General features: G+C 35.9%; 3 protein-coding genes across 6 annotated transcripts; all 3 read right to left on the bottom strand.

Moving 5' to 3' along the window:
• Nucleotides 1-38,645: 38,645 nt before the first annotated feature.
• LOC126718135 (squamosa promoter-binding-like protein 16) lies at nt 38,646-42,602 on the bottom strand. Of its 2 annotated transcripts, XM_050420215.1 has the most exons (4): nt 42,034-42,602; nt 40,992-41,231; nt 39,593-39,729; nt 38,646-39,465 (listed from the first exon to the last, which is right to left on the bottom strand). In XM_050420215.1, exons 2-4 carry the CDS (start codon nt 41,201-41,203, stop codon nt 38,879-38,881), a joined length of 936 nt encoding a protein of 311 aa, XP_050276172.1. In that variant the 5' UTR covers nt 41,204-41,231; nt 42,034-42,602; the 3' UTR covers nt 38,646-38,878. The 2 variants fall into 2 exon arrangements, with proteins under 2 accessions (XP_050276172.1, XP_050276173.1); XM_050420216.1 differs by lacking the exons at nt 40,992-41,231; nt 42,034-42,602 and adding an exon at nt 40,240-40,985.
• Nucleotides 42,603-63,881: 21,279 nt separating this feature from the next.
• LOC126718134 (probable DNA primase large subunit) lies at nt 63,882-85,583 on the bottom strand. 2 transcript variants are annotated; one of them, XM_050420213.1, is made up of 20 exons: nt 85,365-85,583; nt 84,839-84,900; nt 84,660-84,763; nt 84,500-84,581; nt 84,364-84,423; nt 84,108-84,162; nt 83,035-83,054; nt 82,503-82,586; nt 82,351-82,415; nt 81,239-81,287; nt 81,105-81,152; nt 80,923-81,012; nt 80,658-80,717; nt 79,944-80,003; nt 79,413-79,487; nt 79,003-79,088; nt 78,121-78,214; nt 77,917-78,024; nt 65,698-65,763; nt 63,882-64,056 (listed from the first exon to the last, which is right to left on the bottom strand). In XM_050420213.1, the coding sequence occupies exons 1-19, from the start codon at nt 85,495-85,497 to the stop codon at nt 65,746-65,748; spliced, it is 1,353 nt and encodes a 450-aa protein (XP_050276170.1). In that variant the 5' UTR covers nt 85,498-85,583; the 3' UTR covers nt 63,882-64,056; nt 65,698-65,745. The 2 variants fall into 2 exon arrangements, with proteins under 2 accessions (XP_050276170.1, XP_050276169.1); XM_050420212.1 differs by lacking the exon at nt 63,882-64,056 and adding an exon at nt 64,585-64,937.
• A 16,720-nt stretch (nt 85,584-102,303) lies between these two features.
• LOC126718133 (uncharacterized) lies at nt 102,304-125,208 on the bottom strand. 2 transcript variants are annotated; one of them, XM_050420211.1, is made up of 15 exons: nt 124,924-125,208; nt 123,910-123,983; nt 119,994-120,071; nt 113,299-113,374; nt 108,217-108,281; nt 107,683-107,784; nt 105,020-105,109; nt 104,854-104,928; nt 104,693-104,725; nt 104,479-104,559; nt 104,177-104,239; nt 103,953-104,015; nt 103,439-103,507; nt 103,111-103,146; nt 102,304-103,023 (listed from the first exon to the last, which is right to left on the bottom strand). In XM_050420211.1, the coding sequence occupies exons 1-15, from the start codon at nt 124,964-124,966 to the stop codon at nt 102,748-102,750; spliced, it is 1,224 nt and encodes a 407-aa protein (XP_050276168.1). In that variant the 5' UTR covers nt 124,967-125,208; the 3' UTR covers nt 102,304-102,747. The 2 variants fall into 2 exon arrangements, with proteins under 2 accessions (XP_050276168.1, XP_050276167.1); XM_050420210.1 differs by having other exon boundaries at nt 103,111-103,155; nt 124,924-125,207.
• Between the last annotated feature and the right edge of the window lie 18,971 nt (nt 125,209-144,179).

Here is a 144,179-nt window from a genome sequence, read left to right as displayed (position 1 = left end):
TAAAACCCACTTCCAATCACTTTAGAAAAACACTGACCCCGTCTCTTTGCTTGGTTGTCTTTTTTGGGTCACGTTTCTTTTGTTTTGGCGCACCGGTTGAACCTTTGAAAGCTCTCTTTCTTTTCTTTTCTTTTTGGTTGTGACTTGTGGTGGTAATTAAAGACACTTTGGTTTGATTAAAGAAAGAGTCACATGTGGTTTGCAACCATGTCTCAGTTATGATATATCGTTTATGATCATCATCATCCAAGACTCTACCATGCGGTTTAAGGAAAAATTAAGAATGGTGATTATTGTTATGGTTCATCTCTAGTCCGTTGCCTGGCTAACAACAAAGTAACAAGCCGGCGGTTGGTATAAATATAATTTTACTGATCTTCTCTTCGTGGATAGGCAATGATCTGAAAATTATAGTTCACTTTTTTCTGTGTTGTTAGAATATAAAAAGACTATACCATAAATACGTGAATCATGATTTTAAAGAACATCATGGATTACTATATTTTTGCAATATTGTGGATTATCGTAGTATTAAAATTACTATATATTGAAGTTAATATTATCTTTTATGTAAGTGTTAGGTTATATATATATATATATATATATGAATAGGTTTATTGGCAAACACATGAATACAAACTTGCTTAAATATAACTCATAGAGTCTGTAGGTATGATTAGACAATACTCAAAATGTTGCAAATTAAAGTATAAGAATAAGGAAGCGGCAATTTTATGAAATCTGTTTTAGCAGTTCGATCGATTGAAAGACGATTATGCAAAAGTTATTTTGTAGCCCATCAACCCATCAAATGTTTAGGGTTTTAGTCCTACTTCACCAAGTATATAAATAAAACCCTAATACAAGTTTTTCAAGACTTGGGTGCTACTCTTTTGAGGTTTAAGAGGTTCTATACCTTGCACTCTTTTAAGTTTCTATCGGAGATCACACACATATTCTTAGTACCAGTGGAATCAAGTTGCAAACCAAGTTTCATCTATATAGTGTACTGGAGATTTATATCACATCTTGTGTCATTTACTTTTCTATTGTTCATGATATGTTTGATTAATAATTGATATAGTTAACAACTTGTCCTTAAAATCTGGTTAAACACTAGTTGTTCAAGGGTCTAAATCTAACAGTAAGTTATTGTAAGAATATAGTAATTAAATATGTAATTACTTATGACGTTTTGTAATGAATGTATATTATTAGACTGAACCATGTTAATATTCGTAATCTCTCTCTCTATCTCTCAACTTTAATTTTAACACGATATCTGTCACACCCCTACTCGGTTCTTTAAAGGACGTCAACTTGCTCATGTGCATCCCCACAAAGCTATCCTTTGTCGAAGTAATTTGGCTCTCAAGCTTTCCTCTAGCTACCAACATCTTTTGGCCAACAGTGTCATTCTCCTATGGACATTGATCAGTGTCACCATCCACCATTGGCCATTCTCCAGTCACTGTTTCTCTATTGGTGTCCTCTAGCCATCGGTGTAGCCTTTCTATGGCCATACCTCGTCCTCTAGTTGCAAGTGCAACTGTTTTTTAGTCCCCATTTGTCATCAATTGTCGTTGCTTGTACATCCAGTAGTTGTCTCTTGCGCGTCATGCCATGTCTAGTTCGATCACATTTTGCAGTTGTCACAGGCTAACTTCACTATCAATGTTTTTTTGCCTTGTGATGGCACTAGGTGTCCAAGTGCCAGACTTAGTCTCATGCTTAGAACAATTTAATGGAATGTGAAGCACACAACACACACAAAGTTATAGGGAAAACTCCCAACCTTTATCACTTCACCGAAGGTACAAAGGAATAGCCTATACCAATAGACTACGATACATTCACAGAACTTAGAGAATTTATACGACACATTCTCTATTTTTCTTTCTCACTTGCTGCTAGCCTAAGAGTTAAATTACATTGCTGGAAATAACTTAAGACAACCCCCAACTGATGTTGTCTTGGCCTATTAATTTGCTGTGTCACTAGCACACTCACAAAGCCCAAACATCATGGAATTGCTTGTCGTTGCCAATTGCTGCATATGTGCAATAAAGGTCTCACATTCCAAACCCAAACTTGAGTTTAAGGAGATTTATTTATTATTAATTTTTTAAGAATCAAGTTTAAGGGGATTTTTTTTTTTTTTTGCATTGCACTCAAGTTTAAGGGGATGTAATGCAATAGATGATACCAAAAAAATTAGAATATGGTTTTATGAAATACAATTGGCTATCATGGTTATGTAATGCTACAGGCTACCATGATTAGGATTACTATATTAGCCTAATATTTTCTATATATATATATATATATATATATTTTAGCTCCATTGTAATACACAATTCAATATAACAAAAATGTATGCTTAAAACTTTTCCATAATGAACGCAAAGGATCGTGTCAAACTAGGTCTCTCTCTCTCTCTCTCTCTCTCTCTCTCTCTCTCTTGATATCTTAACATGGGCCATAGAATGGGAAAAAAATTCACACTCACACACACACACACACACACATATATATATATATATATATACTTTTCATCTATTACCCATAAAATATATATATATATATATATATAAATACAAAAATACTAGTCTTAAGCGCTGCAACCTTTCTACAAACATTACTATAAATTGTGATTTATGAAGGGGAAAATATGTCTAATAGGGTTTTGAGCACAAGTGCAGGCAATAATAGTTCAACATGGAGAACTTATAATGATAAGGAAAGTAACTTTGGTTTGCTTTCCTCACCAAAAATGTCCATATTAGACAGCTTTCAAGCACTACACATGGGAAAAGCAGCAATGAACAGAAAATTATATTCCCCATAGATGTAGCTCTATTATTGCACTAGTTATATCTGATCTTTGCTCATCTATATTTAGATTATGAAATAAGCTAAAGTAAAACTTCACTGTCAATTAGTATCAAAATCTCAGGGTTCCAAAACGTTTTTTTTCAAAAAAGAAAAAGAAAATAGTTATAAGAAATTATTTCAATCTTGCGGCATAATATGCCTAAAGAGAGAAGCAAGTATTCCTCGAAAAGAAGAACGCAAAAAAGAGAGAAACAAGTAAAGTAGACAGATCTTTCAGTAAGCTTTAACAACCTCTAATCCATAATGTAGAGCTAATGAGCTATTGATCCGTCACTTAAATATTTGGACAAATTACAACTTACCTATTTGTGATTTGGCCGAAATTTAAGTTATTTACCTGTGATTTGAAATTTCCTAATACAAGTGTTCCACTGGATTCTTTTTAATCTTATTTGATCTTGTATTTTTATGTTTTTTGTATTTTTGGAGAAAAAAGACATAAAAGTAGAGCAAAATCACATATTTAGTAATGTTTTTAATAAAGGTGAGTTATAAAACTTTAACTAAGCAAACCTTAGATGGATAGAGTGTCAAATTTCAAATCACAGGTAGACAACTTAAATTTCGGCCGAACCACAGGTAGTTAAATTATAATTTGTCCTAAATATTTATACTCCAAATAATTTTTGTCAAGAATTGGAGGTACGTAAAACTTTATATCAAATAATCAGACCTTGTAAAATTGGATTTAGATCTGGTGTAATTTCCTTTCTTCACTCACAAAATATTTTTATCATTTTTATTTTTTTTTAATTTTAACTAGTTTTATTCAATGGTTGAGATTTGAGATTGAAAGTTACTCCCAATTTCAGCCACTGAAAAGTGCAATACTCTATTCGTCCGTGTTTTGTATTGGGTATGATCTTCCAAACTTCTATCATTTTCGGTTAGACCTTTTCCACGACATTATTCTTGCAGAAACAATTTAAGAGAATTCTATATCTAGGGATCCATTTATTTAATATGAAGTTACAAACCATAAAAGAATGTTATTGATGCGTCTATATCCTACATAAGTGAGCTAGTTGGAAAGGAGCTTGTAGGTAGATGACACGTTACATCAGATAGGATTTGCCACTCCTTCCAATCCAAAGTAGTCTTGCTCAATATCTCATGATGGAAAAATTACAAACAAGAGATGGAAAGAGATTTTTTAGTCAACAAGGAGGTTGAAAATTATGTCTAGATTGAGCATGATGCGATACCATCCAAAGATTCGTAACAAAAATTAACTTTTGTTATCAGCCATTCAATCAGATAACAACGAATGTAAACAAATAAATATTTTAAAAACAAATTAGATCACGTTTGTTATGAGCCATTGGATGGTATTGCATGATTGCATCCCTCAATCCATTATGTCTTTCTATCTAATTTGTTGTCGGTATGAAAAATAATAGTGGGTCTATACAAAATAAAAAGAAAAGAAGTACTAGAAGAAATGATCATACAAGAAATATAAAGATTTACATGGTTTGGTCTTAAGTTTACATTTATAAACATCGTCTTGGAGGAAGTTTTATTAAGAAAATAGAGAGATTTTAAAAAGGTGGAACAAAAGTGTGATTGTAAAGCCATACCTCAACTAAACCCAAAGAACTCTCTCTCACCACAAATTTCCTAATTCTCTAAATTTGATATGCAAAAGACAAGAGTTGTGTGTTGGCTTGGGAAAAATAAGGAGCTATGGCTGGATGTATAAACATAGTTTGTTCACAGTCAACTAGGTAATCTCTCTATACAGTAAAGGAGACCAATTATGTGCCACTATGTTTGTATACAGTCGACTAGGTAATCTCTCTATACAGTAAAGGGGACCAATTATGTATATCACTCGAAGTCGATTAAAATAAGTAGTCTAACAGTGATCTAATCACTAAGGATGCAAATTACTACCAAAAAAAATTGGTCTACAGCCGCGTTTTAAAAACACAGTTGTAGCTCCTGAAAATGTGGCTATAGGTCCATTTGGTCCATAGTCATGTTTTCTATAGCCACATTTTTAGGCATGACTTATACACCCTGACTATAGGTTTGACAAGTCTATAGTTGCTTTTTTTCAAACACGGCTATAGCAGTTATTTTGGTCGCATTTTAAAACATGGCTATAGAGTGTAAATTAGTCGTGTTTAACAAAAGTGGCTATAGGTGTTATTTTAGCTACATTTTTAAAACGCGGCTATAGGGTGTACATTAGCCGTGTTTAAAAAGCACAGCTACTAGTCTTCAACCTACAGCTGCATTTTAAAAACCTATAGCCATGTTTTATAAATGTGGCTATAGGTTTTTTTTCTTTTTTCCTTAACTAATTCACAAAACACTCCTAAGCAATACATAGACTATTTCCTGTAAACATAAGAGTGCATGCATTCTCACATCCCCAAGCTATAACTTTTCAGCTTCATCAAGGGAAATCAATTTTGCCTATAGAATCATTTGGAAATAAAGTTGTTGGGAAATTTAGATCCCGGTTGATAAAATTAACAAGTATTAAACCCAAGTTGTTAATTAGATTTATTATAAATAAAACTTGTTAAAACAAACAAACATCAATATTATGTCAAAATCATGCAGCTGAAAAGTAAATAAGACAAGATATGGTAACCCAGGAAAACTAATGAAACAAACTAGTTTCACAGTAAAAAACCTGAAAAGAAACCTTCCCAAAAAGCAATTCACTATGGTAAAAAGAAGTTTCAGATCTAGTACAAAACCCTTGTCCCTAAACTCTACAATCTCCGTAAATGAACTTACAGCAGAAACCTTCTACCGCTTCAGAACTTCTGAACTCTTCAATAAATGAACGCCACCATTTTTGCACGGATCTCAGTACGTGACTAACCAATGATGAACGGCTCTCAGTATGTGACTAACACACCAACTTGAAAAAGATTGTTGACTGCAAAGTTCTTTACTTCATCAATAATAAAGATCAAGAAGCACTTGGTCACAAAACTCTAAGGCGCAAAGACGCATTAGCTTCTTTCAGAGAGAATAAGACACCGGTCACCTTTTGCATGCGTTCTCCTTGAATTCTTTTATGTGACGGCCTTTAAAATAAGCCTTATATATGTCTAGAGTTGTGAGAAAAGAAACCCTACACAAATACATAAGCATAGGCCGAAAATCAGATCTGAAAAACTGATTTTCGTAATTCTCGATAGATACCTTGATAGATAGCTATCTGTCGAGATTTGTTGCGAGCTATCGAGAGGTGTCGAGAAGCTATTAAGCCTATTTGTGCGAGTTATCAAGAGCTATCGAGGGGATAGAAAGTTGCTCGATCGATCGACCTAGCTATCGAGAGGTATCGAGATTGCGATAAAAAGAAGTTGAAGAGCTCGATAAATAGCCTAGCTGTCGAGAGGTATCGAGCAGCTATCGAGCTTTAATGAATCAGCACTTCTTCACTTGTTTCTTGGACAGATTTGCATGGCTTCAATACTAGACTTGAACTCTTGCTCTTTGAAGTATTAAACACATCCTAGATCTACCCAAATACAATATTCCTAACATGTGAAACACATATGTCCTAACAATCTCCCCCTTTGGCAATCTGTGACAAACTCATAACAAACAAATGAACATATGAGAGAAGTCATAAATCACTCAACTCCTATTCACTTGTTGAATATAATAAAATCTATCTTAACTCAAACTCTTAAAAACTTTGCAAGAAGAGGGTTCATGGCAAGGAAGACTTTGACAACCTGTATTTCTGAAATACTTTAAACAAAACTCATCAAGGCATCTTAATGTGAAATAGAAATAATAGATTGCATACAAATAAAGAAACATGTGTATAAAGAGAGAAAAAAAACAACACATGTAGAGGTTGGTGAAGAAGACAGACATCAGCATATAAATATATGTCAAAGATGAGCACAATGTATGTAAACATGGTCATAAAACCGGTGTACAAGAAGAAGGAGGTAAGCACTCCCCTTAATAAAATGAAACACATCTCTCCCTTATAAAGGCATGTATTTCTCCTCCTAACATGTAGAATCTTAAAAAGAAATCACATATTCTCCACAATTTCTCCCATTTTTTGTCATGATTCATAAAGGGAACAAGAAACTAGAAAGCTTCACCCGAGAAACATAAAGATAATCAAAGATGATCAAGGGGGCACAAGAAATCCATATAAATGCATGAATGTAATGAAACAAGATGCTATGGATGACAAGATAAATGAAGGATGCAAAACATGTGAAAAACAATGCATGTAAGGGAATCTTGTGGATCGAGAAGCTTAAAAACGGTTTTTCAAAGAGGAGAAAAACACAGATATGAATACAATCAAGCATGCTAGTCAACCAAAGATCCAAACAACATTTTAAACTCTCAAAAACATCTCTCAACACGAAAAATGTTAAGCACAAAGATCCCAGAACACACACACACTAAACAAGTCTAACTAATTTTATATTTTAAAAATAAGTTAAGATAGTTTAGTGAGCATACATTAATACATGTATTCCTTGTGATGGCTAAATCACATTGTACTTGCACATGTATCAAGAGTAGTAAAGAATAATGCGTGTTGTATGTAAAAAATATCACAAGATTGCATAAGTGTATACATGTTATGATGATTTGAAATATGAGAAAATCACTTTAACTCTCATACAATCATAACTGTTTGATGGGGACTATCACCTTCGAAGTACATCCTATAACTCTTACATCTCCTAGAATACACGCTTTTAATCATATATAAGCCTTTTTTTTTTTTTTTGCTTTTTTTTTTCTTTGCATTTTTTTTTGAGCATATCATGCATGGGCATATAAGAGAGAAAAAAGAAATACCCAATTATGTTAAGCATTTGACATTTTACTTTTATGATGCCGAAGCATACAAATGTTATTTCATGATTGGCGGACAACAGTGGTGAGATGGTTATTTATGCATTTTTCTTAGAATTTTCTAGTCCTTCTCATCAAAAAAAGCGATACAAGTGTTAAGTATAAAAGATTACTTAACCTTACTCATCACAAACACGAGCCACAAAGCTTACTTGTTTAGTTGTGCATAAAGATACTCATCTAAGTTACAAAAGATACAAAATTTAGAAAATTTTGTTTCAATAGCCATTCAAGGTACACAAGTACCAATGTACACAAAACACACACTGTTTTTGTATTTTTCTGATTTTTCAATTTTTTTTATTTTTATATGAAAAACAAAACTAAATAAAAACTAAATAACCAAACAAAAACAGACAAACAACATGAAAACATGAAAGAAAGATGCATATACATGAAAGCATGATAGAAAGATGCAAATGCATGAAAGCATGATTCCAAAAACAGGTAGGAAATCAAGTAAAGAGAGTCCTACTTTAGATAGAAAGAATTAAAGCAGAGGACAAACAAAAAAGACAATTAAGTTTTAGGCTCCTTTTTCACCCACACAGTACGAGTCTTTGACCGTAAAGATGAAAAGACACGTGTCCTAGTATGTCTACTAAAGGACATATAAGAATTAAAATTCTCCTGAATATGAGTTAAAAAGTTCAAAACTTTAATAACTCTCCAAACAAAGGTGTAGGTCCTTGAGAGGAAACTTGTGACCGTTTGGTTACTTGCTTTTGAGGATACTACTTAAAGCAATTAGGATGAATGTGTCTAGAAACACCACAATGGTGACAAACATGAGATTTAACAAAGGATTTAAAATTAATCAAATCAGTTTTGGATTTCATACCTTTATCACCTTTCTCAGATTGGGGCACAAAGACAGTCCTTGATCCAGAAGCCGTGGAAGAGGAGGGGCTGGAGGAAACAGCATATCCTAAGCCAGTTTTATCAGAACTAGGCTTTTGAGCACTCAATACCTCATCAAGTTTTGCACTAGACATCCTCTCTATTTGAGTTCTAGCTTGACTAAGTTCAACCTCAAGATTCTTGACCTTCTCTTCTAATGAGGTGTTCTCCACAAAAAGAGTCTCAACTAACCTTGTAGTCTCATATAGTTTAACTAACAGATCAGTTTTTTTTTTTTTTTTTTTTTTTTTTTTTTTTTTTTTTTTTCAGTTTTTACCTCATTAAGCTTTTTTCTACAAAGATGAGAAGTCATTTTAGATTTTATAAATTCAGTGCATAGCTTATCATAGGCTTCCTGAAGAGTCATCTTCTTGGGTACTTCATCATCAGAAGAATCCTCACTGTCACTAGCACTTTCCACAATCATCTTATCGGTTGAGGTAGAAAAAGAGATAACATGACTACATTCATCCACATACTCATCAGAAGTCATTCTTAGTATCACTCCAAGTAGCAACCAACCCTTTATCTTTTGACTCCTTGGTTTTTTCCTTTATAAGGTAGTTTGGACACTCTATCCTCATATGACCAAAACCTTTGCACTCATGGCATTGGATGAGGGGTTTCTCATTCTTGCCCTTCCTTGAGGATTTAGATTTCCTAGGAGGTTTGCCCTTATCCTTTTTCCTAAATTGAAGAAGCTTGATAATCTCATCAGTTATGAAGGTCAGATCCTCATCCTCATCCTCATCATCATCTTCATCTTCATCTTCACTTTCATCTTCATCTTCAGAGTCCTCAGTCTCTTCCCTTATACCCTTAAGGGCCAATTTCTACTCTTTCCACCTTTTCCCATTAAGCCTAATCTCATCTCATAGGTTTGAAGGTTTCCTACAAGCTCATTTAAAGGAATTTGATCAATGTCCTTTGTTTCTTCAATGGCAGTGATCTTGGCATGGAATCTTTCAGGTAAGGACCTAAGAATTTTTCTAACAATTTTGGATTCTACTATAGATTCTCCAAGGTTGAAGGCAGAATTCACAATATTCTTGAGTTTAGCACAGAACTCATCAAAGGTCTCATCTTTCTCTATCCTTATTTCTTCAAAACTACTAGTGAGTCTTTGAAGTTTCACAGTCTTTACTTCCTTGGTACCTTCATAGGTGGTCTCAAGAATGGTCCATACTTCCTTGGCAACTTCTGTGGATGATATTTTCTTAAATTCCTCATTGGTTACCCCACAAAACAAAGCATTCAAGGCCCTACTGTTGAAATTTGCCACTATGATTGTTGCTTCATCCCAATCCACCGGCGCTTCCTTTAGCTTAATCCAGCCAACTTCAACAACTTGCCACACCTATTCACCTAGAGCTTGCAAAAAAACTTTCATACGAACTTTCCAATACACATAATTAGTGCCATCAAATAAAGGAGGAATAAAAAGAGATTGTCCACGATCAATAACAACGAGGGTTAAGGATCACACTCAGGAATTCAATCCAATCAGAGTGTACCCGCTCTGATACCACTTGTTAGGAAATTTATATCCCGATTGATAGAATTAACAAGTATTAAACTCAAGTTGTTAATTAAATTTATTATAAATAAAACTTGTTAAAACAAACAAACATAAATATCATGTCAAAATCATGCAACGGAAAAGTAAATAAGACAAGATATGATAACCTAGGAAAACCAATGAAACAAACTAGTTTCACAGTAAAAAACCTAGAGGGAAACCTTCCCGAAAAGCAATTTACTATAGTAAAAAGAAGCTTCAAATCTAGTACAAAACATTTATCTCTAGACTTTATAATCCCCGTAGATGAACTTACAGCAGAAACCTTCTATCGCTTCAGAACCTCTGAACCCTTCAATATATGAATGCCACCCTTTTTGCACAGATCCCAGTACGTGACTAACCAAATTATAAATGCGTAGTTGTAGTTAAAATTCTATTCCACTTCTATGTCAGGTTTTTCAATTCAAATTATACTGACATTTAATAACAATAAAAATTAATCTACACACAGAAAGACACTGTTCAATTTCTAAGCCCTTGAAATTAACTCTAAAAACATACCTAAGCCAATAATTTCAGAAGGTTATATGGAGTCATCAAATTCACATGGTCATGCTCAACCTAAACTAGCTGCCTAAATCATATATGACCCATCAAAGCAATGAAAATTTGTTTACTCCAAAACTTACGTTTAGGATAAGTTCTAACTCAAAAACAATTACAAACATTGCAATCTTAAACTAACAATTACTTGGTGCAAAACCAATTAATTCAACCCACATTATTAAGAAATCTCCACTTTGGCTTGGATTAGATCAAGGGCTAGCATAGAAGGCAAACACAAATTAAGTCCAATCAGTGCTTGTTTGAACTTGTGCAAAAGAACTGACTTAGTCATCATGTATGATGGATTATCCATTATAGCAACCTTTCTAACTATAACATCAATGTGATTGGTTCTCACATATAATACTTTGATTTTTAGTTAAATGTTTGGCACTTTGGCTATCACAAAACACAATAGTCTCACTCTAGTGCAAACTAAGATCACTAACCAAACCTGTTAACCAAATAGTTTCCTTTACTGATTGTATTAAAGGGTGGCAATTCATCCTCACACGTAGTGTTCATGTTGTGTCGACTCATGAGTATTGGACTATATTGGTTGACACGAACATTATATGTTTATTAATTATATTAGGAATATCCCCTTGACCCTAACATAACTTTATTAAACAAGTTGACACAACATAACTCGCATTATCTGTTTAATAAACGAGTCATGTCAAGGTCGCCACGACCTAACACAAGTTATTTGATAAATAAGTCATGTAGGCCGGTTAACGCTATTATAGTAGGCTTAGGATGGACGAACTCTGTAACATAAAGCAATTAAGAAGTTATGGCTTAAACTCTAGTGGGGTGTTGGCCAAGGAGCATTCAATAAGTATTGGAGAGACTAAGATGTGAGCTGAGAAGTAACTTTGTATGTAATGGAGTGTGTACCTCTCAATGTAGAGTTGTGTTTCCTTTTATATTGTGCCTTTCTAGTCATTTAATGTTTATCCCATTAATGGTGTACATTTATGGGATTGACGTAACGTCTAGCTCGTTTAATGTGGCAACAGGTATTCGTTTGTTGTTTAGAGTAACTGTAGATTCTTGTAATAATTGCTAGATCGACCTATTTATTAAGTCGACCCAAATTTGAGACAAACCCATTAAGTCTAAACCTTAACTTGCTAACTTCATGTTGTGTTTGTGTTGTATTTGTGGGTCATATCACATACTGCCACCTCTACCGGTATTGTTGTCATATAATCTACCACTATAGTAGAACAAGCAACTGCATACTATAACGTCACCCTTGAACTAATATCCAATGGGATAATGTGAAGACATTACATGTTAGAGATCTCCACTTATTTAATTCATTAGAATAATTAGACTCTACAAATCCAACCAAATTGCTACTACCAATAGAAACCTATCATATACCAAACCAATGTCTATAGTACCTCTTGAATATAAAAAATAAAAAAATCCTTTCACAGCTTGTTAATGTTTTTTACTCGATGTAGACGTATATCTACTAACCATACTAACTGCATGTGAAATATCTAAGTGAGTGAAAACAATAGCATACATCATGCTAGCAATTGCATTAGCATAAGAAACATGAGACATATGTTCCTTCTCTTCCTTGAACTGTGGTGACAAAACCTCTAAAAACTTGAAATATGCCACTAATGGAGTACTCATTGGCTTAGATCACTGTATACTTAAGCGTTTAAGTGCTTTCTCAATGTAAATTTTCCATGGCAAGATCAACTTGCCATCTTTTTTATCTATGAATTTTCATTACCAAAATCTTCTTGCTTGCACCTAAATCTTTTATCTCAAACTCATCGTTAATTAATCTGAGTGTTCAACCTATTTATTTCAACGAGGTTCTTAGCTATGATGAGCATATCATCAACATATAGCAACAAGTAGACAAAAGAACCATCTAATAGCTTCCTGTGATACATACAATTATAATAGTAACTTTAAGAGTAATAGTGCATACCTAATCATGAAAGTGTTAAACCTCTTATACCATTGCTTTAGAAATTACTTCAAATTATGAAATGGTTTTGTAAAGTTGTGATTTACAACTATGTTTTTATGTTGATTTTAATTCCGTATCAAATTTGATTGTATTTTTGTTCAATCAAATCCCTGTATTTTTGTGGGATTTATTGTAAGGACTGTGTGTGAGAGTTTGATGAAGATTCAGTGAAGATGAAGAATTTGTGACTAGCTTGCGACTAGCTCATGAGTGCCAACCCGCAAAAGGCCACGTGAGAAGCACATGCTAGAATTTGAAGAGTCTCTTTGCCAGGCTGGATTTCGTGAGTCACTTTGCGACTCAAGCCAAGTCGCAAATGACCTGCATGCGAAACTCTCTGCCTAGAGCCTTTTTAGTGTGCTTTTTCTCATACCTTTACCAACATTATATAAGCCCTCATTACCCACGAAATTGTGAGGAGTTTTTCCAAGAAAATTTTGAGAGAGAAAACCCTAGTTAAACACTTGAGAGTTAGAGATTGTATACCCACAATCATCTACACCATTTTCTCTAAAGTTTTCCTTTACTCCTACCTCTCCATCTACACATCCTTGAGAGATTCTTATCCCAAACACTTACCTCACTCAATTTGAGTGTTGAGAGAAGTTTTGGTGCATATGGGAAATATTGGCAGAAGCCATTGAGTAGCAGAAGGTTCAAGTACATTGGGTAGATTAGGCTTAAAGGGTCTTTTTTATATTCATGTACTCCAAATTTATTCACTAGTAGATCAATTTCGGCTTGAAGGACTGCGGAGAGGTTTTTCACTGAATACTTCGGTTTCTTCTTCAATAACAAGTTTTGGTATTATCTTGTATTTGCATCTCTCTTCCCTACTCTTTAAACTTTACATTTATTGTTTATTGTACTTGCTTATGTTTTAGAGTAGTGTTCCGGTATTATTACGACTCATTTACTCTTGTTCTGTACTTAGTTAAATTAGAGTAAAAGTAACCAAGTCGTAATTTAAAATTGGAGGTCTAAATTGGCTAAAATGTTTCACACTATTTGAGCTTTCAGGTTTCTTCAATAAGTAAGCATGTCCTATTTTCCTTGAATCACAAATCTCTCTAACTATTGCATATAAATTTGTTCCTCAAGGTCACCATTGAGAAAAGTTATTTTCATATAAAAAATGCAATTATCGAGAGTAAGACCCTCTTTCATAGTAGAAGAGGATACTTCATATACATTCTCTCTGAATATAGCCCTTTGAAACCAATCATGCATGGAACCTTGGTGCTTTAAACCATGGAGTTCCTTCCTTTTTCTTGAAAACACATTCACAACCAACAATTAATCTTCTAGCCTTTAAGCGGTTTCACTAGGTCCCAAGAATAATTCTTTCAACAAAAAGAAGAGAAGAGCCGCGGCGGGGGGGGGGGGGGGTGGGTTGGTGGTGTTGCAATGGGCATTAACATTGCTGCACACACTCCTATATTCATTAAATATATTTGTTTGGTCTTGCTAACAGTAGCCTAACATATTTGTTTACCTCTATTTTTTCTCATTATTTTTCTATTTCCCTCACTTGATTATTTTATGATAGAAAGGAAAAACACAATGATAGTGACCAATGGAAGACACGTTGGCATGAGTGTCAAACTCAACTATCCCAAAACACTTTTACATAAAAAGAACACAAAAACAGGCCTAGTCTTTGCAAACTATTTTCCAAAATGTTAGTCTATTTTTAAAGGGGAAAGTAGAAGAAGAAGCTAGGGTGGCACCTTTTCCATGGTTATGCATAGGTTTGGCAACTAGTCTCACTAGTATGCCCTACTTCAGGTGGTATGCTCGCGGCTTCACATCATATGATTCATATCCAGAAGTGATCCACTAAATAAGATATTGCACCATCGATACTCTACCACCACATATATGCATGTTATGTGTAGGAATTAAGAATCCTGATATGCCTGTCTCCAGGGGCGGAGCCACGTTGCCCCTTGGGGGGGCCGTGGCCCCTGCAAAAAAAAAAAAAAAAAAAAAAAAAAGTCCAGCAAGTTATATTGAAATTTTAATTGGGCCCCCCCAATTATGTACATTTGGCCCCCCCTCCCTTTTTTGTTCAATTCACTCGTAGGCCCAAGTATGCTCTAGTTTCAATTGTAGGCTTCTTTTATCTTCTAATAAAACAAAACATGGCCCCCTTATATTTAAATATCGAAAGGCACTACTCAACAAAATAACATTTTATTACCTATTCTCAATCTCAAAATTAGAATCCTTTCTTTTGCTATTCTTTTTAGAGAGGTGTTACGTCTATAAAATTTTTACAGTATTTTTACAAATTATAAGTGATTAGTTATTATTGATTCAAATTTGAACCTAACACTAAAATTATTATTTTGCTCCAACAATAACAACCTACTACTTAGAATTTGTTGTAAAAATGTTGTGAAAATATTGTAGACATATCATTTCTCTTCTTTTTATTCTCTTCTTGTCTTCTGTGTACACTCCACTAATACCAGCAGTCCCCAAACAAAACAAAACCTCAGCTTAGCCCTCCTTTCAAACTCAGTCCTCACGATCCCAAAAAAAAAAAAACTTGACCATTATTTTCTTTCTTTTTGCTTTCTTCAAATAAATCATACAAAGGGTGAGTTTTCAATTTTCTTTTCTTTCTTCAGCATTATACCTTCATCTCTTTTTTTAGTGTTTTTTTTTTTTTTTTTTTTTTTTTTTTTGTCTTCTCAACTATATACGCTTACTTAAATATTTATGTGCACTTTAATTTTTCATAGATTTTTTGAGAAATATATGATTGAAGGCATGGGGAGGTATGAATAACATCCATATAATTAATAATAGGAATGATGATAGGTTGATTGTTTAAATTACAGCGGAATTTTTTTTTTCTTAAGTACAAATAACATCCATATAATTAAGTAAAAATTTCTAATTAAGAGTTTATTTTTTAAGTTCTTTTCAGGTTAATTTTTGAGTCATATTCTTAAAGCTTAAAGAATTATGAGCAAACGAAAATAATTGATGCATTCTTTAAGAAAAAAGATATTAGCAATTCAGAATTTAGGACACCTATGGTTGTAGAAAAAAATGTGGCTATAGATATAAATATTGATACTTCAATGCCTAATAAACACCCTTCCAAATGTTCAAGAATTCAATCTGAAGAGATAGATCCTGATCCAGGATCACGTAAACAAATATGTGAATTTTCTATCAACAAACAAGATGAATTTGACGAGTTTATCTCAAAGGAGGTCCATATCAACCTAAAAATATAGACTGTCCATACAACAATGATAATCATTGTTGTCGAAAATCGGCCCCCCCATGTAAAAAATCCTGGCTACGCCCCTGCCTGTCTCAAATGGATTGGAATCAAGTATTATTTTTTTATCTTTTCTTTTTCTAGGACAGGAATTTAAGCCAAACAAATCCACTTAACAATGAGGATTTCCCATTAGAGGATAGGAAAAAGCTCATATTTTAATCTATCCTTCTATTTGATAGATGATTCTGGGCTTACAAATAATCCGCTGGCCATTTCACCTTTTGTGAATGGTTTGGTGAGAATATATTCAACATTTCATACCTAACTCGTAATATGCTCCAAGTATATGCAATCATTTTGAGCACGTTATTATTTATGACGTCCCACATTCTCATTTCTTACCTAGGCTGGCAATACGTCACTAAATTCTTATGCCATAAAAGATAAGTAACTGAATATTTTGTTTTCCACTCAACCATACTTGAACTATTAGAAGATGATGAATTTAGTTATTTAACAACATAATTCTAGCAACATAATGCTAACATTCTTCTCATGTGTGACCTCAAACTTTCTTTTAATATGTGAGGCTCTTCCAAAAGTTTAAACTACTATGAGGAGATGGTAGATTTAATTATTTAATCACATAATTCTAACACTCTTCCTCACATATAATTTCAAACTCTTTTTTAATCGATGAGGCCTAACTTGTAAAATTTTAAATGAGATATAGTATTAAGGAGACATAGATCAAACTCTAACCTCCTGCTTTAATACTATGTTAAATTACTGATTCTTCCAAAAGTTTCATCTATTAGGAGATTGTAGATTTAATAATTTAATCACATAATTCTAATACAATTATCACATACATTTCAGAACCATAGTCCATAAGCAAAGCATTGAAGAAGAAGAAGAAGAAGAAGAAAGGAAAGTGACTATAAAACATATTTAAAGAGCTTTTAATCTAGACATTCTAAATCTTTATGACAAGATACATGTCGTGACTTCATACATTTTAGAACTAAGGAAAACGATAAAATTAATATACATGATAATACTAAGGATAAAAGATACATAAAGTGTTCCAACAAAAAAAGGGACACGTTAAAATTTGCAAAGCATGATATAAATCATTACCATGTCTCTGCTTCAGGTTTCTTTTTATCCTTCTTTATTTTTTTTTCGGAAAATTTGTTTAGATGATCTGTTGAGCATTTCCTGCTACATCATGTGATCCGAATCAAACTTTTCATGTTTGAAACGCTCTCGAACGTATGATATGTAGCTGGCAGCTTTCATGTCCACGTTTTCGTCACCGCGGTGATCACTAGGGCCATGAAAATCTCCATTGTAGCCATGCAAACCGGTTGGTTTTGCTGAGAATAATGCCTTTGGCATCGATGAAGAAGGGGTAGCAAGATACTGCTCCGTGTGGAAACTGGTGCCCTTGCTACTGCAATAGTGGCTAGGTTGTGGGCTTGGCTTGACCTTGCTGCTGCCACGGTGTGAGGGCACTAATGGCTTGGCTGCTTGATATATGATTTTGATGAAGCTTCTACGCTTGTGGTCTTTCTCCATTTTGGATATTGAAACTGAAGAAGATGTTGAGCTATGTCGATTGCAAGAGGTGTGCCTGCTACTTATAGAGACTGATACCAAATCCAGTCGTGGATAAGACTAGTTTAACCCTGAGGTTCTTTCCAAAAGATATTTTAATTCCTTGCACTTAGTGATGCGGTGCCCTGTACGTGGAAAGAGTTATTCTAATGCCAGAATATATCACTGTTTATCCAAAAAAATATAAAATAAAATAAAATAAAAACTTTTATCACTTATTGATTGTGAGTGACCGATCACCTGTCAGAGTTGTGACACAAAGATTGTGTCCCTAAACTCTGTTTCGTGGAAATTGCATCCACTAAAGAATCGGGTTAAAATGGTTTTAGACATCCATGAAATCTTGGATGGCCCACTTTGATGAGACAAAAATTAATATAAACACAATCGGATTTAGTACTAGACTCAGTATGTGGGAGGGATATATTCCCTTAATCCCATATATGTGTTTAGAGCTTTGAACTGTGCTCTAAGATGTGGATCACAAAGAACTTTGCGAGGATACGTATTTTCACAGCCAACCAGAAAGATACGGGCAATTGTTATTCTCTTTCTTTATCAATATCGTCCAATTGCCAAAAGAATTAAACATTTCTTGGTACAGTTGAGGCTCCATCATGTGAAATAAAGTGATTTATATGGCCCCACTTTAAGCTTTTGACTCGTTTTAACTTTTGATTTGAATTATTATTTCCGACCAAAAAATGCAGCTTCCCACATACTTTCGTAGTCCTTAATAAACAGAATAACTTAACAATAGCTTAAAGTGTTCGGCAACCATGTAATGCAACACGGTAAAGAATGTGCGATCATTCCTAGAAACTTTCACCGATTAAGGATCGATGATACAGTAAGTCAAGCAAAGCACAAGTCTTGGGTTCAGATTGGTAGTCACAAATTAAAGAGTAAGAATCAATAAACACCTCCCAACCGAAAGAGAACATCATTTTTTTTTTTTTTTTTTTTTTGCTTTATTCCTCGCGTTTCACGACAGACTATATAGGAGTTTTTTCACTGCCTTTTAGCGCCACTATGTATGGTAGAATATGCTTTACGAGATTGAGATTGACTATATACACAATATTTTTATAATATTTTCACAATAAATTATAAGTGGTTAGTTGTTATTGGTTCAAATTTGAACCTAACACTAAAATTACTTTTTTTTTCCCCAATAATAACAACCAATAACAACCTGTCATTTAGAATTTGTTGTGAAAATATTGTGGACATATAATTTTTTTATGAAATCAGACTTTCACCCTATACTTCACACGGTTGAGAGTTTTCAAAATTACTTTTATAAAAACATTAAAGAATTTTTAAGCATTTAAATTTGAATGAAATAAAGGATCAAGAGAAGAAAGCACTAAAACATTGATCACTAACTTTTTAGTAGGGAACGAGTGTTTTAGAATATAGTTAAAAAGATGACATACTAATGTCTAAATCACAAAATAGGCCCAAAGGATTAAGTATAGATATATATATATATATATATATATATATAGATATACTTAATTCCTTCACAAACCCACTCCCCCATAAAAAATGTTGCGCAATATTCTTGATTGAATTTTTTAAATCTTGATCACAAGAGAAGCTCCTAATATTTTTTGGTTGGTGCACTTATTTATTTGCCATATATACGACAACCTTTACAAGAGATATCCAACTTTCTTTAAATAATAATAATGTCTACTTCTATATGCTTAACCCTTGCTCCTAAAAAGTTGATATGTAAACATACTTGTGGCATGGTAAAATTGATGTCTTATGGACCAGGTAATAAGGGTTCAAATCATGCATACAGTTTGACCAAAAAAAAGAATGAAAATGATTCCTAATAAGAAAAGAAAAGGTTGTGTTCTAGAAGTTTTAAGGTAATATATGCTATCTGATTGAAAATTAATAATATATGTATTAAGCTGAAAATTATTATCAATCCATATATAGTTATTTGGAGAAAGGTGAAAAAAAAAGTTTTATCATTAGGAAATATTAAACCTCATACTTTTAAATAAAACATTTTAAACAACAATCTTTCATAAATGTACCCAAAAAATAAACCCATTCTCTCTCTCTCTCATCCAATATGCTATTAGGGTATGGGGTTGTTTTTTGGTTCCACCGTCAAGATAACTAACAGTGCCTAGGTGCCTTAGGCCTATCTCTTTCATTGTTTGGACTTAGACCCAGCCTTCTTATGTCTTAGGGGCTTTAGGCATACAGTTATTTATTTGGGCATTAAGCCTATTCTTGTTGTGCCTAGGGGCGTATTATGCCAATTTAGTTCTCCATCTAGGCCTTAGGCCCATCCTTGTTTCATTGAGGCTTTGAGTCTACTTTGTTATTCGCTTGGGCCTTAGGCTCATTTCCATGTTGTTTAAAAGTATCAACATTTCTTGTTGTTTGTTTCGACCCTTAGGACATTCTAGCTTTGTCTAGAGGCATTAGGCCCTTGTCATGTCAAGGTGCATGCATCTTTCTTTTTCGGATGGTTTTAGACCCACTTCATCCTTATTTAGTAAGTTGTAAGTTTCTTTCTTCTTGGGCTTTAGGTCAATAGTCATCTCTCTTTAGGTTTTTTTAAGTCTGTTATCTCTAGTTGATGAGTCTCCATGTTTTACCAATTTAAACCTTGTCTTTCTTGGGCTTTGGCTAAGCTTTATATTCTCATTCTGAGAGCATGGTCAAATGAAATCTATTATAGATAATTTTCATGAAATTAAATGAATCTCATAAGGAATAAGGATCAATCTCCCTTGTAGTTAACCCACCATAGCAACTAGAAAGGATCTCTCATGACCTACTTGGTCTTGAACCTCATATAAACGCCTAAGAAGATGGAAGATATAATAACTAATATGAATGCTCCTAGTCTTGAGAAATTGCATCATCTTGAGAATACTTAGGCCAAACAAAAACAACTTCTTCAACAAGCTCAAGATGAAGGCTTTATATTCAATGGTGAAGGAGATTATATTGTGGAAAACAAGGCTAAGATCAACAAGGAACTTAAGAGGAAATAACAATCAAGGGAAACCCAGGAAATAGTTTATGAAATTAAGAAGATTAAGGATATGATGAGGAGATCCCAATTCCCAAGGAATGGAAGACCATATGTTTAATATAGAAGGACTGTGTCCATTGCCCCACGTCCAAATTCCACCAAACTTCAAAATGTCAAAGATGAATCCTCTCAATAAAATTGGAAACCCCAAGAATCATCTCAAGCAATATGTTTGATGACGTGCTGAAATCATCAATGAGTTGTAAGCTCCAAATCACTCCAATGGGTACCTGTGGAAGAAGAACAAATGGACCAAACAAAAGGCACCGGTGTGGTACCGGCCAAGAACCCTCCGAAAGTCAAGTTCGTGAATAAGAAATCTCTAAGAACTCTATAGTGAGAGAGTTAGGGATTTCCTGCGTACTTGTGAAAGGTGGAGGTCTGGTATTTATATAGTAGCAAGTGGTGAATCGAAATCTCTTTAAAGTAGGGGTCTTTCCTTGTTAGGAGAGCTTAGCACTTAGGGTTTCCAAGATTTTAGGGTGCCTTTCCATATGAGAGAGATATGGGTGAGTAATGGGTTTTATTTTGCGTGTCATGCAAGATATTTCCATGTATAGGTATTCATGGGGACCAAGATAGGCCACGCTGGATCAATAAGTCTCTCCTCCCTGTTAAGCCCTTAACCTGTCCGATGGTTTCCTATCGGCTTACAGAGGTGCCCGTCGAGTTTCATTGTGGGGTCGTCACGTTTGGGGTCATCAGCCTAAGTCTTCCGTTGGTTTCTGTGAAGCTGACGGGTACGCAAGTGCCATCAACCTTTTTGTGTGATGCTTCGGGGGTATTAAATTCATGGCTAAAATATCCCTATCAGCTGCCCCCTACTTCGTGGTACCGTCAACTTTGGCCGACGAGCCAAAGTACTAGAGTATTTATAATCATTAATTAGATGTTTTATTGGAGAGTGTGTCATTAAATGGTGTAGGAAACCCTAAGCTTAAATGCCAGGTGACACGTGGCACTCGCTGGTTGGCCTCGTTTCCAATTAAAAGCATCACTTCATTTGTTGCACCTCTTCGCTCTATAAATAGTTCCCCTTCCCCTTAGTTGTCCCTTTTATTTTACTTTCATCCTTTGGAGAGCTTTAGAGATCAGAGTGCTTGAGTTCACCCGTTGTCTTCGAGCGACCGTCCTTTGCATCACTTCATCACTTTCGAGGGGTCCGCTGCTTTGAGTTACAATCTACTCTGTAAGTTACCTTCATCTCTTTCTTTCATGTTTAGTTAGTTGTCATCTATATAGAGACCTGTCGAGTAGGTTCTTAGAATACCTTCGCTGCTTGTAGGTGAATAGGTGTTAGGTGGTAGAGAAGTAATGAGGTTGCGGGCTACGACGAGGTCTACCCGTCAGGTCGTGGGCCCGATGAGGGCTTAACCTGGTCCCCGGAAAGCGAATCATCTGCTCATTCTCCTAACGTGGGGGAGGAGGAAAAGTATGAAGCAGATGAAGGAGAAAATGATAAGGGAGAGGAAAGAGAGGAGAGGGAAGATGAGGAGGAAGAAGAGAGTGAAGGAAGTCACGAAGGCAGTAACAAGTTAATAGACCAAACGGACGGTAGAGGTAACAGACCCTTTATTCTACCCAAGATATGGATAGTGAATGATTACTATCCGACCATGTCTCAAAAAGTCTTTAATACCCTTCGCAACTGTCGCCAAATCCCTGACAACATCCCCATCCGTTTACCAGACAAGTTTGAGAGATGTTACTCGGGTAAAATGGTGAATGTGAGCATGTACAATGATATGTTCAAGACGGGGTTGAGGTTTCTGTTGACAAAACTGCACCATCAACTTGCCAACTACCTAGGTTTGTCCGCCAACCAGATTACCCCAAACGTGTGGAGGATTTTTATTGGTGCTGAGGTGATATAGGGTCAGTTGAGTGGAGGGAACCGTCAACTTATGCTTGATGAGTTCTTTTATTGCTTCAAGCCCCAGCGGATATCCTCATCAAAGGGCATCTACCATTTTTTAGCTAGAAAGTCGTTGCTCAAGCTTGTGTCTGACATGCCAGATTCTAACAGAAACTAGAAGAATATGTATTTTTTTGTCAAGGGGACGAAGTGGGTGTGCAGGCTCGAAGAGTAGGCCAACATGCCCGACAGGTTTGATAACATATGGGGGATTGTCAAGGAGTCTGGTGAGCCTTCAGCTTTTTGTGTCTTTGTTATGCCTAGTCTTGTATCTAACATAGTCTTTTCGTTTTTTAGCTTCCATCCGTCCCGAGATAACTGACGAGCAGGAGGACTTTCTTTGGAAGGTGTGGGCAATCCCTTTGGAAGAAAGGAAGTGGAAGGACTTAGTCACCCTTGACACCCTCCACACCTTTTATAGTGTTCCCGAGCAGACGCTCATAGCCCGACGACTGCACGCTTCTTCACAACGTCGTAAGTTTCCTTATCCGTCAACGTTTTGCTAAAACCTCCCCCCCCCCCAATTTTATTTTTTATAACTTGTCCGTTCGTTTTTTTATTCATCCCGTTGGCTTTTTTTTTTTTTTTTTTAGAGATGGATATAGTCAAACAGAGGGTGCTGATATGAAAATCAGCTACAACTCGTAAGCAACAAAGGGAGACGTCGGCGTCGGTCCCCAAAGTGGTCCTCAAAGCATCTAACAAGAGGAAAAGCGAATCCAAGGACGACCGTCCACCTAAGAAGGGGACGGGTCTGTCCATTAGGATCTAGTAGCGTAAATTCCCTCCTCCCGCTCAACATGGTGCTAGCAAGGATTTGATGACAAGTAAGGGCCCCGTCATTAATGATCCCGTCCAGAGGCTTGTTACGCACAAAGAGTATGCAATCGAGATGGTCAATTTAATCATCAAGGAGACAGATTTGGACCCCTGTAGGGAGCACTTGACGAAAGACCTAGGGGCCTCAGGACTTTTCGATCTGTCACTGTTGTGAAATTTTAAAGTACTCTCAAGTGTACGAACCGTACCGAAGTATAGTTTGTCAAGAACGAGGTCGAACCCACAAGAACTTAAATGAACGTAGGAAAATTAAATCAAATCTTAACCAAATTAATCCTAATCTATTTTAATAAAAATTGGTTGTTTTGAAATTAAATAAACTAAGCAAGTAATAAAATTAAGTAAATAGTTAAACTAAGCAAAAGATATAAAGCAATAAAAAGAAGTAAACAATCAAGGGAAAGGAATTAAGGTTTTGGAATCCACCTTGTAAGTCATATTAGCATATATTTATGATAATTAATTTTTCCCAACCACTGCATGATAATCTAGAAATCAATCTTGCGATCATGGAAAATATTCTTATTAAAATCCTTATTTTAAAAATCAAAAGCATGTTCTTCTTCGCTTCCTAGGTATAAAATCAAATCATCAATTGTATCCGTAGCCAAACAAATCACAAGATATATCCAATTCTAAAAATCAAATCATAAATTGTATCCATTGACAGACAAATCACAAGCGATATCCAATTTTATAATCAAGAATTAATAAACCAAGCATTCAATTAATTAAGACAAATCCTAAATCATGAAAAAAAACATGATTGAACTCATATCCAGAATCTCATCTTAGTCAATTGATATGAAGCAAGAACAATTTAAATCATTAAAGAACAACTATTGTGGGAAAAATCAAATCACATAAATATTACTGATAATCTTGTTCCTTAACAAGGTTTCATCCTCAACCCTAATTATAAATTTAGCTACTCATGGTAATTGAAAGAAAACATAAAAATAAAGTACTAAACATTAAGTTAGACAAATAAAATAGAGAAAGAAATAGTCACAGTGTTAGAGAAAAGCCATAAAAGAAACTACGTGCTGCTGCCTGCGCTCCAATCCTAGCCGCCCCTTACTTTTATGTTTTGCTCCCTTTATATACTTGCCCACATACAGCTGACCTAAAGCCTCCAAGAAAACCCACAATGACCTAGAGCCTCTCTTATTTGTGGTTCGGTGGAGTAAGACGAAAACCTAAGCCCACACCTATGGGTCCACGAAAACAAGCCTCCTATCAATTATTTCTTCTTCTATTTTTCTTTTTTCTTTTCCTTGCTCCTTCACGTATGACATGACTTCAGGCCACTTCTCTTTATTCTTAATCCCTGCCTTTTATTTCTTTCTTTTTGCTTCACATGCTGACTTCACTACCTCATAATTAAATATTTCCTTGGCATTTTTACCTTGTCAGATTGAATAGTAAGTCTCACTTCTTATCCTTTACTTTTTGGTCTTCTCTTGAATTCACACCTAGCTGGATGTAAGTTAGCTCGATTCAATTGGCCTAGCCCCACTTTGCATGTAAAGCCTTTGTTACCTGCAACACAAAGATATTATACAGTCAGTCACAAAATAACATAAAAGTAAGGCTAAATATGTGAGTACTTTATTGTATATATTTCATGCACATCAGTCACGAGTATGTATCCATCGTTCTTAATTTGGTAATTCTTGTGTATCTGTCCTAACCATCGTCGTTTATTTTTATTTTTAGGCATTGATGAGGATAAAGGCCCTCCAAGATAGATGTGTGGCCAAGGAAGGGGTGATCTAGCGGTGTCGCAAGTGTCAAGAGATTGAGAACAAAAAGCAGGATCAATACAAGGAGGCCATCCGTACTTTCAACCCGGAACTGATGGCCACGCTTGTAAAGCTGAAGGAAGAGTCCAATCTTAGGATGGAGGCAAAGAAAGCAAAGACCAAATTAGTGACGGAGCTAACTGCCCTTCATAAGCAGGTGGACAAGACCAAGGTTGACGTCGTGGCGGAGTTCCAAGTCTTGTAGCCCTTCTTTGACGCATGCGGTACATACTATGGCTACAGGTTTGATGACTGCTTAAAATAGGTCCAATCCGTCTACCCCGACCTAGACTTATCCCAAATCATCATAGACGACACCGTACTGCCAACTCCTAGAGGGGACGATGCCGACAGCAGCGAGACCAATGATTCTGCTCATACGGTTGAGTGGGAGGTGAAGGATGACGACATGATCATTGCTCAGCCTGCCCCTAAGGGCCCCATCGCTCCTATAGTCTCGTCAATCATGGATCCATTGCCTGAGTGCGGCCTAACTACTGCGAACCTGATGGCCTCTGATGCTCCTCCGTCTAGATTCTCCCCCCCCCCCTTTTTTTAAGTTGTATTTAAATTCTACTTTTGTAAGTTCATTTGTCAAACAATAGTGAACGTCCTTTTTTGGTTTTTGGGCTTTTTATGTTAAACGCTTGCCCCGTTGGGTTTAATTATACTGTTTTTTAAACTCTTGCCCCATTGTGTTTAATTATACTATTTTTATCCATTATTCGTACTTGTGTGATTTTTAGCTTCATTATGGTTGTGCGTGTGTTGTATTGATTCCGTCAACTTTCCATATCCTTTTAATCCATAGGACTAAGGTACCTGTTGGTATCCGTGGTCACTCGTCCACCCCGTTGGTAGGACTTTATTTAATTTTTTAGACCAGGTATCCGTTGGTATCCATGGTCGTCCGTTCATCCCGTAGGTAGGACTTAGTATAATTTATTGGGATCGGGTACTCATCGATATCCTTGGTCACCCATCCACCCTGTAGGTAGGACTTAATAAAATTCGTAAGACCAGGTACCCGTCGGTATCCTTGGTCATTTGACCACACCGTAGGTAGGACTTAGTAAAATTTGTAAGACTAGGTACCTGTTGGTATCCTTGGTCGTCCGCCACCCCGTAGGTAAGACTTAATAAAATTCATAAGACCAGGTACCCGTTGGCATCCTTGGTCATCCATCCACCCCATAGGTAGGATTTAATAAAATTTGTAAGACCAGGTACCCGTTGGTATCCTTCGTCATCCGTCCACCCCGTAGGTAGGACTTAGTGTGGTTTAGGTGGCCCACTGAAGGGTAGAGAGTAAAGTAACATTTCTAATAATGCATCCAAGTCTTATTAATGATAGAAAAAGCTAAAAAAGAAATTTGACATCTTTGACATTCAACTTTTGATGGAAAAAAAAAAAGAAAGAAAGAAAAGAAAGCAATAAAATAAGCTACATCTGACTGTTACTGGTAGTACTTTCTCAAGTGCTCAATGTTCCATAGGTGATGGAGTCTCTGCCCGTCGAGGGTTTCCAAATAGTAAGTCCTCTTCCTATGGCAGTTAACGATCTTGTAGGGTCCCTCCCAATTTGGGCCCAACTACCCTGCGAGGGATCTCTGGTGGCAATTGTCACCTTCCTTAGGACCAAGTCCCCAACCTGAAAATGACGAAGCTTGACTTTGGTGTTGTAGTGCTTTGTCATAAGGTCTTGGTAACGAGTCATCCGCTGTTCTGCCGTTGTTCTAACTTCGTCAAGAAGATCTAACTATAGGTGCATTCCTTCTTCATTCCTTCCTTCATCATGGTGGGATACTCGATGGCTGGTCAATCATACTTCCGCTGGGATGACGGCTTTGTGTCCACATGCGAGGCGGAAAGGCCTCTCCCTTGTAGGTGTGCAAACCGTTGTCCTATACACCCATAGGACACTGGGTAACTCATCTAGCCATAAGCCCTTTGTCCCCTCAAACCGAGTCTTGATTATCTTGAGCAAGGATCGGTTTGTGACTTCAACCTGTCTGTTGGTCTAAGGGTGAGCAGGAGAGGAGTAATGGTCCTTGACCCCTAACTGTTGGCAGAAATCTTTGAATGCGTCATTGTCGAATTGCTTTCCATTGTCAGAGACGAGGACCCTAGGGATTTTGAAGCGACAAATGATGCTTCTCCAGATGAAGCTACGGACATTCTTTTCTGTGATAGTGGCCAATGGTTTGGCCTCGACCCATTTGGTAAAGTAGTCGATCCCTACGATGAGGAGCTTAAGTTATCGTACAGCGATCAGGAAGGGACCCAACTATATCCAATCCCCATTGGGCGAAAGGCCGGGGGCGTTCATCGATGTAAGTTCCTCCGTCGGTCGTCGTACGATGTTGCTGAAGCGTTGGCACTTGTCACACACCTTTATGTAGGACTGGGCATCCTTCTGTAGAGTGGGCCAGTAGTATCCAATTCGTATCAGCTTATGAACCAGTGAGCGTGCCCCCAAATGGTTGCCACATATTCTTTCGTGTACTTCTCTCATGACATAGTTTGCTTCGTCGGGGATTAAGCACCTTAGATACGAGCGAGAGAAACCCCTTTTGTAAAGGACATCCCCCATCATGACGAAACGTGACGAATGTACCTTCAGCCTACGGGAAGCATTGCAATCCTCTAGCAATGTCCCATTCCTAAGGTAGGATATGATCGGCATCGTCCAGTCGACTCCCAAAGGGATGACTTGCACCTCCACTTTGTCAATTACAGGGGAATATTGGATGAAGGATAGTACCTGACTAGGGACGTCCCTATACTCGACTAATGTTGCTTTGGCCAAGCGGTCTGCCTATTCGTTCTCCTCCTTTGGGATTTGTACAAACTTGACCAAGAATTCCTCACTCATCTTGCTTTTGACCATGCTCAAGTATTCTTTCATTCGTTCCCCTTTTGCCTCGTAGTCGCCATTAATGTGTCCGACCACAACTTATGAATCACAGTGTATGACAACTGACTCAACTCTTGCTGCTTTAGCTAAGTCGAGCCCAAAAGGACCGCTTCATATTCAGCCTCATTATTGGTCATTGAGAACTGAAGGTGGACCGCACATTCTATTGTATCTCCCATTGGTGACCGTAGCAAGACCTCAGCTCCTCCGACCTGTTGATTAAACAAACTGTCTGTCCATATCATCCATGTCATCGGTTTCTTTCTTTCGTCCTTTCCTGTTGTGAATTCAGCAATGAAATTAACTAAAGCTTGTGCTTTGATTGTGGTCCTAGGTCGGTATTGGACATCAAACTCACTGAGCTCAATCGCCCACAGAACCAGTCACCCTACTCCCTCATTCGACAACAATTTATTTGTTTGGACCACTATGGTGTGTGCTTGGATGTATGACCTGAGTTTTCGGACAACTGTGATTAATGCGAAGGCCAGTTTCTCCATTGGGGGATATCTACCCTCAGCTCCCTGAAGTGCCCAGTTGGTGTAGTATACGGGTAACTGCACTTAGTCTTCCTCCCGTATAAGAGAGAAACTGATTATCGTTGGGGATACAGCTAAGTAAAGGGAGAGCTCTTCACCAAGTTTGGACAGATTGAGCAACGGTGGGGACGCAAGGTATGCCTTCAGTTCTTCAAATGCCCCCTAGCATTCGTCGGTCCACTCGAAATCCTTCCTTAGCACCTTAAAGAATGGTAGACACTTATCTGTTGCCCTAGAGACAAAACGGTTAAGGGCTGCCACCCTGCCGTTCAAGCTTTGTAGCTTCTTAATGTTCTTCGAAGGGGCCATTTCCATTATAGCCCAAACTTTATCAGGATTGGCTTCTACTCCACGTTGTCATACCATGAAGCCTAAGAATTTTCCTGACGCCACACCGAAGACACACTCACTGGGGTTGAGCTTCATATTATAGAGGCGAAGGGTATCAAATGTCTCTCGGAGGTCGTCCAAGTGGCTAAGTCCCCGTGTGCTTTTCACAAGCATGTCGTCTACGTACACTTCCACGTTTCGCTCAATCTGCTGGGCAAACATCTTGTTTACAAGCCTTTGGTATATAGCCCCTGCATTCTTCAATCTAAATGGCATGACTTTGTAACAGAAGAGTCCTTGGCTTGTGACAAATGAAGTCTTCTCCTAGTCTACTTCATCCAACACAATCTGGTTATATCCTAAGAAGGCATCCATGAAACTTAACAGTTGATAATTAGCCGTAGAGTCCATGAGGAGGTCAATGCGCGGAAGTGGATAGCTGTCCTTTGGGCATACCTTATTCAAGTTAGTGAAGTCTACGCATATTCTCTATTTGCCGTTTGTTTTTTTTAACCATGACCACGTTGGCAAACCATTCGAAGTAGTAGACTTCTTTGATAAAATCTACCTCTAGCAGCTTGCGTACCTCTTCGGCTATGACTTTGTCCCTTTCTTGGGCGAAGAACCCCTCTTTTGTCGGATTGGGAGGAAGGACGGGCATACATTGAGCTTGTGAACCATGGTATTGGGACTAATCCCCAGGATGTCCTTATGGCTCCAGGTGAAGACGTCTCGATTGCTCTTTAGATAGAGGGCAAGCTCTTTGCAAACCGAAGGGTTGGCTTGTGTGTTGATATAAGTAGTCCAACCAGGGGTATCATCATCCAAGGAGACTTCCTCCAGATCCTGCATTGGTTCTACAGTGACCTTGTTGTTCAAGGCTTGCAAATGATCGTCCATCTCAAGCATGGCTATGTAGCATTCGCGGGCTCTATTGGAAACTTTACCAATAGGTGGTATGTAGACGTGGTCGCCCGCCATACGTTAAGCATGGGACAACCAATGATGGCGTTGTAGGCAGAGGAGCAATCAACGACAAGGAAACTGACCTCCTTAGTAAGCTGCTAAGGGTACGTCCCAATGGTTACTGGTAAAATAATGATTCCAATGGGAAAGACTTTGGTTCCACCGAATCCCACCAATGACATGTCTAAAGGTTGGAGACGCTCTCGGTCGATCCTCATCTGTTAGAACGTAGGGTAGTAAAAGATATTTACTAAGCTCCCATTGTCCACTAGTACCCGTCAGGTATTAAAGTCCACGATGGACAAGATAATGACCAGAGCATCGTCATGAGGGTGGTGTAGTCATCTACATCTTCCTCTGTGAAGCTGATGGCAAGGTTGTCGACCTTCATAGCTTTTGGGGGCCGTCCGAAAATCTGGACACTCTGCACCATATGTAAATACATTTTCTTGGCCTTCTTGGATGACCTTGCCATAGTGTTTCCTCCTACGATTACTTTTATCTTGCCAAGCAAGGGTCTGGATCTCTCTTCAGCCCGTCAATTCGACTCGTGGTCCCTTGGTGGGTTGTCATTGCCCCTAGCGAACTGTTGTAACTTTCCCTGTTTGATGAGGGCCACGATCTGCTATTTAAGATCGTAGCACTCAGAGGTTTCATGCCCATGGTCCCGGTGGAAGTGACAGTACTTGTTCTGAGGCCTTTTGCTTGGATTGCCTTTCAGCTTATCTGGTTATGTCAGCACCACGTCGTCCCTTATCTGCATGAGGACTTCATCTAGCGGGGTATTTAAAGGTGTGAAACTTGTCTTCCTCCTTGACGGGGTTTTGATCTCCTTTCTTCCCTTCGCTCATTTGTTTGAGACAACTTCCTTCCTCTGTCCAAACAATGGTCATCTTGTCTTTGTCTCTTCCTCGGCCCGTCCCCCCGGGCTATCATCGCGTCTTCAGCGTTCATGTACTTCGTGGCTTTGTACAACGTTTCAGCCATCGTCTTTGGATCATTTTTGTAAAAGGAGAAGAGAAACTCCCCCGATCGTAACCCACGAGTAAAGGTAGTAACAAGAACTTTGTCGTCAGCTTCGTCAATTAGGAGGGCCTCTTTGTTAAAATGGGTTACGTATGACCTTAGGCTTTCATCTTCCTATTGCATAATGCTTAGTATGGCCGCTGAGGATCTTCTGTGTCTTTGTCCCCCAATGAAGTGCGTGACAAAGTGTCCAATCAACTCTTTAAAGGTTGAGACAATGTTTAAGGGAAGCTTGTTGAACCATACCCTTGCTGGCCCCTTTAGTGTGGTAGGGAAGGCTCTGCACATAATTTCATCTGGAACTCCTTACAAGTGCATAAGGGTTTTGAACAACTCCAAATGGTCCAATGGGTCTCGCAAACCGTCATATGCCTCCACCTGTAGCATTTCGAACTTAGCCGAAAGGGGGAAGGAAATCACCTGCGCGGAGAAAGGTGAGTCGATCCGTTAGACTAGTTCGTCCAAGTTGGTGGATACCCGTACTCATCATCGTTTCAATCTTTTCTTTCATCATTTGCATCTCCTGTGCCATGCGCAACACACCGACCTCCAACTCAAAGGGATGACTGGTATCTTGTTGGTCTCGTCTACTGATGGCATTGCTTTCTTCTTGGTCACCCCTTTCTTGGTGAGCATTCGTCAGGGGACGATTGTTGTCACGTTCGTCCCTGTCTTGTCTATCATTCTGATTGTTTGGCTCCTGGTCATTCCATTGCTCTAGCCGCCGTTCCAACTCGTGGTTCTGCTGAGTAAGTCATTCAACTGCTACAACAAAGATTTTCACCTGCCTCTCCAATGCACTAGGCGGGTTCTCGGTATCTTGGTTAGTACTGGCCATCGATCTTGTTAGGACCATACAACTCTTTGTCTTTGAAACAGCGATATGGCTTATCACTCGTTGTTCCCACAGATGGCGCCAACTGATGATGTGCTGAAATCGTCAATGAGTTGTAGGCTCCAAATCACTTCAATGGGTACTTGTGGAAGAAGAACAAATGGACCAAACAAAAGTCACCAATGTGGTACTGGCCAAGAACCCTCCGAAGGTCAAGTTAGTAAATGAGAAATTTCTAAGAACTCTATAGTGAGAAAACTAGAGATTTCCTGTGTACTTGTGAAAGGTGGAGGTCTGGTGCTTATATAGTAGCGAGCGGTGAATTGAAATCCCTTCAAAGTAGGGATCTTTCCTTGCTAGGAGAGCATAGCACTTAGGATTTCCAAGATTTTAGGGTGCATTTCCATATGAGAGAGATACAAGCAAGTAATGGGTTTTATTTTGCATGTCATGCAAGATATTTCCATGTATAGGTATTCGTGGGGACTAAGATAGGCCACGCTGGATTCATCAGCCTCTCCTCCATGTCAGGCCCTTAACCCATCTGATGGTTTCCCGTCGGCTTATAGAGGTGCCCGTCGAGTTTCATTGTAGGGTCGTTGGCCTAAGTCTTCCGTTGGTTTCTGTGAAGTTGACGGGTACAGGGGTGCCGTTGACCTTTTTATGTGATGCTTCGGGGGTATTAAATTCATGGCTAAAATATCCCTATCAATGTTCAAGTTGTGAAGCCCCTTGACCTTACCAATGAGCAAAGAGACCTAAACCTCAACTTGAATAAGGCCCACGATGATGGGTGAGGTCATGCTAGTTTCCTCTCAAAATGATGACTAAAATAATTGCATTTTCTTCTAGATCAAGAGTTTTACATGGAGATGTCACTTATTATATTAAATAGAAGGAACAAAAAGCATTATTAAAAAAAATCGTTTTTATTAATTGAATGGAAACTTACATTTTATAGAAGATAAAAAGAAAATTAAAAAACTTTTATTTCTAAATACAATCCAAGAAAAATATATTATATGATTTCCTTGTTACACTCTAAAAAAAATGAAAATTACATGATAAAGCATAATCTATAACCATTGATCTAAACTGATTATAAAATTGACAGTTGAATTACAGAGTACTAGTGGAAAGATATAATATATTATCTTGAAGAACAATATTCTTCATTTTATTGGTTCTTAAGTAATCTTAGGAAATTAGTTTTTTAGTGAGAGCTTGCATGCTCGTACGTTGAATTGTATCTCTTGAATTGAATCTCTATAGGGCGATACCGTTATCACATACTTAACACATACATGTGAGGACGTGACATAAATAGTGGAAGTACATTATATCACGCCAATGGGCTTCCATCCCATGGCACATACCTTTCTCTCTTCTCTCTAGTGTCATGGTTGCAGTTGTGGTCATGATCGTGATCGGCCTCTCTCCTTCCCTCTCCCAACAAAAAACAAAAACAACACTAAGACATTCACATCAAAAGTTTTTAGGTAAAGATACTTTTTTTGGTCCCCATATTTGGCCATATTTTTAATTTGGTCTTTTAAGTTTTTATAACTTCATTTTAGTCCTTATATTTTTAAACTTATTGTCATTTTAGTTCTTACGGTCATCTCACTTACTGAGAATATTTATGTGATTAATAGACTGCATTGCTAGCTTAAAATTGTGAGAACTGCATATCAAGTTTAAAAATTGAAGGATCAAAATGAAGTTATGAAAACTTAAGAACCAAATTAAAAATATAGTCAAAATATAAGAGCATGCATATGGGGATGCAAAAAAAAAAACTTATTTTGCATTCTCAAATACTACTTTATCTATTTTACCAACTTATTTTACAACTCACCCTACATCCCAGTTCTTATTTTTACATACAACTCAACAAAATATATAAATTACCTAATAAAATAACAAAAAATATTATTCTCTCTCTTTTCCCCACTCACTTTTTCTCTTCACACACAGCCACATATTAAAATAATGGGTAAACTACATATTTGGTTCTTATCTTTTACACTATATTTCAATTTGATCCACAACCTTTCAATTGTGTTAATTTGGTCCCTAACCTTTTAGTGTCGTGTCAATTTAGTCCCTGTCATTATATCTTGGATGAAAATTGATAACATGACAAACGATCAAAATAAAATTTCAGTGTATTGTCACATTAACGAAAGCTAATTTTTTATTTTGGCCATTAGAAACGTCATCAATTTTGTTCTAAAAAATGATTGCTAGGACTAAATTGACATGATATTGAAAAGTTAGAAACCAGATTGACATAATTAAAAAGTTAGGGATCAAATTAAAATATGATATATAAAATAAGGACTAAATACATATTTTAACCTAGAATAATATATATATTTACAATCTATGAATAAGAAAGTTGCATATATGCATCCTTATTATTCATAATAAAATAGCAATCGGAGAGTGTTTACCCTCCGATGCTAGTACTCTAAAAACCAAAAATGAATTTTTTCCTTATTTTAAATTTTGTGTCAGAATTCACGTGTTCGTGACTGTGGACGTACTACACGGATCTCTTTGTAATATTTCATCCCATTGGGTAGCAACTAGCAAGTATCAAATTGGACCACATTCATGACCAGTCATATTCTTGGGTTTCCCCTCCGACAAGTAGGCCCATCATTAGACATTGACGGAGCCTCATTGCTGTAATAACTTTCATCCGATCCACTTGGAGGCTTACAATGATTACCGTTTACCAAGCAAATTTACTATGATCCTATACATTTTCCTGGTATAAAAGAAAAGTTGGAAACCTCATGACTCATTTATAGTATCTACAATTATGTACAGAAAACATGTAATTTTTTTTTTGATAAGCCAGAAAACATGTAATTAGTTACATTGAATTCCCATTCTCACCCAAAACCCACCCCCAACATTTTCCTTTCCTCAAAAGTCAAATCAACATGTAGACACTCGATTTTGCACCTATAATTTAATTTTGGAAGATGGCAAGGATGACCATTTATATACCCAAAAATTATAGTTACATTACATGTATTAATTCATTCATTGCATATCATGAAAATGATTTTGAGAATCTAACAGCTGTGACAATATGTCCAATTCCTAAATCGAACCGTCAGATTAAAAGATATCATATGATCAAGTTTTCACAATTCGCATGCATTTTGTTTGGGTGGAACCAACCACGCATGATTAATTTGAATTAATTTTGATTGGTTAAATAATTAAAATTAATAAAATAATTTTGTGATTGGTTGTTGATTAGTGTCAAAAATAAGCTTGCTTCCATGGGAATAAAATGGATAATTAGATAACAAAGAAATTGTGGATAATTAAGGGCCTGCTTGGTAGTGGTTTTCAAGTATTATTGTTTAGTTTTCAGTGTTGTGAAAATACGTATTTGAATGTTATATAAATACGTGTCAGAAGTATTTTTGGTGTTTAAACACTAAAAACTATTGTTTAAACACCAACACCAAACACCCCCTAAGTCTTTTTTGGAATATTTATTTACCAGATAATTATTATTTTAAAGACCTAAATATCAAGAAAAAGTGATTAATTTTTAGAATATGAATTAAAAACACGTCTAAGTGCAATTCCTGGCTCAAGAATCCTCAAAAAAATGAGTCCAAATCGAACCAAAATTGAAAAGGGGGCTCAGCACCCAAGAGGGCCTGTTGGCACTCTTGAAGTGCCGGTCGGCACATGGCAAGTGCCGATCGGCACTTCCTAAGTGCTGATTGGCCCAAATGCTTGGCCTGGCCTAGGAACCTCCTGATTAAAATAAAATCTATCTTTTTCAAATTTTTAGAGATAAAGATGCGTTCCAATTCATATCTGATCTTATTCAGCTTATTTTTCAAGCACCCCAACCTCTATAAATAGGGGAGGCCTCCCAACATTCAGCACCTTTTTTCTGACCCCTATTTCTAGCCCTTCCTTTCTAATTTCTCTGCTCCCCTTAAGTTAAAGATGTTCTAAAAGCCTTGGCTTTAAGAATTTCTTTTTTGTAAGTAAAGAATTTTAAACCTCAAAGAAGTGAAAATTTCTTTGATTTCTAAAATATTCTTCCATTGATGGGTACGTCCATGCAAGTAGGTATTTTCATTCTTATGGTTCTTTTCTTTTAATTGACATGTTGAGTTGTTCATTGCATTAATTTTTGTTAATATGTGTTTGATTTTATAATGATCTTGTTCTCAATTTATATATGCCATATTCGCATGTTTAGTTAGAATGTTCTTTAATTGTTTAACATGTTTTAATCCTTCTTTGATTTCAAAATTTGCAATTAATCACCAAAACTCTTTTTTTTAAACATTAACAGATTTGTATTTCACTAAATACAGATCTGAAAATTTTTTCAAGTAAAAAATAGATCTATATTTTTACTAAATATAGATCTAAAATTTTTTCTGATCAGAAAACAAATCCGTATTTTCATTAAATACAAATCTGAAAATTTTCTGAAAAAGTTTTCTTCTTAAATAAAAATTGCAGATTTTGAATTTTCAAAGAATGAATTAATAGTTAGGTTAAAGTTCTTTTTCTTATGTTATTCCATAAATATATGATGCATGCATAATAGATTTGAATTATGAATATGAATCCTCTCTTAACCAAAAATCTCATTTTTTATCCCTTACCAAGATAGATCTGATTTTTATTCGTCAAATTTCATTTTTCTCAACCTTACAAAACAAATCTGATTTTTCTTTGAGAAGAGGGTCTATTCATAAGACAAAGACTCAAATATAATAATGTGTTCATGAGCAAGCTAATAAATATAAGGCTCAATTTAAGTACATATAATATTGTTTATATGTACACATGTATAAATACTTATATAAACTTTAGATTGGAGTGTGTATATTTGTAAATAGATTCATAAAGATATAAGTTATTAGTTGTAAATTATTGAAAATATAAATAGTCCATTTTATAGTAAAAATTATATATATTTTATTAATTTTCAAAAATAAAAAGTTGATAAATCTTTTTTTTTATATAAAAAAAAGTCTATCTAATTAACTCAAATAATATGATTTCAATGATAATTTAATTATTAATTATTAGCATTGATTTTTTTTTTTTACTATATTCAAGAGAAAAATAAGTTAATTAAGTAGCTTGTAAACAAGTTCAAACTTGTTTGAATAATGAAAAATCCAATCTTTAACAAATAATATAGTTGATGATAAGCTCAAACTCAACTAATATTCAAAATAAAATTAAATAAACAATTATAAAGTTTGACACTCAAGCTGAGTTATGCACTTATGCTGGGGTAAGTTATTATCTCTATGATATGTGCATTTTATTTTGGTAAGATAAAAAAAAAAAATTCTAAATTTGACTAAAGGATGTGTTTGTTTTGGCATAAAATATTTTTAAAAATATATATTTTAAGTGTTTTCAGATGTTTCACACAGCATAAAATCCTAGTCAAATTGAAAATGTTTATTTATTTATTTATTTTGATAACCAAGAAAATATAGTTTTATAAAATATCTTATGCCCAAGAAAACGTTCCAGGTTTTTTGCCTTTAGTCCCCTTCACAATATCCACACCAAAAAACTCTAAAAGGATTAGAATATTCATAAAACCTCTAAAAATTACCAAAAAGCCAAAAATACCGCTAAAATCAACAAAATACCACTTAGAAACTCCCAATGACTAAAGCACCCTAGAACCTCCAATTTACCAAAATACATTTGAAATCCCCAAAATGAATAAAATTCCTTAAGAAACTCCAAGATGACTAAAATACTCTTGAAGGTTACATTTGGATTGGACTGAAAACCCCAGCGTTTGCGTCTGGTGTTTTTTTTTTTTTTTTTTGCATGCGTTTGTGAGACTTACGGCTATTGTTCATGCACTGTTCATGAACAGTAGCCACAAAGTTTGACTTTTCTTACTCTTTTTCAGCCAATCAGTGCACACTATGCACTGTTCATGGACCCACAAATTTCACTTTTCAACAACTTTTTTATTAAAAATGGGTCCCACAGTACTATTCACATTTTTAAAAATTATTTTGCTACAGTGTTTTTCAGTTTTCAATTGTATTCAAACGGACCTGAAACCTCTAAATTGCTAAAATACTCATGGAACCCCTAAAATAATAAAAATACCCACCTAAATTTTCAAAATGACTAAATTACCTTTAAAATGATGAAATCTAACCAAATACCACTAGAAACTCTAAAAGGATCAAAATAACCCCTAAAACTTCCTAAATTACCAAATTACCCCTGAAAATCTCCTTATTGATAAAAAAAAAAACCCTCGAAACCTTCAAAATGGTTGAATTACTTCTTGGAACATCTAAAATGACAAAAATATCCATACACCTTCAAAATGTACAAAATATCTAGACCACCAAAATGACCAAAATATCCTTAAAACCACCAAATGACCAATATAGCATGATTGAATTTTAGTCATTTTGGAAGTTGTCCAGATATTTTGGTCATTTTATTTCATAGAAAAAGATTAAAATTTTCATTTTGCATCTGTTCAAATACTTGAAAAATATTTTTTGTAAACATTTTTAAAAAATGCAACCAAACATTGAAAGGTAAAATGTTTTCCACTGAAAATATTTTTCACCGAAAAACAATCAACATGAAACAAACATACCGTAAGAAAAGGTTTTACTTTAAAAGGTTATATATAAGAAAATAAATTGACTTGAGAGAGAGAGAGAGAGAGAGGGAGAGAGCTACTTCAGGCAGCTATATATACTTCGCAGTGAGAGAATTGTTGCATATAGCATTATAGAACCTTTTTAGCGAATCAACTCTTCAAAGATAACCTTCTCAAAAAAAAAAAAAAAAAAAAACTCTTCAAAGATAAGAGTAGTTTAAATTCAGTAACATTTTTTTTATTTGTAAAGGCCCGCTTGAAGATGACAATTCACAAAAGGGAGCTAGCTAGAATTGGCACTTTACTACTCCCACAAGAAGGAAAGTGTTTGATTAGGCCCGGTTGCAGATGACCCATCACTATCATGAGGCCCAATTGAAAACATTCCTTGGCAATGGATGTTGGTATTGCTGCTACCCAAAGCAGAAGAATTTTCTTTAACCTCCATTCCAAACCCATTGTAGTGCAGACTTGGGACTAAGGACTGACCCGTGTGGATGGGATTGGACTGCACCATGTTGCTCAAACCAACCTGCCGAGTCTCAGTTGGTGTTGATGACAGAAGAGAGAGAGCACAGTCAGAATCTATGACTTGGTTTAACCCATTAGAGAACACTTTCTGACTGCGGCTATCCAGAAGCGGTTGGCTAATAGAAGCTCCGAGGAGGGAGGAACTAGAGCCTTGTGAAAATGGGAACTGCTTTCCTCCTTTGTAATTATCGTATAAAGATCCCGGATTAATGGAGTTTTTTCTGTCAGAATAATTCAACTGTGAATAGCTGTTGTAAAGCGCAGCATCAGACTCAGCTTTGACAGTCCCAGTCCAAGGAGAGCTCACTACAGCACCTTGTGGAAATATTTGTGGACTAGTGAATGATAAGATTCTGGTGCCTGGAATGATGAAATTAATAGCTATAAAGTGTCTGCATGTATCTTTTAACTCAGCCTATAAACAGCAAAATAAGAATCTGCAACTGAAGGCAATGGAAGAAAATTGAATCAAATGAAGAATTTAAACCTTGGTAGCTGGAATTAAACCTTCCTGAATTTAAGGACAGAGAATCTGGTTGAGGCTTCCTACGGCGTCGGTTGTGTCCATCAAGACGTTTCCTGCAGCTACGCTTTCCCTCATCAAACTCCCCCAGGGAATGGAACCTAAAAAATGTGTTGAGGAGATAGTAATAAGCCAAGAATACATAGAAAGGATAGAGCTACCAAAGAGCTAATTGGAACAAAAATATCTATCATGCAGTGCAAATTATAATGAGAGTCCATAACATACAAATCTTCAAAAGATTGAAAACTGCTGATGGCCACTACAAAGACTTATGAGCATAAATGGTGGTATGAGATCGCTCTTAATAGAGATAGATTCAGAAGCTACATAGATGCCTAATTTAACCTTATGGAAACTTTGAATGTGTTGGTCCACTCCATCTAAATAGAGCATTATCCTAACCAGAGTTGCCTATATATGTCCAGTTAATTGATTGCACTGTATTTATTGCTACAGTTTCCATCAGCTCACAAGCTAAAATGTCTTTCCTCTGTTTTTATTTCCCCCTCTTTCAAAAACTATTTTGGCTCTTCGTCTTTACCTAATTGTTCAAACATATAGACACATGAAAGAACATCAGTAAGAAGAATAAAGAAAATGGGAGATACCCCAGGAAAATAGTTTCTTGCTCTTGCACCTTCTGAAATTCTTTGGGCGAAGCAGGAAGTGCATGTATACATGTAGAAATCATTTTTGAACATGTCAAAGCAAATAGCCTAGCAACAGATAATAATTATAATAATAAAAGGAAAATTGTAAAAGAAAAGGTCTTGGAACAATGGTTCCTTCATTTTTTTTTTTTCTTGGTTACATTAAGTAGAGGGACATAGCCCCCAGAAAGCAAACCTGAGCCCTCCCTATGTAGAGCAATGAGCTGCAAAGGTCTTGGCGCTTCATTAATTTAATCTAAATTTACCCATTGATGCAACTAAACGCTGAACAGCCAAATTGGACTTTCCATCAAAACTACAGTTAAACTCTTTAACCAAAAGTGAGGTATGTATAGTCTCAATCAAATCTCTTGTACATTTCAATGCTTTAATCTTGTAACATGACATCCTCCACTATTTCTTTAGGAAAATATAATATAATCTTAGAAATTTTAATTCCACTCGAGCCAAGGGGCCAAAAAACAAAAGGCCTATAAGAGGTGACTCTATATGCTACTTCCAAAAATCATGTAATGGAGAAAAGGTGACCGAAATAACATACCATGAATAAGTTAAATTCTACTAATAGAAAAACTGTAATCAAAGCATAAAGAAAGATGCATATAAATTAGTCTACACAATTAAAAGGCAAACAGACTAGATAAATTTTGTTGCACTAATTATATTTCTATAGGCATTCTAATTTAGACCTGCTGCACTGCTGGCAGAACCGTTGTTCCTGACCCCTAATTGTAACCTTTGGGGTCTTAGAGTGGAGTTCACATACTTTATGGCGTCGGTGATAATCCCTGCATTTACTTAGGTCTGAATTACACCCATCAACCAAGCACAAAGGGACTTGGGTTCCATTAACAGGTGCTCGAGCCCTCTTTGTTGATCCTGATGATGATGATGAGTCCATATCACAAAGCCCAGGTTCCTTCAACTTTCTGTGTTATGAAGTATGTAACCAAGAAAAAAAAAAAAAAAAGAGTTATTGTGGTAAGCAATTTTTTTCAAGAAGTAAATTGAGAGAAGCTGCAATAGAAAGGATCTTATTCCGCTGTCACTAGTAATAGTCATGCATTTTTCATATTAAAGTGAAACTACGACTATCTATGCTTGTTCAAATGTTTGAAAACTGTCACATCATGGTTCTCAACAATCTCATCACAACCACATGCCGCCGAATAATTCTTTTTTTTTTTTTTTTTTTTTTTTAATTTTTTATACTTTCCCAGTTTCCACCATAAACAACTCCATCTTCAAGGTTCAAGCTCCTCAAACAAGCTTATCTTTACCATCTAGATGAAAGTTTTTCTTTTTCAATTTTTTAATAGCAATTCATGGAAAGGTAAGTCGGCAACCCCTTTTTTCAAGTAAGAAATAGAAAACCACATGCCACATGGATCACTAACAATTATCATCGTTTAAAGCCACTTTCCTAGATTGTCTTTTTTCCCTGAAATGATTTCCATTACAACATACCTCCAAAAGAACCCAAAATTATACACCCATTTCACACACAAAAAAAAAAAAAAAAAATTTGTACTTGTAGTAATGAGCTTAACAAATATTATAAATAACTCTTACCTCCAAAAAAACAAGACAGAAAAAGAAAGAAGGAAATTAGTTTCATTGCAACATACAGAGTAAATACCCAATAGTTCATAAAATCTGTACTATTACCCCGTCAAAAAAAGAGAAAAAAGAAAGAAAGGTGTAAAAAAGCACATGTTAAATAAGGGTTACCTTAGAGAAACCCAGAAAACAAACACTGAAGAGGCAAAAAACCTTGTCTTTGGTAACTTCCAAGCTGACCAATTGCAGATAATCTTTCAGAGGAGGCGGGAAAAAATTGCTAGTTGAAATTATAGGCAAGAAAGAAAAAAAAAGGGGGTAAAAACTAAAGGACAGTGGTGTGGAAATAGAGACAGACAGTGTGTGAAAAGATAAAACAGAAAATGCCTGATTGGGACTTCCCACTCTCAGCCATTAAACTCTCTGAGACACAATTCAACTAAAATTCAAGAGATAATAAGAGAGAATGAGTCTTTTTTGTTTGTGTTTGTACCTAGCAGCTACAGAAGTAACAGAGCAAAGCAAGAGAGAGAGAGAAAGAGACTTAGCTGTTTATGTAAAGATTAAAAAGAGAGAAAAGAAAAAGAAAGATAATGTATTCAGCTGAGAGACAGAGAGTGAAAGAGAGAGAGCGACCCTGCTGTGAAGAGTAAAGAGTAGAAATTGTTCTTTCCAAGAATCCAACAAGTCTCCCTCCTTCCTTTTTAGGCTTGAGGCTCTGTGGCAAGAGAAGAAAAAAAATGTGTAAAATAATAATAAAGAATATGATAATAAAAAAAAAACAAAAGAAGGAAAAACGAGTGGTAAGGAAAGGGACAGGGTGTAGTTGGCTTTCAACTTTTGGAAGTGAGAAAAGAACAAGTACAAAAGGAGTGGAAAGGAAAGGGGAGGTATGAGTTTCTTGTGTTTCACATTCCATGATGTTCCTTCACTACTTACCGAAAAAGATGTTCCCTTCACTTCCTCGTTTGGTTTTCTCTTCTCCATTATTGTGGGGGCCTACCACCAATCCCATACATACACTACGTTCTTATCCCCTTGGATTTTGACTGTACACACTGCAAGGGATCTCAAGTCAACCAATATCAATCAAGCTGCAAAGTCTACATACAATTACAAGTGGCAATTCTTGGATATGAATTCAAATTACATCTCTGTATTTAGGTAAATTGTTATTTTCGTTCTAGTTATTATTATTATTTATTATTTTCATCTCTAAAGTTCATTTTAATTGCCAAGGTAATTCTTCCAAGGTTTTAAAAAGCGAATCCATTAAAGAACAAAAAGAGAAAGTAGCTTTAGATTTTTTGGTCTAAGAGGTATTTAATTGATGTTTGAACCAATGTAATTATAAATAATTTAATTAATAATTATTAATATTTATATGTTTTTCTCTTTTATTTTAGGATGTTCCAAAATATTCTTGAAATATACTTCTATTAGATAACCATATTAAATTCATGATTCTTTGGTTATACACAAACAATGATGTAGGGATATGACACATGTCAAGTGATATGGCTAAAAATACAATTTAAACGTGTTAACAGATGGGATAATAACGTTAGAGAATTTCAAATAATTCTTGCAATCAAAGAGAACTGTCATTGAAAAAATGTATAGAAAAGATGTCATGTGGAGAGAGAAAATCATCGATAAACACAAGTTATAGTCGATAATATAACTAAGTCAACAACCATATCCTGTTAAACATGAAGTCAAAAAAACAAAGCTAAGAACTAATAAAGTTTGTCCATATACATTGGCAATAGCATTGATACAAGTCAAAAATCATATCCTTCTGAAATGAAGTCAAAAAACAAAACTAAGAGCTTAATAAAGTTTTTTTTTTTTTTTTTGAGAGGAAGCTTAATAAAGTTTGTCCATATATACATTGGCAATAGCATTCATACACAGAGAAGTATTTCATCTCCAATAAATTGGCGGTCACAGTGGTAGGATTGTAAATGAATCAAGCCGCTTATGAACAGCTTAAGCTCGGATCGAGAAAAAACTTTTATGACTCTTTATTTAGGTAGCAAATTCTACGGACAATTAAAGTAGCAATTCTAGGATAAAAATTCAAATTACATCTTTCTATTTAGGTAAATTTTTACTTTCTTTCTTGTTATTATTATTATTATTATTATTATTATTATCATCTCTAAAGTTCATTTTCATTGCCAAGGTCATTCTTCCAAGATTTTAAAAACCGAATCGATTAAAGAACAAAAAGAGAGAGTAGTTTTAGATTTTTTGGTCTAAGAGGTATCTAATCGATGTTTGAACCAATGCAATTATAAATAATTTTATTAATTTATATATATATATATATATATATATAATTTTGGGATGTCCCAAAATATTTTTCAAATATGCTTCTATTAGATAACTATATTAAATTCATGATTCTCTAATTATACACTGAAAGCTCGGATTTTTGTGAAACACACGAGTTTGTTTAGACCCCAATTTTAAAATTACGGCTAAATTGTTTTTACTCTAACTTATCTAAGTGCGAAACAAGAGAAAATGAAACAAATCACCGAATCTACTCTCTAAGCCATAAGCAAGTAACCAACAATAAAAATAAAGTTTAAAGAGAAAGGGAAGAGAGACAAATATAAGATAACACCAAGACGTATTATTGAAGAAGAAACTGAAGAACTCGACGAAAAATCTCTCTGCAACCCTCCAATTCGAAATCGATCCACTAATAAATAAGTTAGAGTATACAAATAACAAAAAACCCTACAAGTCTAGTCTACCCAATATACTTGAGCCCTCTAAACTTCTACTACCAACGGACTTCTCGGAGTCTTGTCTTCACTAGATTTTCGGATCCCGCAATATCGCCCGATTGCATCCTCCAAGCCTCACTAGCTTCTTTTGGCAAATCCCCAAAACTTCCCAAGCTCCAAAACACTCTCTACACTTTGAAAATGTGTGGGTTGTTTTTGGATACAAAACTCCTCTCAAAGTATGACAATGGGAGAGGAAAGGAGAAGAGGTTACAATAATTTCTCACTAAAGGATGAGTAACTCTTTCTCTAAAAGATGGGTATGTTGTGTTGCAAAAATTTATTTAGGGTTTTCTCTCTGAATATAGCCTCTTTTACTTTTGTGAGTAATGATGGTATATATAGTATGGGTGAAGGGTAAGAAAGTAACACTAAAATCTTCCAAGCAGAGAGTTTCGCGAGTACCTCGTGAGATGCCCTGTCTCGCGAAGTACTTGAGAAATGCAGTTTGGCACTTGACTCTTCAGCTTCTAGCATGTGCTTCTCACATGCCCTTTTCGCGGGAATCTTTCTTGCAAACTTCTTGCGAGCTAGTCACGAAACTGCACTAATCTTCATTTCATACTCAATTCTTCACCAACTTAATATTAAACCCAATATAATAAAATCCCACAAAATACAAAGAACAAAATTAATGTAATTACAATACTTTTTGTCATGGAATAAAGCCGACATAAAATATAATTGTAAATTACAACTTCATATACACAAATGGCGTTGTAGGGATGTGACATGTGTCAAATGATATGGCTAGAAATACAATTTAAATGTTTTAACATAGGGGATAATAATGCTTGGAATCAAAGAGAACTACCATTAAAATGCATGGAAAAGATGTCATGTTGAGAGAGAAAATCTTCTATAATTACAAGTGACAGTCGATGATAAAACTAAGTCAAATCATATCCTTTGAACATGTAGTCAAAAAACAAAACTAAGAGCTTAAACAAGTTTGTCCATACATTGGCAATAACATTGATACACCTAGAAGTATAGAAAATTTCATCACAAATAAATTCATGGCCACAATTTTAGGGTTATAAATGAACCAAGTTGTTTATGAATAGCTCGAGTTCGGCTAAAAAATAAAAAATTGTTTATGTTTGTTTATTTAGAAAAAAATTCAAGCTCAAGCCTTAAGTTTAGGTTCGATTATTAAACAAGTTAAGTTCAAACAAAATAATGTGTTCGTAAATAAGCTCGTGAGCACAATAAATCGATTTAACTATATATAATATTATATTTTTATATGTATACTTGTCTAAAAATATATTTATATAGACTTAAAATTAAATTGTATAAATTTGTCAATAGGTTCATATGATATTAAATTATTATTTGTAACTTATTAATGATATAAACATTATATTCATAGTTAAAATTCATAGAATTGTGAAGAGGTAAAACAATTTAGTCATGGTTTCACATAATATAGGAAAATAATAAGTTAATCAAGTAGCTTACGAACAAGATTACTTTGGGAACCTTGACCAGTGCATTAGAATAAGGATTCTGTGGGGGAGGATTTTGTTCCACGCCCTGCAAGCTATTTGTCCTCTTTGGGGACGCTTTTGAGGGCAGTGCCCATCAAAGGTATTGTCCACTTTGGGCATGCTTGCAACGTCCGACCCTTTGGGTGGCATGCTTCGCAATGTCCATATGGTTTTGTTACCCCGAACAAGGAACGCCTCTACCACTACTACACGTGTTGTAGTGGTACACTCATGCTTGTGCCAAGTACTTATAAAGCGTGAGTGGGGCGCATCTCTTGCCGATGTGGGACTAGGGTGTCACAGGGTCAAAGCACCCCAAAAATCCCAAACCCCACACTCGGTATTGAGAACAAAATCTTGCGGGCTTAACTCCCAAAAGAGGACAAACAGCTTGCAGAACGTGGAACAAAATCCTCCCCCACAGATTCTAGACCATTTTAAAAAAGAAAAATAGTAGATAAAATGACTAAAAAGCTAAAAACATACATCGTAGTAGTGCCTCATTTTACCTTCATCACATATAGCGAAGAAAATGGCCTAAGCTTTGATGGTTATCGATCTAGTTTGCCTTTCACACATGGGACAAGAGGTCGGTAGGATACTATGAGATCTCTTGAAATGAGGTAAGTAAGAAACTCCAAGGAATGAGACTGATCGTAATGAGGTTCCCTATAGGGACCACACATGCAACATCAAATAGGTCCCAATGGAGACCAAGGAAATGACCACAATAACACAAAGGATCAACGATGAAAATATGTGAAATGCCCATGAATATGGAAGAAATAGTCATAAAAATGCGAGGATAGACCATGAACCTTAAGGAGGGGAAATACCTAGGGTTTACAAAGTTCCAAATTTCTATACGTTTTTTGGCGATAACGAAAAAAATGCTATTTAACACATTTCCTGGTTTACAATTCAATGCAGAGAATTGTCGAATAATGATTTTTGTAAAATAAGAATGTTTCCAACTTTTCCATTGGATTTCTCTTCAGTGGAAGACAAATTCGTAACAAGCCCCGAAAGTCGAGAAATTATAAGGTACTCATGGTGGACAAGTGACGTGATCCACTATTCTACTAAAAGACTCCCACCTGTTTAAAATTGCTAAATTTTTTTTTTTTTTAACAGACACTGATTACTAACTCAGCAATTTTAAACAAAAGTGAGAATCTTTTAGTGAAATGGTGAACAAGTGACGTGATCCACTATAAAGACAGTATAATTTCTCCTGAAAGTTGATAGGAAGATCAAGTTAGTTCTTCAAATGAGATATGGATGCTTCCATGTTTTTCATCAATCGACACTCTAAAAAGCTCTTATATATAAATGGAGAATGTACTAGAGCAATAGATAAGTTGACATTGGTTTACTCACTTGATGGTACAAAGATCACTCTCTCAAGCTACCTTTAGGTCCTAAATATCAATTAGGCTGAAAAATCGATTGTTGACCCGCGTTAGTTGTCTACGCGAAGAATTAAAAGGGTTAAAACTATCCAAACGAGGAAAAGAAAAAACAATGGAAATTAAGCCGTCAAACCTAGGATCACTCCTCTTGGGGAAACGATAAGGAAGTCATCATCCATTCCTATATTTGAGTCCTTGAGGCCGTTGATGGAAGTATAATTGGGATCCCTTGGTTTGAGGGAGTAACTATTGTGTTTGGTTTTGAACACCAAGTATGTTTTGACAATGTCATATATACGTGGTCATATTCAAGCCTAAATGACAGTTAATCCCCTCCATGCCCATTACTATCCTAAAAACATTGGGAGTGATTGGGCACCATCAAGTGTAAAAAGGCAAAGCAAGTCCCTAGCTAGGGTAGGTCAGCAAGGCATCCTCCTTGTGCGAGTATCTGAGGTGTACACCTGCAATGTTCTTGCAAGAGCATTGTAGGTGTTAGAAATACTGAATAATTGTATTGTATTTCTCTAATACCCTCTCTCAAACTCAAAATGGAAGCTTGATGAAATCTTGAGATTTGATAAGGTTGAGAAGATCTCTTGAATGAAGTTTGGTTCTGTGACGGTAGTTTGAGGAAGACAATGGTCTTGCAGTGTTGATGCGACTTCTAACGGTGGCATGACTATACCGGAGAGTTTTGACGGTAGTAGTAGGAAACCAAAGAAGATGAACGCAGTGAAAAAACACCGAAGAAGACAAAAAATTGCTCTTAAATATACTGCAATGACAGAAAATCATGGCCACAAGAAAGTGACTTTGATATCATATTAGAAATACTGAATAATTGTATTGTATTGTATTTCTCCGACAATAGGCATGACGAAAGACAGGCGTGGCCTCAGCTAAACTCACGTATTTAGCCAACCTACCCATTGCCTAGACTATGCTAAGGAAGATAAGGAAATAAGAGAGAAGAAGGCTCACAGGTGGAACGAGCAGAGTCACTTTGGATACATGAAAGGCTCAAGAGCAAGGAATAATAAGGAGAGGAGCAAAACTAAGGCAGGAGAATTCAAAAAAAAAAAAAAAAGGAAAAAAAAAAAAAAGAATGATAAGCCGCATGAATTAATATTCATTACTTTGGGAGGTTATGGAACCAACTAACCACAACTGAGGCCAACAAGGCAAGTTCAAACCCTATAAAATATCCACACGTATCACTTAAGTAATCAATTATAGAGCTGAAGTAAACCCACCATGTCAATAGAAGTGTTGCTTGGTGACTAGTCACTCACCTCAGCACTTATTGTGCCTCACATCGCATTTAATGGGATGTAATTTATTCTCTTTTAATTGGTGGCCTGAGGCAAGCTGCTAAGTAGAGTCCCTCTAGCCAGTTGATCAAAGTTACATGCATTATATATTTTGAAATGTTGAGAGAGATGAGAGATTTCTTGAATAATTAATATAATATAAAAAAATATTTTGATATAAAAAATTTAAAGTTAATTGGTATGTATTCAATTATGTTTTATTAATTATTTATTCTTCTTATCATTATTAAGAATCTAGCATTTGAGCTCTGACATCATTTGTTGGGGAGAAACACTTTGGGAAGCTTTTTTGAGTAATTAATATAATATATAAAGACACGTTTTAATCCAAAAAGCCAAGTCCAATGGATATGTGTTTAATTATATTATATTAACTACTCATTTTTCTCATAATTATTTAGTGGAAAACTTCACTTATACATGTAAACCCAATATGAAAAACTTGGCTCCAAGAGGCAGTTTTAGGTGAGAAAAAGGTAGGGTCCATAGCTATAGAAATGGATCACAGACCCTAAAAAAGGCAGTTTCTAAATGACTTACTACTGAATCTTTCTAGGGTCCGTTTGGATACAACTTATTTTTGCTGAAATTAAAAACTGAAAACACTGTAACAAAATAATTTTTTAATGTGTGAATAGTTCCGTGGGACCCATGAACAGTTTGTAAACAGTGTATAAATAGTGCATTTTGCCTCTTGCACAGTGAACCCATGTGATGTTGCATAGTGAACCCATATGATATTACTGTTCACGCATTAAAAAAATAAAAATAAGAAAAGCCAAAAAAAGCAAACTTTAAATACAAACGTGTATCCAAACCCTCATCTAATCTAAATCATATCTAACTTAACAAACTCAGCCAACCCATTCCCAGGAAGCACACATCTCATGAAGTAAGTTTACTTTGTCTTATAGAAATACTAGAATCAAACAATCCCCATCTTATGAAGTAGGTTTACTTTGTTTAATTTATAGAAACACCAAAATCATATAATTTGAGCTAGTCATCCCCTGTCATGATGTTTTGTCTTGTATAAGAATTTCCCTATCACATGGAGAGAGAGTTTAAGATGATAAAGTGTTCTCATTTCCAAAAAAATATTTTTTTTGATGTAGTGTTTTTTGTCTTTTTTTGGCTTGAAAGATGATAAAGTGTAATTGAAATAAAAAATAATGCCCGTGAAATACACCAGCCATGTAGTCACAACTTACAAGCTTATTACATCTAGGATCCATGTTATCCTGATGTAGGTGGGCTCTTTAACGTTGTATTTGTCACCTCATCATTAATGATGATACAATAAGCTAGCTAGATTAGTAAATAAAACTGTCATTAGGCCTTCTTTTACGTTGTATTTGGCTCTCTCTGTAGTCTGTAGGGTCAGGCACTTTCCTCATATCCACTCTGGATCTAGTAACTGTGGTCCTGCAATTAGAAAGCCAATTAATGTCCCACTCTTCCATTTAGAAGTTTGCATGGGAGCATAGTTGACTCTTAAGGGGCAAGGACTCGGGAATATTTGTTAGCCAAAGTGACAGAGAGTTCATGATCAGTCAAAGTGCACTCTTTCACAAAGTAAATCAATGCACAGATTTGAGTTTCAACATGCCAAAATTAAATAAGAGTTTCAACCATATCAAAAGCTACAAAAAGCGCCAGCAATCCCTAAACTGTGGTGTAGGGTTGTCGAATGTGATTGATTACTCATCCTTAATTTGACCATTTTTAAACACACTATCAATCTTATTTCTATTAAGCACTAATTACAATATCTCATGTTAACAATTCCGAATGTTTATTTTTATTTTAATCCTAGATTTATTGATGATATGATAATTGCTTCTGTTATTGCAGCACAAATTGCAGTAGATGTCCATGGCAATTGGCAAAAGCGTGAGTGCGGCTATCTGATGTGCATTATTACAGCACCTTCAAAACCGACCAAAAAAGCACTGCTATGTATTTTGATTTTTGAACATAGGCAACCACATAGTACTCTTCGAAAGCTCTTTAGTTTTGGTTAATAGTATATATCCTTTCAACAGAGGAAACTATTAACTATAGTACTATACTCCTTGCGCTACCATGACGTACTCATCCGAATACCACTGATCAGGCATTTTCTCTCTTTGAACTTAACCAATAACTTTTCCTTTTGTAGTTTTTTCCTTCCCAAAAAAACAAAAAAAACTTTTCCTTTTTCTTTTTGTACCTCTCTTTTCTGTTTTTCTTTTGGAGTCCTATCATGGAAATGCTGATTACATTGAGCTACAAAAATGGAAACCTAGTTAATGGTCCAGCATAGCAAAGCCTTTTTGCAAGCCACAATGAGGAACATGATCGTTTCTTTAGAGAGGAACTTGTGGAGGCTGGACTCGAACCCAAAAATTTGGGAGCAAAATAAAGCAAAAATTGAATTTTAAATTCAAGTTATATAGACTTCTAAAGTGCCCACCATCCCAACAAGAGAGCAGTGGCCCCCACTCTTTCGTGGATAGGCCCTAAAAATACTCAAATGCTTTCATGACAGCCATCCGCTATTTCCTGAAGCGAGCCGAAAGTTACTTTGTCAAAGCATCATAGCGCCACACACCTTCATTTTTACTACTTTTAGAAAGAATATTCCACTAATACTTCACTTCTTCCAATAAATTATGCCTTCTTTTTTGGCCAAGTACCATTAAATTATGTCTTATGCTACATAATGATCATCATCTTATTAAAATATTTGGATTGTCAAATAAATAACAAAGATTCCTGTCTAATCTTCATGCCTAACTTCATGAACTAATCGCCTAATCCTACTGTTTCCGAACACTACAACTTTACAATCCTGTAATTGGCTAATATCCATTTAGATGATCGTAAATTTCAATGTCTTGCACGAAGTGAGCTTCCTAAAAGAGATATACTATGTGTTCCTCTAAACAGACTTTTTTTTGGATGGGTGGGGGAACTGGGGGCACCCACAAAAAAGTAAAAATAAAAATAAAAATAAATAGAGAAAGGAAAAAGAAATTTTTTTTTTTTTTTTTTTTTAAAAAAGGGTAAATTTTCAGTTGCAGTGCATGACCTGCCTAAATGAGTCAGGGATGGAAAATGGCAAATGATACAATAGAGTTGTGTCATGTGTGCATGTTCACCCATGTTACAACGTTAAATCTTGAACCCGTTAAACAAATAACGGACTTTATAAAATCAAGGCCTTTTGATTTTTTTCTCAAAAAAAAAAAAAGGGCCTTTTGATTTAGGTAACTTTTTTTTTTTTGAGAAACTAATTTAGGTAACTAAAGGTAGAATTAGACAACATTATAATTGTGAATTCCAATTATCTTAATTAGTAAAAAAATTTCTTGTTGAATACCATCTAGAGTTTGATCTCTGCCTACATAAAAAATTAATTGATATTTTGATTTGATAATAAATAGTAATCACCAAAAGCATATTGCTATGAAAACAGTAGGCTACTATGCTTCTTTCTTAGGCATGGTCAAAAGAATACTGCAACACTCTTTACACTATTGCAATTATCATTAATAAATCATGAGAAAACTTTTAAATGTTTTCTAAGAGCATTAGGGAATGTAAAACACCTCAAATTACTATTTTACCCACCAAACTCATAAAACAACCTTCATCCGGGTGTGTAAACCTAATTTTTTTTACATCCTTGCTATAGTAAGTGAGGGTTTGGATACATGTTTACATTTAAAGTTTTTGTTTTCTAGCTTTTTTTTTTTTTTTTTACCAGTGCGTGAATAGTAACATCACATGGATTCACTGTACAGGAGACAAAATGCATTGTTCATGCACTGTTCACGGGTCCCATGGCACTATTCACACATTAAAAAATTATTTTGCTACAGTGTTTTCAGTTTTCAATTTCAGCAAAAATAAGTTGTATCCAAACGGACCTTAAGAATGGGTATATAGAACCACACTGTAGCAGGGATGGATAATTAAAATAATATTTTTTTTCTTTGCTCTCTTCTCTTTCTTTTCAATCTCTGGTTCTCTGTCTCTCATCTCTCTCTATTCTTCTTTTCTTTTTCTCTCACTCTCACTCTCTGTCTCCAATTCTTCTCCCTTCTTCTATCACTCTCCAACTCTTCTCTCTTCTCTATTCTTTCTTCATCTTTCTCTCTCAATATGGGTTTTTTTTTTTTTTTTTTTTTTTTGTTGTGGGTTGTGGGTCAGGTGGGGCTGTGGTGGAGACGTGGGTTGTGGGTCAGATGGGCTATGGTGGAGACGTGACCTGTGGATTTCTAGTGATCGTAAGCAGTGCAATGGTGGCAGCGTGGGTTGTAGGTCAGATGGAGCTGTGATGGAGATGAGAGCTATGGGTTTCTGGTGGTTGTGAACAATGCAATGGTAGCAGCGTGGAGATTGTGGGTCGGATGGGCTGTGGGTTTTGGTGGATCTTGATGGGCATGGGATGGGCTGTGGGTTGGTGTTTAGGTGGCCAAATCCAAGGACAGAACTACTCAAGGGTAGAGGGGGGCCACGCCCCCCCCCCCCCCCCCCAACCTTTGAAAAAATATATATACTAGTATGTGTATTAACAAAAAGAATTTTAATTTTGGCTCTTAAATTTATATACTTGGCCCCCCTCCCCAAAAAAATTTACAAATTGACCCCAAAAAAAATCCAACAAATAGATTACAAGCAAAATCTATTTAAAAAATGTACATATCCAGATAATAAGAAAAATCTTTGGACAAATCATAAATCTAATCTAAGCAAAACAATAACAACAACAACAAATTAATTACAAATCCTAGCAAAAAAAATCACAAAAACCCAATAACCTTTACCCAATTTCTCCCTCTCACTTGAGAGCTCTATACCCCTCTCAAATGACTCCACCCTCATAGCTATAAAGACAACTTCTATGCCACATATTGATCGCTTCATCCACACATCAGTTAGACTTTGAAAATATTAAGATGTGCCGATTGACTTGTAAAACTCTTGATTATAAAATCCTAATATTAATTTTTTTTTCAAAAAAAAAACAAATAATAATTAATAAATTAATGCTAATAATGCAACTTTGTCAACCTCTAATATTGATATTCCAATTTTTTAAAATCTAAGAACAAAGAACTTTGGCTCCCCCTAAGTTTGAATCCTGGTTCCGTCCCTGGCCGAATCGGTGTTGGTATGGTGTTTGGGTGGCCGGATTAGTGATGGTTTGGTGTTTGGGTGGCTATTGGTTGGTGTTTGGGTGGTCGGATCGGTGGTGGTTTAGTGTTTGGGTGGTGGTTGTGATTGGTGATTGGTGTTTGGGTTCTAGGTTTTTTTTTTTTTTTTTTTTTTTGTTGGTGGTTGCTGGGGTGTGTGTGGTGGTGGGGTGGTGATTGTTACTGGTTTGCTGGAGAGATAGAGAAAAATTGGAGAGATAGAGACAGAGAAAGAAAGGAAATAGAGAAATAGGAGAGGAGAGAGAAATGATTTTTACATATATATATATATATATAAATTATTTTATTAGGTAGATATATTATTTTATTGTGTTGTAGGTAAAAATAAAAAATGGGATGTAACGTGTGAAATGGGTTAGTAAAATAGATAAAGTGATGTTTGATGATGCAAAATAGGTTTTCTTTTGCACCCCTGGATGCTGATGCTCTAACAAGTACTTTATTTGTCCCAATTTGTTTGTCATCTTTTAAAAATTCAACCTTTTAAGAGCATCCACATTGGTGGAGCCATAAATTTCGCAATATGGCTCCACAAAAACCTATTTTATCTATCTTATTTTCTCACTTTACAAAACACCCAATATCAGTGGTTTTATTTTAACTTTCAACACAATAAAATAATATAAATAACATAATAAAATAATATATCCACTACAATAATATAATATATTCACTACAAAGCAATGTGAATAAAATAATATATTTAATATAAAACAATGTGAACATACAATTTAATAATACTTTTTTTTAAACTATGAGCTACAGTGCACAGCCATTTTGGGTGGCTGTGCATTGTAGCTGTGGAGCCAAATTATTTGGCTTTGGCTCCACCAACGTAACCATAAATTTGTATTTGCTAGTGCTAAAAATAGCAATATAGCTTTTTAGCACCATCAATACTAATGCTTTAATGCTGTATAAAAATACTAATGCTCTAAGAAAACATCATTTATTGTCTTGTCTGCTGTATAAAAAGATATAAGTTTCCAGAACAATCCTTATTGATTTAAGCTATAGAAAAAAATGTCATTAACTTTTCAAATAAATTAAAGGGTAAGATAGAAATTTTATTTATTAATTTTAGAAAGAGGACTTCATTTTGGGACATTCCAAATTAGAATAGAGGACCAACACATTAGAATGGAGAGTGTAGGGATAAGGGCCCCGGATTGTATATTGGGCCTTGGGCTTTGGCCGAGAACGTTGATGGGCCCGAGGACGAATAAGCAATAGTGAGGGTGTTAAGTTCAGAGTCTCATAAGTAACGTGCAAGTGGAAAAGATGGGAAAGGTTGTCTGAAAAGGATCATCTCCTCGAATAAGCCAAGCACAGGTCAAATGTATATCCTATTGTTCAAAGTGACCTTCTAGGAAATTCCACTAATAGGGACGTGCATTATAAACATACAAGAGAGATAGAAGCCCAAAAATGTCTAGGGAAAGGCTGCTGCCACCGCATTAAATGCTCTGCAGCTAACTTCCTAGCTGCATTAATGTGGAGAAGACCCTTGAACAATGTTGTCTTGGCTACCCCAACTCACAGAGGGCCTAAAAGGGTGTCCGATAGGACAAGCACTCAAGTAGTGGCTTAAATGATCAACAAGTGGAGGACCAAGATTGTTCAAAGGGGACTATATAATGTAAGAGGCCCTTCATGGAATAGGGAGAGGTGGAATCCAAAGAGAAACATTATAGCAATCAGGAAATAAACTTGTAATCATACTTAAGATAAAGATACAAGAACTGATCTCCTCGGACCTCTCCAAGGACGACTTTCTTTAGTTGAAATCCATTTATCTTTCTGTTATTGTCACTTGAATCCACTTTGTTTTCTATCCAACTCATTCTAACCTAGTTTTTCAACCCACTCTCTACAAATTTATTGTTTTGGGTTTTTTCAGCCTGAGCCTGTTCATCCTTTGGGTCAGGGATTCAAACTCGGTCCTTACAACTGACGTCGTCTATGGAAAATTTCTGGTGTTATAGTGAGTCTAACGTTCAAATATGGTAGGTTCAGCTCCACAACAGGCAAAATCTACGGGGTCTCAACGTGTAAATCATTTTGTCAACCTTAAGCGAAGAAGGACCGGAAGTGGAGTGTGCATACTACACAGACCAATTGGAGCCAGACCCAAGGGAAAAGCCACCTCTCTCATGAGGAAGATACCAAAGCCCTGCAACTAGAGATTAACCATCTGAAGAGAAAGTTGTGCCACGAATGGCGAAAGCAAACTCCCTTCAGTTCTAACTCCTCTTCTGACGGTGAAAAGGATGATAGCTATAGACGCAAATCGAGAACCCTTCCCAATGAGTCTTTCTCGTATGACGAAGACCACCACCTTAAGCGCAGAAACAGGAGTTCATTCTCCAAGAGCAGGGGAAACGATGCGATAAGTAGGGCGCTCAACCAAATCTCTGGGTCACCCTTCACATGTAGAGTTGAGGAGAGAGTGCTTCCTCGGCGGTTCACCCAGCCCACATTCACCATGTACAATGGTCGAACTGACCCTGTGGAACACGTGAGCCACTTCAATCAGAGGATGACTATGCACTCCAAAAATGAGGCCCTGATGTGCAAGGCGTTCCCCTTCAATCTGGGGCCTGTGGCGATGAGGTGGTTTGATGGCCTAGCTGCAAGTTTCATTAATTCCTTTAGAGAGCTCACCTAAGCCTTTGAGTCCCATTTCATCACCTGCAGTAGGGTCCTTCAGCCCTTAGATTCCCTGTTTTTTATGTTTATGCGAGAAGGGGAGACCCTGAAACGTGCTCAGACAAATATTAGGAAATGTTTAATGAGACAAACGGTAACTTTGACGATGTGGCCATTAAGACCTTTAAGGTCGGCCTGCCTACTGAGCATGGGTTGAGGAAGTCCTTGACTAGAAAGCCTGCCACCAGTGTACGCAAGCTCATGGAGCGGATTGATAAATATAAAAGGGTCGAGAAGGACCAACAACAAGGCAAAGGGAAAGGTAAGGCTATCCCTTAGGAGATGGGGGATTTTAGGTCGGACCGATACAACTATAACAGACCCCGAAGGGATTTTACTGGGCAGTCTAGGTCCACAGCTCCCCAGGCGATTAACGTGGTGTTCCAAGAACTAGTACATCAAATCCTGGAGAAGATCAAGAACGAGTCATATTTCAAATGGCCGACCAAAATGGGAGGAGACCCCTCAAGGCACAACCAAAGCCTTCACTGCCAATATCACTAAGAGCGGGGGCATACCACTGAGGACTGCAGAACTTTGTGGAATTATCTGGAGCAGCTTGTCAAAGAGGGAAGGTTACAATAGTTCCTGTACCGGCACAATGGGCAAGGGGACCAATCGAGGTCAGAGGCTTAGGTGAACGCTTCTTCAAGGCCCCCATTAGGCATAATCAACTTCATCTTCACTGCTCCCGAGAGAACTGGCTCGCAGCCCTCCAAGGTGATGTTTGTAACCCAGCTACCAGCCGAGGAATCTAACAGAATACCGAAGAAGGCAAGAATGGAGGCCTGACTAGCGTTAAGCTTTTCGGATAAGGACAAGGTGGGAACCATACAACCACATAATGATGCTCTAGTGATCACCCTCAAGATAGGAGGGTGCGATGTGAAAAGGGTGATGGTAGACCAAGGCACTGGGGTAGAGATCATGTACCCTAACTTGTACAAAGGGCTGAACCTAAGGCCTGAGGATTTAATAGCCTATGATTCGCCTTTAGTGAGCTTTGATGGAAAAGCTGTCATTCCAAAGGATCAAATTAGACTACTCGTGCAGGCAGGGTCAGAAGTGGTGGAGGTGAATTTTATTGTGGTGGACGCCTATTCCTCCTACAAGGCCTTCGTGGGAAGACCTTAGCTTCACGCCCTAGGGGCTGTTTCTTCCACTCTGCATCAGAAGGTGAAATACCCGTTCGATGACCAGATTGAAGAGCTCATTGGGAGTCAATCCATGGCCTGGCAATGTCTGGTGGCCGCCATTTTGCATCAATTTAGGGTTGAGTCCTCGGTCTCTGTTGAGGGGGGCTCATAGCAATCAAAGACCCCGGTCTTATCTGTCGATGGGCCGGCCGAGGAGGCGAAGTGTGAAGATTTTGAAAAGATTGCTGTGGGGGATGATCCGGAGAAGTTTTTTCAGGTAGGGGCCCAGTTGCACCCTCAGGAGAAGGAAAAGTTATTAGCGTTTCTTAGGAGGAATATAGACGTGTTTGCATGAAGTGCTTACGAAGCTCCTGGGGTGGATCCGAGCTTCATATGTCACCATTTGAATGTCAACCCCTCTATCATCCCCAAAAAGCAACCGCCTCAGTGCTTATTTAAGGATCACTCTGATACTGTAAGAGACGAGGTGGTGAAACTTAAGCAGGCTGGAGCTATTAAGGAGGTGTTCTATCCTGAGTGGTTGGCTAACACAATGGTAGTGAAGAAGAATAGTAGGAAATGGCGAGTGTGTGTGGATTTCACAGATCTAAATAAGGCTTGTCCAAAAGATCCTTTCCCTATGCCTCGGATAGACCAACTGGTGGATGTAACTATAGGTCATCCTCAGATGAGCTTCTTAGATGTCTTCCAAGGCTACCACCAAATACCACTAGCCTTGAACGATCAGGAAAAGACAGCTTTCGTCATTCCAACTGGGAATTACCACTACAAAGTGATGTCTTTCGGTCTAAAGAATGCGGGATCTACCTATCAGAAGATGATGACCAGGATGTTTGAGCCTCAATTGGGAAAAAACATTGAAATTTACATAGACGACATGGTGGTCAAGAGTAAGATGGAGTCCGAGCACATTAATGACCTCGGGAATATATTTGAGGTCTTGAGGAGGCACAAGCTACGCCTTAACGCTTCTAAGTGTTCCTTTGGTGTTGCTTCGGGAAAGTTCTTAGGCTACATGGTCAATCACCGTGGGATTGAGGTTAATCCTGACCAAATTAAGGCAATTAACAACCTACAATCACCTCGAAATCCCAAAGAGGTCCATAAGCTGACAGGAATGACTACTGTTTTAAACCGATTCATCTCTCGGTCAACCGATAGGTATAGGCCCTTCTTTCAGTTGTTAAACAAGAGGAAAGGGTTTGAATGGAATGAAGAGTGCGTCTTAGCCTTCCAGCAACTGAAATAATACCTTTTTCGGCCACCCATTATGTCAAGACCCGAGGTGGACGAGGTTTTGTTCGCCTACATTATTGTTGCCTCCCACACGGTAAGTTTGGTGCTAGTACGAGTTAATAGTGGGGTAAAAAGGCCAGTTTACTATGTGAGCAACTCACTACATAAGGCCGATGTCCGTTATCTACCACTGGAGAAAGCCATTTTGGTAGTGGTGCATGGCATACATAAGCTCCCCCATTACTTCTGATCACATACGGTTACTGTCCTTACCCAGCTCCCACTTAGGTCTCTACTTCGGAGCGCTGATTACACTAGGAGAATAGCCAAATGGGGTACGATCCTAGGAGCCTTTGATATCAAGTACATGCCTCGCACCTCTATCAAAGGCCAAGTCATCACCGATCTGGTGGTTGAGTTTGCTGAAACTCCATTAAGAGAGAGAATGGAAAAGCGGAACATGGATGAAAAATCAGTTAGTGCAATCTTCTTACAAGAACCTTTGTCCTGTAAGGTATATGTTGATGGTGCGGCGAACCACAGAGGATCTGGAGTGTGACTAGTTTTGATATCATCCGAGAGGATTACAATTGAGAAATCCTTGAAATTGGGCTTCTCGGCCATAAAAAATGAGGCTGAGTATGAAACTCTGTTGGTCAGGAAAAGAAGTGGAAATATTCTTTGATTCAAGATTGGTTATAGGCCAAGTTCAAGGAGAGTTAGAAGCCAAAGATCTCAGAATGCAGGAGTACTTGAGCTAGGTTAGACATTTACAATCAAGATTTGAATCTTTTAACTTATCACAAATCCCTAGAAGTAGAAATACACATTCTGACTCTCTTGCCACACTGGCAACCTCCTCGGCACAAAGTTTACCTCGGGTGATTCTAATGGAAGACTTGTATAAGCCTATTGAGGTAGGAAGCAATATGGTTCACATTCATCAAATTAGGGTAGGACCTAACTGGATGGATTCCATAGTATTGTTCCTTAAGGAGGATGTCCTACCCGAGGATAAGTCCGAGGCTGAAAAGGGCTCCGAAGCGTTAGAATAATTGTGGGGCACGCAAAATGGTAATTCCACGCATGTAAACCAAAGAAATGAATAGTTTGAACTCTTAAATATCAAAACCCCACTTTTTATCCTCGGATAAGAGGAAAAAACCAGAGTTTTGGGGGGCTATTGTAGGGATAAGGGCCCAGGATTGTATATTGGGCCTTAGGCTTTAGCCGAGGATGTTGATGGGCCCGAGGACGAATAAGTAGTAGTGAGAGCGTTAAGTTCAGAGTCCTATAAGTAACGTGCAAATGAAAAGGTCAGGAAAGGTGGTCCGAGGAGGATCGTCTCCTCGGATAAGCCAAGCACAGGTCAAATGTATATCCTATCGTTTAAGGTGACCTTCTAGGAAATTTCACTAATAAAGATGTGCATTATAAACGTACAAAAGGGATGGAAGCCTAGAAATGTCTAAGGAAAGGCTGCTACCACCGTATTTAATACTCTGCAGCTAACTTCCTGGTTGCATTAATGTGGAGAAGACCCCTGAACAGTGTTGCCTTAACTACCCCAACTCACAGAGGGCCTAAAGGGGTATCCGATGGGACAAGCACTCAAGTAGTGGCTTAGATGATCAACAAGTGGAGGACCAAGATCATTCAAAAGGGACTATATAATGTAAGAGACCCTCCATGGAATAGGGAGAGGAGGAATCCAAAGAGAAACATTGTAGCAATCAGAAAATAAACTTGTAATCATACTTAAGATAAAGATACAAGAATTGATCTCCTTGGACCTCTCCGAGGACGACTTTCTTTAGTTGAAATCCATTTATCTTTCTGTTCTTGTCACTTGAATCTACTTTGTTTGCCATCCAACTCATTCTAGCCCAGTTTTCCAACTCACTCTCTACAAATTTATTGTTTTGGGTTTTTTGGGCTTGAGCCTGTTCATCCTTTGGGCCAGGGATTCTAACTTGGTCCTTACAGAGAGAATATTTTATAACGTCTTATTAGATTAAAGATATTTGTCAAGCATTTATTAGTTTCTCAACTAAGTGCACAGAACCCGAAACCCCTTTTTTTTTATTTGATTACCCCCCATTTTTAACTTTAAATAAGACAATGAGAACATATGCTAGAAAATGAGTCAAGGATGGAAAATGGCAAATGATTCAGTAGAGTTGTCATTTGTGCATGTTCACCCATGTTACAACGTTAAATCTTGAACCCGTTGTATACCATAAACAAATAAGAGACTTTATAAAATCAAGGCCTTTTGATTTAGGTAACTTTTTTTTTTGGCTAAAATTTAGGTAACTAAAGGTAGAATTAGACAATGTTATAATTGTGGATTCCATTTATCTTAATTAGTAAAATCTTTTCTTGTTGAATACCATTTAGAGTTCGATCCCTGCTTATACAAAAAATTAATTAGTGTCATGATCTGATGATAAATAATAATCACCAGAAGCATGTTGCTATAAAAACAATATGCTACTATGCTTCTTTCTTAGGCATGGTCAAAAGAATAATGCAACACTCTTTACACTATTGCAACTATCATTAACAAATCATGAGAAAACTTTTAAATGTTTTCTAAGAGCATTAGCATTGGGGATGTAAAACCCCCCCCCAAGTTGCTATTTTACCCACCAAACTTATAAAAACAACCTTCATCTAGGTGTGTAAACCCAAATTTTTTTACATTCTTGCTACAATAAGTATGGGTATATAGAACTACACTATAGCAGGGATGGATAATTAAAATAATATATTTTTTTTCTTTACTCTCTATTCTCTTTTTTCTCAATCTCTGACTCTCTCTTTCCCTCCTCTCTCTCTTCTTCTTTTCTTTTTCTCTCACTCTCACTCTTTGTCTTCGATTCTTCTCCCTTCTTTCTCTCACTCTCCAGCTCTTCTCTCTTCTTTATTCTTTCTTCATCTTTCTGTCTCGATTTAGGGTTTTTTTTTTTTTTTTTTTGGTTGTGGGTCAGGTGGGGTTGTGGTGAAGATGCGGGCTGTGGGTTATGGGTTAGATGGGGCTATGGTAAATACGTGAACTGTGGGTTTCTGGTGGTTCTAGGCGGTGCAATGGTGGTGGCGTGGGTTGTGGTTCAAATAGGGCTGTGGCAGAGACATGGACTATGGGTTATGGGTTAGATGGGGCTGTGGTGGAGACGAGAGCTATGGGTTTCTGGTGGTCGTGGGCGATGCAATGGTGGCGATGTGGAGATTGTGGGTCGGATGGGCTGTGGGTTTTGATGGATCTTGGTGGGCATGGGATTGGTTGTGGGTTGGTGTTTAGGTGGTCAAATCAGTGTTGGTATTGTATTTGGGTGGTTGGATTGGTGGTGGTTTGTTGTTTAGGTGGCTGTGGGTTAGTGTTTGGGTGGCTGAATCAGTGGTGGTTTGGTGTTTGGTGTTTAGGTGCTGGGTTTTTTTTTTTTTTTTTTTTTTTTTAGTGGTTGCTGGGGTGTGTGTTGTGGTGGGGTGGGTGGTGGTTGCTGCTGGTTTGCTGGAGAGATAGAGACCGATCAGAGAGATAGAGACTTAAAAAGAGAGGAAAGAGAGAAATGGGAGAGGAGAGAGAAATGATTTATATATATAAATATATATATATATATAATTTTATTATATAGATATATTATTTTATTGTGTTGTAGGTAAAAATAAAAACTGGAATGTAAGGTGAATTGTGAAATGAGTTGGTAAAATAGATAAAGTGGTGTTTGACGATACAATTTTATTTTATTTTATTTTATTTTATTTTTTTTTGCAGCCCCAGTTGTTAATGCTCTAGCAAGTACTCCCACCATTCCAATTTGTTTGTTCTCTTTTAAAAACTCAATCTTTTTAAGAGAGCATCATTTATTGTCTTGTTTGTTGTATAAAAAAATGTATAAGTTTCCAGAACTACCCTCATTGATTTAAACTATAGAAGAAAAAAAATGTCATTGACTTTTCAAACAAAGTAAAGGGTAAGATAGAAATTTTATTTATTAGTTCTAAAAAAAAGACTTCATTTTGGGACATCTCAAATTAAAATAGAGGATTAACAAATTGGGACGGAGTGAATTCCTTTAGAGAGCTCTCCTCCAAGCATTTATTGGTTTCTCAAGCACAAAACCTGAAACCCCATTTTTTTTATTTGATTACCCCCCATTTTTAACTTTAAATAAGACAATGAGAACATATGGTAGAAGCCACATTAAATTCTCATACTGCCACATTGTAGAATGTTTATCAATTCTCATGTTTAATAATTGGCTACAAGAGTCACACTCTACTACATACTAAGTTGTAACCCCATGCATATGCATAGACATACTTAAAGATATACAATAAGATGCATAATATAATTCATATATATATATATATATATATATATAATTTAAATACTATTGATAGTCATTTTTATATTTTGTTAACTCTTTAAAAATATTTGTAAGGATATTATTACGTATAAAATGTAAATTGTCCATTTAAAAAAATATATTATTATGAAGCACTTTTTTTTTTTTTTTACAATTCATTTATTCTAGACTCTTTGATTTTTGTACTTAATAACTTACTTGGATGAATATTTATGATGTTGTCTCACATTTGATTTTAAAATTAAGAAATAAAACTCTTTAAAAATAAATAATTTATAATATATGGTGCAAAATTGGAACTCTAATTTGGAATTCTTATTTGAGTTTCTCTCAAATTCACCTATTATTATATATATAGATATAGATATGCATTAACAATTGATACAACAGAATAAATTTTGTTAGGTACATGCGCATATGAATATTTTTCTTTGATCTCAAGCATATGAATAATTGATTGCTCCAAGATGCCGACCTGATCAGGAAAAATAACAAAAGCAAGATGAATAGTTAAAAAAAATTTGTAAATTGTCCACTAATGATAATAATTAAGTTACAATTGTTGAATATACCGTTTGAATGAGCTAAAAATAGAAAGACTTGTTTTTTTTAGTAAAAGATATAAAGAAAGACTCATTTAACAAATATATCGCATATCACACTTGTCAATTAAAATAAAACCACTACCGCTTGGTTTGTTTTTTTTTTTAAGAAAGCCAAAACACTTTATTGCAACCATGAAAAAAAAAAGTACATCATGGATAAAAACTTGCTTAATACAGCAATAATCCTCTAACGATAAAGATTTATCTTTAGAAGATGATATCCTAGGTTGAAACTCTCATAAATAAAATAAAATCACTCGTCATATTTGTGACCAATAAAAGATGATGAAAATCAATAGAAAAACAAAAACAAATTTGGCATTGCAGCGAAATTTAAAACTATTCTTATCAATTAAGGGTGAAAGAACCAACCCAGTATAGCATTGCTAAGATTTACGTAAACCAATGCTGCATTCCTTTCATAGATAGCATGCCATCGCTTTCTTTTCGTTTTCTTCTTAAATATTATTTTAAAAATGTAATTCAGTTTGGTAATAGTACAGTAGTAATTTAAAATTAAATGAGAACATGTTATTTCCTAAATTGAAGGAATGCCTCTCTGATTACATAATGGGTAAACCTCTACATAAAACTAACTACAGTCATTCCAAATTCCAACTAATCGGTTTAATTAATCTCAAATACACACACCAATTAGATTGGCTAGTTTGTAGGTACTGGTCTCGAGTTGCGACACGTGCTCAAACCCCCCCTCTTCGATGAAAATGTTTCCCTTTTAGATTCCCTTTAACTACAATCCAAGAGGTACAGTGAGATATTTTCCCATCCAACAACCAAATATTTGAGAAAAAGGTGGGTCAACAACCAATTCCCATTACCTAATTGGTCATTTTCAAGCATGATGAGGAGATTATAAAACTGAGTAAAGTAAAACCACAAGCTTTCAAAGTATTTGGAAAGCCGATTTTATAGGAGGTATGCAGTAGAGAGATGAAGTGAAGAGAGTTGTGATAAAAGTTACGGTACAAAAATTGTATTAATAGATTTTATAAAGTTGAGCATTGTCACAAGTAGGAGAAATTATATAGTCTTCTAGTAGATCACGTTATTTGTCCACTATTCCACTAAAAGATTCTCACTTATTTAAAATTGCTGAGTCAGTAATCAGTTTTTGTTTAAAAAAAATTTCTAATTTAGCAACTTTAAACAAATGTGAGTCTTTTAGTAGAATGGTGGACCACGTCACTTGTCCACCATGAAGACCTTATAATTTATCTACAAGTAGAATGCACTCAAGAGTCTTAGTATCTTTTAGTCAAGGGCAGAAAAGCATATTCTAAAGCTAGGGTTCCTTAAATAAAAGATCCAGTGAAAAATGATAAGCTGATTCAGCTCAGCTCAATGCTCAATTATTACAACTGGTAGGTCCTTTACCCTGCCCAACACAACTAAACCATACAAACTCTTTTAAGAAAATGTGCGGTGAGGGGTATGGATCCAAACATTATTTTTATTTTAAAAAGAGAGAGAGAGAAAGAAAAAGAGCAAACCTGGGGAGGACTCCATCAATGTTGGTCGCAAGTGCGCCCAAAAATTCTTTATACTGTAGATTGGTTCTGCAAAAGGTCAATTGGGTAAATACATACTAAAGTTCTTGCAATGATTAATACATACTAAAGTACTTGCAATGATTCTGAGCAAATGCACAGCTTAAAGAGGAGGGAAAACCCCAAAAAGATGGGCCCAGAAATTGTATATTGCTAAGATAGTACTTACTGATTATCTATCTAAGATTTAATGTTATTGTTAGTGAATGAATAGAGAGATTGTTGGGTATAGTGTAAGTAAAGTCCCATATTAAATAATGACGAAAAGAATGAGCGGTTAATATAATATAGTTGAAATCATACTAATGTGGGTAAAAGCATCAAGCACACTTAAGGGTATAAGCCTCTTGGAGCCTAGGCACGAAGCACAATGCGCAAGCGTGCACCTAATTAAAGTAAAGCGCAAAGTTATCAAATATAATATCTCATAACTTCTAATAAAAATATTGGTAACATATAACATAAAAAAATAATAACTCAAATTTTGCATATTGTATACTTTACCTATTAGGTAAGTGCAATTGTATAATTTTTGTAAGTTCAAATTTTATCTAAGTCATTTCAATTCTTAAAATTTTAATATAGTTAATTGAAAACAATTATCAATGGTGAATATTATAATAATCTAGTCATAGAAAGTTTATACATAATATTTTATATCATTCTCTTGTGCTTAGAGAAGTACATAACCATGATAGTTGCGATCAAATGATTTATATGGTTCAATCAACATTCATCTAAAAGTCAAAGACCAAAAAGCACAAGAATTATAAATTAACTTTTTTTGTATCTTATGACATATAAATAAATAAATAATTGTGTAATACAATACCCAAGGATAGTGGTAGTATAGTAAATCATTGGTCCATGTCATTTCTTTCAAGATCAAGCAATTAATTTTGATAGTCCATATCTTTTTTAGCAATAAATAAAAAAGCATGCCTATGCGTGCTTTGTACTTCTTCAAAAAGCTCCAAAAAAGTGTACCTAAAGCATACTTCATTAAATGAGCTTTTTTTTGGCCTAGCAAAGCGTTGAGAGCTTGAGCCTTCGAGCTTTGAGCTAAAGCGCACTTTTAACAACTCTAGCTCATACCCATTGGGCTTAGGCCTTTTGGGTCAAATGCATCTCTATATATTATATCAACTACTCAAGAAGACCTCCTACGGTGTTTATCTCCCAACAGACTAAGATGTTTATCTCCCCAACAGAGATAAAAAAATTTTAAAAAAAAAATGTGAAAAGGAGTTGTTTTCTATATGTTTGCCCCTCAAGCTAGAGCATACGTCATATCAAACCAATGTGTGCAATTATCATAGAATAGTGGAATAGTTGGTACTAAGAAGCCTAACTCCTTAATAAAGTGTTCTAACCAAATTAGCTCACTAGCAGTATGTGCCATCGCTATGCATTATGCTTTTGCACTTGATTGAGCAACTACATTTTGCTTCTTTAGTTTTCCATATTATGAGGTTTCCTCCCAAGGTGCAACACCACATAGTGACCTTCTATTTGAAGGTGATCTTGCCTAGTCTACACCAGTGAAGCCTTCTACACTAAGATGATCTTGGAAATCTCTTAAGGTATCGAACGATTCTAATAGCAACATCCAAATATGAGATTCTTATGACTTCTATGAAATGACTCACCACAATAATTGCGTAAGAACTGACTTGAACAAAAGAGATCTTGACCACAAGAGAGAGGGTCTCATCGTTATCAATGCCATTAGTTTGGGTATAGCCATTGACAACTAACTATCCTTTGAGCCAATCAACAGAACCATCAGATGAAAACTTAATAGTATATACTAATTTAGAACCAACAAAATGTTTCTCTGATGGCAAGGGAACAAGATCCTAAGTTCCATTTTGATGTAAATCAATCATCTCCAACTCCATGGCCTGCCACCAACCCGAGTTATAGAGTGCATCCTAAAAAGATTTAAGGATTAAGACACAAGAAATGGTGGAAACAAACCAAGAAAAATGAGACAATGACTGACAAGAAACAAAGTTATTAATAGGGTGTTTAGTAACATAGGAACAAGTACAAGTTTCCAGAAAGCAATGAGAAGTGGATTGGAACCAGTAGACAGTGAAGGATCGATAGACTGAGGATGATGGAGGGGAAACTGGAGCTTATCTTCTGTGGACATTTGGTGTATACTTGTAACAGAGCTAGGGCCTTCGAAGGCAACAACTTGGGGAAAGGTACAAAAATAGGTGTAGACAATAAAGAACTCGAAGTTGGAAAAGGGATATAAGATGCAAGAGGCCTAAATTGATATTCCTCAGAAGAATTAATGCCATGGAAATATGATTGAGAATCAATAAAGGTAACAACACTTCTAAAGTAGCAGTGCAAGACTAGAAAGTAGTACTGATTTCCCTTTTAAGTCCGGGAATAACCAAGAAAAACATACTTAGTGGAGCAAGGACCAAGTTTATCAAAACCTAGTCCAAGATTACGAACGCAACAAACACACCTGTTCCGAGAGGCAAATGAAAGACTAGAGAAGAAAGTATAAGATGGAGTGAGGAGATGCTCCATCAAGAATAAAGAAAGGCATCATGTTGATGAGGGCATACAATCAATACAGCATTGTTCCAAAACCATATGGGCGTGTTCAAATGAAACAAAAGGGTTTGAACCACATTAAGAAGATGTCTATGTTTTAGCCCAACAACACCATTTTGTTGTGGCATATGAGACATTCTTTGGCATTGTCAGATCATAAGATGCAGATTTTTTTGGCCAAACCGAGTTTTGATTTCTTTATGAAAAATTTTGAAAATGGACGGTAATAGTGTGTTTTCATTAAAAATAACCAAGTCATTTGGGAGTAGTCATCAACAAAGGTAACAAAATATCAAATCTTATTTGACACAATGTGAAAAGGACTTCAAACATCAGTGTGATAATCCAAGGGGTTTAGAAACCCAACTAATAATACTAGATTGAAAAGACGCACAACTGTATTTCCTAAATTAACATGCTTCACAAGACAAAGAAAATATGTGACCAAGACTCCTGACTTAACACTTCAAAGTGGATTGAGGTGGGTGAGCAAACAGACAATGCCACTAGAAAAGCGATAATGAAGACTGAAGTTGTCGTGAGCATAGATGGGAGCAAAATCTAGGTATAAGACCTCCAATCATCCACTTTGTCTTGAGATCCTAAAAAAAATAGAGAGCAGGATAAAGACTAACACAGCACAAAAGATCTTTGGTGAGTTTACTAATTGACACAAAATTGAAAGGAAAATCATTAATGTGTAAAACAGATAACTCAATATTGGAACTAAGAATAGTGCTTCCAGAGCCCTGAATTGAGGCTAAGGAACCATTGGCTAAATTAATACTCTAAGGTCATCTGACAAGATGATAATCAAAGGGATGAGTAGATGCACCAGTCATATGTTTGATTGCACCAGAATCAATGAACCATGCATCGGAAGTAAAGGATAAAAGATAATGGAATGCAATACTTGACTGGGCTAGAGTGGCTGTGGAGGAACAACAAGAAATAAAAGAAACAAACAGCACAACAAACAGAGGGTAGTCAGGAAACTAAGCTAAGGGAGGACAAAAACTCAGAGGAGAAGAACAATCCGTAAAACCCCAACAACGAGACCACTCCAAAAGACTACGATGACATAAAACCTTTAACTCATCCAATGTCTTCTCTTTGTCCTAAAAGGATCGACGATTTTGTTCCAACCACACAATCCACATTAAGCACCCTGGAACCAAGTTCCAAATGTCCGAATTATGCTTCCCAAGCCACTGATGCCAACAAGATAACAAACCCGCCACTAATCCTGGCGTAACCCAATGAATACCAAAGGCCTGTAGCATAAAAGTCCATAGGGAATGGGTAACAGAACAATGAAGAAGAAGGTGGTCAACTAACTCCCCATCACAGCAACACATACAACACCTATTAGCCAAAGGGCGACCCTTAAGCATTAGATTATCCAAAGTGAGGATCCGACCATATGCAGCTATCCACAAAAAGAACGCCACGCGCTTAGGAATCTTTGGTTTCCAAACACCCTTCCAAGGAAACAAAGAATTCGAAGCACCCCGAATTGCATGGTAGTAAGACCAAGTGTCAAATTTACCATCACCTTTAAGCCGCCAGTAAAGAGTATCTCTCCTATCATCCCGAGGAATACAAGTTTGGATAAGCTAAAGTAGAGAATAAAATGCAGCCAACTCCCAATCTTCAAAAGCTCTATAAAACCTTAAATTCCACACTCTAACAGTACCCCCTTCTAGAATCCACAAAGCCTCAGAGATACAAGCATCCTTGACCGTTGAACACACATAGAGCTCAAGATAGAGATCTTTTAGAGTATTGTCACCAATCCACCTATCATCCCAAAAGCGGATATGAGTGCCTTCACCTACTACAAAAGTCAAATGCTTAGAAAAACTCTCCCACCCTTCATTAATGCTTCTCCAAAGGCCACACCCATGAGTCCTCCTGCAAACATTAGTACTCCACCCCCCTTGACCCTCACCATATTTAAAGGAGATAACTCGCTGCAAAGATGGTTAACTTCATGACCATATCTCCATAGCCATTTCCCTAATAAAACTTGAATAAAAGGCACCACACTTCTTATCCCCAAACCACCCATCTCAACGGGTAAACACACCTTTTCCCAAGCCGCCAAGGACATTTGAAACTCCCCTCAGAAGACCCCCAAAGAAAATTCCTCTGAATACTTTCCAATCTGGCAGTCACAGCTTTAGGAATAGTAAAAAGAGATAAAAAGTACGTTGGGAGACTTGAGAGAGTACTCTTTAGTAACATGAGCCTCCTACCCTTAGATAAATAGAGACGCTTCCACCCAGATAACTTCTTCTCCATTTTCTCCAAAATAGGATTCCAAATTGAGGCTGTCTTAAAAGAAGTTCCCAATAGCATCCCCAGATATTTCATAGGCAAACTGCCCACTCTACAGTGAAGAATATTAGCTAGAGTATCTAGATTATTCACCTCCCCAACAAGGACAATCTCAATTTTCCCTACATTAACCTTCAAACCCGTAAAAGCCTGAAAACATGACAACACCAACCTTATGGACAGCAACTGATCCCTAGAGGCATCACAAAATAAGATAGTGTCATTAACAAATAACAGATGGGAAGTACACACACCAATAGAGTTCATAGCTCCCCCATGAAAACCCCAAACAAGATTACACTCCTCTGTCTTCTTCAAGAGTCTACTTAAAACCTCCATAATCAAAAGAAACAAAAGTGGAGATAGTGGGTCCCCTTGTCTCAACCCACGGGAGTTTCCAAAAAAACCCTTTAGGGGATCCATATAGTGGGTCCCCTTTTCTCCTCTCTCAGACTTGGGTATTGGGATGGAAGCTGAGTTTGGGGAAAGGGAAGCTCATGAAGAAGATTGTAGTCCTCATGATGATATGACGCAACAGAGGTTAGTGGATTCAGTTGGGGATTTTCAGACAAATGCTGGGCTTCACATTCTACCATGGGAGACCAGTGGGGTGGTTAACAATGGTTGTGGCAGTGGAGAGAAAGATAAGTGTGTGTTGAAATGTGAAACTCTGTCTCGGTGGATACCTAATGATCTCAGTGAGGGTTTGCTGGTTCAGGATTTTGTAGAGAGAACACAGGTGACTGAGTCTAGCCCACCCTCGGATTGGGTGTCCAAGTTGATGAAAAATTTCTGAAAAATGGTGGGATTCCCTATTGTGAAACATGAAGCTCAATGTTTGGCTCTTTTTCACATTCTGGAACAGGAATGTCTCGAGGTGAATGACGATGGGATGTCTAAGCGACTTGCAAACTCAGGGTCACGAGGTCTCAGGGAGTTTAAAGGGCTTATTTCTTTTGTTAATTATGATGGTGTCTCTTCTAGGAGTAGGAGCAGAGCTTCTTCGACTGATATGGGGGTTGGTAGTTTTAAATGACTCTACAACTACTTTCTTGAAATGTAAGGGGGCTTAACAATCCCCAGAAGAGAGAGGTTTGTAAGAATCTTCTAAAAGAGTGGAAGTGTGATATAGTATGTTTTCAAGAAACGAAAGTATCTTCTATCGATGTTGCTTTTGTTCGGAGTTTATGGGGTAGTCCTTTCATTGATTGGGCTGTTTTGGATGCTGTGCAGACTTCGGGAGGGGTCTTGCTGATTTGGGATAAGAGGGTCTTTGAGAAGTCGGATGTTATTACTGGACAATTTTCTGTCACTGTATTATTGAGAGGAGTGGTGGATGACTTTGTTTGGGCTTGTACAGGTGTGTATGGCCCCAATGACAATGGACAACGGTCTACTTTGTAGGAGGAGTTATCACAGGTGCGTGCCAGGTGGCCCATGGCATGGTGTCTAGTAGGTGATTTTAATATTATCAGGTACCCAAGGGAAAGGCTTGGCTGTGAGTCTTTTAGCCCTGCTATGTTCACATTCTCAGATTTTATAGAGAATAATTCTTTAGTTGATTTACCTTTAGAGGTGGCCTCCTTCACTTGATTTAGAGATTCTGGTCTTCCTTCTATGTCAAGAATTGACAGGACTTTGGTTTCTCTTGATTGGGAGGAGCACTTTGAGAATGTATCCCAACGGGTGCTTCCTTATGTTCTTTTAAACCACTGCCCTCTTTTGTTGGAAGCTGGTGCTGTTCAACGTGGTTGAAGTGCATTTAAATTTGAAAATATGTGGTTGAAAGCTAAGGATTTTGTTGATAGAGTTAAGCAATGGTGGGATGGATACTGTTTTGCAAGCTCTCCAAGTTTCATCTTGGCTCAAAAATTGAAGGCTCTAAAAGCAAACTTAAAAAAGTGGAACAGGGAGGAGTTTGGTGATTTGGCTTTTTAGAAAGAAGAACTTGTTAACTGAGCTGATGGGTTTAGATGCGAGAGAGGAGTTAGCGGGTCTTTCAAATGAGGAATAAATTCCTCGCCTTCAACTCAAAGGAGACATAGAACAGTTGGCTTCTCTTGAGGAGACTTCCTGGAGGCAAAAGTCTCAGGCCTTATTTGTGAAGGAGGGCGATAATAATACTCGGTTCTTTCATAGATTAGCAAACTCTCATAGAAATGCTAATCAAATTAAAAGGATTGAGGTGGATGATGTTCTTTATGAGGATGAGTCTAATGTGCGCTCTCAGATAGTTCTCTTTTATCAAGAGTTGCATAAGGAAACTGAGGTGAGGCGTCCTACTATGGATGGGTGAGATTTTGCTTGTATTGAAGAGGATGAGCGGTTATCCTAGAGAAGGAGTTCACGAAGGAGGAAGTCATCCAGGTATTAAGGGAGATGGAGGGTGATAAAGCCCCTAGTCCTGATGGTTTCACCATGGCTTTTTTTCAAAAATGTTGGAGTGTGGTGGAAAAGGATGTCATGGAATTTTTGATAACTTTCATCGACACTCTGTGTTTGAATGGTCTATGAATGCATCGTTCCTCACTTTAATTCCTAAGAAGTGTAATGCTGTTAACATTAAGGACTTTCGCCTCATCAGTTTGGTGGGTAGTGTGTACAAGCTGCTGTCCAAGGTGTTGGCTAATAGGTTAAAGGTGGTTTTGGATGACATCATCTCTGAGACTCAAAATTCATTTGTTGGCAGAAGGCAGATTCTGGATTCAGTACTTATTGCAAATGAATGCTTGGATAGCAGGTTGAAGACCAGAATGTCGGGTGTGGTTTGCAAGCTGGATATTGAAAAAACTTATGACCATGTGAACTAGGAAGCCTTGTTTTATTATAGGTTGCTGCACTTTTGGGCCCACTTCAATAACCTCAGACCACACTATAGCCCATCTCCCATCTATCCCACGCTCCATACGCATAAACAGATCCAGGGACAGCTCAGAGTTTATCTCGTCACTTTCAATTCCCTTTATCGTTCACAAAACCTTCGCCCTGAGAAGCTCCCTCTGTCCTAGAGTACTTACCTTGCAGGTATCACGGTTATTATGGCTGAGATCTGACAAAAGCTTCGGTCCAAGTTGCTCCCTATGTCCTAGGATACTATTCTTGCAGGTATTACGGCTGAAATCTGACAAAATCTTCACCCCAACCAATGCAGATTTATTCTTTCCTTCAACTCCTCCGCCCCTAATGTTTTTCCATTTCCCCGCCACCACCGACGCATAGGATGTTGAGGTATCTCTTTTGGGAATACCTGTGGTTGCTTTGCCTTCATTTTTTGCACCGCCGTGGTTATGAGGTCTGTCAACCACCACCGCCGCCTTAGCCTTTGGAGCACTCTGTATTCTATGAAACGATACCTGACTAGTAAGAGAAGCTGGTTTTAAAATTTTCCTCAGGTTAAGGCCAAAGCCGCGCCAGCCACCACCCAACCTTCCCTCAGGTATCACTATGTTACCCTTCCGTTGACCATGAAGAAGTTCAGAAACCATTAAAAACTTGCCATAGGCGTTGGACCCCAATTGAAGGATGAAAACAATATCACCCTCTCTAATCGTTCTTGCAAAATGACCAGGTGATTGCTTTGAAATTAATTCCTCCAAGTGGAACAAAAATCGGTTTGCACTCTCCTTCCACATAAAAATAGAGCGCATTGAGGTAAGGCCTCTCTCAAAGATCCGTAATAAGAAATAAGAACCACCTTCCTCAACTGAAAACTCAAATGTTTTTGATTCAACGAAGAAAAAAACAGAGCCTCCCATATCGAAAAAGAAAACAACAAAAGAAGCATAAAAAAACCCACAGAAAAAAGCAGGACAGAAAAATCTATGGCTAATTCGAGGTAGCCAGGCCTCAAACCCTCTGTATTTCCGAGCTAAGAATCACTCTGTTTTTTGTCACAAAAACAGAGGAAAGGGCTGTGGCGGTGGACTGGGTTTCATGATGGGTGGTGGCTGATTTTTTTTTCATTTTTCAGTGGTGGTGGCTGGGGTGGCTATGGGTGGCTCGTGTTTTTATTTTTATTTTTTGGTGGACATTAAAAAAGAGTTTATAGTTCAATCTGTAAGACACACTGCTTCTCCATACAAATGCTTTACTCATACTCAAGCATGAAATATTGCATGCATACATCAGACAAACTAGTGGCGTTCTCAAATCTAGGGTAGACTGCAACTGAACCTAAATAGCCTTCGCAGGTCAAAGATGCATCAAAGTGATCCCAATGCTAGGTTCACTAGTGGATAACATGAGGGACATGATTACATTACCCTCTTGATTACAAAACTAGTTGAGATAGCTAAGGTGGTAGTAGTTGAGCTATCTAAGCTAGTTGTGTCACTTGCAGACACAGAGGATGTCGGCTTATTAGATGTGCAAATAATCCTTTTCCTTCTAAGAATCTCTACTTATTGGGCCCAATAAATGTAACTCTTACTATTAAATTTAGTGGATATCTTGGGAGAATTTAAAGTAGACAAGGAAGAGATAAACTTAGGTCTCTAGCCATTGTATCAACAAATAAGTAGAAAATCTCAAAAATTTATACAAGAAAATGGAAAAAGTCAAGAAACAACCTCAAAAATTCCATCAAGTAAGCTAATCTAGCAAAGAAAGTCATCGAATCAGGAAAAAAATAGCTCAACCAATCAAAAAATAGTTGTACCTACTGATATTGGGCTTAACCGACTAAAAAATACACTGTACTGACCAAAATACCACAAAATGGAAGAATTAGGCTGAACCAGCCTAAAACACACTATATCAACCAAAAGATGATAGAATCGACTGAAATGAGTTGAAACTAAATTTACCCGAGTTCAAAGAACTCATCAGAATACCCTTATCTAAGTTATGCTATCCTTATACATGATAACAAATCAGTATCTGGAAGAACCAAACAGACATCCAAACAACCAATCAAAATACCTTTGGCCAGACTAAGCTATCCTTATTCGGGATAATAGAAACTAATCTCTGAGAACCAAACAGGGGAACTAAACACCAAATTATGCTTATCCAGGATTTAACTATTCTTATCGAGGATAGGGGATAACCAACATTAAACCAAACAGGGGACTCTGGCAAGTGGCAAGTGACTTCACCATCGATGCTCAAAATCTTCGATGAACTTCGCCAGTACCAACATAGCTTATTGACAACTAAAAACAATCAAACATGCAAGTTTGTGCATTGAGAACCACCGATGATGGTGCCAAAACTACCAAAAACCAACAAAAAAACTTCAAAAAATCCATCAACATTTCCCAAGCAATGCTGATCGAACCAACAAGTCAACAAAACATTCTTACACCAAAAACAACACAACGGATGAAGATGATAGTTTTCTCATGTTTTCATTCACCTAATGTTATTCAAGTCAACAAATTGTTCAACTCAACATAGCCAAAACCAACCAATAGAAAAATCATGATGCAAGAGCAAAACCGAAATTATTTTAGAATTTATATTTCCAGATTTTTGTATTAATCTCATAGGAAATTGGATAATTTTAGACTTAAAATCAGATAGGAATTAGATTTGAGATTAGATAGGGATTAGTATTTGAGTTCAGTTAGGATTAGTTTTCATTAGTTGTTACCTTTTCTCTTTATTTCCTGGAAGCTCTAGCTCTATGTAAACTCATGCTTATTTGTATTCTGAGGAGAGATGATTGATTAATGAAATTTCATATTGGAGATTTTTCAACATGTTGGGTGCTGATTCCTAACAACTTAGGCACTGGTTCTAAGGGTTCATCTTTTAATTTTCTTCTCTTTTATTATCATATTGATTGTCCTGCATCAAATCGCCAAGAATAAAATAGACAATTGTAAAAAAAAGATAAAAAGGAGACAAGAAATGGAAATGAACCTGAGGCAAGGGAACAATTCAAATTCCCTGCTCTAATACCATTTTTGAATGAATGGAGAAATAAAAAGGGAAAATATGAAAAGTTGTTTTCTATATGTTCAATCCTCACCCAATCCATTCCATATATATAGAAGATTTACAAAATACTAAAAATAATAATTTGATAGTGAGTTTTTGATAAGGATACCTCATCAATAGGGACACCTCACCAAGGATATCTTTCTAGAAGGATACAACTCTCTTTCTAACAGTAACTAAAATTAAAATTGAACTAAAAAATTATGTTTAAAAGAAAAAAGTAATGCTATATGTATAAAAATTTTACAAAATTTATGTTACCAACAAACATGCAACTTATGTGGCAGTGCATGGTAAACCATTTCAGTTTTGACATGACAAATAACATGTCCCAAATGCACAAAAGGACAAACACAGCAAAGTTACTCAACTACTAAATCAGTTTGTAAAAAAACTATTTGTGTATGTAGCATCTTGCAAAAAACAAATGTAGGACAGAAAGAGGCCTCCAGAATATTTATACATCTTCTATCTGCTAAGGCCTAAAACAAACAACACATTTTTTTATTAGTAAGAGTAAGAGAGAAGGGGTCTTTCAAGTTTCAACCGATTGATCTAGTCCATCTCGAAGCCAGCAAATTTGGCATACTTGAGTGGGTTGACACATGCCTACTTTAGGCTGGTACCCAGGTTTTATTTCAGGCTCACAATTGAGATAAGGTTAAGCATGAGCATATGCAATAAGTTCATTTTATGTGAATGATATAAATCAAAGATATTGTATGGCCTGTTAAATTGGTATCAAGGTTATGATTATCAACGCCTTTCCCAAATTCAAATAAAAGGGCCAAACTTGACCAAAGATTCATTACAGAGAACGAGATGGGTATTGATAAAGGGATATGGTCATGGTGGGAAAGCTGAGGCCAGGGGTTGGATCAAATATGAATGTAAACAATAATGAGCCCCATTAATTTTAGGAAGTCAGATCATGGAAACTCATTTGAGATTAAGTGGAAAAACTTATAAATTTGTCCTAACTTGGTGCTTTAATTAAGCCCTCTAAACCTGCCTAAGGAACAGGAAACTAATGGGAATAATTTCACTTCTTTTTTTTTTCTTTTTTCTTTTTTTCAAAAAGAGGGGGATGGAGGGGTTATGAAACTAGTATATACAGTTAGACCCAAGTGATGTGTGAGACCTAATTTTCTCTGTGGTGGCACCAACTGTGTGGCACCATGGGGATTTGGACACTAAACAGAGTTTGTTCATGCAGATTTGAAGTATTCCTTGCAAGGTTGATTAGAAGTTCACACCAAGACAATTACAGAGAATTAAAGTTCAAAGCAGGGGAACTACCTTTGATTGCAGGACCTTTTGACTGTCACTGAAATATTGATTTGGATGATTAATCCCAGCATCACATGATGTTCCATGCACAGCTTCAAATGTCAAGGTGCATGCCAACTGCATATATGTTATCAAGTTGTTCACTAATCTAAACCAAGATTTCAGAACTAATACAAAGCCAACAGGAAGCAACTTATAGGCAGCTGTCCCAACCTGATAATGTCTATTTCGCACTTTGTCCATTACATCTTCAACTGCCCTGTTACTTATTCCCATTTTACCAAGGGCAGCTTTTAGATTCTCCTCACTGTTACAAAAGAATTGATAAGACAATAGGAAATATCAAATAGAGTTCCTTCACAAGCTTCCCAAAGTGCCATCATTGTCAATACAATATGCGGTGCTTAGGTAATTAGAAGTAACTAAGAAATGCAGCATCAGATTTATGAATAGATATGAATGATGTAGATTCCCTAGTAGACCTAAAGTAAAAGAAAAAAATAATTTCACACATTGACTCATTTCATGGACACACTTATTTGGAACCTCACTGGTTTATCTTTGTCCTGAAGAAAAGAAAAATAGAGAGGATCACTGAAAATAAAAGTAATGACCTAACATATTTATCTCACATAGAAAATATGTCCTACCTTGTAATTGAATCTTAACATATTAAATAGCTTCTACCAAGATAACAGGAAGTATGATTGCTAAAGGTGGATGAAAAAGCATAAATAAAGTAAAATTTCCTAGCATTAATACTGATATTTGTTTTTTGATTTAGAAAGTTATGGTGATGGATTTGTGAGTCTTTTTGGGTTAAGAAAGAAAAAGAAAAACGAAGACAAAACCACAAGTTGGCTAAAAGATGAAAAGAACTAATTCAAATACTTTTGGACATGAGCAACAAGTACCTTAGTATATCCGTAGGAGAAATGCAATTAGGGTAGCAGGGATTCATATGGTGAAGTCCAGAAAGGATGTGATCACAATTGTGTGATTTGACCGTAAGTTTTATAGCAGTTTAGAGAGTTTAATTCCATCATTACTAGTTGAAGATACTTACAATAACTATAATAAAGCTATAGAAGTGACCTGAAATGTCGATAGGGGCATCCATGATGATCTCCTACGCCAGGAGCTGAAGTGATGATCTTTTGACAAGAATAAGGTGTATAATCCTGCATACATATAGAAATAAACAATATTTAAATGTGTCACAAACACATTCATACTAGTACACAAAGGAAGTACAACTTCCTCAGGAAATTTTCTGACAAGAGGTCAGCGCCTTTAAGAATAACATGAGTAGGATACTAAGACTAGTTCCACCCATTTCTTTTCTTCATTAGATGTTCCACTGATTTTTTTTATTCCTGATATGAACCACTGTACTCCTGTAAAACTCTAATAATGAAATCTCTAATCTCCAGCCCAACAATCTTTTTAAGCAAAGAAGAATACAGCATTTAAAATTATGCTCTTAATGAAGTTTGTTGACTTACAGTTCTCTTCCCTTCTCTTCCATAATTATGACGAATGCTGTATGCATATTCCTTGTCAAACCTTTCAGAACCAACCTGTAACAAAAAGATTAAGCACTAAGCATAGATTGAATGGTACTTGCAAGAAACAAGGCACTGCATACCAATCCATCCAGTCACAAATAATATACCAAAATTTCTGCACATATATGTGGGAAGAAGGAGAGAGAGGCCTATCAAATAGTGTTTGTAAGGACCAGGGCACTGTATACCAAGCATAAACTCACTGATGACATAGCAAAATTTCTGTGCATGGATGACAACCATGTAGACATATTTTGCTAGTTTTATTTATTTTTTATGAAAACACATCTATTGTTAGTTGTTACTAATAATTGATCTACGTAATGTTCAGGTGAATCCATAATTAAATATAACATTTGCAGTTGCCATTTGTTTCCAACTTGTAATTGACGATACGAAGAAAATGCATATGCACAGAAGCCAAAGGAAAACATATACGCAAAATACTTCAAACAGCACCATGCTTACCCTTTGGGAGAACTCAGCTTTCCAAAATGCAAGGGCATCTTCCAGCTTCAATCCAACACCCTGCACATGGAGAAAAATTAATACACACAGTAAAATAACAACTAGTAACAAGGCACAGAAAAATATGTGATTTATAAAAGGTAAGTTGGTAACTATTTTGGCTTCCACAACATCACTATAAATAACCCTACCACTTTTGCATGTCTGATGTATGCAACTACTAATCAAACTATGCATAACAATTATGCATGCTATAGTAAAGCTTGGATGTGATTAATTACTTGCATCACTTGTGTGTGGGTGTCTGCATGCGTGTGTGTACATAAAAAAAAGAACAGAATCAATTTAACCCAGTTACACACGCTTACATTGAGAATATGTTGCATACATGCATGAAATAAAAATACAAATGCAAGTCGTGATTGATAAAGCAGACCCCCAAGCAAATAAACTGCCCATAGATGCTGATTGTGAAGTGTGCAACACACTTATGCAGGACATGTCCAACAAGGAAAAACACTCTTTAATTGTTTGTAGGAACATAAATAAGCAGATCTATTCTATACCCGATAAGTACCAATATGCAATTAGAAGTTTACTTGAATCATGCATCTAAAATCTGTTGGTGTCTCCTAATTGAAATGTTAATACAAAATGTGTAACAACTAACAACACACAATAAAATGCATATCCTAGCAGGTGGTGAAATACAACCTTGAGAAAGAGACCTAACTGCATCCTCCCTCCATGCTTTAGATGATGATCCTCTCTCAGCTGCACAATTGGCATAAAGAACCACATGGAAAGGAAAACATTAGTTTATTCAGAGAATACATTATATACACATAGATGTAAATCGATACACACACACACACCAAAAATATAGAACGTAAAAGAAAAAAGAGATGAAGGATATAAATAAAATGATGAACAACTAATTACAAAAAATAATAACCCAATTCTATGAAAATTGTCTTACCTTTTCAAAAAGGTGGCGCATGCACAAAGGAAATGAACTCTTGGCTATTTGGTCAATGTCCTTTATTGATATCTCAGCAAATTCCCTTGGCTAAAGTGATATTCAACCAAAATTAATGACAATTTATTTACAAATATTTTATCCACAAGTAAGAGGATTAGCAAATATAATAAATAAAGTACCTGAGAATAGTCAGGTCCCAAGTAGCTTGAGCATAGGGCTTCTACAATCTAGGCATTAATATAAAAATTGTCAAGCACCATACTTGAAACAAAGTCTCTTCTTCAACCAATAAGGTTCACAATCCAATACTTACAGGAGTCAACCTATCCTTCTCTTGTTCTCTAATTGTAGATGTCCACTTTCTGAAAGCAGAAACTGAAAGTTCTATCAATCTGAAAGTCTAGACCCTTATTTTGACAATAAAGAATAATAAATTATGCAAGTTTATGCCTAATTCATAAGCAAACCATAGGCATGATGTGGACTAAATTAAGCAATAAAGATGATGTTTCAACATAGGAAAAGACAACTATCAAAATCCTTCAATTCCTGTCTTATTGGTATAATTGACATAGACCAAAAGCTAGGAGAACCATCTTGGCATGTTTAAAGATTCAGAAAGGCATGTAAATTAAGTCAGCAAAGCCAAATAATTAAAAATAGAATATAGAAGTAAAAATGGTATCTCTTGCTCAAAGACTAAACGAGACTTTAGATTTAAGATTCAAACGCACATAATCAGAGGAGTTGAATTGGAATATGCTAGGAATCGAATAATAATTTTTGTAATCCCTTTAGTTAGTTAGTTAGTTAGTTAGTTGAGATAAGGATGAGTTAGTTAGGATTTGAGCACATGTAGCTTATTTAACACATGGCTTGATTCTTAGAGCACATGTTGAATTAACTAGCCAATTATCTTAAGCCATGTGGGCCAATGAGATTAGAGCTAATCTCCTATAAATAGATGATTGTAATTCAACATTAGATATTGAAGAATAAACAAATTCCTTACTTAGTGCATTTCCTCTCTTTCTTAATATTTCTCTATGAAGGGTGACTACCTCGAATTATGTCAATTCCCCTACAATTCCTATCCCTCCCTATTAAGAATCACTAGGTTCCTAATAGAATAACAATTGATATGGATCCAACAGAAGTACAACTAATCTATGTACAAAATTCCATATGTATAAAACTGTTCTTCCAGTAAAACTATCTATACACAATAATGTATGTCCTAATTCCACATATTCAAAAATTTAAGGTTTCTCCCAACGGAAACAAGAAGGTTATGCAGCTCAGTTTTACAATGCCTCTACACACCCTAACAACACTGCAATCTGTTTACTAGTTAACAAAGACCAATGTAGATATTGCAAACATAATAATAGAAAGCTTTATGAACTTTAAATAGCAAACAACAACCTGTTTGTCAGAATGAGTGCCTTTGACAGATGACTACGGAATTGTGTGGCAACAAGGGAAACCACCTATGAAGGGGGAAAAGGAAAAATGAGCTAATAAACATCTATCACTTATGAATGTGAAAAAAATTAATGGCACGAACAGTTTATAACCTGATTCATGGCGATGTATGCATACCCTTTATGGATAAATACTCTTCGACCAGCTACAAGTTCTGGAACTTCTTCAAACGGTACCTTCATTGGGGTTGGGAAAAAACATAGATATACACAAGTCAAATAAAAGTAGAGAACAAGAGATGAGATAACAATCTGAAAACCTAAAAGCTGGGGAAGTTCATCCTTCCCAGATACAGGACCCTTAAGTTTCAATAGAGTGAATATCATCAATAAAGGATCTAAGCATACATTTGCACAATGACAACAATGTGAATTCAAATTCTTTTAATACATAGCAATATAGTTTTTTTATTTTTTATTTAAAATCTCATACAACAATAAAGCAACACAGGCAATGGAACCATCAGAAGAAAAGTATTGACCGATAGGTCATCTAAACACACTATGGCCAAACACACATGGCAGTAAGAAGACTTATTTCCATATCCTATCCTAGGATATCTATTTAAAAATTACATATAATTTCTTATACAACTGAATAGAAGTAAGAAGGCAAAGAACTAACCTTGTAGAATATCGCATCAGCTGCAAAAGAAGGTGCAGAAACAAAGAGTGGAAAGCATTAGAATACAAAGAAAAAATGAAAAAAGAAAATAAATACTAACCACAAAAACTAAAAATTTTACGGCCAGTAACCTGGACTTCAAGTAGGATGAACCAAGATTTTCTAGAATTCTAGATCTTTTATCTTTCCAAAACAACCAGTGAGCATGTCCCAAGTGAAGATATACCATAAGCAAGATATGAGGTGGCATAGTCAAACACACATTTTTAATATATTTGCATTCTCAAGCAATCAGAAAACTGCACATGGCAAGGATGCTCAAACTGGAATTCTTTTCAACTAGATGAATTCAAAGGACTACCCAAAATTACCACCATAATAAACTTTGAAACCATCTCCTTGGTAAAAAGATTCCCCCCCCCCCCCCCCTTTGTTTCCATTCAAAATGCAAGAAGCATGTTATTTATCATTCAATATCTGTGACAGATATGTATTGTAAGACCATAAATAGAGAGATATTACCATGAGATCCCAGGACTCAGAAAATATAACTTGCAACACTGAAATCAAACTGAAAGAAAAACAATCCTTATTTAAGCATTGAAAATTACATTCAGTTGGTCCGGGAGATCAATTTGAGTGAGCTTTTACGGGGTCTATGGTCCAAATTTGGTCAAGGAGCAGCATGTGTTGTGGAGTTCATAGAGGGATAGGAACAATCAGAGTTTCAAGAACACAGGGAGAACTATGCCTGATCTCAAATTAATTTTCTTTAGTACTTTGTTGAATTAGACGTCTGTTTTACATAAACTGTCTTTATGTTCTATTATTGATTTAATAGATTCATGTAATTTGCGTGATTGATTGTATGGTCTCCAGCTGTATACTCCCTGTATACCTGGGTGACTCTATTTCTTTGAAATCAATAAGAATTGCATTACTTATAAAATATATATATATATATATATATATATTACATTCAGTCTAGTTTGTGGTTGGCACCTTCATAATCAGGAAGAAAAAAGAGCAATAAAATGGTTATTAAGATAATAAAAGGCTACAGATGTCAATACCAGCTAACGGCTGACCAAAGGATTGAGCAACTTGCTTTAAGCCTTCCCTCACACTCTGTGGAGGAAAAAATGTTAATATAATCATTAAATAGCATGATAGTTGAAACTCTAGAAGGCTTGGGCACTATATATTTGAGAGGAAGCATACGCTAAAAATTTTTGTCAGCAAGCGTATCTTACTTTTACAGTGATTACAAGTGTTTGCTAAGTGTTCTCTGAGAGAGAAAATCATTTTAACCAGATGGGATGTAATTACCTCTAATTCTGCATTGCTGGCTGCTCTGTAAGGAAGATTGAATTCTGCCATGAGTGCTCTCTGCAATCCAAGCAAAGCATCAATAACTGGCTTGAATAAAGAAGTACATATACTATATAGAATAAGCAGATCCTACCTGAGCTTCAGGTTTTTCAAACAGAAGCCGGTAACGAAATAGGTTAGTCTCCATGGAAAGAAACCATTTCCTCAAGTCCTCCCTAAGACACCAACAAAATAAATAAATAAAAAAAGTAGAAATTTATAATAATAACTAAGAAAAAAGAAAAAAATCTTACGTCCTGCAATAAACGAGACGAAGAACAAAGTGGGATATTATATCCTTGTTGAAAACCTCAGATGCGTCTGGATGCCTCATATTTGCTTTCCATAGATGATCTGCCTGTTCAAAGCCTATAGGTTAATTTGAAATAAGGTCTATTACAGTGAAGTAATCAATTTTATTCGAGAAATTTACCAAATTTTTCATTTCTTCTGATTTCTTTCCACGGGATAAACCATCAGCAATCCCTTTAAGAACTGCATCCACAAATAGCTATAAATTACCACAACTCTTGAAGCTTTAAATTCAAACTAAAAATGAGAATTTTCGCTTTTCAAATTAAAGAAATCTATAAAATTGAGCCAAACAGATGTTTAGGCTTAAATTAACATAAGTAAACAGCTAAATATGTAAAATTTTCTTTTCTTTTCCTACACAATCTTAGCAGCCAAACAGACCGGTAAAATTTTCAGCCAAAAAGTAAAGCCACGGTCAAAATCCTAGATCGCGCTCAAATTGATTTGAAAATGGAGAGGAAAAGTTAGCGATGCAACAATTCGATGCTGCTTCTTTCTCGAGAGTTTCTCAAGAACCAAACGAAGCCTAAAAACTAAAATTTCGTTAAATTTCCGTTCTGAAAAACCTTCGCGCGGAAACAAAATTCACAGCCTTGAAGTAAAGATGTGGACAGGTGAAACTGAGTATGAGAGAAAAATAATACCTCGGAGGCGATCCATGGCGTAAAGCTCGAAATCTTCGAGTCTGACTTCGAGCGGCGGAGCGGAGCGGTAGAGAGGGAGAGTGGGAACGACGTCGATGTGGACAGGTCTTCTCTGAGATCCAATAATTTCCATTTTCAAAACTCTATGTGAAATGAGCCTCGAGAGAGAGAGAGAGAGAGAGATGAACCCTAGTGGTTACTGGCTAGTGTTGTTGATTGATAAAACGCGCGCTAAAAGAGGGACTCAAAATGGCGGGAGACGATTCCAATTATTGTTCTCACTCAGGCGACTCGGAGTTGTTTTGGGCTCAACGTGTCACAAGGCCCATGACTCAGCCAAGTTGGGCCTGCGCTGAGCCGCTGAAAGTTCTCAGCATGACACCAAAATAAGTTTTTTTTTTTTGGTAACGGTACCCTATTTTTGTAAAAATATTAGTTGCAAAAATATTATTTATGCGGCCTCGTTAAGAGAATCGAGTTTCATGAAAACAAATCTTGGATGATATTCTTTTTTAAGTTTCTCCTTTCTAGTGGAACTCAAGTATTTTATATTAGAACTCAAATTTTAGAGACTTAAGTTCCTAATAAGGCTACGTTACTAATATGTTTCGTTTTTACATATCAAATATGTTTGCAAAAATAGCCTATGGGCTAAAAAACCAAACCAAAAGAGCGGCCAAAATTGGAATGTCAAACAATATAATTAGTAGACACTATTACAAAACTATATTTTTTTACTAATATCTCGAGTTTAAAAGACTCGATTTAAGGTTAATAAATCGAGTCTTTGAGACTTGATTTTAGTGTTCTGATCACGTTTGATGTGGCGTTTTTTCCACGTGGCGTCGAGCTGGAAATCGAGTCTCTAAGACTCGATTTATAAGTCAACCATTTACAAAACAAGTATAATGTTTTAAGCACACCCTTTACACCTTCTCATCAGAGAGAGAGAAAAAAAAAAAAAAAAACCCTCACCCACAACACAGCAACCACCACCACCATCGCCAAATCCATACCCCCAAACCCAAACCCACACAACCCACAACCCGCTCATCGTTTCCCACAACCCAGTTACCGATACCGACAACCCAAACACCGACTCCACAACCCAATCACTAACTCCACAACCCAGTCACCGAATCCCATAACCCAGCCACCGATTCCCACAACCCAATCACCGATTCCATAACCCAACCATCGACTCATCAATTCCACAACCCAATCACCAAATCCCACAACCCAACCACCAATTCCTACAACCCAGTCACCGATTTCCATAACCCAACCATCGATTCATCGATTCCACAACCCAGTAACCACCATGACCCACACCTCAACCTCGAACACAAACGCCGATGTCCACCATATATGCTAATCTCCACAAACCCACACCCTCCACCACGCCGATCCCCACAAACCCACACCCACCACGCCGATCTGAGAGAGATGGACCGAGATAGAGAAAGGAGAGAGGAAAAGAAGGTGTAAAGGGTGTGCTTAAAACATTATACTTGTTTTATAAAGGGTCAACTTATAAATCAAGTCTTAGAGTCTCAATTTTTAGGTGAACCCCACGTGGAAAAAACACTACATCAAACGTGATCAAAACACTAAAATCGAGTATTTGAGACTCGATTTATAAGTCCTAAATCGAGTCTTTTAAACTCGAGTTATTAGTAATATATATAGTTTGAAAACAGTACCTAATAATTATATTGTTTGGCAAACAGTGTTAATTTCCAATTTTGGCCCCAAAATAACTACATTTTTTTTTTCTTACAATAGAAAGGGTGTAATAAGATTATTTGGAAATTTTATTGAGAACAACTAAACAGATATAACATCTACTGTCAACTCAACAGCACAAGTGGTTGGAACATCTTTCAATCAAATATTAACTCCAGTACAAGACTAGACAAAATCAGCCAATTTACAAACAACTCTATTAATATCTTGACTACATAGCTACAAGACAAGACCATGACAGAAATTCTGAACCAAATAATGAAAGTCTTGAAGCAAGTGACCATAAGAGGTCTGTGGCTGATGACGGTGCATTCCTTAGTTGCAAAACTGTGACTGATGCAGGATCATCCCTTTCAAAAATAACATCATGCACCCCAATATCCAAGCAAAAGTGAGTTATATCAAATCAATAGCCCTAATGATAAAGCAATAAGTGTGACCATGAACCAGTGATAATCTTGAACTCTTTGCAACAATCACTTTGGCCCAGTTCATGGTGAACAATAATTCCCCAATCCACAATAGTCTAGATCTACAAACTCCTCTACAATTCAGTTAACTTTGTTGGATTGTGTGGCCAAATAGCCCACAATATGGATGTTGAACTGCGTGGTTAAATAACCCACAATGTTTTTTTTTTTTTTTTGAGAAAGAAATAACCCACAATGTGTATATGTGTAATTCTCAAAAGAAATTACTTTACACAATATTGTATATAAGATGATTGTGGGGCCCGAAATCTGAGGTCCCAACCCACTTTGTATTCAGGGCCCAAAGCCCAAGCCGAGGAGCCCTACTGCTGATGACGTATGATGAAAGCCCCTCAAAGGCCCAAGGATGTGGCCGAGGACGATCTCACACTCTACACCTCACAAAACGCCTGAAGAAAAGGATAAACTCAGTACAAGAGCAATACAAGGAAGAAAGCTGCCAACACCGTAATGTGGAGCCCTGCGTCTAACAAGCTCATACTCCAGACCATGCTATTTAACTTTTCCCAACCACCCTCAACTACTCTGACGTATGAATTGATAGGAGGAGTCAATACCCCAAAAAGGCAAAACTGACACGTGGTCGAAAAACGGGAAGTAAACATTCGTATAAAAGGGGAGGAGAGCCAGAGAAGAAGGGGGGGGGGGAAAGATCCCACAAAAAGAAGAATGGGAAGAATGTAATGCTCCTCGGACTAAGTCCGGGAACTCAAACCCTCCGAGCTACACCGATGTGAAGCCTAGCTATTCTGGCCAAGCCTACCTTTGTATGAGCTTCCATGAAAATCACGACTAAACCGCCGTCCAACGACCAAGGTCCAGCCTTTCTAGCCCACTCTCTATGAATTATATTGTTCGGGCTTTTTACATACGAGCCCAATGTCATTCTTGGGTCGTTAAAAATCGTGTCCCTACAATTGGCGCCATTTGTGGGAAGGCTTGCGCGTTGGCGCAGGTGGCGGTGGAGTCAAGCCTCTATCAAGCAGAGGTCTGCAAAGGTTCCTCCATTTCCAGCGACATGCAGTTGTTGCTCCGACATAAATTTCCGCTAGGGGCTACGCCTACAGTGCCGATGGCACGGGCAGCTCTAGGGGCTTCCAACATCAAGCTAACTCTCCCCACCTTGGTCGAGGGGCTAACCTTCGAAAAGTAAATAAATACAAGTTTTGGACAGAACCAAGGCCTTGCATGGTCCTCGGACTCAAGCCTATATGGAAACCAACTACTTAAAAGAAAAAATACAAGTTTTGGACAGAACCAAGGCCTTGCATGGTCCTTGGACTCAAGACTATGGGGAAACCAACTACTTAAAAGAAAAAATACAAGTTTTGGACAGAACCAAGGCCTTGCATGGTCCTCGGACTCAAGCCTATGGGGAATCCAACTACTTAAAAGAGAAAATACAAGTTTTGGACAAAACCAAGGCCTTGCATGGTCCTCGGACTCAAGCCTATGGGGAAACCAACTACTTAAAAGAGAAAATACAAGTTTTGGACAGAACCAAGGCGTTGCATGGTCCTCGGACTCAAGCCTATGGGGAAACCAACTACTTAAAAGAGAAAATAGAAGTTTTGGATAGAACCAAGACCTTGCATGGTCCTCGGACTCAAGCCTATGGGGAAACCAACTACTTAAAAGAAAAAATACAAGTTTTGGACAGAACCAAGGCCTTGCATGGTCCTCGAACTCAAGCCTATGGGGAAACCAACTACTTAAAAGAGAAAATACAAGTTTTGGACAGAACCAAGGCCTTGCATGGTCCTCGGACTCAAGCCTATGGGGAAACCAACTACTTAAAAGAGAAAATACAAGTTTTAGACAGAACCAATGCCTTGCATGGTCCTCGGACTCAAGCCTATGGGGAAACCAACTACTTAAAAGAGAAAATAGAAGTTTTGGACAGAACCAAGGTCTTGCATGGTCCTCGAACTCAAGCCTATGGGGAATCCAACTACTTAAAAGAAAAAATACAAGTTTTGGACAGAACCAAGGCCTTACATGGTCCTCGAACTCAAGCCTATGGGGAAACCAACTACTTAAAAGAGAAAATAGAAGTTTTGGACAGAACCAAGGCCTTGCATTGTCCTCGGACTCAAGCCTATGGGGAAACCAACTACTTAAAAGAAAAAATACAAGTTTTAGACAGAACCAAGGCCTTGCATGGTTCTCGGACTCAAGCCTATGGGGAAACCAACTACTTAAAAGAAAAAATACAAGGTTTGGACAGAACCAAGGCCTTGCATGGTCCTCGGACTCAAGCCTATGGGGAAACCAAATACTTAAAAACATATATATATATATATATATATACAAGTTTTGGACACAATCCGGTACAGTCATACCTCGGTCCTCGAATCAGAGGCCAGGTGTTATCGAAAATACGGCCAAAATTTCACACTACTCGGGCAACTGCCTCACACGCGCCACGGTGCACTCAGCTATTACCTCGGTTAGTCTCATAAGTTTAATCTGCTATTGATTGATATTATATTTGATAGTTTCAATAGGTTCAAATTAATGGCTTTTTATTACAAGGCTTTCCTGTCCTAAGTATTATTAAAGGGAAACACACATGTAGCATATCCATTCACAAAGTAATTACCGCAGAAAAGAAAAGTATTTTGAGGGAAACAAATTCATCTTTTATTAGCACAAAGAAATAGTACAACGTACAATGAAAAAGCTTGAATAAGCTTATATTAAAAGCTAACTACATAAGCGGAAAGAAAAGATACAAGAGAGTGAAGAAAAAGCCAAAGAAGAGGTGCAGAGGAGGGGGATGCTGCCGTTCAAAAATGTTGTCTAAGGAGACCATCCCTCAATACTTTTACATGCCTATAACTCAGGCAGCAAAAGAACCCAACTAGGGGCTAGCACCGTTGAAGAAAAGGTGCAGAGAGCCCAACTTAAGGCTGGCACCGTTAAAGAAAAGGTGCAGGGAGCCGGAAGTTGATGAGCCTCCATGTTAGCCACGCCTGCGATAAAGCAGACGGCGCTGATGACGGAAAACCTTACTTCTGACGCACCAAGAATCTGATGCGACCAGTGCCTACTTCGGATTTTGACTGAAAGAGGCAGAGATACCATCCCCACCTTATCAGAGCGAAAGATCATCTTGAGTCTATGTCTTCCCTGTCCAGACCGCAACACCTTGAGTCTTGGAAGGATTCGGTGCCTCTGAAGCGGGTATAGATCCTTCATCCCCGCCCATGCCTCAAACATATTGCTCTAAGGGTGGATGGCACTGGAGATGGAGATTGTGAGTATGGCGGAAGGATTATGAATTGGGATGGGGCCGAAGGGTTTATATGTTGGAGGAGTAACCCCTTATCCTACTTATACAGAGGGCAAACCGGTGGCATTTAATCTACGCATGTTCCCAAGAAATGCTATGAACGAGACAGTCTTTGCTTAGCTCCCAGCGCCGCTTGCAACCATAAAGTTTGGATAGCCTCGTGAAGGAGACATATTAATGGCACGCCTCGAACACTGAAACGTCAAAGGCGTCGTGTGAGAAAATCTAGAGGGATGTCTCACAATTTGGCGCCGCCCCCCATGCAAACGAAGAAACCCCGGCATTAAGGAAATGTTGAGCTGGGCAAGTCATGGTTTGGGCCTAACATTACCAAAACCCTCCTCCCCAACAACAAGGCCGGGCAGTAGGATTTTGAGGGGCTATTGTGGGGCCCGAAATCTAAGGTCCCAGCCCACTTTGTATTCAGGACCCAAAGCCCAGGCCGAGGAGCCCTACTGCCGAGGACGTATGATGAAAGCCCCTTAAAGGCCCAAGGATGTGGCCGAGGACGATCTCACGCTCTACACCTCACAAAACGCCTGAAGAAAAGGACAAACTCAGTACAAGAGCAGTACAAGGGAGAAAGCTGCCAACACCGTAATGTGGAGCCCTGCGTCTGACAAGCCCATACTCCAAACCATGCTATTTAACTTTTCCCAACCACTTCCAACCACTCTAACGTATGAATTGATAGGACGAGTCAATACCCCAAAAAGGCAAAACTGACACGTGGAAGAAAAACGGGAAGTAAACACTGGTATAAAAGGGGAGGAGAGCCAGAGAAGAGGGGGGGGGGGAAAGATCCCACAAAAAGAAGAATGGGAAGAATGTAATGCTTCTCGGACTAAGTCCGAGGACTCAAACCCTTCGAGCTACACCGATGTGAAGCCTAGCTATTCTGGCCAAGCCTACCTTTGTATGAGCTTCCATGAAAATCACGACTAAACCGCCGTCCAACGACCAAGGTCCAGCCTTTCTAGCCCACTCTCTATGAATTATATTGTTCGGGCCTTTTACATACGAGCCCAATGTCATTCTTGGGTCGTTAAAAATCGTGTCCCTACAATGATTATTATTAATAAAATTGTTTGAATAATGGAATTGCATGTTTTGGCCATGATTGGCTGTGTGGGGTTTGACATGGTCAGATATGCCGTTGAGATTTCTTAGAGATAATGAGTTGTGAGTGGGGGCAGTAAAGTGGATAAGAGTCTGGTTTTAACGTTTAAATAAACGTTGGAGACTTTAACATTCATGTCCTAATTTGTAAAAACTGAAATGAACGTTGACAACTTTTGTGAGTTTTTAAGTATCCCACTTGAGATCTCTAGATAAGATAACTACACATAAATCCTGCAGAGTGAAAAAACTGTTGGAAAAATACATGTTTGTATCACATACAAAACATACGCAGCGGAAAATTAATGGACCTACTTCATTCGCAATTGATAATATGTACTGTGTAAGTTTCAGAATTTAAGAACAAGTGAGTGTACCTTGGTGCGGTGAAATTCAAAAACAAAAGATTAGAAGTACTTGAAAGCACTTTTAATCTTCACTCTAATTCCACTTGATGCCCAAGAAGTGTGGTCTCTCAATCAGTTTCCAAGGGGAGAATAAGAGAGTGTCTTACACTCATATACACACCATTTCATTCCTCATATGATATTAATGAAAAACCCTTTATATAACTGATTATCTAATTGGGCTAGCCTTTTGGGTCATTCCAATTGGATTTTAGTATGTGACTTGAAGTGGGACCAAGAGGGAACAAATAAGACTCTAACTCCAATGGGCCTTGGAATTTTTTGTCAACTCTTGACAAGTCCAAAATTACCATTAATTATATTCAATACCACTATATGAATATAATTGCACTTTAAGTCTTATTAATAAATTATATTCCAAAACTTTAATATACATACAACCCCTTCATTAAAATATTTGTAATAATACAAAGTTATGAATGTTGACTACCACTTTGAAGATTACTAAATCTTAAATCTTGAGTACCTGGTTTAATCATTTAAGTTATTCATCATATATTTATGAAATTCAATTTCATAAATATATACTTTAGTAACTCCTTACTAAAGTGGTTGACCCTAACACTTTGAATAACCAAACTTATTAAACTTATCTCAAGGGAATATTTTATTTCTTCGTTAAGAGATTATGAATTTCATCTTAAGAATATATGTTCCATCAACATTAAATGCAATTGCCCAACATACTGAGATTTTGATCGTGACTTTAGATCTCACTCCTGATATATCAAAGCAACCTACACCTCATGATCAGGTTCATTATTCTCTTATGATTTGGAATTGATGTAAATAGAAGTTGTGAGATTTATTATTCATTTGACAGTTGTTAAAAGAATAATAAATCTCACAACGGTCCAGTTCAGTATGTCTTAACTCTTAAAACATATCAACACATCAACTAGAAGTCTCTATTTCCATGACCAAGACAAATCATCTTAGTTGATATGTTATAGTTTTCGTAGATGAAATGTCCAATTTCATCACCAACTACGAACTAAAATTTTGAGTTTACAAAGAACTCGTGACTTATATCTTTTGTGACTAAATCACATAAATCACATACTATGCATCTCATGAACTAAGATAATGTCTCATTAGTTCATTTATAAATATTTTCATATAATTAAACAATTTAATTATTTATGGCATGCCAATAAATTAGATTTTAGGGCATAAACCCCAACAAAAACCCACTGTAACCCAAACACTATTTCACTCTTATCTCTCCATGTGAATATACGTTTCAGATATTTACTGTTTTAGTTGAATAAGAGTTCTATTTCAATTTTGCTTCATTGGTATCAAAGCTTTGAAGCAAGTCCATTTTCCCAATGAAGCCGTGCAAGTATTTTATTTTTTGAATCCAACTTCTTTTCATTCGGATATTTGCTTTACTCCACTCCACAGGCCTACGAAGGAAGAAAATCTCATCAATGATTTTTGTTGGAGTATTGCTACTATTGTGAAGAAGAAGTTTGCTAGAGAAAAGGTTGCATTGCCGTGGCCGTGGACAAGTAGATTTTGTGATTGGGTGGGACTCTTGCTACGTGGTGAAAGGCAATTCAAATTACTCCCAACTTATAAAGGATTTCTTCATTTTAATGTGAAAGCTTGGCTGAGCTAAAAAGGGAGTGTTTGGAGTAGACATTAGTACAGATTTGGTACACACAAATTTATTTTTTGGGTTTCTCCATCACAGTCAGCTTTCTAAACTAAAATCCTTTTAGTTCTTATTGATTGGCCATGACTAGTAAAGCTGTAAGTCAAGAATTAAGCAAAATTGAAAAATTAAATGGGGCTAATCATTCTGTTTGGAAACATCGTATTCGTCACATACTCTTTCAAGACAAGGTTGAGTATGTTATTGATATCGGCATTCCAACTCCACCACTTGAAAATTCTAATGCAGCTACAAAAAGAATGTATAAAAAACATTTGGAAGATGATAAAACTACTAGAAATATTTTGCTTAAATTCATGGAACCTGACATTGAAATTCTTTTTGAAGAATATACACATGCTAAAACCATGTTTGATGCTATCATTGAAGCATATCGTGCATCTTCTGAAACATGCATTCAACTTTTAATTGAGAGATTTAATGGAACCATGATGAATGAAAGTGATAATGTCATTGAACATGTCAATAAAATGTTAGTAATTGCAAAAGAGTTAATTGTCTTAGGAAATCCAATTCTTGATAAGATGCAAATGTCTACTATTTTGCATAGTTTGCCTGACTCATGGGATTCTGTAGTGGTAGCTCTAAAATATTCTGCAACCCTTGTAAACATGAAAAACTTACCAACTCTTTTGGGGATAGAAACGGAAAGAAGAAATAAAAAGAATACATCTAAATCTCTCTTAACATTGCTTCCACTAGTCAACCCCCAAAGAATGAAACTCCTAAAAATGACAAGAAATAATTTTCTAAAAATTTCAAAGGCAAAGGAAAGAATTTCAAGAACAATGATAAGAACAATAGGGGTAAGGGAAAGTGTTTTAAGTGTGGAAAAATTGGCCATTATCAAGCTGATTGTGGTGAAAATAAAAATAATAACAAACCAAATTATGAAGGTTCCAAGGATATAATTTGTGTGGTATATGAATCTTTGTTAACAGATGTTGACTCCGGAGTATGGTGGGTAGACTCTGCATCGTCACGCCATGTGGCAAAGATTAGAGATTTCTTTGTTGACGTAAAAGAGGTTAAAGCAGGTGATCATCATATATACATGAGCAATAACAAATATTGTGATGTGTTAGGCATTGGAACTGTAAAGATCATGATACCTAGAGAAAGAAACCTCTATCTGTCAGATGTACTTTTTGTACCCACCATGAGACGTAATCTCATTTCTATCCCTTGCTTGGATGAAAAAGGTTTTGAGATTCATTTTCGTTTTGGAAAAGTGTCAATTGGAAAACATGGTAGAATCTTAATGTGGGGTATTAAGATGGATGGTTTGTATCCTCTTAATGACATTTCCTTTGCTAATAATAATGTAATAGTTGGTTCTTTTGCTTACTTTGATATGTCTATTAATCATTCTTATGCTTATGATGATGCTTGTTTATGTATGGATGATCCTTATATATGGCATATGAGATTAGGACACATTAATAAAAATAAAATGAAAAGGATGATTAATATGGGATTAATTCCAAACATGAACATTGTTTTTCCTACTTGTGAACCTTGTATATCTAGTAAAATGGCTAGACTTCCTTTTCCTAAGGGACAAAGATCCAATGAATTATTAGCTATTGTACATTCTGATGTATGTGGTCCATTAAATATTAAAACTCATAGGGGTTTGTTATATTTTGTCACATTCATTGATGATTTTTCTCAATATGGACACATATACTTGATGCATAAAAAATATGAAGTTTTTGAGAAATTTCAAGAGTACAAAAAGGAAGTTCAAAATCAATTAGGAAGGAATATTAAGATACTAAGATCAGATCATGGGGGAGAGTATATGTCAGATCCATTTAGTGATTTTTTGAAAGAAAATGGAATAATACATCAACTTACTATGAGCCATACACCATAACAAAATGGTGTTGCTGAAAGACGTAATAGAACCTTGTTGGACATGGTAAGATCTATGTTAAGCCATTCTTCATTAGGATCTGTTTTTTGGGGAGAGGCTATTGTAACTACTATGTTCTTGCTTAATCTAGTTCCTACAAAAATTCATAGTAAAACACCACATGAATTATGGACTGGAAGAAATCCCAATCTACAAAATTTAAAGGTTTGGGGTTCTTCAGCTCATATATTAATCCCATCACATTTAAGAAGTAAGTTAGATAGTAAAACTATCAAAGGTACAATTATTGGTGTTGGTTTTTAGACCCCTTAAAACACAATTGATTTAACCTAGGTAATTAGCCAAATTGTTACTTAGTCCAATTTAACAAATCTAGGTTATCAGAATCACAAAGATCATATCATGCAAAGCAGCGGAACAATAAATAACACAACGATATGATAACCCAAGAAAACCAAACCGGTAAAAAACCTGGGGAGGATTTAACCTAGCTATCCTCAAGATAAAAAGCAAATCCACTAGAAAGAATCGAAATTCATACAATAAGACTTACAAGCCCCCATGCTCAACTTCTTATTGCTACCCACCAGTAGAACTTACTGACACGACCACGTGCAAGCTCTGAATCCACGGACTCCTTCTTTCTTTGGCCTTTGCAAAACACAAACACCCCCGTTTGTGACTTTGAGATCCCACTCAAAGGTTTAGCAACACAAACACTCTTGTTTGTGACTCCAAGACCACCCTTGAAGGTTTAGATCTTCAACACCTTTGATGACTAAAGAAGGCAGCAACTTCTACAATACCGGATCTTGAGATTCTTCAAGGAATAGCACTGGTAGAAGGCATAAGAGAGCTTTTTAGGAACAAAAGCCTAAATACAAAAGAGGCACACTCTTTTCTCTCTGAAAAGCCACATAAAAACGTGCTTAGGGTTTCCTTTATATACTGGGAGAAGTAGATTAGAAACCCTAATCCTAAATGGGCTTGAACTGCTATTTGGGCTTAATTAAAATTTTGCAGATACGACTTTCGATCAATCGAGCCTGTCTTTCGATCGATCGATCGAGCGAAACAGACAGATTATGAAATCTTCTTCCTGCAGCTTGTATGTTCTTGAATCTTGACTTGAATCACATTGAGCATTGTCTAATAAAACCTATAGACTCTAAGATCTATATCTAGATAAGTTTGTGTTCACGATTTGCCAATTGTTCTAAACATTTAGAACCTTACAATTGGATATCCTAAAAATTCTAAGGGGTATAGATTTGTTATTCACCATAGTGATGGGACTATTAGTGTAACTGAAAGTAAAGATGCAAGATTCTTCGAAGAAGAAATAGATACAAGAGATCCCAATAAATTAGTAGAATTATTTGAAATTTCTAAGGAGAAGGAAGTGGTTAATAATGAATATGTTATTGTTCCTAATAGTGAAAATCCTCATGATACACTTATTAGGATTCAAAGAGAAAGAAATCCCCCTACTAAATTAAAAGATTTTTTCACTTTTATAAATGAAGGGGACGTTGAAGACCCTTTAACAATTGAAGAAGCTTTGTCTGCCCCAGATTCATTGAAATGGAAAGAAGCTATCAAGGAAGAATTAGATTCAATAATTAAAAATGATGTGTGGGAATTAGTGGAATTGCCTAAAAATAGGAAAGCAATTGGTAGTAAATGGATATTAAAAAGAAAGTCTAAGTGTGATGGTAGTATTGAAAAATATAAAGCTAGATTAGTGGCAAAAGGATTCACACAAAAACCTAGTATAGACTATGAGGAAACATATTCTCTTGTTGCTAAATTCACTTCCATTAGAATTTTAATGTCCATTGTTTTTGCCTTAGATTTAGAATTATATCAAATGGATGTTAAAACTTCATTTCTAAATGGAGACCTAAAGGAAGAAAATAAAGTATATAAACTTAAGAAATCATTGTATGGTTTGAAACAAGCATCAAGACAACGGTATTATACTTTTCATAATGCAATTGTTAAATTTGGTTTTAGAGCTAATGATTATGATCATCGTGTATATCATTGGAATGGTGGGAGTGATTTTATAATTTTATCTTTGTATGTTGATGATATTTTGATTGCTGGTAATCATGTTGAATCTATATGTGAAGTTAAAGAATTTCTAAAATCCCAATTTGAAATGAAAGATTTGGGTGAAGCTTCCTATGTGTTAGGAATTCAAATTATTAGAGAGAAAATCAAGAATACTTCAATTATCTCAAGAACAATATGTAGATAAAATTTTAAAAAGGTTTTATATGGATAGGTCAAATCCAATTGATACTCCTATCCATAAACAAACCAAATTGTCTAAGAAAATGTGTCCTATAAATGATGAAGAGAAAAGAAAAATGGAGCATAGACCTTATGCTCAAGTTGTTGGTAGCATAATATGCTATGTACTAGACCCTGACCTAAGCTTTGCTGTAAGCCTTGTGAGTAGATTTCAAAGTAATCCAGGTGAGGCTCATTGGGTAGCTGTTAAAAGAATTTTAAGATATATTAAAAGTACAAAAAGTCATAAAATGACTTATAGTGGGAAACATTTGAAAGTTATTGGATATTCAGATTCTAATTTTTCTGGTAACACAAATGATAGGAAATGCACATCAGGTTACGTATTCCTCCTTAGAGGAGGAGCTATTTCTTGGTGTCGTAAAAAACAAAGTTGTGTAGCTAAAAGCACTATGGAAGCAGAATATATAGCATGTAGAAGTGCTATATTAGAAGCTGTTTGGATAAAAGGCTTTCTTAAAAGTTTAAATATAAAAGAAATACCAGATGAGCCTATAAAAGTTATGTGTGATAACCAAGTTGCAATATGCACCATAAAAAGTGGTGAGCTTTTTTTTTTTTTTTTTTTTGAAAGCATAAAAAGTGGTGAGCTTGGTACAAGAGGCAAACATATTGAACGTCATTCTTATTATATTTTTTATGTGGTACTTAAAAATGAAATTCTTGTAGAATATGCATCATCAAAGGAGATGGTGGCGGATCCGTTGACAAATGCAGCTGCTGCAGAGAGTTTCAAGGGACATGTCCGTACTATGGGAGTTATTGAATAATTATTGTACATCTCAAATTATTTGGCCAAGTGGGAGATGTTGGATTGTGTGGCCAAATAGCCTGCAATATGGATGTTGAACTGTGTGGTTAAATAACCCACAATGTGTATGTGTGTAATTCTCAAAAGAAATTTTCTTACACAATATTGTCTATGAGATGATTATTATTAATAAAATTGTTTGAATAATGGAATTGCATGTTTTGGCCATGATTGGCTGTGTAGGATTTGACATGGTCAAATATGCAATTGAGATTTCTTAGGGATAATGAGTTGTGAGTGGGGGCAGTGAGGTGGATAAGAGATCTAATTTTAACGTTTAAATAAATGTTAGAGACTTTAACGTTCATGTCCTAATTTGTAGGAACTAAAATGAACGTTGACAACTTTTGTGGGTCTTTAAATATCCCACTTGAGATCTTTAGATAAGATAACCATACAAAAATACTGCAGAGTGAAAAAACTCACTGCAACCCAAACACTATTTCACTCTTATCTCTCCATTTGAATATACGTTTCAGATATTTTACTTTTTTAGTGTTTAAGTTGAATAAGAGTTCTATTTCAATTTTGCTTCAAACTTTATGCTTATTAATAGGATGGGGAAACCATCTAGGTAGTGGCAATGGCAATGTTGCCATAAATTTTGGTTTTCATCCCAGTAGATAGAACCGTCAGCAACAATATGAGAGGGATTCCGCAGCTGGCTACCAAACAAAAAGTAGAGAGATTTTTGAGTTATAGTAGAGATAGAAATATGAGTTATGATTTTGAGTGATGAGAAATGAGTGATGAGTTTTGAGTTTTGAGTTAGAAGCAAACCAAACAACCTCCAAATATTCCAAGCTATCACGCAAACTTAGCCACCACCTCTATACTACATTGGTGGAACATTTTCTCCAATGAATTAAGACCGAAGTTCTGAACCTTACTCCTCCATGAAAAGTCCACACACCACAAACTCATCTTCCTTAGCACATAAGGAGCAAACAGCTTCAGTTGGAAAACCACGATGAGTCAAATTCTGTTTAGTAGGCAATATATTAACCACTGCTCACCACGGGAATGCTTTAGGGCTTATTTGGTTTGAGTGATTTTCATCACTCATCACTCAATTCCCATTACATAACCTTCCAAAAGCCTTTGATCCTGAATAGCAGTTGATGAAACACCCTCCAAATCACATTGTTATCATGTTAAAGCCAAATGAGAAGCACTCCGAACCAAAAAAATTGCCTACATTGTTTTTCATGCCAAACAAGCTGGTCATCTATACGGAAGTGCCAATTGAGTCACAGAAGCAATTTTTAATAGTTTTGAGTTGGAATGGAATACAAAATGGAATTAAATTTTGATCAAAGGTCCAACAAAAGTAGGACCCAATTTTGAACCTCTAGTGAGCATAATACATGAAAATATTAAGACCGATTTTTCCAGATTTATCATTTGGTAAATAAATCCTTTTGTTTAGGAATATAACAAATTAAACATTAGCCCATTTAAGTAGAACCACGTTATGTTTCAGGTTTAATATGTGTTGAGGATTTAATTAAGGTTCCGATTACAATTAACCAAATGAACTAATTAATGTTGGCATTTTTTTTATGTTATTTTTGAAACAGATGTTCAGCAGGTGATTTTTGCTATGCAATCTTCAAACTCTAAAATTCAAAGCTATAGACTTTTAGTTGCTGCTATTTATACTCTGTTTCCAAGATTGCCTTAGGGTTTCTATAATGTTAGCTAAATATGCAGGGTCTATAATTGCATATTGCAATCGGTTGGCAGGCTGTCATTTCTGGTGCACCCATATAATTTTCTATCAATAAATACATTTTTTACATTTTATCAATAACTAGTAATAGACTCATACGATGCATTGAAAATTTTGATTTTTTTTTTTTTTTTTTTTTTTGTTTTAAGTGAAAAATGAACATAGTAGGTGAGACTTAAAAGTGTTAATCTCAAACCCTTCTTAAAATGATGTGATTATTTTCAAACAAAGAATAGTTGATACAATATATTAGATTTTCAAAATTAAACTATCTATATTTTTTTATTTGAAAGTGTTTAAAATTTAGAAAGGTTTTTTTTTTTTTTTTTAATTATTTATTTTTAAGGAAACATAATGCTTTTTATATTCAATTATTATTTAAGGCATAATATTTTATAGATAATGTAATGTGTGATTAGAATTTCTTTCAAGTGCTCCTTATCAATGATTCATACTCTATATATATTAAATTGCCTAAAGAGAAAGCAGATATAAATAAATCCCTCACTTACACACACACACAAGACTTTAATCACAATAAAAAAATGTAATTTTTACCCATCAAAAAAAATTTAATGCAATTTTATCAAGAACCTACCAATATAACATTGAGAAGGAACCTCTTCTCCTAAAACATCATCGATGTGGACCGAATGGACTAAATTAGACCAAACTGGACAAAATGGACCTGAATAAACCGAAGTTGACCAAAATGAACTAAAGTAGACCAAAATAGATTGAATGGAGCTAAGTGGACCAAAAGAAACCAAAATGTATCGAATGGACTAAGTGGACCAAGTTGGAAAGTGCACCGAAATAGATCGAATGGACCAAAGTGAACCAAATTAGACAAAATAGACCAAATTGGACTGAAATGCTACGCTGATAATGTATCGAATGGACTAAGTGGACCAAGTTGGAAAGTGCACCGAAATAGATCGAATGGACCAAAGTGAACCAAATTAGACAAAATAGACCAAACTGGACTGAAATGCTACGCTGATATGACTCAACAGAAACGTAGTAACAATAGATAAAAAATAAATAAATTATTAGTAATTACAAGTACGGTGCAAGGGTTTTGTAGGTGATGAACAAAAAAATGTTGACAGGTCCGATCACTTTTTCCATTCTTTTATGTTGTGATTACTTTTCTCAACTTTCCCCCCTTGCAATTTCCTATGATTAAATGTTAGTGTGTTTCCTTAAGGAAATATACAAAAAAGGTAAACTATGTTCAATTGTGATTGGATTCGCATATGTATTGGTTGGAAGATCAAGTCAAGGAGAAGAAAAGTACCGAGGAGATTGGAGTGTATAACAAAATTACTTAAAAAAGAATTTTATCTTATGTCTTTGTCCTTCATACAATGTATTTCTTTGTTGTGAAATGCATTCTAAATTATTTTTTTTTTCCCCAACCACCTCAAGGTCAACAAAAGTGAAGAAAAGTTCTCATAAAATATGTACATCCAATCTATCAATGCCCAAACCAAAAAACAAGGGAGGAATGAACACTCTTCTAACAAAAGATAACCCCGTGCTAGTGACTAGCATACTTAATTTTGGAAGCCTCTCTTTGTTTGCCAAACCCTGTCTTTCCTGCAGCCACCATTCTTTAGGCCAAAAAGGAAAAACTATATAATTTTAATTACACATAAAAAAATAAAAAAATAAAAAATCCTAATTAAAAGTTATAACGTAAACAGCTCCACAACATTCAGTGCCTAATCCTGTTTCCATCAATTTGGCACGAGCACAACCTATATTTAACAGGTCTCGGGCCAGCCACAAGTAACCCCTGAAATCTTCTCCAGAAGCAGAGTCCAGTGGTATATCGTTACGTAGATGTTCTAATTGAGATCAACGCAAAAGATCCTCATTATTGTTGACTACTTGAACGTGAGTGTTGACTACTTGAACGTGATTGTTGTAACACTGTATTAGTCACACTAAGCGATCTTGATAGGAATGGAGTTCTAAAGCTAGGAAACCACAGCCCGAACCGACCAGAACTTGAAGCCCCACTATTGGTGTCTTCAGGAGTATGATTCCCATTAGAAACCTCATGATTTCTTGAGTCTTCAGGAGTACGATTCCCATTAGAAACCTCATGATTTCTTGAGGCCTCAACCACTTTTGAAGTTACATTAATGTCCTGAAAACAGATTGAGAATATTCAAGATTGTGGATGCACAATAAAAAAAAAGAATACAAATCCAAAAATATAAAAGTCCAGGTTAACCTTGAGACCAGGTGCTGAGACAACATTCTGCAACGACTGTTTCACCTGAAAAAGAACACATCAGGAGAGAGGCACAGAAATGGAAGTCATGAAAAAGGAGTAATTCTCTCTTTGTTGTTCAAGTTGGTCGAAGGGAGGGACACAAATCCCAAAGTAATTCTTTGAGGAACACTTAGGAGTTTCATATCAGTTGATAGGAAACTAGAGCCATATTCTGTTGTACATTCCAAAGAGGGAAGGAAAAGCTATAAATGGGGTGTAAACCAGACACTGAAAGGCCCCTCTTTCAGCCTTTACTAAACCCAAAGGAGTAGAAAAGTATAGGAACCTGGTGAGATCCATTAGAACTTGGGGAAGACAGAGGTTCAGCAGATATATCGGGGGGCAAAGAAGCACTCTACATGCACAAGTAGAATGAAGTTAGAAAATCATTTCAAGAACATAACAAGCACATCAAGGGTGGAACAAAATATAGGGCAATACAAGTGAACTATGTATTTGACATCATTTTAATATATTTCCATCTGTTGAGCTGGTTTTCTTCTTTGCTACTTTTATGGCCAGAACAGAGGAAAAGATTAACAGGCTGTCAATTGAACCTTTTGCAATTCCAAATTCAAGCAAAGACAGATCATAAAACCACTAAATCAATATGGAAAACCAAAAAGGAGACCTTTCCAGATGTTTCCAAGAAAGTTGGGGTTTCTTACATCCAGAAACATTAGAAGGTTAGGACTCCCATACAAGTGGTCGTGGATGTGTGTCAAAGATAAGAATTAGACAATAAGCTCTAATGACTTAATTTTAAATGTTATCTAATTAAGCGAGTGGACAATTTTTACACTTGATGAGGGTGTAACTGGTGGCTGTTCAAGAGCTGGCCTGTAGGAAATGGATGGTGCCACCTACAAAATTTAAAGAAAATAGTTCATATGGGAGAGATGAAATATACAATCTGAAAGAAATTAGGAGATTAAATATCCAAGCTTTGTGTGTGAATAGTATACAAATGTATACATACATACTAAGAATGCATAATTAAATCAATGTACATATATTATTATACCTTTGAAGAGGGAGTAGAAGGTGGCTGTTCAAGAGCAAGCTTGGAGGAACTGGAAGGCAATGCCTACAGAGTTTAGAGATCACAGTTAATATGGGGCAGAAACATACAAGCTGAAAAGAAATTCTGATATTGAGATGGGCGGAAATCAATTGAGTAAAGATATTCTGGTTAACAGTAATAAAATTAAGATACTGAAAATTTTGTGGAGGACATTGTTTGACATAGTGTAATATGAAATAGTACAAATGAGCAATAGAAGTCTTGACAAATAATCATTCAAACGGAAAAGGTTCAGTTCATGCCTGAGTACTTTCTGTGGTTCTGCTATTTTGCAGATTCCAGGTGTAACTACACAACCTCCTTACTCCTTCATTTGTAAGATCCTAAGCAGATAATCAGAAGCCATGACCATCAGCACAAAACATATTCATGGGCTGTAAATAGCAAACCATATTATAAAGTAAAAACACTTTATTTTATAGGGAATCTAAATAATGTTGGCTGTATAAGAACTACCTGCTTCCCTTCTATTCTGCTAATCTTAGTTTCCTGAGGCACCAAAAAATAAGAAGAAAGATTAAATTTAAATTTCACATCCAGGATAAAACTTATAGACGTGATTGAGCTACAAAAACAAAAACTGAAAAATAAAAAATAGAATCTTGAAGATGACTCACCAGAGTCTGTACTGCATCATGGATATTTATAACATCCACACCGACGAAATCCGTACTTTTTCGTAGGTCAGAAACCTAAACAGCTTAATAAATGCTGTGTAAATAAAGTTGAAACAGAAACCATAGGACTACCTAAACTACTGGCTAATGCTTGACTTGGACCCACCTCCTGTTGTGTTTCGGAATTAATTGCTGCACACTTGTCCAAAGTAGAATCCATGATGTTCATTCTTGAAGATAGTTCCCTCTTGGTGGCCTGAGAAAAATAAAATCACCACTATGTAAGAAATCAGACATGTCTCTATTTCTCATAATAGATTAAATCAACAAGATATTCCAAATACATGACAAGAAAATCAGTTTCAGGTAATTTCTTCAAGTAAAATGCAGAGTATAGAATGACAGTTATTCGAATGTTCAAGAAAGTTCTGCACTACTTAGATGATAATGAGAAGTATCATCACCAGCATAATCATGTTCACCATTAATACACTTAATCCTTTTGGCAGGTTGCACTTGGTTTTGCAATATAGTTAGCTAAAAGTATCATTTTTAAGATGGGTTTGAACTAAGTACACAGACAATTATAAGCCTGAAAAGACAGGAAAACAAAAAACAAAATAAATTTCCTGGCAAAGAAATTCATAAAATAAAAATAATCATTTGATAATCCTCTCTCTCTCTCTCTCTCTCTCTCTCTAATAAAATCACATGATAGTCTTCTGCAACATAGTATCAACCAAGGAGGAAATGGTGGTTGACACGTGCTTGTTATCATGTGACATTATCCAAATCCAAAGGTTATTATCTCCTACAATTGTTGTTCTTCATCACCATAATAATGTTTTTCTGATTTCACCCTTTCTATCTCAATTTGAATGTGTACCTTTCAAGTTTTACCCTCTCCATCTCACAAATATATGCTATCTAACCCATTTAACAAATAAATTACACTATTTGAAAGCAATAAGTTGCACATTTTCTAATCTCTCACAAAAGTTTCGTGTTTTGAATCTGTCCTGACATGTCCTTTTGTTTTAGATAAATACAGCTATCCTCATAAGTCCTTTTAGATTTATCATTTTCAATTGACTTTCCTCAAAAATGATACCTAAAAATTTTAAAGGCAAGTGATTGACATTATAAAACTATATATTAATGAATTAAAAAATATGTGATCTGTACAGCCTAATGCAGATTTTTTAAATATACTTATATAATTTATAGAAAATTGAATCACTAACACCCAATCTGGTGAAGAATTTTAGATACTACGCCATAGCAAAGTCACTCCGCATAAATTACTGTGAGACCCTAATCCCAAGGATAGCACAATTAGCTAGAACCATGCTTATTTAAGCAATCACAAGTTCGAATCTCCCCTTCCCCCTCCCATTGGGGCCAGCCAAACTTAGTTATCAAAATATATATATATAATTGTGAGACCTTCTATCCTAAGTTAGAATCACAATGTACAATATGTTAACATCATATATTACACAATAAAAGTTGTGTCCTACACTTGGTAGTTGCACCAAATAGATGCTCTCTCTCTTTTTTTCTTTATATTTTTTCTCTTTTTTTTTCCTACTTATGCCAAGTGGAAAGCTCATTGCCCCCTCATTTGACACACTTAAAACTATGCTTTCATCAAGTGGTGCCTTATAAGTATATTAAAATTATTCGAATTATTAACATAGATTGCTCTAAGTGAAACTCTGTTGCCAAGAAATTTAAAAATACTATTAAGTTAAAGGGAAAATTTATAAGACCAGTTGAACCTAGGCATTAGTATAAACTGCTTACTCCATCAACCCATCAAGGTTGAATGAACCTGGATTACCTTGCAACTGGTTCTGGCAGGTGGGGTTAGTTGCACTTAAGCTTTATTGGCTAGAGGCGAATCTAAAGGGCTCTTTTTTAGAAAGGTTTCCTATGTTATTGAAAAATAAATAATTAAAAAAAAAAATCATAAGACCAACTACATTCTATAATACTCAATGTTGGACAGTTAAGCAACATATTCATAAAATGTGTGTAGCTGAACTCGAAATGTTAACAAGGATAGGATTCGAAATAAGGAAATTTGCTTAAAGATAGGTTGAGCCTAATGATGAAAAGATGAAGGACAGTCACTTGAGATGGTTTGGTCACGTTCAGAGAATAGCAATTAATGCATCGGTGAGAAAGACTGAGTTGATTCAAATAAAGGGAATAGAAAAAAGGTGAAGGAAGACAAAAATACTATTAGTAGAAGTAATAAAAAAAAAATGTGAATTAAGGAACAAACAAAGAGTATGATTTCAAATAGAATAGAATGGAGGAAAAGAATACATTTTGACCGATCCTTACTAATCTTTTGAGAATCCATAGCCTACCTAAATAATTTGAGACTAAGGCTTGGTTATTGGTATTAGTAATTTTTGCTCTTTTATTTTCACTATCTATTTTATTATTCAATTTCAATTATGGTTTTGACATATAAATTATATAATACTTCATTTTGTCATCCAAAGCTAAGATACAAGGCTATTCGATGCCATCGGCAGCACAAGATAACTGACAACCAGGTTGACAAGCATCGAATAATAAAGAACAATTACAAGTAAACCCATAGCTTCCCATCTGATGTTTTTCATGGTCTAATGAACAGAAACTTTTGTTTAGATAAAATAATATTGACAAAAGCAGTAAAGAGTACCACATTATTATCTAGAACAAGAAAATTTTATGTATTTTTGTCATTGAGGGATAATATAGTTTGGTGATTCTTTCACACTCACAATGTTGATTGAACACGTACAAAAGGATCAGAAGTACAAAACTTACTGAGATTGATGAATACAGAGTCTCAAGCTGTTTAGCTATAGAATTGCAAGCATCAGCTAAACCACGCCTTGTAGCAAACATCATATCAGGGAGTTTCCAGCCCTGCAATCATACAACAGATGCACTCAAAAGTTCATCAGTAACTAAAAGGAAGACATGGTACTAAAGATACAAATTAAAGTAGCATAAAAAAAATTTCATGAGAACAAGGAGTATGGAGAAGGGAAAAGGGTTGATTACATCATATCGTAGGAGGAACGGATACAGATACATAATATGGGTATAATACTAAACACATGTTAATGCAAAAATCTTTAGAAAAGTAGGATTTTTTGTTGTTGATAATTTGATAGTTACAATAATGGGGGAGGGAGGGTGGATTCAAACCCTGGTTGTCCTCGTAGCTACAAGGCTCTTGGCTTAGAAAAGTAGGACATATCAAGAATTTTCTTTTATATGGACATATATAATGATAGATGAAGCATCATCATATCCATGATTACAATACTTAAACAAGGTATAAAAACATTATACCTTCCACCAAACATAGCCGTATCCTAAAACTACCACAACGATAATAACACCATATCTGATAGTACCTGCACATAGAGAAAACAAGTCTTCTCAGGAACTACTACAGAGCTAAAGATACAGCATACTTCAAGACCCCATCAATAATGATTAGTAAATTGGAAGCTGTTGTTGTCAAAGGAGTGTCACTAATGTCACTACTCACTAGTTTAAACTATAATCTAATAATGTCATACAGAAAGCATGGAAATGAGCATGAAGGTCAGAGGAGAATGTTAATGTTAGTTAAAAGTTCAAATAAAGTTCTAAAGTTTGAGCCAACAACTTCAAATACAGCTAATTCATAGAGTTTTTTCTTCTTTTTTTCTTTTTTTCTTTTTTCCCCTAAAAATGATTGACAACTTAAAAAACATGGAAGCCAACAAACAATCGACAAAAGAAATGCCAGCCTAGGTTATTGAGCAAGACACTATATTGATGCTCATTCATCTGTGCCCATATTTATGTTTCATTTAATGAGGTAGGAAATGATATAAATGTCCAACACGAATTCCCCTGATAAAGTTTAGTTGGAACATAAAAGTGGTGGAAATCAAGATCAAATAACTAAGAGTAGAAAGGGTGGCTGGTTGTCTGCCCTAACGGATCAGAAAGGGTGGCTGGCTGTTTGGCTTAAGAGTAGAGGGTGGATGGTTGTCTGGCCTAAGGGTAGGGGGAGTTGGTTGGCAGGCCTAAGAGTAGAGTGTGGCTACATCATACTCCCTCCATAAAGGAAACTTGCCCTCAAGTTTCAACTGGAAAATAAGGCTTCAAATTGAAGGCATTAGAAACATTTAAAAGAGGGGGGTAGTTGGACTGTGTAGGCATTGTCATTGATTTTAGTCAATACTTTGTAGGAACCCTAGTCAAAATCACCCAAACGAGGTCCCCTTCCATGAAATTTAGTCTCCATCGATGAATATCAGCAGCAGCCTTGTAATTTGCATTGGAATGTTCAATTCTCTCCTTGACTTGTGCATGGACAGATTGCATAAACTTTGTCCTTTTTTCTTTTTTTTTTGCTCTTACATTCTCCTTCTCAGAAAGTGACAATGGTGCCAAATCTAAGACACTTAAAGGTTTAATCCCATACACAACTTCAAAAGGAGATGCTTTAAAAGTCCTACTAAGAGAAGAGTTGTAAGCAAATTCAGCCAACATAAAGATACTTTCCCAATTCCTTGGATGTTCACCAATCAAGCATCTCAAGAGATTCCCAAGACTCTGGTTGACAAATTCAGTTTGTCAATCCATTTGGGGGTGGAAAGAAGTACTATAGCTCAATTCAGTCCCTATCTTGTGCCAAAGAGTTCACCAAAATGAGCAAGAAATTTAGCATTTTTTGTCTTAAATAATAGAGAATGGTACACCATGAAGCTTGTAGACTTCTTTGAAGAATAAAACAACCACTTTGGAAGCATCCAAAGTCTTCTTGCATGGGATGAAGTGAGCCATCTTGGAGAAACGATCCGCTACCACCATGATTGAATCATTCTTTCGTTGTGTAGGTGGAAGACCAAGGACAAAATCCATACTAATACATTCCCATGGTTTATTAGGCACTGGAAGAGTTAAATATAGACCTGCATTAGAGGTTGTAACCTTTCCCTTCTAACAAACTTGACACCTTTGAACATGCCGCTCAACATCTTTAATCATTCCCGGCCAAAAGTAGTCTTGTTGAAGGAATTCTGGGGCTTTTGACATGCCAAAATGCCCCAAATTATGCTGTTCAACAATCATCAACTCCCTTAGAGAACATTTAGGCACACATAATTTCAGCCCTTTGAAAAGAAATTCATCCTTTAACCATAAATCAGAGTTGGCAAGTTGCTATCCCTGCTGTAACTGTTAGCATAGATTACCAAAATGTGGGCCACCTTGGTAGTTCTCCTTGAAAACTTCAAAACCAACGACCTTAGCTTGCATTTCCACCAAGAAATTAGTCCTCCTATTCAACCCATAAGCCACTTTGTTGAGAATTCCCGACTGATGTTTCAAAGAGAAAGTGAATTGTTGCAAAAAAACTTACCCACTTAGCATGCCTTCTGTTTACTCTGGATTGGCTATTGAGATATTTCAAAACCTCATGGTCGGTGTGTAAAATAAACTCATTGTAGACCAAATAATAACTCCAATGCTTGATGGCTTGAACAATAGTATAGAACTCCTTGTCATAGGTAGAATACCTAAATTTTCACCCATTCAACTTCTCACTAAAGAAAGCTATGGGGTGCCCTTCTTGGCTAAGGACACCATCAATTTCCACTCCTGATGCATCACAATTAAGCTTGAATATCTTGTCAAAATTGGGCAAGGCAAGGATAGGAGCTTTTGTTAACTTCCTCTTCAAAAGTTAGAAACTTTCTTAGGCTTCTTTAGTCCAAACAAAGGACTTTTGTTTGAGACAATTGGTGAGAGGTGCTGCAATGGTGTTGTAATTGTTAATAACCTTCTATAGAAGGTAGTAAGGCCATGGAAACTCCTCACCTCATGCACATTTGAAGGTGTAGGCCAGTCAACAATTGCCTTAAACCTTATTTTCATTTATGAACACTCTTTTGGAAGACACAACATACCCCAAAAACGCTACTTGATCCATCCCAAAGCTACATTTTTTCATGTTACCATAGAACTTTTCTCTCCTCAAGATGTCAAGCATGAGTTGTAAATGCAGCAAGTGTCCTCCAAACAGCAGCTATACACCAAAATATCATCAAAATACACCACAACACAAACCCCCAATAGTGGTTGCAACATTTGTGTCATCACCCTCGTGAAAGTGCTTGGTGCATTTGTCAAGCCAAATGGCATAACAAGTCATTCAAATAATCCATGATGCATCTTGAAAGCCATCTTCCATTCATCTCCAAGGCAAATTCTAATTTGATGATACCCACTTTGAAAATCAATCTATCTGGCATATCATCCAATCTAGGAATTGGAAAGCGAAACTTGATTATGATCTTGTTGATAGCTTTACTATCCATACACATCCTCTAAGAACCATCCTTCTGAGGAGTCAAGAGAGCGAGTACTGCACAAGGGCTAATACAAGCCCGGATGTAGCCTTTATCAAGGAGCTCTTGAACTTGTTTTTGCAACTCTTCCTTCTCCTTTGGAGCCATATGATATGCTGCCTTGTTTGGAAGGGCTGCTCCCGATACCAAATCAATGGCATATTGAATGTCTCGCATAGGATGCAAGTTGAGAGGTGACATATGGGGAAAAACATCACCATATTGCTAGAATAACTCACTAACAACACTATGATAGACCGTTCCAGCCACTATGTTGACTGGAATCAATGCCAAAATGTAGCCACTACCTTGACTTTCTTGAATGAAGTTTTTAGAAGCAAGTAAAGAGGCTACAGAGGGTTTAGAAGTCACATTTTCCTTCATTGGTAGCAAAGTAAATTGTTATCTTCGCTTTAGGTATAGGTGTTTTTCTTCCCATCATGCATCTTTCGGCAATCATATTGTCAAGGCCTTCTAAGAAGGATATGGCATGCATCCATTGGTACTACATCACACCACGCTTCATCAAAATACTTCTTCCGGATAGAAAATGGCACCAAGCAACGCTTTGATACTTTCACCTCATTACCCTTCTTGAACCAAGAAAGTTTGTAAGGATGTGGGTGATCTTGAGACGCAAGCTTCAACTCATCAACTACCTCTTGAGAAACCACACTTTCACAATTTCCCCCCATCAATGATCATATTACAAACTCTTCCTCAAATGTTGCAAGTTGTATAAAAAATATTGGTTCCCAACCAATCTTCTTCAGAATTGAGTTTAGGAGCAAGAAGAGTCTTCCTCATCACAAGTGTCAAGCCCTCTTCTTCAAAATCACCACCAACCTCCTAATTTGAAGGTTGATCAAAAATGGGTTCTCCATCTTCACGTTCAAGCTCCTCCAACATAAGAGCCTTCTTCCTACAATCCGAAGTTCGATCCCCGGCTCTCCAAACTAAAAACATTTGAAAGTACCCACTTGTTGCTGTCTAACCCCACCCCCATCAACAGTGGCTGTTTCGGACCGTTTTGGGGTTGTAATAGTGGGTTTAGGGCCTGCTGCTTGCTGTCCAACCCCAGAAGTTTCTCCTCTACCATTAGTACTCAAATTCCCAACCTTATATTAGTTAGAAATCCCCTGACCAGACCTGAAACCCCACTGTCCAGACCTCAAAGCATGCCTAGTTTGTTGCTTCTCCACCAATAAAGCCCAGTTGTAGGCTTCTGACACATTCCACAATCATAGAAGGCTAAGGACATCTTGGATGGATGACTTCAATCCACTCAAGTACCTTGCAACCATTTGTTCTTCACTTTCATTCAAATCTACCCTTACTACAAGTTGGTGAAATGCCTCTGTATACTCCTCTACACTACCTTCTTGCTTAAGGTTGTGTAGGTCTTTGTAGAGTGCTTGGGTGTAGTTGAAAGGAAAAAATTGCTCATGGAGCTTTTTCTTAATCTTCTCTCAACTCTTGATCTTGACTTTACCACTTTGTTGGTGAGAAGTTTGCGATTTTTCTTACCAAGCAGAAGCTCTCCCCTTAAATCAAATAGTGACTAGCTTCACTTTCTTTTTGACCAAAAATTTATAATAATCAAAGACCCTCTCAACAATGTTAAGTCAATTTACAAAGTCTTCCATTTTGAGACTCCCTTGAAACTTTAGAATTTCAACCTTGAAGCAGTAGTCAAGCCTTAGATCATTTCTTTCCACACAAGGCCTACCCCTTGGAGGAACTCCAAAAGGGTTCTCAAAATGAGATGAGAGTCATCAATAGCCTTAGGAGGAGGCTACAAATGTTGCACCACCTCCGTAAGTGATGCAACTTGTCTGCCCTAAGAGGTCAAAAAGGGTGGCTGGTTGTTTGGCTTAAGAGTAAAGTGTGGCTGGCTGTCTGACATAAGGGTAGAGGGGGTTGGTTGGCTGGCCTGAGAGTAGAGGGTGGCTACAGCAAAGAGTCAATCAACATAATATATAATAAAATCTCCATTAATATGCAGGAGAATGTGTATAACTCTAACCTCTTACACCCGTAGTCACAATTGTAATTGGTCCATTTGATGCCAATAACTGCAGCTCTTCCCGTAGGCTGTTAACCTGGATATGTCAAATGCATCATCATGAATTACATTTTTTATTCTAAATAAGTCTCCAAGAAGTACAAGGTATTCTAGTTTGCTAAGGATGATAAACAGATTTGACAAAAAAGGAAAAAAAAAAAAAAAAAGAAGAAGGGGGGGAAAATCTTAAGCTTAACAAAACCTGGCTGTTTGAAAATCGTCTTAAAGCAAATTTTATCGCTCTCAATAATAAATAAATAAACTGTTCTTTGGATGCGAAGGACTTTCGCCCTATTAGTCTTATTAGCGAGCGCACTATGAGATCATCACTAAGTCCTAGTAAATAGGTTGAGATTCATGCTAGAAAAAATTCTATCAGGCTCTCAAAATGCATTTGTTAAAGGAAAGTAGATTTTAAATTTAGTTCTTAGTGCTAATGGATGCTTCGACAATAAACTGAAATCTGGAGTTCCAACGGTCTTATGCAAATCATATTTGGAAAAAGTTTATTCATTTATTTATTTATATTATTAAATAATAGAATTTATTCAAAACAGGGATGCAAAACCTATATACACAGGAAGTGTACACCGGAAAACCCCACAATTAAACTAGAAAATTACAAGGATCATTCATGTTCAATAAATGGGAAAAGGAAAATAATATTGTTGCTGTCAGCCATTCAAACAATGATATAAAGAACAACAATTTCAAATCTAGAACTTTCCTTTTGTTTCCCTACAAAGCTTCTAGTATTCCTTCCTCTCCATATTAGACAATGAGGAATAGCCTTCCAAATTTCCATGTTTAAATGCCAACCAAAGCAACCTTGCTAATAGGCTAACATATCTATGACTCTTTTCAACATCGCCAAGTGAACCCCAAAGAGGCTAAACACCATATTCCACAATTCTCTGGCAATAGGACAATGGAGGAGTAGACGATCAATTGTCTCCCCATCTCTTTTAAGCATACAACACCTATTAACCACGATAATACTCTTTCGCAAATTGTCTATTTTTAAAATTATCCCCAATGCCACAGTCCGTGCAAAGAAAGAAACTCAAGTTGGTTCCTTAGGCTTCCAAATGCTTCTCCAAAGGAAGGTCAAATCGCCCTAGGAGCTAAAACTCTAGAATAGGACTTAACCTCAAACCTCCTTACCTCCTTTGTGCAAAAGGCATCCAACAAACAAAGCTTATCTTCTCCGTTACCCAGCACTACAATAACTGATAAGGGCTCTGGCTCCCAACCATGTACCTTTTTTTTGGGACAAGTAATTGTAACTTATTAAATTTGGAAAAGCGTATGCAAAAGTATACAAAGATTTAAAAAACAGAAAGAAACAAAAGAAAGAAAGGGAAGCTATAAATATAGCAATCCAAGTGCAATAAATCTAAAAAATCTCCATCAAAGAAAAGGTTGACATGGTAAAAGAGTGTATCATCCATTCGAAGAGAGTTTTCAAGAAAAGAAACTTCAGATATAGTACAAGTGTATCACCCATTCGAAGAGAAGAAATATGGCCCATAAACATCACCATGTTTCTTCTCTATAACCCTCCTCAGCAAAGCCTCTCTCTCAGTGCCAAAACACCACAATCACTTCCCCAACAGAGTCTGATTAAACAATCTCAAATTCTTGAAGGCCAACCCCTTCCTTTGAAGAGGTTCACATATTTTATTCCAAATTAACAAGGTGGAATTTGGACTCCTCGCCTAACCCTCTCCATAAGAAATCTCTCTATGTCTTTTCAATGATGGGCTACATCCACAGGGATAGGGAAATGGGAGTGGAAATTTGTGGGTAAATTAACGAGTGTGCATTTAACCAAGGTAAGCTTACCTCTGTTAGATAGATCAAGGCGCTTCCATCCTATCTATCTTCTTTCCATCTTCTCCAAGATAGTGTTACAAATGGTTTTTGCCTGGAATTTAGCACCCAAAAGAGGGGTGAGGTATTTCATTGGCGTATGCAATGTTACCAAAAGATACGCCAATACATCCAAATTCTGCACTCCCCCAACAAGTATGAACTCCAAATTTCCTAATTGCACCTTCAAACTAGATACAACTTAAAACCATGTAAAAACAAACCTCAAATGCAAAGTTGATTGGTGTAGCATTAGAAAAATTCAAGGTGTCATCCACAAAGAGGTGTGAAATCATCAATAAATCATTCTCCAAGTGTCCAACTGCAGCACCCAATAAAAATCCACCTCCCACTTCTTTATCCATCATTGATACACAGCCCCCATGACAATAACAAAGAGCATTTTTTTTTTTTTTTTTGATTATGTGGTCTGTTTACAAGAAATGAAACTTGCCAGCATGGATAGACAGATGGTTTGTAGTTAGTGGAGTTCTCCTTACGTAGACTGGGTTGCCTTAGATGCTGATCAAAGTGGGATTTTGATTATGTGGGATAAGAGGGTTCTGGCACAAGTGGACAACATGGTGGGAACTTATTCTATGTCAGTTTGGTGGCAAGGGGTGGTGGACGGTTTTGAGTGGGCATATTCAAGGGTTTATGGCCCAAATGAGAGTAGGGATAGGGGTTATATGTGGGATGAGTTGATTTGAGTGTAGCAATTTTGGGGAGTTCCATGGTGTGGTTTTGGGTATCAATATTGTATGTTTTCCAAGTGAGCGGATGGGAGGTTCAAGACTGACTCCAGCTATGGAAAAATTTTCTTAGTTTATTGAGGATCTTAATTTGATTGATTTGCCTTTAGAAGGAGGGCATTATACTTGGTCAAGTGGTACAAACCAGCCTTTAATTTCTAGGATAGATAGAGCTCTGGTCTCTCATGATTGGGAGGAACACTTTCCGGATGTGATCCAACGGATATTACCTCGTCCTATTTCAGACTATTGTCCAATTCTTTTGGAGGCAAGGGGAATGGAGAGGGGGAAAAGCCCATTCAGGTTTGAAAATGTGTGGGTGAAGACAGATGGGTTTGCAGATAGTGTTCAATCTTGGTGGAATCTACATTCTTTCTTTGATACTCCTAGTTTTGTGCTCACAAACAAATTGAAGGCTTTGAAAGAAGATATTGTACAATGAAATTGTAGAGAGTTTGGAAATGTGGGTATTAATAAGAAAAAATTATTGGAGGATTTGAAGAGGTTAGATGCTAAGGAAGGAGAGCTTGGACTCACTGATGTGGAGAAACATGAAAGGGAAGAAGTAAAATACCAGGTATACTCATTTGGGTATTTTGTTGGAGGGGGATGGGGTGATATATGAGGAGTTAGAGGTGGATGTAGTACAATTTTATAAAAAATTGTATTAGGAGATGGAGGAGTGGAGACCATTCGTGGAGGGTTTGGAGTTTGATCATATTAGAGGGACAGGGAGGGGATGGCTTGAAAACAAAGAGCATGTAAATTGGGATTTCCTCTTACATATGCTGAGAAGTTGTGGTTTTGGTGAAAAAGAGAGGTTGATTTCTTTTTGAATTTCCACATTCAGATTTTCTATTTTTATAAATGGCAGCCTAAGAAGCACCAACATAGACACAAACAAGACATGGGACATGCCAACAGGAGAATTCTAAAAATTAGGACACAATGCGACAAGGACAAGACAATTATAAAAAAATGATAAACATGTATTTTTTGAATATTTCATATTAAAACATATTTCATGTTTATTTTAGGTTTTAGAAATATGTAACATGCATCAAAATCTTTGTAAACATATTTAATTTCAAAATAATGGATCGATGATAGATTGCAAAGTACATCAATACCCAAGAAAAAAAAGGTAACGAAACTATTAAACTACCCAGTTTTACATATTAAGTGCTTACTGTTTAAGTAACAGTGTTAATCTTCAAGGAACAAAAAACAATTGACATTCAAGAAATAAAAAAGGGAAAAAAAAAAAAAAAAAAAAGCCTTGACTTATTGTGTAGTTGGGTAATGGGTAGAGACGAGAGAGGGACTAGAGAATTGAGAGCATTTATTATTAAGCAAATAAAGGTTAAACAAAAAAAATGAACACGAGAGAGTTCAAGAAGTCAGCGAAATAGAAGCAGATCAAACAAATTGACAGCATCGCCATACCTAACAGAAAGCAGTGCTACTGAGCTGAGACAAGCACTAACAGAGACATGCAGAGCAATTGGCCATGTCCGTGCTTCTTAGAAGGCAGTCCTATTGATTTCTTTAAAAGTTTGCGAGAGTTATGCCAAGGAGACCCTATTTCCTCAACGCTTTTTGTTATTGTTATGAGGACATTTAGCAAGATGATGGATCAAGTAGTGAGGGTTATACATTGGGTTTCATGGTAAACGGTTCAGAGAGCAATTCATTGAATATTTCTCACCTACTTTGTAAAGATGACACATTGATATTTTGTGGAACTAATTATAATACGAGAATGCATTTTAGATATGTCCTTACCAGGTTTGAGGCCATTTCAAGTTTGAAAGTCAATTTGGGGAAGTTGGAAATGGTTTCAGTTGGTATTGTGCAAAATATGGAGGAGATGATACATATTATGGATGCAAAGTTTCAAGGGGGGTAATTGGTTGGAAGAGGTTGTATTTATCCAAGGGGGGTAAAGTTACCCTTATTAAGAGTACTCTTTCTAGCTTACCTACGTATTTCCTTTCTCTTCTCCCTATTCCAGTTAAGGTGGCTAAGAGGATGGAGAAATTACAAAGAGATTTTCTTTGGACTGGTATTGGGGATGATCCTAAAATTCATTTAGTAAATTGGTCTAAGGTCTGTAGGCTAGTGAAGAATGGAGGGTTAGGCATTCGGTTCTTGAGAAGGTTTAATTATGCCTTATTAGCCAAATGGTTGTGTCGTTATGGTCGGGAGAATGATGCCCTTTGGAGAAGGGTCATTGGGGCGAAATATGGGAATGAGTGGGGTGGTTGGTGCACAAAATCTGTGTCGGGGGCTTATGGTGTTTGTTTGTGGAAGTGCATTAGAAGTACCTGGTTGAATTTTTCCAAGTGCCTTCGATATGATGTGGGTGATGGTACTCGTGTGAAGTTTTGGGATGACGTGTGGTGTAGGGATCGTCCTCTTAAGGAGGAGTTTCTAGATTTGTATAATATTAGTAGGACAAGGGAGGCTTCGGTCTCTGAGGTTATGTGCTACGCAAATGGGAGAGTTTCTTGGGACATTCAGTTTCATCGCTTAGTGAACGATCAAGAGTCAATTTCTTTGGATTTGTTTTTGGTCTTGATCTATTCCACAAAGGTCCGGGGTGCTGGTGCTGACAAACTTTGTTGGAAGCCTACCTGCAGTCGAGGTTTCAAGGTGAGTGGGTATTATCATTCTCTTTCCCCATCTACTGTCATTCCCTTCCCTTGGAAAATGGTGTGGCAATCGAAGGTTCCTCCTCGGGTTGCTTTTTTCTCTTGGACTACGGCTTTAGGCAAGATTTTAACTATAGATAATCTTCAAAAGAGGCACTTTGTTGTTCTTGAGTGGTGTTTTATGTGCAAAGGGTGTGGGGAATCTATAGATCATCTCCTCCTTCACTGTCCTATTGCTTTTGAGATGTGGAGTATGATCTTCTGCTTGTTTGGTATTTGTTGGGTGATGCCGCAAAGGGTAGCAAATTTGTTGGATTGCTGATCTTGCAATTTCAGGCAACATCGTAATATGGTTATTTGGAGGATTGTGCCGCACTATTTGATGTGGTGTATCTGGCGGGAATGGAATTCAAGGAGCTTTGAGGATCGCGAACGGTCCATTCTTGAATTTAAGTCTTTTTTCTTTTCTACTCTTCTCGAATGGTGTTTGGTTTTACCTTCTTTTTCTTGTATATCCCTTTCTAGGTTGCTTGATCATTGTACTTTGATTTCTTGATATTTTTGCCTCTTTAGTACATTTCCTATGTACGGGGCTGTTTTCTTTCAATAAACTTTTAAGTTACTTATCAAAAAAAAAAAAAAAAGTTTCAAACTATTCTATGAAATCTCTGAGCCTTCCATTGGGCTCTACTATCAAATAAAACACAATCTAGAACTCTTTATTGAAAAAAATGTAAAGACTCTTGTTAGGGTGGAAAAGAATTTACCTATAATGTTGCATTGAAAACCCACTATCTCAATACTATATAAGAATGCAAAGACCACCTTGAAAAGGAAAATTTTATTTCAAATGTAAGTCGGAGAATTCTTGCTCGTTTAGAGGGTGATGTAATTAGGACTTATAAGAAATAATAAAAGGAGAGTACTAATAAAATAATAAAAGGAGTGGCTTCTGTCACCTTGGTCCTAAGGAGTGGCTTTGCCATGGGTTTGACTCCTCCACACCCCCCCCCCCCCAATATTACTTGAACGGTAAACCATTTTTAAGTGTGGGTGTTTTTTTTTTTTTTTTTTTGGCTATTCAAAAAAAAAAAACACCTCTGTATTGTGAAATGTAACTTTCTACTTGAATTGACCAGCCAAATTAACTCAAGTATAACCCCGAAAAGCCTGAAAATAATTTCAGTCAGAGATAATATTCAGTGGAGATTCAGGAGAAAGCTTGCAAAAAGTAACTTAAGTAGTAGATCTGCATCATGCTCTAAGGCACATAGCAACCATAAGAGAATAGCCAAGAGTCATTCTTGAGCTTAGAGAGCCCTCCTACTACTAGATTTATTGATAAGTATCTCTATACAATATAAAATCAAGGGCAAACCTGAGCCATTAGAGAGTCATTGCGTGGTTTTTTAACTGACGAGGAAGAATCATCTTGTCTATTTTTCTTCAAAACAAACTGCATTGAAAAAATTAATACTTAGAAAACCTTATAATACATTAAAAATGATTAAGAATTTAACTCAATTTACATCTTCTAGAAAGAAAAAGGTAGAGTGATCAAGAGAGCATCTTATTTGATATAAGAGAAAGAAATTGAAAAGCCAGACTGACAATTAGCGCATCCTATGCCAAAACTAAACACAAGCAGAATTTGGAGTACCCTAATACCTTAAGAATCATGGCTATGAGATCTAATTCACATCCAAAAACTATAGGATCCTATGATGCTCAAGAATAAAAGAATAATACAAAAACCATAATGTCCACCAAACACTTATTATCAAGTTCCAATTTTTCTTTTTTCTTTGGTTTGCAGCATGTTCAAGGTATGATTAGTGGGCTGGAAGTAAAAACCCAGATTCAGAAGAATAAAGCAAGCAGCTGCTTGGTTAAGTTAGTCAATTGGTTTTGGTCTATTTATTAGTATAGAGACCCATAATCATTTAATTCATGCTCCATGCATGCATGTTATGGTATGAGTCCCAATGATTCCAAGCCTCTTTTGATGGCCTTACTTGAATAAGTTATACCTAAGAATTAAAGAATCGATTTCCCATCAGAAAAATTGTTTCTTCATGGTCAGACACCAAAGAATCAGATTTGACATAAAGGATCAGATTTTTCTTTTATTGGTAAGTCACACACGCACCCCAAGGTAGTCAAAGGCGAAAGGCGACCTTAAGGCACCAAGGCCTTGTATTGCCCGAGCCATGAGGTGACAAAAAGGTGCTAGCCCGATTGAAGCAAGGCGCCAAATTTAAATATAATTAATATATATATATATATATATATAGAACTTAATCATATGCATCTAATGTATTGAAATATCATAATCAAGTGTCTTTGACATGTGTTGCATGAAGAAAAAATGTCTATTAATTTATTTAAACATAGGCTTGACACAATTTAGGCTCTATTAATTATTCTAACAATAGGTTTTACAACAAGCTTCTATGAATTAATTAACATAACAATAGATTTTGCAACAAACGTTTATAAATTATTCAATCTAACAATAGGTTTCACCACAAGCTTTTGAAAATCTAACAATAATTCTACAACAAGCTTCTATAAATAATTAATCTATCAATAGGTTTTACAATAAACTACTTATCAAAAAAAAAAAGGTTGTACAATAAAATTCTACTAAAACAGAGAGAGAGAGAGAGAGAGAGAGAGCTATCCAAGCTAAAGCCTAAAAGACTATATGATTGAAATAAAAAATTTATTAAAAAAAAAAAAATCTAAAATGAGGAGGAAATAATAAAGAGGTGATACAGAGAAAGGAGAGTGAGAGGGGGAGGGGGGAGCAGAAAAAGAAAGGGACGAAATAGAACCTTTTGAGAGGAGAGAGAAGAAATCAAGAAAGAGGGGGAATTGCTTGAGAGGTGAGAGGTAGAAAAAAAAAAAAAAAAAAAAAAAAAAAAAAAAGGGGAAAAAAACTGAGACTCTTGCCTTAGCACCTTGAACATGGTGTAAGGCACCCACATAGCTCACCTAGGCTCTAAAGGCAAGAACCTCACCAAAAGTGCCTCCCCTTAGATCCATAGAGGTGCCTTGGTGGTGTCTTGCATCACCCGGGCACCTAGGCAAGTGCCCAACTTGCCTTTGGCTACCCTGCACATACCCAATTGATCTTAAGTGAAGTTATAAAGCTCACCAATAAATTATAAGCAGGAGGTGCCAGCTGAGCTAGAGCTCACTAAGAACATAAAGGATGAGATATTGAGAACAGGTCCACTCAAGGATTTGACTCCCATAACATATCCTACTTCTATCATTCCACCCACAGCTCAAGTAACAATTTTAAGATTTGAATTGGGAACCTAACCCAATCACTATAAATGAGGCTACACATTTATGGTGACAGGAGATTGCTACAAAATATGGGGAGGAATAAAATGCTTGGACTTCAGGTTCAGTTAGAGTACCTCATGGTTGTAGCTTGTGGCAGAGTACAAGAGCAGGTTTGGGCCACTTTGCAGCAATTTGTGTATTTTGAGTGGGGGATGGCTCTCATTTAAGATTTTGGCATGATTATTGGCGTGGAGGGAAAGCTCTTAAAGAGTTGATTCCTAACTTGTGACTTGTATGCCTACTTGTTTGATCAAAATGCCTCAATCCATTCAATCCTAGATTGCCTGGTAGGTGGGGTAGGTTGGCTTCGGAACACGAGTTCAAAGAGTTTTTCATGATTGGGAATTTGAGTAAGTAGACGCTTTTCTAGATCTTATTTATCCAATATCCCTAGGAAATGGAGGTGTGATAGGATGCTTTAGAAATTGTAAAGGGGTGAGCCTTTACTTTCCGATCTTATCATGAGGCTCTTCTTGGCACTTGTGCTAACCCTTACCTTGGAAGAGTGTATGATTAATGAAGGCTCCAAAGAGTGTCGCTTTTTGTGCGCACAGCAGCATTGGAGAAAATTCTTGTGATAATCTTACCAAGCATGGATTTACCTTCGTTGGATGGTGTTACATGTGCCAATGTAGTGGGGAAACAGTAGATTGTTTATTGATTTATTATGAGGTAGCCTACGCTTTATGGAGCCTAGTTTTTAGAACTTTTGGGATACCATGGGTGTTACTGAGGAGGGGCGTAGATCCCTTGTTTGGGTGGAGGAATTTGCTTGGGAAGCACTCTCTGGAAATTTGGAATGTGGTACCATTATGTGAAGGGGCTGTTATGGAGCCTAGTTTTTAGAACTTTTGGGATACCATGGGTGTTACTGAGGAGGGGCGTAGATCCCTTGTTTGGGTGGAGGAATTTGCTTGGGAAGCACTCTCTGGAAATTTGGAATGTGGTACCATTATGTGAAGGGGCTGTTGTGGAAGGACAGGAATAACTGCACTTTTTGAAGATTCCAACAAATCACAATTCAGTTGGAAACTTTGCTGATCAGAAGTCTTTTTGATTGGTCTCATGTGTGGGGTCTTAGTCTTACAAATTGTAGCAATCTCATAGATTTTACAGAATCTCTTATATTTTGTGCATAACATTTGTAATTCTTTTAGGTTACGAAGTACTCATCATCATGAGCATAAAGTAATCTATTTTATTAATAAAATTTTTATTACTTACAAGAAAAAGGCAACACATCACAAAACTTGATTACTCTAAAACACAGAGTTTGGAAAGTCACTTCATCTACTAAATATGCGCAATCCTCCACAAAAAGCAACAAAGAACAAAAAAGGAATAATTTTCTTTAGTAGAGGTACTTGGAATAAAGGAATAATTTTTAAAAACTACTATTAGACCAGCTATTTTCTATGGTAGTGGTACTAAATATTGGGTTGTTAAGAAGCAACATATTCATAAAATGAGTCTAGCTAAAATGAGAATGTTAAGATCGTTAAGTGTAAAAATGTGAAAAAAACAGAATTCAAAATAAGGAAATATTCATAAAATGATTATAGATGAAATGAGAATGTTAAGATCATTAAGTGAAAATACATGAGAAAGAGTGAATTGATTCAAGTTAAGGGAATGAATATTGGACACAATAATTAAATAAGTACTTTGGTATGACTTCAAATAGAATGAAAAGAAAAAAAAAAATGCGTGTGGATCAACCTAACTAATCCATCATAGATCCATAGCCAACTCAAACAATTCTAAGGCTAACGCTTATATAAATTTTTTTTTTTTTTTTGGTTGTAATAGAGGTACTTGGAAGATAGATGACAAGCATTTTTTTTTTTTTTTGAAGTAATTGATTAGGAAAAAAGAGGACATCATGAAAGTACAAGGGAAGTGAGAAATCTTAAAAGAGTTAATAGGCAACAAAGTACCTTAAAAGCACCAGAGACAAAATCAGATACAGTTGGCATACGTCCTTCTTGCGCAAGTATTGAACCAACAATACCTAAAAGACATAAGATAAAGTACTCAGTTAACATGGAGTTTCCTTCCTTTCAAACAGGCTTATATAAATGTAAATTAACTTCTAAATACTTCGAAAAAGGAAGATATCACCAGTATGGCTACACCATTACAATAAAGCATAGTACATCACATCCAAATACCACTTCATAAGTTCAGAAATTCCTCTCAAGCTCAATAGCCGGCACGACCACAATGCCTAAACCACTTCTACCTTCCCAAATGGCAATTTCTAGAGAAACAATTTGAAGGTTTTTTTTTTTATAATTCAATAATTGAGAAAAAACGTGGACGTCTCTCTTGGAAACATAAAGAGAGATGCTACATCCACAACATTTTTACAACATTTTCACAACAAATCACAGGTGGTTAGTTGTTATTAGTTCAAATTTGAACCTAACACTAAAATTATATTTTTACCCCAACAGTAACAACCTGCCACTTAAAATTTGTTGTGAAAATGTTGTGGACTAATCATTTCTCAAACATAAAAGGTATAAGTTGAGTTACAAGATTTTAATTTTATCAGAATTCCAATTCAATCATATGAATAGGCAACACATAAACTTTTACCAGCTTGTTTAAGTCAATAGTAAAAAAAAAAAAAAAAAAAAAAAAAAAAAAGGTCATCGCAGTGAACAGTAACCGCTTCATAACACTGGCACACATTGTTGTCAATAGGATCATTCCAGTCACAAAAAATATAGTCAAATTCCAATAAGTATTTGTTCACGACCTAGGGTTTAACAAAATCCCTAACTCCTTCAACTTTACAATATAAACCCACCCCCCCCTCCCCAAAAAAAAAACACTGATTACGACTTGAAATAAAAAACTCTACAAAAAAAAAAAAGCTCACGAGTTCTGAGTTGAAACAAAAATTGCAGAGAATCGGAAAGGAGATAAAGAGAGAAAGCACTGACCTGCGCCAAGAAGAACGGCCACCTTGCCAATCTGGAGAGCCATCGCCGCCTATATATATATATGTATGGGATGGTAGTGTGGGAGTTGAGTGGAGACTAATATGTGTGACTGTACGGCATTGAATTCTCCTCCTCTGAAGAAAATAGAAGAGACGAAGAATGATGGATTGTTGGACAAGAAAGGGTCTGTGCCTCTCTGTTTCTCTCTCTCTCTCTCTCTCTCTCGCTCTAGAGTCTAGAGTGAGAGAAGTGCACCGGGATGACAGAAGAATTGCTGGCGTCAAATTTACTGTTCAATTTCCGTCAACTAGTTAGTTGAAACGTAAGATGGGCTAAAAAGCCCAAATAGAGGCAATTAGGAGATTTTTGTTATGGGCCGAAGGAAAGGCCCACTGTTTTCTTTTCTTTTCCTTTTTTTTTTCTTTTTTTTGTTTGAGTGAGTGAAACGAAACCCTAGCTTCTTCTTCACCGGTAGGGTCTAGGATGCTCTCTCCTCGGCTTCAAATGATTGTGAAACTTTTTTTTTTTTTAGGAATGCTAGGGGATACCACAAATTTTACTAATAATCTTACAAACTGACATATCAATAATCACAAAAAAGTAATTCAAACATTCGTTAACTATGTTATTGAAGTTCACCAATCATAGTTTTTGTCAAGTCATATTATGAACATTTTGTAGTACCTTTAGGCTTTAGCATTTTTGTTTCCCTAATAAGGCTTTCAAACTATGAGACTAATAGAAACCCAACCAATTGAAACTAAAAAATGCTTTAAAAAATGTTGTAAATGCGTTAGATCATTAATGACAATTAAACTTCTCTAATAGTTTGAGACTTTAATTTTTGTAAACTAATCTCCTACAAAACCACACATCAAATAATATATCTCTTTCTCTTAAAAATTACATTACAAATTTACTTAATTATGTATCGTCATATATCTAAGATAAATTTTTTTTTTTTTTAAATAATGTATATTTTTGCTGTGGGGCCAGAGAACTTGTGACCCCGGCCCACTTTACGTTAGGGCCCAAGGCCCGAGCCGAGGAGAGACATTGCCGAGGACATATAACGAAAGTCCAAATGGCCTAGAGATATAGTTGAGGACGATTCTGTCTTTAGCATCCCAAAGCGCTCCTAGAAGAAAGGGCGAGTACGGTATAGGAGCAGTTCATGGAAAAACTAAAACACCTCCGCATTGATGGGGAAAGGACCCCTGAACAGTGTGGCGACAAAAGACAAGGGAAAGGCTGCCATTACTGCAATTAAGTACTCTGCGCCTGACAGAGCCATGATTTTCAGCTTTTACAACCACCCCTAACCACTTTGGGTATGGGCTGATAGGACAAGTATCAGCCCTAGAAAGCTGGACTTACACGTGGACGTTGGAGGGAGGGGAAATGTTAGTATAAAAGGAGAAGGGAGCAGTCCAGAAAGGTGGCTGGGACTAAGGCCAAAAACCAGAATTTTCATCACCACTCTTCTCAAAACCTCCTTCCACTTTCAATCTTCTGAAATCCTATCACTACACATGCTTTTGTCTCTAAACAACCTCTTTCTATATCTCACTAAAGGAATAAACTACTTTCAACCATAAAATTTTATTTTTTTAGAAAAAGACATTTTTTCAAAACTCTTTCAATAAAGCTTTAGAGATAGAGACAATATTTTATCTATGAAATCATGATGAATCTTGTGTTTCATTAAGATATTTACATAGCCACATTTTTTATTTATAAAACCTTTCTCTAAGAGTTATTTTCATAAAGAAATCATTTCTCAAGTTGCTTTCAAAAGAAATTTTCAAGAACATGTTTTATTTTTTAGTTGTGACTAACAAAGAATTATTGAGATATTTTATTCCCTTTATTCTCATCTGAATATTGTTATGTAGGTACTAAGAGGCTGGTTAAATATCTACAAACTTGTAATCCAAAAGCTAGGTGAGTCTCTTCCATAACTCTTTCATAATTTGGATATTTATGATTCATGTGTTTGTGCTTTTGATTAGGTTTAGATCTTATGCATGCTTAGAATTTGTTTTTGATCAATTTGTTTAATTCATATGTTTTGTTTTGTTTCGAATGAAGAGTTGAATGATTAGTGTGGGAGGGGGAAGACTGAAGAAGGAAGATCATCAAATGGGCTCAACCCGAGGAGCAGTTAGGCCCAACTATTCATCAGATCAGACTCAGCACAATCAGGATAGTCCAGTTAGTGAAACCAAGGAAGACAGTCTGCCCGAGGATCTCGAAGGGTAAACACTCCTCGGGAGACTGGAGACAAACCACCAAGGCCATAAGGTTGAAGGCTGAGGAAGGAAGTAGGGACATGCAAGTAAGGGGAGGAGGAAAATTCTAGATAAAGCACCCATCACCTCCACATTTAATGCATTGTACCAATTCAGCCTGCTACATTATTAATGGCAAAATGACCCTTGAACACTGCCCCCACAGCATGCATCCTACTCTACCACCACTAGCAAGGCAGTGATGGGACAAGTATTCAAGGAAGGATCAACGAACATCCAAGTGGAAGGCTTTGATGTAATTAGATGTGGCAAAACGAGCAGGCTAGGTCGAGTTCGGGTTAGGTCAAACGGGTTTGCAGGTCAAAACGGGCCAATCGGGTTGCGGGTCAGGTTAGGTTGACCCGTATTTTTCAAACGAACTTTTTTTGTTTTAATTACAAAAACAAATCAATGACAACCTATTTAGAGAGAATGAATACAATTAATTAAGAAAATGAATTGCACTTAATGCCACTTGTTAATATCTTTCCAATTTTGACAGTTTTGAGCATGACGAAAATTCTTTATAGTCATAAATTTATGATAGAAAAAGTCTTCAATGTTAATAACTCACTGTCAAAATGCATGCAATTATAAGTTTACAACTTCAAAAAAAGATAGATCTTAAGGAATACCAAAAAGTGTATATTTTAAATTTACATTACTAATAATATCATTCTCACCAAAGAAAAAAAAAAAAAACTATATATCATGGACTATGTCAAGTTATCAGCCTTCTTAAGTGCATATGTTCCTGTTACATTTAAAATAATAGTAAAGTTAGATTACTTAGAAAGATAAACTAACCAAAAAAAGTTTTAAAAATAAACATAACATATTAAGTAAAGAAGAATAAGTAAACATTTTATAAGAATTACACCTCAATCTCAATCTACTCATCGTTGGTAGCAGATTCAGCATTGCAAATATTCATACTTGCAAATTGTAGCTCAACTTGGCCAATTTCATCAGCATCTTCATCTACAATACAATATTTTAATATAACTTAAGGTACCATGAAAGCAAATCAATAAAGAACTAAAATTATAATTATGACTATAAATAAATTAAATTACCTTCTGTTGAGGGTCATTTTTAAAGAATCCAAGTAGAAAGAAGAAAGCCCAACGACAAGGGCAGCAAAGAATTGGCAAACAGATGGCAAAACCATTAGGCCCAAGCGGCAATAATAATGGATCACAAGCCCATAAAATAAACAAATGGGCCTTGAAGAGGCAAATGAGCTTACAGGAGCTCGGAAAGAGAGAAATATCATACCCATGGGCAGTATATGATATAGAAAAGTGAGAAAGGGCCACCGCAGGCCCAAAGTAATGCAAACAAAGAAAGTAAGGGGTCAATGGCAGGCCCATCAATTCCAAGGATAAGAATATGGCAATTGGGCCAGGGAAGCCTAATAAAGTTATTAAAAGCCCATGGGAATATAAAGTTAGTAAAAGGGTCAAGGAAGCCCAAAGAAAGCAAATGGGCCTAGGATGCCTAAGAGAAAGAAAAAAGGGACACAGGAGCCCATAAGTAGGAAAACCAATGGTTATGCCAAGTCACTGGGGAAAAGAGTAAGCGGCTGGCCTAAAGAGGCCCAGTAGGATTGAGTCATTATAGTAGGAATGACAGAGTAATATGGCAGGAAATGAGGGCAATCAAGAAATGGGCCGAAAGAAATGCAAGGCTCAATATCAAATAAAGCCCAATTTCTAAGGGGAGCGGGAAATCGAAAAGTAGTTCACATAAAAGGTCAAAGAAAACGGACGGCAAACTATGCAAGCAAGCCTCCAGACCACGGCAGGCGAATGAGCAGTAGGCAGATTTTGGACACATATGGAAGGGAGGCACGCGCAAGGCCCAGGCACCACCAGCCTGTACCCAGCCAATACAGGGCATGGTAAGGTTGTGGGTCAAAGGTAAGAAGGCATGGTTTGGTGGTGGGGAGAGGGGAAAAATCTATTTTTGAGGTTCCGGCTCAAGCTCTTTTGGGGGAAGTGTCCTGCTGGGATGACATACTACCCAAAAGAAGCAAGCTGAGTTGAAACCACTAGGTGCATGCCATGAGGGATAGGGAGAGAGACAGAACCCAGACCGTAAATACCCTTTTTTGTCTGGTGATGGGGGGGTGGCACACAAACGGACCAGTGGTGGTCGGCCAGTGCACCTAGACCAGACAAAGGAGGTTAAGGGCTAAAACAGTAAAATCCGATCACGACAGGCACTATAAAAAGAGAACCTTGCCGTGAACAAAAAGGAGCGACAACGGGAACCATAACTAAGGAATAGGAATTCGAAAAGATATACCAAGAAATAGAAAAGAAACGAGTGTGAGGGAAAGAAAGAAAAGAGAACAACCAGAAAGAAAATAGATGGAGAGTTAGAACGGCAGGCATGCACCAATAGATTGATTCCCTCTCTCCCTCACAAAATCCTGCTCTCTGACAAAATCAAAAGGAGTCCTTTGTGCATCAACCATTTAGGCCCGTTTCCCTTAAGGTAGTTAATTTTCACGGCAGGACTTTCCTAGGAGATTAATTGCGTTGAGAAGAAACGTTCTTTCCTCTCTGGTTTTGCTCCTGCAAACCAGATTCAATCTGGCTTCTTTATCTTTTGATTCACCCATATATATTATCATTTGTTCCCTTTGTTCTTTTCTAAAAGTAACTATTATTACTGTGATTATGCCTCTTGAATAGGGATCATTTGGTCATTTTTCTATTAAGTAGCCAGGATATTTTATTTTGTTATTATTATGTCTGTCTACCACAACTTATCTGAAACAGCTCTGCTTGCCGCAAACACGTTCCTGGCAAACAAGACATAGTTTGCGCGCAAGCCGGACCAAATTGAGTTGCAGTTGGACCGGTCCCAACTCCTGTATCTAGAAAATTTGGGCCTAATGCAGCAGGAAGTAGCCCAACACTATTAGCAAAACCCACCACATTACACCTTCAAATCCATATAGCCAACTTTTAGTACACAACATAGCTTCCACATTCTTAGGTAAAAGACACGATCGATACGGAGTAAGAATTTTTCCAGTGCTAAAACTTAATTCAGAGGCAACAGTGGTTATAGGAATGCTCATGAGATCCTGTGCCATTAAAGAGAGTTTTGGAAACCGATTGTAATTCTCTTTCCACCAATAAAGAACTTCCAACTTTGAATTTTTCTTTTTTCTAAATCTAGGCTCTTCTAAATACAAGTCCAACTAAGATTTTTTTTGTTTTAGCACCACGACCACTTTCTTAATGCTCAAATTCCTAATCATTAAAAAAATTGCAATGAAAAATAATGCTAAAACTTAATTCAGAAGCAACAGTGGTTATAGGAATGCTCATGAGATCTCGTGCCATTAAAGAGAGCTTTGGAAACCGATTGTAATTCTCTTTCCACCAAGAGAGAACTTCTAACTTAAAATTTTTCTTTTTGCTAAATCTAGGCTCTTCTAAATACAAGTCCAACTAAGATTTTTTTTTTTTAGCACCACGACCACTTTCTTAATGCTTGAATTCCTAATCATTAAAAAAAATTGCAATGAAAAATAATACCACACAACATTACAATCTTTATTATTTAAAAACATAGCACAACATATACCAAACAAAATGCAATTCACTTACAGTATCTTCCATATCTTCATCATCATCAGGATCATCCATAACACTGTTAGTATAACTAGAACTCCTAACACAAAATGAAACATTTGTAGTGGCCATAGGCTTGGAGCATTCATATTCTGAAAAAAGCTTATACAATGTAGTTTGAATGCTCTCCACCTTCATTTAGGCAATGTGTTCAATTGGCTCTATTTTCTTGAAAGTAAAGTCCACATAATCCAACTTATACCTTAGATCAAGAACAATGGCACAAGCTAGCACCACACTATAACAACCCCAATATTTGTCAAATTTACCTTTCATTTGTTCTACCATATTACTAATAAATGAATCTTGGATCTCTGTTTCTTCAAGTAAGAAAAATTCAATTTGAGACACTCCTTGAAAATATAAATTTGTTGTAGGGTAATCAGTTCTAGAAAATAGAGTTGCAATGTCATTGAAAGGTTTCAAAAACTAAGTTATCCTTTCAATTCTATTCCATTCATCCCTTGATGGACAATGCTTGAAATTAGTATCTTCCTCTACTAAACGGTTCAACACAAAACAATATCTTACAGCACTGTCAATCTTGTCATATGTTGCATTCCATCTCATACACACATCTAAATGTAAACCCTTTGTTCTCTTCATACCAACTATCTTGGCACATTCATCAAATCTGCACATTCTACTCTCTGATCCTTTAAGATATTTCATAGTTTCTTGGATCTTAATCATTGAGTCATCTATTACTTTCAACTCTTCTTGAACAATAAGATTCAATATATGAGCACCACAATGCACATGAAAAAAGATAGCATCACATAACAATAAACCCCCCTCATTAATCTTTTTCTTTATGAAATCTGGGCAATTATCATTATAATGGAAAATATTTTCTTCTCAATACCTCATTCTTCCAAGAAATTTAAAATTTTCTCCGATAAAAGAGTTCCTATATGTGGAGGTAGCATATAATAAAAATTCAAGATGATGTTTTTCAATTCCCAATTCTCATCCACATAATGCGCCATAAGACAAATATATCCCTCACTTGTAACAAAGGTCCATAAATTCGAAGTCAAACATATTTTACCAAGAATTTATTTCAACTTATTTTTAACGTCATCCTTCTCTTTCTTGTAAAGTTTTTGTGGGGGCGCGAGGACCGAGGAAGGATATAATGAGCTATAGTTATCACTATTGAGGCATCATGAGCCCGAAGAGGGGATCTTCCCGAGGATAGAATGAGAAGAGACAAAAAACTTCTGGGAAGTCCGGATGAGGAGGATGGGATATAGAGAGAGAATCACAGAAGGTGAAGGAAGTTTCCAATGAGAGTCCATCTGCTGCCTCTGCATTAAATGTCTGGCAACAGTTTTATCAGCTGCATTGATGAGAAAGTGACTTGAACAGTGAAATTCACAGCTAAGCAGCTCCTTCTACCACATTCAATAGAAGTTTAAGGGGACAAATGCCATAGGGAGAGTCTGGGTAGGTGGAGATGAAGGGCCAGGATATGATGGATTGAGAAATATATAAGGAAAGGGAACTTCCAGATAAAAGGGAGGAGAAAAATTGGAAGAAGAACATTAAGAGAAAGAAAGTGAACAGTGTACCATTCTGTGTAAGAACCACTTCCTTAGGCTAGCTTGTAATAAGCCTCATATATATATATATATATATATATATAAACTTTGATCTTTAGTCATTCTGGCCCTATTATTGTCCTCGGGCTAAGCCCCTTCTCCTTTGTTTTTAATCTACTCTCTTACAAATATCTATTGATTTGGGCCTAGTTAGGCTACACTAATTTCATTGTTCTAGGTGGGTTTGGACAACTTGATTTTTGTATCCTTACAATTTTAGAACATCAACTTTTGAAGTATTCCTAGAAATATGTTTAACATCTGAATTTAAATAGCTGAAAACTTTTCTAATGCCCTTATACTTAACAAAGCCAAATAGTAAATTATGTTTAATAATAGCCTTCGTTAACATCTCATGAAACTCTTCTTGAGTTATCTTGTTCTGTAACACCTTGCCTTGTTCTTCACCATCTTGTTTTACTTCATTTCGTTTAAAGCATTTGAGAAGATGGCAATGTAAGTTTGATGTTCCATTATGACTATCCGCCAAAATTTTTTTCCCACACCATTGACAAATAGCCTTACTTAACCTTTCCTCATCAATAGGCAATTTCACAAATTCAATCCAAACTAAGGAAGTGTGTTGTTTGTCCTTTTTTTTTCCCCCTGAAACTCTTTTTGGTTTCTTAAACTTTGAATTTGAATTAACTCTTAAAGATGGTGAAGGATTAGTAGAAGTATCCATAATAAGAGCATCATCATCACTTTCCAAATTTACAACCGAAGAAGCAGTTGTACTCTAATTATCAAATCAAAATATATAATTAAAATTAAAATTCTAGTCTATTTAAAACATCTAAAGAAACTGTGAACATAACAAAATATTACTAGACATTCATCCAAATAACAATGAGTCAATGACATTTTCAATTTTTTCAACAATCAAACACATAAACAATTAAATATAATGCTAGTAGAGCAGTATACTATTGCTAAATCATAATATTAAAAAATCAATCCAAAAACTAAAAACATTTAGGGGTTTAAGAGAATGATGAAAAGGATTTAACTTACCTTCACCATAGTTGATGATTTGTGGTTATGCTCCTCTTAAATGGGTCAGCAGGTGGCGAGATTGAGGCTGTGGACTGTGGGTGGCAAGAGACAGAGAAATGAGAGAGAAGAGCAGTGGAGTGTGGAGCATATATGGCAAGAAAGAGGAAGCTTGGTCTAAAGATTTAAGGACTGAAATAAGAGAAGATAAAAGAAAAATATAAGAGAAAAGCGTAGAGGTGGAGAGGAGCTGATTGCTGCTGAGCAATGGAGGCGTAGAGTGAAACACTTCTCTGAAACTGTGAAAGCTCTTAGGTGTGTGACTGTGTGAGTGTCTTAGTGTTTGTGTGTGTGTGATGTGTCACGTGTGTGTTAGCCATTTAGTGGTTTGTGCCTTTGTGGACTACAGCTACAAGCTGTTAGCTATTTACTGACTTACTGTGTCAGTAACTTAGTGTACTAATGAGAACTGTGAAGTTTCTAGTCAAATTGAATAAGAATTGGTAGAATTTTTTTTTTTTAATAAATGGGTTGTCTCATGTCTATGATTGTCTGTGAACATGCTATCTATTGGCTTCGGCCACATGCTTTGTGCTTTATGCACCTAGCATTTAGGATGTAGTCTAAATATTTTTTAGCAAATTTTTGTTAACAGGTCGAGTCACAGGTTATCCAAGTTGGGTCAAGTTGACCCGCAAAAAAATTAGGTCAGGTCATAGGTTAAATCGTTCTTTCTTCGGGTCAAAAAATCCGAGTTTGGGTTAGGTATTTTTCGAGTCAGTCAGGTCAGCAAATTTTGACCTGTTTTGCCATGTCTAAATGTAATCCCATTAGCTATATATAGGAAGGAAGATCCTCCTGAAATGGGTATCAAGAAATCAAAGGAAGAAGAAATAGAAAGAGAGAGAAAGGAATTGAGAACTATGTAACCGAGAAGTGTGTATTTAAAGAGCTGTTGCTCCTCGATTAGCTCAAGGAAGGATTTAAGTAAGAATCTCTATCTTTCTTGCTATTATTCTCCACTTAAACTATTGTCTTAGCCCATTTTCTTTCTTTAAATTACCAAACAAAGCTACTAAGGCTTAAAGGGTTGACCTTGATAATCCACCTCTACAAAACCCTTGATAATCCACCTCTACAAATTAATTGTATTGGGCCTTCATCCTAGCCCACCCTTAACTAGTTTGGGCCGGATCGTTGGATCATACCTACAATTAAATATATGAATTGATGAACATGACTAGGTATATGATTTGATGAAAATGTTTTGTTTGCGATGTTTTGTTCTTAGTAGACTTAGATCCAATGCATGTTTAGGATATGAACTGATTTGTTTGATCTTGATTTGCTGTGTCTTACCATGTTTTGATTAAGGCCTAAATTGAGAGATACACACACACACACACACACATGTGAAACGTTTCTAGAATTGTGTTTTTGTATGCATGGTTAAAGGTGCGTATACATAGCCTCCTCCATATGTACATTATTCAATATACATAACTTTTTGATGTGTGTATATTTTACTTTACAAATTACTTATGAGTGTAAGATTTGAATATTCAATATCCAAACCTTCATATAAATAAATAAATAAATAAAATTCTATATATTCAATATACATAATTTTTTAAAGAATGTACACAATTCTATATATTCAATATACTCAAAATTTCAAATAATGTTCACAATTCTATATATTTAATATAACAAATATTTCAAAAAATGTACACAATTCTGTATATTCAACGTACACAATTTTTACAAGGAAGTATACAATTCTATATATCAATGTACACAATCTTTTAAAGAACATACACAATTTTGTATATTTAACACAAATTTTTGAAGTATGAAAAAATTTCTTCACAAATTTTTGAAAGTGTAAGGTTTGTACATTCAATATACAGACCTTCAAGAATTGTACACAATTTTGAATTTCAACAAACACAATTTTTCAAAGAATGTACACAATTTTAAATATTCAACATACATCATTTTTCAAAAAAAATGTACACAATTCTATATATTCAACATATTCATTTTTAAAAAAAGTATGTACACAATTCTTTATATTCTTAAATGTACAAAATTTATAAAAGAAGATACACATTTTGATATATTCAAAGTATACATTTTTTGATGTGTGGACAGTTTTCTTAACAAGTTACTTAAGAGTGTAAGCTATGTACATTCAATATCAAAACCTTCAAAGAATGTTAATAATCTACCTATTCAATATCCCTAGACCTTCAAAAAACATACACTTTTTTTTTCCTTTTTTTTTATTTTTTATATTCAACGTACACAAAATTTTTATAAATATACAATTTCTTATATATTCATGGTACAAAATTTTTCAATGAAACTACACAATTCTTTATATTCAATGTACACAATTTTTCTAAGAATGTCAAAATTTTTTATACTCAATGTACACTAGTTTTCAACGAATGTACACATTCTATATATTTACACAATTTTGTATATATATGAACATTTTCTTCATTAATTACTTAGAGTGTGAGGTATGTACATTAAATATCCAAATGTTCAAAAAATGTACATGATTCAATATATTTAATGTGCACAAATTTTCAAACATAATTACATAATTTTGTATATTCAATTTACAAATTTTTTTTTAAAAAAATTTACATAATTCTATATTTTTAATGTACATAATTTTTCTAGGAGTGTAACAATTTAGTATATTCAAAGTACAAATTTTTTTCAAAAAAATGTATATAATTTTGTATATTCAACGTACACAATTTTTTGATATGTAGACCATTATCTACATAAATTACTAAAAATGTAAGGTTTTTAAATTCAATATCAAAACATTCAAATATTGTACACAAATTTGTATATTTACCGTACACAAATTTTTAAAGTATGTGCATAATTCTATATATTCAATGCACACATTTTATATAAAAAAAAAATGAACACTATAAGGGCAAGGGCCCAAGATTGTATATTGGGCCTTGGGCTTTATCCGAGGATATAAATGGGTCCGAGGAGAAGCAAATAATTATTAGATATTCCCAGACCAGGTTCCATAAATAGAGAACAAATGAAAGGTTGTCTAAGGAGTACATCCTCCTCCGACTTAATGAATATGGTTCAAAATATATAATCTAGCAATTAAAGTAACCTTCCAAGAAGTTTCAATGACAGGGGTGTGCTTCATGGACATATGAAAAGGAAGAAAACCTAAAAATATCTAAGGGAAGGCTGACACCACAACATTAAATGCACTGCAACTACTTTTCTAGTCGCATTTATGTGAAGAAGACCTCTCAACAATGTTACCTTAGCTACCGCAACTTACAAAGAGCTAGAGAGGGTGTCTGATGGGACAAGTACTCAAGTAGGGGTTCGGATGATCAACAAGTGGAGGGTGAAGATGATTCAAAAGAGGATATATAAGGTGAAAGACTCTTCATGGAAGGGGGATCGGAAAAGAGGGAGAAAAAATAGTATAGCAATCTAAATCATTCTGATATCCAAGAGTGATCATCATATACAGGTTTAACCTCCTCAGACTAAAAGTTTATTAATATCAGCATCCTTTATTTGTGTTTGATCATCATGCAATTCAATACTAGCCGTTGTCCAACTCACTAGGACCTAGTTCTTTGACCCATTCTCTACAAATTCATTATATTGGGCTCATTGGACTAAGACTCCATACATTTTTGGGCTTGGGCCCCAAAGCAGGACCCTACAAACACAATTCTATATATTCAACGTACAAAAATTTTCAATGATTGTATACAATTTTGTATATTCGACGTACAAAAATTTTCAAAAAATGTACACAATTATGTATATTCAATATACACAGTGTTTTGATGTGTGGACATTTTTCTACGCAAATTACTTAAGAGTGTAAGGTCTATAAATTCAATGTTAAAACTTTCAAAGATTGTATACAATTTTATATATTCAACGTTAATTTCTTAAAGAATTTACACAATCATGTAAATCCAATGTACACAAGTTTTCAAAAATGTACTTAGTTCTATATATTTCAGTGTATAATTTTTCAAAAATTGTATACAATTTTGTACATACAATGTACAAAATTTTTCAAATTTTTATGTTCAATGTATACAATTTTTGAATGTGTGGACATTTTTCTTCAAAGATTACTTAGAGTCCAAGGTATGCACATTAAATATCCAAACCTTCAAAGAATGTACACAATTATGTATATAAAACATAAATTTTTTTTCAAAAGCTAAAAACGCTTCTATTTATTTAATGTACAAAAATATCTAAAAGAATGTACACATAATTTTGTATATTCAATGTATACAATTTTTTTTAAAATATACAAAATTTTATATATTCAATGTACATTATTTTTCAAATATCGTACACAATATTTTAAGGTGTGGACATTTTTCTTCACAAATTACTAAGAATATAAACTTTACACATTCAATATCCTAACTCTCAAAAAATATACACAATTTTGTATATCAATATCCAGACATTTAAAAAATGTACACAATTGTTTTTTAAAAAAATGTGAAGAAATTTTTTTTTTTTTTTGAATATAGACCATTTTGTATATTCAACTTACACAATTTTTTTGATGAATATACACAATTCTGTAAATTCAATGTACACACTTTTTTGAAATAATGTTCACAATTTTGTATATATAAAATAAAAAAATTCACAAAGAATGTACACAATTATGCATTTTCATGAACGTACACAATTTTTTAAAGAATGTACATAATTCAATATATTCAATGTACATAATTTTTTCAATTTTTCAATAACATACATTTTTTTTTTTATAGATTTTTGTCCATTTTTCTTCACAAATTACTGAAAAGTGTGAGATTTTTTCACCCAACATCCAAACCTTCAAAGATTGAACACAATTTTGAATATTTAACATACAAAATTTTAAAGAATGTATGTATATTGAATGCATACATTTTTTCAAATAATACGCACAATTTTATATATTCAATGTACACAATTTTTTAAAGAAAGTACATAATTCTGAATATTCCATGTACACAAATTTTAAAAAAATGTACACAATTATGTTTAGTCAATGTACACAAATTTTCAAAAAATGTACACAATCTTGTATATTCAATGTATACAATCATGTATATTCAATGGACATTTTTCTTCCCAAATTAATGGCAGCATAAGGTCTGTATATTCAGTATTCAAACATTCAAGGAATGTACACAATTCTAAATATTTAATGTATACAATTTTTCAAAGAATGCATAGGATTTTGTATATTAAAATGTACACAATTTCTCAAACAATGTAGAAAATTCTATTTTATGAAATTTTTCAAAGAATATAAAAAATTATTTATATTCAATCTACTCAATTCTTTAAAAAAGATACACAATTCTGTATATTCAAACTACACAATTTTTTAATGTGACAACATTTTTCTCCATAAATGACTTAGAGTGTAAGGTCTATACTGTGAATATCAAAACCTTCAAAAAATATTTCAGACTTTCAAGAAACATACACAATTATTTGAAGAAAGTACACAATTTTATACTTTCAAATTACACAATTTTTTTTGATGAATGTACAAAATTATGTATATTCAAGATACACAACTTTTCAAAAATGTAAGCAAAATTGTATATTCAATGTACACAATTTTTGTAAGAATGTCAAATTTCTGTATATTCAACATACACAAATTTTCAAACTAAATACACAATTCAGTATATTCAATGTAAAATTTTTTCCAAGAATGTTACAATTGACGAATTGAAATTCAATGTAAATAATTTTTTTAAAGAATGTACATAATTTTGTATATTCAATGTACCCAAATTTTCAAGAAATGTGCACAATTTTATATATTCAATGGAAAATTTTTCTAATAATTGGCACAATTATATGTGTGAGGGGTCCGAGGCCCGAGGAGGATTGGATTAGGGACTAGATTGCCTCACCCACATCCAAGGAGTTAAACGCACTTCGAAGATTTCACCCATCCAAGGATGGAAGCATAATCAAAGCAATGGGCCTCTTGTAATGTTCTAGGATGAGGAGATGGGGTGACGGCGGATCAAGGAAGAGAGGAGGAAGTTTCCTAGAAGGAACAATTTCTTTATTCACATTGAATGCCCTGCACCAACCTTATCAGCTACATTAATGAGGAAATGACCCCTAAATAGTAATTGTACAGCTACTAGCCCTTTCTACCACTTTCAGTAGAGTGTTGATGGGACAAGTATCCTTAGGAACGCCTAGAGGCATACAGATAGAGGGCTAAGATGCAAATAAGAGGGATATAAAAGGAGGGGAGTCTCCCAGAGAAGGGGATGAACATTTCTGGGTGAGAAAATAGAAAAAAAGGGAAAGTAAACAGTGCTTTGTCTGGTGTATACTTCTAACTTCATATATAAAAACTAATCCTCGGACCTTCCCGAGGAGAACTCTTTTTCTCATTATCAACTTATGTTATTCCTTTCTATTATCCTAGACTCTTTGGTCTCTAAATTAAACTTAGACTAGAGTTGCACTTGAATTATTAGCCCACTCTTTAAAGAAATTTTATTGTTGGGCTTGATTTGAGGGATAAGGCATCACCATTCTAAGAAGGCTTGGGCCTTTATTTTCTGAGCATCTACAATATGTATATTTAATTTACATAATTTTTTAAAGGATATATAGAACTTTATATATTCAATCTACACAATTTTATTAGAAGTGTCACAATTATATATATTCAATGTACACAATTTTTTAAAGAAGGTATACAATTCTGTATATTAAACGTACACAATTTTTCAAAAAATATGCACAATTATGCATATTCAAAGTCCATTATTTTTTTTTGTGAACATTTTTCTACAAACATATCTGGGAGTGTATGTGTACAAAAAATTATGAATATTCAACATATCCAATTTTTTAAAGAATGTGCACAAATTCAGTGAAATAAACAACGTGCACAAATCTATCTAGTCAAGGCACACATTTTTTTAAAAGTGCGTAATTACAATAAACCCATCTGTGATTTGACCCGAATTCACATTGCCTACCTGTGATTGGAAAAGTGTCACTTTGCCTACCTAAGGTTCGCTTTGTTTGTCTCTCTTAATCCACCTATATTAAAAATAAGAATAAATATGTATTTTTGCTCTCTTTGTATGTCTCTCTCTTTCCAAAACTAAAAACACCTAAAAACAAGAGAAAAAAGATCTAAAGTTTTTTTGTAAAAATTTACAAACTTGGCTTAAGAACTCTAAGAAAACACAAACTATCTTTGTGACACACTCAGAATAAAATAACGCAAAAGGCAAAATTTACTTACTTTTAACTCTATCCATTATTTCATCTTAGACCCAAAACTTTGCCTCCCCATAAAGTTTCCATGTCGTAAGAGAAAAATCAGTGAGCGAGAACCAAAGTCAATCACTCTCCCTCTTTTTTTTTTTTTTTTTTCTTCTGCATTTCTTTTCTTGGTGAAATTCACCTCTAGTACTGAAGGTGTGGACTGAAGGCATGCTTTACCTTTGAAATTCAAAGATCTACCAAGTGTTCTTGGGTGGAGTGTGAACCAGCACATATAATTTTACCGTGAAACCCAACGGTAGCATTTTCACTTCACCTTTAAGGGTGAGTTTGGTTAAGTTTTTTTTAAAAGTGCATAATGAAAAAATTGAGTTTTCAAAAAGTGCATAATAAAAAATTGCATTTTCAAAAAGCTGAATGTTTGGTAAAACTGTTAAAAAGTGTTTTTTGAAAAAGCTAAGTGTTTGGCTAGCGCTTATAAAAGTAGCGGTTTGAGTTGTAAATTACCAAAAAGGACAATGTATACATAAGAGCATCTCCAACAAGTTAGGCAAATTTTTGTACTGTTTGACATTTACCTTTTGCCTATCCACTTTTTTAATCTTTATTTTTTAATCAAATTTTATTTTTTCTTTTTCTATTCATTCTCAACAATTATATTTTTCAACAAAAAATATTACATACACAAAATTTTTTTGCAATACTTTCACAAGAATCATAACAAAATCTTATATGGAAAGTTGTTACTAGTTCTAATTTGAACCCACCACTGAAATTATATTTTTACCCACCAATATTAGCTAATTACTTAAAATTTATTGTGAAAATATTATGCTATTATTTTTAAATTGTGATTTCTTATTCTTTGCCTTTTCTTTCATCCATACGTTTCCTTTTTTTTTTTTTTTTTTTTTCTCTTGCATTTTGTCCACCACACACGTATACCCATCATTAGTATATCCTCTCCTTTTTTTTTCTTTACTTCCACTTGATTCCAGAAGCTCCCTCACTCTTTCTCCACCTCTCTCATTTTCTTTTCCTTTTCCTTTTTTTTTTTTTTTCTACTTGATTTCATAAATTCTCTAGCTCTCTCTGTGATACGTCTCACATAATTTTGCTTGCCTTTTGGTGTCATTATCTTCAAACACACACAGACACGCATGGAGAGAAAGGAGAAATCGCCTTTGCTCCACCACACCGCCACCGCTGCTCCTCCTCCTCACTGCAAAGTGCATGCAACCAAGGGTCATATCGGCTTCTATTTTTTTTCCTTGTTCTTGATTAGTTGTTGTTTCTGATTTTAGATTTGTCAGATCGGCTTCTATTTTTTTTTCTTGATCATTTATTGTTGTTCTAATTTTTTTTTTTCTGTTCTTGATCTGCTGTTGTTGTTTTGATTTTAGATTTGTTGTTTAAATTATATCAGTTTTATGAGAGATAGAATTTTTTTTTGCTTTTATTGTAGTGAGCTTCAGGCGTGAGAACCGATGAGGACTTTTTATTAGGGTAATTTGGTAATTGATTAACTAGCCCAACGGATAGTTCCAACGCGCATGCGCTTTTTGTTTTATGGACCTCCAACGCTCCATAAGTTTTGCGCGTTCTCAGTGCGTTTTTAGCCTTGGCCCAAAACGCAACTTTTTCCAAAAAGTTGCGTTTTGAGCTGAACCAAATGCACAAGTTGCTCCAGCTTTTACAGAAATGTGCGTTTTAGCTCCTAAAAGCTGAAACAAATGCACACTAAAACTTCAATGATTTAGAGTAAGAGTAGCAAAGCACTAAACCTTAGGTGAATTTCCACATTTAAAGTTGATATTTTAAACACTTATTGTGAACTTACAATGAACTTCACACCTTTATACAGTTATTGTGCACTTATGGTACACACTTTTTCTAAGGATTTTACAATTTTGTATATTTAACATATATAGTTCTTCAAAGAATGTACATAATTTTTGTATATTTAATGTACATAATTTTTTTTTTTAAATGTATACAATTTTGTATAATATTCATTATACACAATATTTTGATACTTGGACATTTTCTACCAAAATTTATGAGAGTATAAGGTATGTACATTCAATAGATAAACCTTCAAATTAAAATTATACACAATTTTGTATAATCAATATATATAATTTTTTAAATAATGTGCACAATTATATTTATTCTATGTACACTTTTTTTTTCAAAAAATGTACGCAATTTGCACTCAAATAATGGAGACAATTTTTTATATTCAACTTGTACATTTTTTTTAAATGTACACAATTCTATATATTTAAAGTATGCAATTTTTTTTTTTTATATGTAGACATATTTCTTCATAAATTACTTAGAGCATAAGTTCTGCACATTCAATAACCAAACATTCAAAGAATATTCACAATTCTATATATTTTATTTCCAAACTTTTAAAAAATGAACACAACTTTTCAAAGAATGCATCCAATCATATATATTCAACGTACTCAATTTTTTTTTTTTTTTTATATTTAAAGTACACATTTTTTTTTTCAAATAATATATATAGTTACATATATTCAATATACAAAATTTTTCTTGTTAGAAATATATTAGTCCATTAGTATAGGCCCAAGCCTAATTCTACTTTGTGTGTAAGTCAAGTCTCCTACTTGTACTAGAAGTCTATTAGTCTAGGGTTTAGTCTACTATATATACACATGTTATGATTCATTGTAACACAGGATTTGTACTACACTATAATATATTATTGATGTAAACATTTAGGGTTTCCTCCGTGGATGTAGGCCGTTAAGCTAAATCACATAACTCTCGTGTGTTATTCGCTTCCGCATCTATACTAGCATATTCAATATGGTGTATCAATGCTAATATTTAACATGGTATCAGAGTCACCTTCTTATGGTCATGGTTTTCTGTCCTTGCGGTATATTTAAGAGCAATCTTTGTCTTCCTCGGTGTTTTTTTTTTTTCGCTGCGTTCATCTTCTTTGGCTTCTTACTGCTGCCATCAAAACTCTCCGGTATAGTCATGCCATCGTTAGAAGTCGCATCAACACTGCAAGACTATTGCCTTCCTCAAATTACCGTCACAAAGCCAAACTTCATTCAAGGGATCTTCTCAACCTTATCAAATCTCAAGATTTCATCAAGCTTTCATCTTGATGTTTGAGAGGGGGTGTTAGAAATATATTAGCCCATTAGTATAGGCCCAAGCTTAATTCTACTTTGTGTGTAAGCCAAGTCTCCTACTTGTACTAGAAGTCTATTAGTCTAAGGTTTAGTCTACTATATATACACATGTTATGATTCATTATAACACAGGATTTGTACTACACTATAATATATTATTGATGTAAACCTTTAGGATTTCCTCCGTGGATGCAGGCCGTTAGGCTGAACCACATAACT

The sequence above is a fragment of the Quercus robur genome, chromosome 3, assembly GCF_932294415.1.
Source record: "Quercus robur chromosome 3, dhQueRobu3.1, whole genome shotgun sequence".
Lineage (NCBI taxonomy): Eukaryota > Viridiplantae > Streptophyta > Magnoliopsida > Fagales > Fagaceae > Quercus > Quercus robur.
The sequence above is the reverse complement of the archived record's forward strand: the minus strand, read 5'-3'. Positions and strand labels throughout refer to the sequence as shown.

Excerpts from the sequence above, each read along its gene's own strand:
- LOC126718135 (XM_050420215.1), bottom strand. The coding sequence starts at position 41,203 with ATGGACTCATCATCATCATCAGGATCAACAAAGAGGGCTCGAGCACCT. Across the intron at positions 39,730-40,991 it reads TTCTGCCAGCAGTGCAGCAG|GTTCCATTCCCTGGGGGAGT; the intron begins GTCTAAATTAGA and ends CACATTTTTTAG. Across the intron at positions 39,466-39,592 it reads GTTTAATTCCAGCTACCAAG|GCACCAGAATCTTATCATTC; the intron begins GTTTAAATTCTT and ends TCATCATTCCAG.
- LOC126718134 (XM_050420213.1), bottom strand. The coding sequence starts at position 85,497 with ATGGAAATTATTGGATCTCAGAGAAGACCTGTCCACATCGACGTCGTT. Across the intron at positions 81,153-81,238 it reads AGAAGGATAGGTTGACTCCT|ATTGTAGAAGCCCTATGCTC; the intron begins GTAAGTATTGGA and ends ATTAATGCCTAG. Across the intron at positions 78,025-78,120 it reads TGCGAAATAGACATTATCAG|TTGGCATGCACCTTGACATT; the intron begins GTTGGGACAGCT and ends ACATATATGCAG.
- LOC126718133 (XM_050420210.1), bottom strand. The coding sequence starts at position 124,966 with ATGGCTCTCCAGATTGGCAAGGTGGCCGTTCTTCTTGGCGCAG. Across the intron at positions 123,984-124,923 it reads GGCCGTTCTTCTTGGCGCAG|GTATTGTTGGTTCAATACTT; the intron begins GTCAGTGCTTTC and ends TATGTCTTTTAG. Across the intron at positions 113,375-119,993 it reads ATGACTCTCTAATGGCTCAG|GTTAACAGCCTACGGGAAGA; the intron begins GTTTGCCCTTGA and ends TGACATATCCAG.